Source organism: Mobula birostris, chromosome 13 (assembly GCF_030028105.1).
Source record: "Mobula birostris isolate sMobBir1 chromosome 13, sMobBir1.hap1, whole genome shotgun sequence".
In the NCBI taxonomy this organism is placed as follows: Eukaryota; Metazoa; Chordata; class Chondrichthyes; order Myliobatiformes; family Myliobatidae; genus Mobula; species Mobula birostris.
The window spans coordinates 103,141,882-103,270,614 of NC_092382.1; the positions used below are offsets into that span (position 1 = coordinate 103,141,882).

The window sequence follows — 128,733 nt, forward strand, 5'->3', positions numbered from 1 at the left end:
TGGGGTGACGGTGGGGCAGTGGGATTAATATGGGGACGGACTCAAGTCCCTGGGGTGACGGTGGGGCAGTGGGATTAATATGGGGACAGACTCAAGTCCCTGGGGTGACGGTGGGGCAGTGGGATTAATATGGGGACAGACTCAAGTCCCTGGGGTGACGGTGGGGCAGTGGGATTAATATGGGGACAGACTCAAGTCCCTGGGGTGACGGTGGGGCAGTGGGATTAATATGGGGACAGACTCAAGTCCCTGGGGTGACGGTGGGGCAGTGGGATTAATATGGGGACAGACTCAAGTCCCTGGGGTGACGGTGGGGCAGTGGGATTAATATGGGGACAGACTCAAGTCCCTGGGGTGACGGTGGGGCAGTGGGATTAATATGGGGACAGACTCAAGTCCCTGGGGTGACGGTGGGGCAGTGGGATTAATATGGGGACAGACTCAAGTCCCTGGGGTGACGGTGGGGCAGTGGGATTAATATGGGGACAGACTCAAGTCCCTGGGGTGACGGTGGGGCAGTGGGATTAATATGGGGACAGACTCAAGTCCCTGGGGTGACGGTGGGGCAGTGGGATTAATATGGGGACAGACTCAAGTCCCTGGGGTGACGGTGGGGCAGTGGGATTAATATGGGGACAGACTCAAGTCCCTGGGGTGACGGTGGGGCAGTGGGATTAATATGGGGACAGACTCAAGTCCCTGGGGTGACGGTGGGGCAGTGGGATTAATATGGGGACAGACTCAAGTCCCTGGGGTGACGGTGGGGCAGTGGGATTAATATGGGGACAGACTCAAGTCCCTGGGGTGACGGTGGGGCAGTGGGATTAATATGGGGACAGACTCAAGTCCCTGGGGTGACGGTGGGGCAGTGGGATTAATATGGGGACAGACTCAAGTCCCTGGGGTGACGGTGGGGCAGTGGGATTAATATGGGGACAGACTCAAGTCCCTGGGGTGACGGTGGGGCAGTGGGATTAATATGGGGACAGACTCAAGTCCCTGGGGTGACGGTGGGGCAGTGGGATTAATGTGGGGACAGACTCGTCCCTGGGGTGACGGTGGGACAGTGGGATTAATGTGGGGACAGACTCAAGTCCCTGGGGTGACGGTGGGACAGTGGGATTAATGTGGGGACAGACTCAAGTCCCTGGGGTGACGGTGGGACAGTGGGATTAATGTGGGGACAGACTCAAGTCCCTGGGGTGACGGTGGGACAGTGGGATTAATGTGGGGACAGACTCAAGTCCCTGGGGTGACGGTGGAACAGTGGGATTAATGTGGGGACAGACTCAAGTCCCTGGGGTGACGGTGGGACAGTGGGATTAATGTGGGGACAGACTCAAGTCCCTGGGGTGACGGTGGGACAGTGGGATTAATATGGGGACAGACTCAAGTCCCTGGGGTGACGGTGGGACAGTGGGATTAATATGGGGACAGACTCAAGTCCCTGGGGTGACGGTGGGACAGTGGGATTAATATGGGGACAGACTCAAGTCCCTGGGGTGACGGTGGGACAGTGGGATTAATATGGGGACAGACTCAAGTCCCTGGGGTGACGGTGGGGCAGTGGGATTAATATGGGGACAGACTCAAGTCCCTGGGGTGACGGTGGGACAGTGGGATTAATATGGGGACAGACTCAAGTCCCTGGGGTGACGGTGGGGCAGTGGGATTAATATGGGGACAGACTCAAGTCCCTGGGGTGACGGTGGGGCAGTGGGATTAATATGGGGACAGACTCAAGTCCCTGGGGTGACGGTGGGACAGTGGGATTAATATTGGACAGACTCAAGTCCCTGGGGTGACGGTGGGGCAGTGGGATTAATATGGGGACAGACTCAAGTCCCTGGGGTGACGGTGGGACAGTGGGATTAATGTGGGGACAGACTCAAGTCCCTGGGGTGACGGTGGGACAGTGGGATTAATGTGGGGACAGACTCAAGTCCCTGGGGTGACGGTGGGACAGTGGGATTAATGTGGGGACAGACTCAAGTCCCTGGGGTGACGGTGGGACAGTGGGATTAATGTGGGGACAGACTCAAGTCCCTGGGGTGACGGTGGGACAGTGGGATTAATGTGGGGACAGACTCAAGTCCCTGGGGTGACGGTGGGACAGTGGGATTAATATGGGGACAGACTCAAGTCCCTGGGGTGACGGTGGGGCAGTGGGATTAATATGGGGACAGACTCAAGTCCCTGGGGTGACGGTGGGGCAGTGGGATTAATATGGGGACAGACTCAAGTCCCTGGGGTGACGGTGGGACAGTGGGATTAATATGGGGACAGACTCAAGTCCCTGGGGTGACGGTGGGACAGTGGGATTAATATGGGGACAGACTCAAGTCCCTGGGGTGACGGTGGGACAGTGGGATTAATATGGGGACAGACTCAAGTCCCTGGGGTGACGGTGGGACAGTGGGATTAATATGGGGACAGACTCAAGTCCCTGGGGTGACGGTGGGGCAGTGGGATTAATATGGGGACAGACTCAAGTCCCTGGGGTGACGGTGTGGCAGTGGGATTAATATGGGGACAGACTCAAGTCCCTGGGGTGACGGTGGGGCAGTGGGATTAATATGGGGACAGACTCAAGTCCCTGGGGTGACGGTGGGGCAGTGGGATTAATATGGGGACAGACTCAAGTCCCTGGGGTGACGGTGGGGCAGTGGGATTAGTATGGGGACAGACTCAAGTCCCTGGGGTGACGGTGGGGCAGTGGGATTAATATGGGGACAGACTCAAGTCCCTGGGGTGACGGTGGGGCAGTGGGATTAATATGGGGACAGACTCAAGTCCCTGGGGTGACGGTGGGGCAGTGGGATTAATATGGGGACAGACTCAAGTCCCTGGGGTGACGGTGGGACAGTGGGATTAATATGGGGACAGACTCAAGTCCCTGGGGTGACGGTGGGACAGTGGGATTAATATGGGGACAGACTCAAGTCCCTGGGGTGACGGTGGGACAGTGGGATTAATATGGGGACAGACTCAAGTCCCTGGGGTGACGGTGGGACAGTGGGATTAATATGGGGACAGACTCAAGTCCCTGGGGTGACGGTGGGACAGTGGGATTAATATGGGGACAGACTCAAGTCCCTGGGGTGACGGTGGGACAGTGGGATTAATATGGGGACAGACTCAAGTCCCTGGGGTGACGGTGGGACAGTGGGATTAATATGGGGACAGACTCAAGTCCCTGGGGTGACGGTGGGACAATGGGATTAATATGGGGACAGACTCAAGTCCCTGGGGTGACGGTGGGACAGTGGGATTAATATGGGGACAGACTCAAGTCCCTGGGGTGACGGTGGGACAGTGGGATTAATATGGGGACAGACTCAAGTCCCTGGGGTGACGGTGGGACAGTGGGATTAATATGGGGACAGACTCAAGTCCCTGGGGTGACGGTGGGACAGTGGGATTAATATGGGGACAGACTCAAGTCCCTGGGGTGACGGTGGGACAGTGGGATTAATATGGGGACAGACTCAAGTCCCTGGGGTGACGGTGGGACAGTGGGATTAATATGGGGACAGACTCAAGTCCCTGGGGTGACGGTGGGACAGTGGGATTAATATGGGGACAGACTCAAGTCCCTGGGGTGACGGTGGGACAGTGGGATTAATATGGGGACAGACTCAAGTCCCTGGGGTGACGGTGGGACAGTGGGATTAATATGGGGACAGACTCAAGTCCCTGGGGTGACGGTGGGACAGTGGGATTAATATGGGGACAGACTCAAGTCCCTGGGGTGACGGTGGGACAGTGGGATTAATATGGGGACAGACTCAAGTCCCTGGGGTGACGGTGGGACAGTGGGATTAATATGGGGACAGACTCAAGTCCCTGGGGTGACGGTGGGACAGTGGGATTAATATGGGGACAGACTCAAGTCCCTGGGGTGACGGTGGGACAGTGGGATTAATATGGGGACAGACTCAAGTCCCTGGGGTGACGGTGGGACAGTGGGAACACTTTCTGGACTGGCACAGATTTAAGTACTCCGTCCTGAAATTGATTCCTCCTCTTTAACAGGAAAGTGGCCTCTAAGGCCGAGTACACGGTGACCTTTAGAAAGTACGAGTGCACGGAATGTAAATCCGGCAGGGCTAACCGCTGCAATAATTATCATCACCATTTCATCTGTGAGAAGCCAGCACCTTTGTGCCCGGATATTCCTGGAAAGTTCCAGGATCTCTGTCAAAAGCCGGCGCTGTCCACTTGGACAAAGTGACAGCCCCCTCTTTGTCCTTCCACTCACTCCCGCACTCGCACTCACCCGTCCCTCTTGCCGGGCGCCACCATCCTAATGCCCTCTCTCTTTCTCTCGCACTCTGATTTGCCATGTTACCCTTTCTTAGCCCCCGTCCCTCCAATCTCTCTCTCCGTCTTCGCTCCTCATTTCCTCCTTCCCTCACTCTCTCTCAAATCTTCCCCATCTCTCTCCCTAGTTTCTCTATTCCCTCTCTACCCCTCTCTCGCCCAACCCTCTCCACCTATCTTACCCATTTCACTCTCCTCCTCTTTCTTCATCTATTCTCCCCTCAATGCTTTGTTTTCTGGTTCTCCATACCGCAATTCTGTTGAAAAAGGCGCTGCTGTCTGTGCCCCTCGTGGTTCTACACACCTCTGTTCTGTCACCTCTACACTCCAAGGCATAAGATCCTGATTAACCCCCATTCCTGCTCATAACTTAGTACCTCTGTCCCGGTATTATCCTCGTAAATCTTCCTCTGCACTCTTCCCAGCTCAACGGCATCTTTCCTACAGCAGGGCGACCAAATCCGAACACCGTACTCCCAGTGCGGCCTCACCGACGTCTCGTACAACTGGGACGTGACCTCCGACTCCCGTACTCCGTGTCCTGACTGATGAAGGCCAGCGTGTCAAATATCCTCTCTATCCCTCTCGCATCTTTTCCAACAGAATCAGGAACTAATTAATTATCTGTGACTTATAAGCCCCGAGATTTGTTCTTTTGCCCCAAGAGTATTGCGCAAGGAAGTAAAATTAATGTAAATTATAAAAAAGCAATAAACACCGCAAAACAAATATGGAGGTGGTGTCGGACAACGGAAATGCGATGGTGCAGGAGAAAGAGGTGTTGCTGAATCGTTGGGGCTCCAGGCTCCCAATGGTAGTAATGAGCAGGGAGCTTGTCCCGGGTGGTGATGGATGTCGCCGCCTCGAGGCATTGCATCTTGAATAGGCCCTTGACGGTGGGGTTGGTGGTGCCCGTGATAAATCTAGAGCCCTCTGTACCCTCTGGCGACCCTGTGTGTTCTAAACTCCACCTCAGCTTCCAACGATCATCTGTGAACATTCGGTACTCTTCAATGAAAGGCAAATTCTTATCAAACACCTGACGTCGGAATCCCTTCTGTAACGAGAGGAGTATAGGAGGTGGTGAAGGAAAATACAGGGTTGGGTCTGGAATACATTCAGACACAAACTCGAAATAAACAAGACGACAGCAACGAAATCCAAAGATAAAATCACAAACAGTATTACTAGAAATAGATCTCTTACAGTTGAGCACCGAGTGCTCGGCACGAGTCCTCTGACGACACACATTGCATGCAGGAGTGTTACAGGCAATAATAGCCAGTCTGAGTCCAATAGGGAAAGGGACAGTGAACCACACTCCAGGGAATGGACGTGCCGAAATTTCGATGCCTGCCACTGTTCCGTCGAAACTATGGCAACTTCTTCGTGCTTGCATGAATGAGTTGGGCCCACTGTAGACCCTCTGAGTTGCTGACACCCAAAAACGTGAGCCCTGACAGGGCGAAACAAAATCTGATGTAGCAGTACTTCAGAGGAACAAAGGAAATTACAGAGGTACTGGAATGGCGTGCGTTTCTAGGGAAAATGAAGAAGGTGCAGGACACGTGTATTCCAAAAATGAAGAAATACTCAAACGGCAAAATAGTACAACGGCGGATGGCAAGGGAAGTGAAAGCCATTGTAAAAGCAAAAGAAACGGCATACAGCAAAACAAAAAAAAAAAGTGGGAAGACAGGGGATTAGGAAGTTTATAAAAACCTACAGATTGCAACTAAAAAAAATAGACGGGAAAAGATGAGATATGAAAGCAAGCTAGCAAACAATATCAAAGGGGGGAGTAAAAGTTTATTTTTCCAAGAATGTTCAAAATGGAAGGGAAATGAGAGTGGATAGAGGACCGCTAGAAAATGAGGTCAGGGGAATAATAACGGGGGACAAGGAGATGGCTGATGACTAAATGAGCATTTTACATCTGTCTTCACTGTGGAAGACTAGGGCATTATTCCTGATGTTGTAGTGTCTGAAGGAAGAGAACTCTGAACAGTACCTACCACAAGGGAGAAGATGCTCAAAACGCTCAGAGACCTAAGTCACCTGGACCTGAGGCAAGCCGGGGAGAAATTACCTGCAATAGAGGAGATGTGGACCGCGGAGACATTCAACTTTAGGGACTCCCCGACACCTGCATGTTGGAGAAGAGGAGATAGAAACATAGAAACATAGAAAATAGGTGCAGGAGTAGGCCATTCGGCCCTTCGAGCCTGCACCGCCATTTATTATGATCATAGCTGATCATCCAACTCAGAACACCGCCCCAGCCTTCCCTCCATACCGCCTGATCCCCGTAGCCACAAGGGCCATGTCTAACTCCCTCTTAAATATAGCCAATGAACTGGCCTCAACTGTTTCCTGTGGCAGAGAATTCCACAGATTCACCACCCTCTGCGTGAAGAAGTTTTTCCTAATCTCGTTCCTAAAAGGCTTCCCCTCTATCCTCAAGCTGTGACCCCTTGTTCTGGACTTCCCCAACATCGGGAACAATCTTCCTGCATCTAGCCTGTCCAATCCCTTTAGGATCTTATACGTTTCAATCAGAGCCCCCCTCAATCTTCTAAATTCCAACGAGTACAAGCCCAGTTCATCCAGTCTTTCTTCATATGAAAGTCCTGCCATCCCAGGAATCAATCTGGTGAACCTTCTCTGTACTCCCTCTATGGCAAGGATGTCTTTCCTCAGATTAGGGGACCAAAACTGCACACAATACTCCAGGTGTGGTCTCACCAAGGCCTTGTACAACTGCAGTAGTACCTCCCTGCTCCTGTACTCGAATCCTCTCGCTATAAATGGAGAAGATGTTGGATGTGGAAGATTATTTTACTGACGTGTCTGATGTGGGTTGTTCCAACAGCACTCGCCACACTGGTCCCACTCGAGTGGGAAAGTGTATAGTCATGCATTTTTGTGGAAGAAATAAACTGACAGTCGATTACTTAGATGGCGAGAGATTTCAAATTGCATAAATGCAAAGGGGCTTGGGAGTGTTTGTGCAAGATTAGCTTAAAAGTTAACCTCCAGGTTGAGTCGGTGGTGAAGAGGGCGAATGCAATGTTGGCATTCATTTCAAGACGTATAGAACATAAACATAAAGTTGTGGTGGTAGGGGATATTAATTTTCCGTATATTGATTGGGGCTCCCATACTGTTAGGGACCTAAATGGTTTAGAGTTTGTAAAATGTGTTCAGGAAAGTTTTCTAAACCAATATATAGAGGTACCAACCAAAATGGATGCAATATTGCATCTCCTGTTAGGAAACGAGGAAGGGCAAGTGACGGAAGTGTGTTTAGGGGAGCACTTTGGTTCCAGTGATCATAACACCGTTAGTTTCAACTTGATAATGGACAAGGATAGATCTGGTGCTAGTGTTGAGGCTCTGAACTGGAAGAAGTTCAAATTTGAAGATATGAGAAAGGATCTAAAAAGCATGGATTATGACAGGTTGTTCTCTGGCAAGGATGTGATCGGCAAGAGGGAAGCCTTCAAAGGAGAAATTTTGAGAGTGCAGAGCTTGTATGTTCCTGTCAGGATTAAAGGCAAAGTGAATAGGAATAAGGAACCTTGGTTCGCAAGGGATATAGTAACTCTCACAAAGAAGAAGAGAGAGTTGTATGACACGTATAGAAAGCATGGGAGTAAGTAAGGTGTTTGAGGAGTATAAACGTGCAAGGAAATACTTAAAAAAGGAACTCAGGAGGGCTAAAAGAAGACACACAAAGTGAAGGATAATCCAAAGAGCTTTTACAGGTATATTAAGAGTAAAGGGTTTGTAAGGGATAAAATTGGTCCTCTTGAAGATCAGAGTGGTCGGCTATGTGCGGAACCAAAAGAAATGGGGGAGACCTTAAAAGATGTTTTGCGTCTGTATTTACTAACAAAACTGGCATGAAGTCTATGGAATTAAGGGAAACAAGTAGTGAGATCATGGAAACTGTACAGATTGAAAAGGAGGAGGTGCTTGTTATCTTGAGGCAAATTAAAGTGGATAAATCCCCAGATCCTGACAGGGTATTCCCTCAGTTCTTGAAGGAGTCTAGTGTTGAAATTGCAGGGGCTCTGGCAGATATATTTAAAATGTCGGTGTCTACGGGTGAGCTGCCGGGGGATTTGAGAGTGGCTCATGTTGATCCGCTGTTTAAAAAAGGATCGAAAAGTAATCCGGGAAATTATAGGCTGGTAGGTTTGACGTCGGTAGTGGGTAACTTATTTTAGGGAGTACTGAGAGACAGGAATTACAAGCATTTGGATAGACAGGGACTTATTAGGGAGAGTCAACATGGCTTTGTGCGTGGTAGGTCATGTTTGACCAATCTATTGGAGTTTTCGAGGAGGTTACCAGGAAAGTGGATGAAGGGAAGGCAGTGGATGTTGTCTACATGGACTTCAGTAAGGCCTTTGACAAGGTCCCGCATGGGAGGTCAGTTAGGAAAATTCAGTCGCTTGGTATACCTGGAGAGGTGGTAAATTGGATTAGACATTGGCTCAATGGAAGAAGCCAAAGAGTGGTGGTAGAGAATTGCTTCTCCGAGTGGAAGCCTGTGACTAGTGGTGTGCCACAGGGATCAGTGCTGGGTCCATTGTTGTTTGTCATCTATATCAATGATCTGGATGATAATGTGGTAAATTGGAGCAGCAAGTTTGCTGATGATACAAAGATTGGAGGTGTAGTGGACAGTGAGGAAGGTTTTCAGAGCCTGCAGAGGGACTTGGACCAGCTGGAAAAATGGGCTGAAAAATGGCAGATGGAGTTTAATACAGACAAGTGTGAGGTATTGCACGTTGGATGGACAAACCAAGGTAGAGCATACAAGGTAAATGGTAGGGCACTGAGGAGTGCAGTGGAACAGAGGGATCTGGGAATACAGATACAAAATTCCCTAAAAATGGCGTCACAAGTAGATAGGGTCGTAAAGAGAACTTTTGGTACATTGGCCTTTATTAATCAAAGTATTGAGTATATGAGCTGGAATGTTATGATGAGGTTGTATAAAGCATTGGTGAGGCCGAATCTGGAGTATTGTGTTCAGTTTTGGTCACCAAATTACAGGAAGGATATAAATAAGGTTGAAAGAGTGCAGAGAAGGTTTACAAGGATGTTGCCGGGACTTGAGAAAGTTATTTACAGAGAAAGGTTGGATAGGGTGGGACTTTATTCCCTGGAGCGTAGAAGAATGAGGGGAGATTTGATAGAGGTATATAAAATTATGATGGGTATAGATAGAGTGAATTCAAGCAGGCTTTTTCCACTGAGGTAAGGGGAGAAAAAAACCAGAGGACATGGGTTAAGGGTGAGGGGGAGGGGAGTTTAAAGGGAACATTAGGGGGGGCTTCTTCACACAGAGAGTGGTGGGAGTGTGGAATTAGCTGCCAGACGAGGTGGTAAATGTGGGTTCTTCTTTTAACATTTAAGAATAAATTGGACTGATACATGGATGGGAGGTGTATGGAGGGATATGGTCCCTGTGCAGGTCAGTGGGACTAGGCAGAAAATGGTTCGGCACAGCCAAGAAGGGCCAAAAGGACTGTTTCTGTGCTGTAGTTTTTTATGGTTTCTATGGTTTCAGTTAATTTACTGTTTCCTTCTCCATAAATACACAGTTAGAGCAGTTGCAATGGCTTGCTGTAGAGTTGAATACAGGATGTGGGAAGACATGGAGACCTCCAGAGTCCCTGACAACTTCACCTGTAAGAAGGTCATCCAGCTGCTCCTTCTAACACTCTGCGTTACAGAGTTGGAACTGGAACTGGATGAACTCGGGATCACTCGGGAAGCTGAGAGGGTGGTAGGGAGGACACATAGAGAGGTATTTACACCCACAGTGTAGGATACGGGAAACTGGGTGACCGACAGGAAGGGGAAAGAGGTTAAACAGCTAGATCCAGTGCAGAGACCCCTTGTGGCCAACCCGCTCAATAACAGGTATACCGCTTTGGATACTTCTGGATGGGAAGAGAGAGGTGCAAATGACCAGGCAGAAGAAAGTCTCACCGGTCAAGTCTCTGGCACTGAGTGTGGTTCTGTGGGTCAGCAGGGAATAGGGCATGGGAAGGTGGAAGTGTGCCGAGTTGTTGCTATAGAGCTTTCGTTGTTAGAGGAAGAGAAAACCGGTTCAGTGGACGAGAATGTGATTCTTCGATGGTATGTGGTCGTTATCGGTACTAGTAATATCGGTAGGAAGTGGAAGTCAGTTCTGCATAGTTATGAATGTGCAGGTGTGGCCAGAAATTGAAAGAACATTCAGTTTAACACGTGGCTAAGAAGTTGGAGTCGAAACAAGTTCTTCAGATCCCTGGCTCGCTGGGCTCTCTTCCAAGGAAAGTGCGATCTCAAGAGATTTCATTATATTTCAGTTCAATTCAGTTAAAGCAATTCTCTCATACAAGAATACCCATTATGAAGCCAACCCGGAAAACACAATACCAACAGTCATACAAGGCACAAGGCACACATCACATGTATATGATAGAAAGATAGCAAACGCATGAGGCATACCTGCAAAGGACATTCACGAAAAATGTACACACACACACACACACACACACACTCACACACTCACACACACACACACACACACACACACACACACACTCACATACACACACACACACTAACACACACACACACACACACAGACACACAGACACACACACACACACACACTCACACACTCACACACACACACACACACACTCACATACACACACACACTAACACACACACACACTCACACAGACACACAGACACACAGACACACACACACTCACACTCACACACACACACTCACATACACACACACACTAACACACAGACACACACACTCACACACACACTCACACACTCACACACACACACACACACTCACACACACACACTCACACACACACTCACACACACACACACTCTCACACACACACACACACTCTCACACAGAAACACAGACACACACACACTCACACACACACACACACACTCACACAGACATCACACACACACACACACTCACACACACACACTCACACACACACAGACACACACACACTCACACACACACTCACACACACACACACTCACACACACTCACCCACTCACACACACACACACACACACACTCACACACACACACACACACACACAGACACACACACACTCACACACACACTCACACACACACACACTCACACACACTCACCCACTCACACACACACACACACACACACTCACACACACACACACACACACACAGACACACACACACACACTCACAGACACACACAGACACACACACACACACACACACTCACACACACACACACACACACACACACTCACAGACACACACAGACACACACAGACACAGTCACACACACACTCACACACACACTCACACACACACACACACTCTCACACACACACACACACTCTCACACAGAAACACAGACACACACACACTCACACACACACACACACTCACACAGACACACAGACATCACACACACACACACACACTCACACACACACACACACTCACACACACACAGACACACACACACTCACACACACACTCACACACACACACACTCACACACACTCACCCACTCACACACACACACACACACACACTCACACACACACACACACACACACAGACACACACACACACTCACAGACACACACAGACACACACACACACACACACACTCACACACACACACACTCACACACACACACACAGACACACACACTCACACACACACACACTCACACACACACACACACACACACTCACAGACACACACACTCACACACACACACACACACTCACACACACACACACACACTCACAGACACACACAGACACACACAGACACACTCACACACACACTCACACACACACTCACACACACACTCACACACTCACACACACTCACACACTCACACACACTCACACACACACACACACACACACAGAGGCGCGCGTGCGTGCACTTATATATAGTAACATAGAAACATAGACAATACAGGTCCTTCGCCCAACAAATTTGTGCCGAAGATGTCTCTACCTGAAAAATTACCAAGCTTCCCTACAGCCCTGTATTTTTCTAAGCACATACACCTATCCAAAAGTCTCTTACAAGGCCCTATCGTACCCGCCTCCATCACCGTTGCCGGCAGCTCATTCCATGCACTCACCACTCTCTTCTTAAAAAAACTTACCCCTGACATCTCCTCTGTACCTACTCCCCAGCACCTTAAACCTGTGACCGCTTTTGGCCACCAGTTCAGCCCTGGGAAAAAGCCTCTGACTATCCACACGTTCAATGCCTCTCCTCATCTTATACACCTCTATCAGGTCACCTCTCATCCTCCGTCGCTCCAAGGAGAAAAGACCGAGTTCACTCAAACTATTCTCATGAAGCATGCTCCCCAATCCAAGCAACATCCTTGTAAACCTCCTCTGCACCATTTCTATTGTTTCCACATCCTTCCTATAGTGAGGCGACCGGAACTGAGCACATTACTCCAAATGGGGTCTGACCAGTGTCCTATATAGCTGCAACATTACCTCTCGGCTCCTAAATTCAATTCCACGATTGATGAAGGCGAATACACTGTATGCCTTCTTTACCACAGAGTCAAACTGCGCAGCTTCTTTGGACGTTGTGGACTCGGACCCCAAGATCCTTCTGATCTTCCGTACTGCCAAGAGTCTTAGAATTAATACAATATTCTGCCATCATATTTGAACTACCAAAAAGAACCACTTCATACTTATCTAGGTTAAACTCCATCTGCCACTTCTCATCCCAGTTTTGCATCCTATCAATGTCCCACTGTAACCTCTGACAGCCCACCACACTATCCACAAGCTCTCCTACCTACTTCGGGCCCTGAGCCCTTTGAATCCCACCGTAATCTACAACAGAGCTTGACTTCTGCCGTGTGAACACTAGGGGGCAGCACAGACTACAGGCTGCGCCACTCCGCCCCCACGTCGTGCAGCTCCTTCATGTCCTCTGCCAGCGAGCAGCTCTCTCTGTTTACACCGGAGCTGGAGTGGAACTAATATCCCAGAGGGAAAGTTTGCTATTAGAAAGTGGGAGTGGCGGTGTTTAATCTGGAGCTTCAGGGGGATGAAAACCAAAATGCCTTAACAGACAGTAGAGTGGTTGTTGGGGTAGATATTGTCAAGACCTCAGACAAAGTCAGAAAGCAAAGGGTTGATCCTGCCGGGACTCATGTTCTGAGCTGAGTACATTTCAATGCAGGAAGTGTTGTACGAAAGGCAGATGAGCTCAGTGCAGGGGCCAACGACTGGAGGCATGATATTTTAGCCGTTAGTGAGAGTTAGTTTGAAGAAGGCCAGGTCCGTTTGCTCGATATTCCGGTTTGCCACTTTTTTTTTTCTGTCGTGCTAATGCGGAAACATTTTAGGGCGTGGGGCTGCTTTACAAGTCGTTGGAAATATGACGGGGGTGCTAAGTTCCGACAGACTGGAGAACTCGTCTAGGTGAGGCTTTAAAGGTGGAACTAAGGATTAAGAAATGTATGAACTCGTACATGGGGCTACATTATCCACCACCGAACATTCCCGGGGGGTCAGCGAAACAAATCTGTGCAGATATCGCAGACAGTTGCAATAAATATAAGGTCGTGACAGTGGGTGATTTTAAGTTTCTAGGTATTGACTGTGACTCTCAGACTGTGAAAGGCGTAGTGGGATAGTTTGTCAAATGTTTTCATGAAAGTTACCTTCATAATAGGTAGAAAGTCCCAACGAGAGAGTGCACTACTTGATCTCATCTGACCGAATAGGAGAAGGCAGGGGCAGAGATTGGTGTAGGGGACCGCTTTGCATCCAGTGATGGTAATACTATTAGATACGAGGTAATTAGGGAAATGGATAGGTCTGACCTCGGGTTCAGTTTCGTATTCAGGTTCACATCAAATCGAGACTCAGATAGACCAGATAGCGTGTATCTTTTACCCCCAGGGTGAAAACGTCAAACGCCGGAGGGCCCGGATTAAGGTGAGAGAGAGTAGGTTCAAAGGAGATGAGTTTGGCAAGTTTTTTTTTAACAGAGATGGCTTTGTGATTGGAACGTGTTACCAGCGCTGGTGTTGGAGGGAGATTCATAGAAGCGTTCAAGTGGATCTTTAACAAGCATGACTATGCAGAGAATGGAGAGAGATGGACATTGTGTCGGCAGAAGGAAACACAAACTTCGGCACAAACTTTGGGCCGAAGACTCTGTTCTGTTGTGTGATTTATGTTTTCTGCTCTGTACAAAGAGCAGAGTCTGATTTAAGCTCATCAGGTGGGAAGAGCAGGGAGTTGGGAAGAACAAGGATCTTGAGAATTTATCGCAAATAAAGGAAACGAGCAGTTTACAGACGGCATAGACAGTGAACAAGACACACAACGAACATCGTCTTCAAAGCGACACTGAAAGACCATAAGACGATAAGACCATAAGACAAAGGAGCAGAAGTCGACCAATCAGCCCATCGAGTCTGCTCCGCCATTTTATCATGAGCTGATCCATTCTTCCATTTAGTCCCACACCCCGCCTTCTCACCATAACCTTTGATGCCCTGGCTACTCAGATACCTATTATCTCTGCCTTAAATACACCCGATGACTTCGCCTCCTCTGCCGCCCGTGGCAACAAATTCCATAGATTCACCACCCTCTGGCTAAAACAAAATCACATCTCTGTTCTGAATCGGCGCCCTTCAATCCTTAAGTCATGCCCTCTCATCCTAGACTCCCCCATCATGGGAAACAACTTTGCCGCATCCACTCTGTCCATGCCTTTCAACATTCCAGATGTTTCTATGAGGTCTCCCCTCATTCTTTTAAACTCCAAGGAATACAGTCCACAAGCGGACAAACGTTCCTCATATGTTAAACTTCTCATTCCTGGAATCATTCCAGTGAATCTTCTCTGTACCCTCTCCAACGTCAGCACATCCTTTCTTAAATAAGGAGACCAAAACTGCCCACAGTGCTCCAAGTGAGGTCTCACCAGCGCCTTATAGAGCCTCAACATCACATCCCTGCTGCTATACTCTATTCCTCTAGAAATGAATGCCAACATTGCATTCGCCTTCTTCACCACCGACTCAACCTGGAGGTTCACCTTCAGAGTATCCTGCACGAGGACTCCCAAGTCCCATGGCATCTCACAAGTTTGAATTCTATCCACATTTAAATAATTGTCTGCCAGTTTATTTCTGCTATCAAAGTGCATAAACATACACTTTCTAACATTGTATTTCATTTGCCACTTCTTTGCCATTTCTTCCAATCTATCCAAGTTTCTCTGCAGACTTTCTGTTTCCTCAGCCCTACGGGCCCCTCCACCTACCTTTGTAGCATCAGCAAAGTTAGCCACAAAGCCATCTATTCCATAATCCAAATCATTGTTGTACAAAGTAAAGAGAAGCGGCCCCATCAGGGACCCCTGCGGAACACCTCTGGTAACTGACAGCCAGCCAGAATGGGATCCTTTTATTCGGACTCTCTGTTTCCTGCCAATCAGCCAACGCTCTATCCACGTATCTAACTTTCCCGTATTTCTATGGTCTCTTACCTTGTTTAGCAGCCTCATGTGCGGCAGCTCGTCAAAGACCTTCAGAAAATCCAAATATACAACATCCACTGCATTTCCTTTGTCTAGCCCACTTGTAATTTCCTCAAAAAATTGCAATAGGTTTGTCAGGCAGGATTTTCCTTTAAGGAAATCATGCTGAGTTTTTGCCTATCTTGTCATATGCCTCCAGGTATTCCTTAACCACATCCTTGACAATCGACTCCAACAACTTCCCAACCACCGATGTCAAGTTAACAGCTCTATAATTTCCCTTTTGCTTCCTTGCCCCCTTCTTAAATAGCGGAGTGACATTTGCAATCTTCCAGTCCTCCGGAACCATGCCAGAATCCATCGACTTTTGAAAGATCATCGATAATGCCACCGCAATCTCCACAGCTATTTCCTTCAGAACACGCGGGTGCATTCCATCTGGTCCGGGAGATTTATCTACCCTTACCGACTATTCAGCTTCCTGAGTACTTTCTCTGTCGTAATTATGACTGCGCACACTTCTCTTCCCTGACACCCTTGAGTGTCTGGTATACTGCTGATGTCTTCCTCAGTGAAGACATGCAAAATACTCGTTCAGTTCTTCCTCAACTATCTCCCTATCTCCCATTACAATTTCTCCAGCATCATTTTCCATTGGTCCTATGTCTCCTCTCACCGGTCTTTTACTCTTTATATACTTGAAAAAGCCTTTGGTATCCTCTTTGATGTTATTTGCTAGCTTCCTTTCATAGTTCACAACTTCTCTATTCACAACTTCTTAGTTTCCTTTTCTAAGGTTTTAAAAACTTCCCAATCCTCTGTCTTCCAACTAATTTTTGCTTCCTTGTATCCCCTCTCCTTTGCTTTAACTTTGGCTTTGACTTCTCTTGTCAGCCACGGTTGCATCCTTTTCCCATTCGAAAATTTCTTCTTTTTTTGGAATCTATCTGTCTTGCACCTTCCTCATTTGTCGCATAAACTCCAGCCACTGCAGCTCTGCCGTCCTTCCCGCTGGTGTCCCTTTCCAGTCATCTTGTGTCATTTCCTCTCTCATGCCACTGTAATTTCCTTTACTCCACTGAAATATCGACACATTGGACTTCAGCTTCTCTTTTTCAAATTTCACAGTGAACTCAATCATGTTATGATCACTGTCTCCTAAGGGTTCCTTCACCTCAATCTCTCTGCACAATACCCAATCCAGTACAGCCGATCCCCTAGTGGGCTCAACAACAAGCTGTTCTAAAAAGCCATCTCGCAGACATTCTACAAATTCTCTCTCTTGAAATCCAGTGCCGACCTAATTTTCCCAATCCACTCGCATGTTAAAATCCCCCACAATTACCATAACACTACCCTTCGGACAAGCCTTTTCTATTTCCTGTTGTAATTTGTTGCTCACATTACTGCAGCTGTTTGGAAGCCTGTATATAACTGCCATCAGGGTCCTCTTACCCCTGCGATTTCTCAGCTCAACCCATATGATTCTGATCTTATATCACCTCTTTCTAATGATTTAATATCATTTCTTACCAATAAAGCCACGCCTCCCCCTGTGTCTACCTTCCTATCCTTCCGGTACACCGTGTATCCTTGGACGTTCAGCTCCCAGAGACATGCATCCTTTAGCCACGTCTCAGTGATGGCCACAATATCATACCTGCCAATCTGTAGCGGCACGAGAAGATCATCCCCTTTATTCCTTATGCTGAGTGCATTTAAGTATAACACCTTATGCGCGATATTTGGTACCCTTTGCTTTGATTTCACAGCAACTTTATTGCACTGCAACTCATCCCAATGGCTACAAATTTGCCCCATCACCTGCCTGTCTTTCCTGACATCTTTACTGCTCACTATCTTAGATTTATTTCTGTGTCCCCTTCCTCTGCTCTATCATTCCGGTTCCCGTCCCCCTGCCAAATGAGTTTAAACCCTCCCTCACAGCTCTATTAAACCTTCCCGCCAGAATACTGGTCCCCTTCGGGTTCAGGTACAAACCGTCCTCTTTGAACAGGTCATACATCCCACAGTAGAGATCCCAATGATCCTAGAATCCGAAGCCATGTCCCCTGCACCACTCTCTCAGCCACGCATTCATCTGCCTGATTTTACTATTCTTGCCCTCGCTGGCACGTGGTACAGGTAGCAATCCCGAGTTTACTACCCTGGAGATCCTGCTTCTCAGCTTCCTTCCTAACTCCTGGAAATCTCTCTTCAGGACCTCTTCCCTTTTCCTATTTATGTCATTGGTATCAAGACAGCTGGCTGCTGGCCCTCTCCCTTCGGAATTTTCTGGAAACGATCATGACATCCCGTACCCTGGCACCTAGGAGGAAACACATAATTCCCCGGAGTGTGGTTAGCTGCCACCTTCCCTTTAAGAGTCAGACTGCCAATCATTGCCTGTCCACATTGCGTCATGGAATGCCTGTCCATGAAGGCCTCGTGCCGAGCACTCAGTGCTCAACCGTAGGAGACCCAGTTCGAGTACTACTGTTTGTGATTTTGTCTCTGGATTTCTTCACTGTCCTCTTGTTTATTTCGAGTCTGAGTCGGAGTGTATTCTGGACCTTACTCGGCAATTGCCTTCACTATCATCCATATCTCTCTCGTTACAAAGGGGCTTACAGAGTTAGGAGTGTGAGGAGATGTGGTCTCTCATTGAAGACTCGCATCTTTCTCGGGATGTACGGTGGGTGTCGATCATTCTGGCTTGTCGCATGGCCGCCTGGTGTGGAGGCTGCAACGCAGAGGGTCGCCACGGACCATAGAAGGTTCTAGACTCAGCCGGCACCATCACGGGCACAACCCTCCTGTCCATCGAGGACATGTTCAGGAGGAATGACTCGGGAAGACCGCATCCATCAGCGAGGGCCGTCTCCCGCTGGGAAATGCCCTGTGCTCATCGGTACCATCGGGGAAGGGTACAGGAGCCGGAAAACTCAACAATTTTACAAGCAGTTGCTTCCCCTCCGACATCAGATTGCGAACGCTCCCTGAACACACCAACACTCCCTCGGTATTCACCTTTTTGCAGTATTTATTAAATTCCCCAATTTACGTTAATTTTACATCTTTGCACCGTACTGAAGCCACGTTGCAGTTGTACAAAAGGTCGGTGAGGCCGCGCTGGGAGTTTGGTGTTCAGTTCTAGTCGCGCTGCTGTAGGAAAGATGCCACTGAGCTGGAAAGAGTGCAGAGGGAGATTTACGAGGATGTTGCCAAGACTCGAGGGTCTGAGTTAAGGAGAGAAGGCAAGAAGGATCGGACTTTGTTCCTTGGAGCGTAGGTATGAAGCCAGGAGAGGTACAGATAGGGTGAAGGTGCACAGTCTTTTTCCCCCGGGTTAGTGAACTGAGGGCCAGCGTGCACGGAATTGAGGCGAGAGTGGGTGGAGGGAACCGACAGAAGAGAGGGAGACAAGCCGAATGAGTTGGGGATAAGAGGGACAGAGAGAGAAGAGGGGTGGAAAGGGGGAATAATGTGGGGAGCGGAGCCCGGGGGGGACAAGAGTGGTCCAGATGGGGAGAGGGGGAGTAGTGTGGGGAGAATGGGGATGCGAGCAGAGGAGGAGATTGGGGTAGCTGTTAGGGCAGAGAGGGTGGGAGGGATGAAACGGATGGGGGAGTGAGAGTGGGGTAAATTGAATGGGGAGAAGTGGGATATAGTCATTTAGATTAAATCCGGCCCCACGGGTGTTGACAAAGACCTTGGATCACCTCAGGAATATCCGGGTATAAATATGCAGACTTCTCGCAGATGAATCCGTATTTACTTTCGCAATTGTAGCTCTTTGAATTCCGAATAACCACTTACTGCAGATGGGCGGTCTATAGAGCATCTTCCACAGAAGATTAGAGGCCACCATTCCTATCAAAGAGGGTCAGACATTTCAACAGAGACAAAACAGATCCAGCGACAACCGGAGACCAAACTAATCTCACTAATCTGCATTCTCTCCACAGCCCCTTGTCAGCTTCTAAACTAATCCCATGACACCACGCTCTCTCCACAGCCCCCCGGTTTTTGGCCGTACGAATCCCACTACAGCGCTCTCCCCTGCAATCCCAAGTCAGTTCACACACTGCACCACCCTCTCCCGAGAACCCTGCGTTAGTCAACAGAATAATTCCACTGACCTAATCTCCACACACCCCTGTGTCAGTCTCCAAATTTATCCCACTGACCCATTCTCTCCCCACAGATCTGTGTCAGTTTCCAAACTAATCCCACTGCCCGACTCCCTCCTCACGGCCCTGTGTCAGTCTCCAAACTTAACCCACTGACCACACTCTCCCCACGGCCTCGTGTCTGACTGAAAACTAATCGCACTGTCCGACTCTCTCCCCACACCCTCGTGTCACTCCCACACCACCGACCTGTAATAGTCCAATCCTCACCCGTCTCTGCATTTTCCAATCCAGAAAGTTCTGTATTTATAGACGACAGAGCTGGAAACAAAATCCTGTGAAATGAAATCCCTTCGATTAATGGTGCATGTTACTCCCTGGGAAAAGTTTCACAGCTGATGTAATCGTTTCTCTGCAGCAGCAGTGTGTTTGGGTTATGTCTGGAGATAACGGGGCCTTGTGAATGTGTGGCGTCCCATAATGGGAGGGGTGTTCTTTCTAGTGCGTCCGAGAGCGTGGGATTCGCGGGCTTTTGTTAGAGAAAAGATGCAAAGACAAGATGCCAGAACGGGGAACTCGTAGACTGCAGGTCTGAGCGGACTTGGAATGGGGTCGGAGTCAACGACGCCCCGGGGGAAATCGATAGAGAACGAACGGACGGAAAACAATGAACGACAAAGAGCAAATTAGACTTTTTCGTTAAAATGGGCCCTTTTTCTCTTTGTTTTCGATACTAACCATACAGTCAAGTTAAGAATAATAAAGCTCAGTCGTTTAATTGCATATGGTGCACTGTTTGTTCTTTCGTGGGATTAATTTATAACCGGGCAACACATCACGCAGCATGCACAAAAACGAGATTTCTCAGTTCGGCCAGGCCGGAGGCAGTGTTGCCCCCCCGACCCCCAGAAAAAAGTCGAACCTGAGAGTTACATTAATCCTCTCTCCATGCCTGACCACGGGGAGAAGTGAAGAGAAGCACAGAGATGGAATCACTCAGTGTCTGATCCCAGGGATGTGCAATGGGACTGTGTGGAGGGAGATTCACTCTGTGTCTGACCACGGGAGTGTGTGATGGGACGGTGTGGAGGGAGATTCACTCTGTGTCTGACCCCAGGGATGTGCAATGGGACGGTGTGGAGGGAGATTCACTCTGTGTCTGACACCGGGAGTGAGTGATGGGACGGCGCGGAGGGAGATTCACTCTGTGTCTGACCCCGGGAGTGTATGATGGGACGGTGTGGAGGGAGATTCACTCTGTGTCTGATCCCAGGGATGTGCAATGGGACGGTGTGGAGGGAGATTCACTCTGCGTCTGACCCCGGGAGTGTGCAATGTGCCGTTGTGGAGGGAGATTCACTCTGTGTCTGACCCCAGGGATGTGCAATGGGACGGTGTGGCGGGAGATTCACGCTGTGTCTCATCCCAGGGATGTGCAATGGGACGCTGTGGAGGGAGATTCACTCTGTGTCTGACCCCGGGAGTGTGCAGTGGGACGTTGTGGAGGGATATTCACTCTGTTTCTGAACCCGGGAGTGTGTGACCGGGACAGTGTGGAGGGAGATTCACTCTGTGTCTGACCCCGGGAGTGTGTGATGGGACGGTGTGGAGGGAGATTCACTCTGTGTCTGATCCCAGGGATGTGCAATGGGACGGTGTGGAGGGAGATTCACTCTGTGTCTGACCCCGGGAGTGTGCAATGGGACGCTGTGGAGGGAGATTCACTCTGTGTCTGACCCCGGCAGTGTGTGATGGGACGGTGTGGAGGGAGATTCACTCTGTGTCTGATCCCAGGGATGTGCAATGGGACGGTGTGGAGGGAGATTCACTCTGTGTCTGACCCCGGGAGTGTGTGATGGGACGGTGCGGAGGGAGATTCACTCTGTGTCTGACCCCGGGAGTGTGTGATGGGACGGTGTTCAGGGAGATTCACTCTGTGTGTCTGACCCCGGGAGTGTGTGATGCGACGGTGTGGAGGGAGATTCACTCTATGTCTGATCCCAGGGATGTGCAATGGGACGGTGTGGAGGGAGATTCGCTCTGTGTCTTACCCCGGGAGTGTGTGATGGGACGGTGTGGAGGGAGATTCACTCTGTGTCTGACCCCGGGAGTGTGCGATGGGACGGTGTGGAGGGAGATTCACTCTGTGTCTGATCCCAGGGATGTGCAATGGGACAGTGTGGAGGGAGATTCACTCTGTGTCTGATCCCAGGGATGTGCAATGGGACGGTGTGGAGGGAGATTCACTCTGTGTCTGACCCCGGGAGTGTGTGATGGGACGGTGTGGAGGGAGATTCACTCTGTGTCTGACCCGGGCAGTATGCGATGGGACGGTGGGGAGGGAGATTCACTCTGTGTCTGATCCCAGGGATGTGCAATGGGACGGTGTGGAGGGAGATTCACTCTGTGTCTGACCCCGGTTAGTGTGCAATGGGACGTTGTGGAGGGAGATTCACTCTGTGTCTGACCCCAGGGATGTGCAATGGGACGGTGTGGAGGGAGATTCACTCTGTGTCTGACCCCGGGAGTGTGCAATGGGACGTTCTGGAGGGAGATTCACTCTGTGTCTGACCCCGGGAGTGTGTGATGGGACGGTGTGGAGGGAGATTCACTCTGTGTCTGACCCCGGGAGTGTGTGATGGGACGGTGTGGAGGGAGCTTCAGTCTGTGTTTGACCCCGGGAGTGTGTGATGGGGCGGTGTTCAGGGAGATTCACTCTGTGTGTCTGACCTCGGGAGTGTGTGATGGGACGGTATGGAGCGAGCTTCACTCCGTGTATGACCCCAGGAGTGTGTGATGGGACGGTATGGAGGGAGCTTCACTCCGTGTATGACCCCGGGAGTGTGTGATGGGACGGTGTGGAGGGAGATTCACTCTGCGTCTGACCCCGGGAGTGTGTGATGGGACGGTGTGGAGGGAGCTTCACTCCGTGTCTGACCCCGGGAATGTGTTGTAGGACGGTGTGGAGGGAGATTCACTCTGTCAGACTCAAAAACCTCTGTGGTTGCACCGTGGAGAGCATTCTGACAGGCTGCATCACTGCCTGGTACGGAGGGGCTACCGCACAGGACCGGAAGAAGCTGCAGAGGGTTCCAAATCTATTCGGTTCCATCTTGAGTACTAGCCTACAAAGTACCCAGGACATCTTCAGGGAGCGGTGTCTCAGAAAGGCAGCGTCCGTTATTAAGGACTTCCAGCACCCAGGGCTTGTCCCTTTTCTCACTGTTATCATCAGGTAGGAGGTACAGAAGCCTGAAGGCACACACTCAGCGATTCAGGAACAGCTTCTTCCCCTCTGCTATCCGATTCCTGAAAGGACATTGAAGTGTTGGACACTACCTGACTTTTTTAAACAAATATACAGTATTTCTGTTTTACACTTTTAAAATGATCTATGCAATTGATTTGCTTGTTTATTTATTGTTCTCTCTCTCTCTCTCTCTCTCACTCTTTCTCTATCTATCCCTCTCTCTCTCTCTCTCTCTCTCACTCTTTCTCTATCTATCCCTCTCTCTCTCTCTCTCTCTCTCACTCTTTCTCTATCTATCCCTCTCTCTCTCTCTCTCTCTCTCTCTCTCTCTCACTCTTTCTCTATCTATCCCTCTGTCTCTCTCCCGGCTTGATTATGTATCGCATTGAACTGCTGTTGCTAAGTTAAAGCTGTCCCGTCACATGCCGGTGATAATAAACCCGATCCTGATTCTGGTTCTGGAGGGAGTTCCTCTCTGTGTCTGTCCCCGGGAGTGTGTGATGGGCGGTATGGAATGATTGAATCTATGTTAGACCCCGGGAGAGTGAGATTGTTGTTCATATCTAGTCTCACGGGGTGGCACTTACCATTTCCCTGTCTGAATTTATTTCGAGGAGCCTTGCATCAAATTTTGAACAATGTTCCAACGCTCCATCATAAGTATTCCACATAAGGGATCTGAAATAACACCGATCTTCATTGTCGATCCAGCCCTGAGGACACGATTTCTCTGTAAATCAGGAACAAAAAACACCGAATCTCCCTCCATACGTCCAACTGCACCGGTTGCGATCTGAAGAAAGTCAACGTCCCATCCCAGATTCAGACAGCAGGTGTCGCTGCTTTCCACACCGTCCCGTCACACACTCCCGGTGTCAGACACAGAGTGAATCTCCCTCCACACCGTCCCGTCACACACTCCCGGTGTCAGACACAGAGTGAATCTCCCTCCACACCGTCCCGTCACACACTCCCGGTGTCAGACACAGAGTGAATCTCCCTCCACACCGTCCCATCACACACTCCCGGGGTCAGACACAGAGTGAATATCCCTCCACACCGTCCCGTCACACACTCCCTGTGCCAGACACAAAGTGAATCTCCCTCCGCACCGTCCCATCACACACTCCCGGGATCAGACACAGAGTGAATCTCCCTCCACACCGTCCCATCACGCACTCCCGGGGTCAGACACAGAGTGAATCTCCCTCCACACCGTCCTTCACATACTCATGGGGTCAGACAGAAAGTCAATCTCCCTCCACACCGTCCCATCACACACTCCCGGGGTCGGACACAGAGTGAATCTCCCTCCACACCGTCCCATCACACACTCCCGGGGTCAGACACACAGAGTGAATTCCCTCCACACCGTCCCGTCACACACTCCCGGTGTCAGACACAGAGTGAATCTCCCTCCACACCGTCCCATCACGCACTACCGGGGTCAGACACAGAGTGAATCTCCCTCCACACCGTCCTTCACATACTCATGGGGTCAGACAGAAAGTCAATCTCCCTCCACACCGTCCCATCACACACTCCCGGGGTCGGACACAGAGTGAATCTCCCTCCACACCGTCCCATCACACACTCCCGGGGTCAGACACACAGAGTGAATTCCCTCCACACCGTCCCATCACACACTCCCGGGGTCAGACACAGAGTGAATCTCCCTCCACACAGTCCCATCACACTCTCCCGGGGCCAGGCACAGAGTGAAGCTCCCTCCACAACGTCCCATCACGCACTCCCGGGGTCAGACACTGAGTGAAGCTCCCTCCACACCGTCCCATCACACACTCCCGGGGTCAGACACACTGAGTGAATCTCCCTCCACACCGTCCCATCACACACTCCCGGGTTCAGACACAGAGTGAATCTCCCTCCAAACCGTCCCATCACACACTCCCGGGGTCAGACACTGAGTGAAACTGCCTCCACACCGTCCCTTCACGTACTCATGTGGTCAGACACAGAGTGAATCTCCCTCTACACCGTCCAATCACACACTCCCGGCGTCATACACAGAGTGAATCTCCCTCCACACGGTCCCATCACACACTCCCGGGTTGAGACAGGGAGTAAAACTCCCTCCACACCGCCCCATCACACACTCCCGGGGTCAGACACAGAGTGAATCTCCCTCCACTCCCTCCCATCACACACTCCCGGGGTCAGACACAGTGAATCTCCCTCCACACCGTCCCGTCACACACTCCCGGGGTCAGACACAGAGTGAATCTCACTGCACACCGTCCCATCACACACTCCCGGGGTCAGACACAGAGTGAAACTCCCTCCACTCCGTCCCATCACACACTCCCGGGGTCAGACACAGAGTGAATCTCACTCCGCACCGCCCCATCACACAGTGCCGGGGTGGGAAACAGAGTGAACCTCCCTCCAGCTTATCCCATCACACACTCCCGGTGTAAGGGACGGAGGGATGCTTTGCACCTCCTCCCTCCCCCTCTCTCACCCCCACCCCCACCCTCCTGTGATGAGGAGCAGGATTACGGGGGGATGTCGTCCCACCTGTTCTGCTGGTGAGGTACTGGCAAATCTGAACTTTGTTTTCGGAGATGGTTCTGTACTTCGTTTCGAGCTGATGGAATTGACGATGGAGATCGGTGTGTGTTTGATTCAGCTCTGAGAGATCGGAGTTGAGGACGGTAATGTTGTTTTCGAGATTGGAGAGGTTGTTGTTGAGGGCGGAAAGATTCTTCAGACTGTTTCTCTGGGAGAGATCCAGGCGAGAATTCTCAGATGTCCTGGATTTAAGGGTTGAGTTCAACTCACGGACTTGCTGTTGACATTGGTGCTGGGCCCTGTTCATCTCGTGATGTTGATCCCAAAGTCTCCGGTAGTTTCGGTCGGAGGTGATCAGAGACTGACGCGTCCGTGATACTGAGGGTGATAGCAAGGGGTGTGTCAGTAACACGGTGTGAGGAGTGTCGGTGTCACAGTGAGGGGTGTGTCGGTCACAGTGTATCAGTGTGACGGAGAGGGTTGTGTCGGTGTCACAGTGAGTGAAGTGTCAGTGTCACGGTAAACGGAGTGTCAGTGTTTCTGTGATGGGTGTGTAAGTGTCACGGTGAAGAGAGCGGCGGTGTCACTGTGAGGTGGAGTGTACATGACACAGTGAGGGGCGTGACGATGTCATAGTGTGGAGCCTGTCGGTGTCACGGTAAAGGGCGTGACTGTGCCCCTGTGAGGGGAGAGTCTGTCTTATGTGGGGTGTGTCGGTGTCACGGTGAGGTTATGCGCTGACATTTCATCCCACTCTGTTCGTTTACGGTCTGAGTGCACCCGGACCCCGTTCGACTCACCATGGATCGAGAGCCCGGCCACTGTCGCGGCGAGGATGGATGTAACGAGGCAGAGTAGGTAAATCTTACGGTACGGTCTATTTCCGATGTTCTCTTTCGGCTCCTGTTTATGCGGACCTGTGGAGAGACCATTCAGTGTGCGTGAATTCAGCCGAGACTCCCACTGGCACTCCCTTCCACCCACAAGACGCGCTCTCTCCTTCCACCACAATCAACTCCCCCTCTCTCAATCTCATCTACTTTCAGCCGTTGTCGCTGAGAGTCCAAATTCCTTCACTTGGCAGAGGCTGACAGGTGTCTGACGGATTTCAGAGATCAGTCAGATCTCCCCTGAGTCTCCTCCGCTCCAGAGGAAGCACCCGGGTGACCGACCTCTCGCTGTAACTCATGCCATGGAAACCAGGCAGCATTCTGTTAAACCCTTCGGGGGCTACCCAACACCTTGATATCCTTCCGAAGATGTGGTGACCAGAACAGTATACGGAACGCCTGATTCACACTGACTGGTGATTTTGTTCATAAAGTTGCAACATAAATCCTTGACATTTGTATTAAATGCCCCGACTAATAAAGAGAAGAATGCCTTAGGCCTTGTTGAAGGGCAGATCGTATCTAACAAGCCTGATAGAGTTCTTTGAGAAGGTGGCCGGTCATATAGATGAGGGTATCGATGTGGAGGTGATCTACATGGATTTTAGTGAGACATTTGACAAGGTTCCACACGGCAGGCTTATTGAAAAAGTCAGAAGGCATGGAATCTAGGGAGGTTTGGCCAGTTGGATTCAGAATTGGCTTGCCTACAGAAGGCAGAGGGTCGTAGTGGAGGGAGTACATTCGGATTGGAGGATTGTGACTCGTGGTGTCGCACAAGGATCTGTTCTGGGACCTCTACTTTTCGTGATTTTTATTAACGACCTAGATGTGGGTGTAGAAGGGTGGGCTGGCAAGTTTGCAGACGACACAAAGGTTGGTGGTGTTATGGATAGTGTAGAGGATTGTCGAAGATTGTAGAGGGACATTGATAGGATGCAGGAGTAGGCTGAGAAGTGGCAGATGGAGTTCAACCCGGAGAAGTGTGAGGTGGTACACTTTGGAAGGACAAACTCGAAGGCAGAGTACAAAGTAAATGGCAGGATACTTGGTAATGTGGAGGAGCAGAGGGATCAGGGGGTACATGTCCACAGATCCCTGAAAGTTGCCTCACAGGTGGATAGGGTAGTTAAGAAAGCTTATGGGGTGTTAGCTTTCATAAGTCGAGGGATAGAGTTTAAGAGGCGCGAGGTAATGTTGCAGCTCTGTAAAACTCTGGTTAGGCCACACTTGGAGAACTGTGCCCAGTTCTGGTTGCCTCACAATAGGAAGGATGTGGAAGCATTGGAAAAGGTACAGAGGAGATTTACCAGGATGCTACCTGGTTTAGAGAGTATGCATTATGATCAGAGATTAAGGGAGCTGGGGCTTTACTCTTTGGAGAGAAGGAGGATGAGAGAGGAGACATGATAGAGGTGTACAGGATAATAAGAGGAATAGATAGAGTGGATAGCCAGAGCCTCTTCCCCAGGGCACCACTGCTCAATACAAGAGGACGTGGCTTTAAGGTAAGGGGTGGGAAGTTCAAGGGGGATATTAGAGGAAGGATTTTTACTCAGAGAGTGGTTGGTGCGTGGAATGCACTGCCTGAGTCAGTGGTGGAGGCAGATGCACTAGTGAAATTTAAGACTCTACTGGACAAGGTATATGGAGGAATTTAAGGTGGAGGTTTATAAGGAAGACAGGGTTTAAGAGTCGGCAGAAAATTGTGGGCCGAAGGGCCTGTAGTGTGCTGTGTTCTATGTTCTATGTTCTATCACCATCTCGTCAAACTGTGCAGCCGCGATCAGGGAGCTATGAACATGAACCTCAAGTCCCGATGCCCATCTGGAGTAAGGCACAGCATTGTGGGCCAAAGGGTCTGTATTGTGCTGAGGTTTTAGCAAGGAAGAGTGAAGAGTTCCTGGAGAGTGAGTATAGAGAGCTTGGTAGGAAGTTGAAAAGCAGGACCTCAAGGGTGGTAATCTCAGGATTGCTACCTGTGCTAGGTGCCAGTGAGGGTAGGAATAGGATGCTCTGGAGGAGGAACAAGTGGCTGAGGAACTGGTGTAGGGGGCAGGGTTTCAGATTTCAGGATCATTGGGACCTCTTCCGGAGCAGGTGGGACCTGTAAAAGAGAGAAGGATTACACTTGATCTACAGGGGGACCAATATCCTTTCAGGGAGGTTTGTTAGTGCTATTGGGGAGGCTTTAAACTAGATTTGCAGGGGGATGGGAACCAAAGTGCCAGAGCTGACGGTGTGGCTGGGGTGAAAATAAATGATGTTAAAAGTTCAAGCAAATAGAAAAGGTGTGAGTGGAGGTAAAAATCTTCTGAGGTGTATATATTTCAATGCTATGAGTATTGCGGGGAAGGCGGATGAGTTGAGGGCGTGGATTGACACGTGGAATTATGACGTTGTAGCAATTAGTGAAACTTGGCTACAGGAGGCGCAGGACTGGCAGCTTAATATTCCAGGGTTCCGATGTTTTAGATGTGATCGAGGCAGAGGAATGAAAGGTGGGGGAGTAGCATTGCTTGCTAGGGAAAATATTACAGCAGTGCTCAGGCACGACAGATTAGAGGGCTTGTCTACTGAGTCCTTATGGGTGGAGCTGAGAAACAGGAAAGGTATGGCCACATTAGTGGGATTGTATTAGAGACCACCCAATAGTCAACGAGACTTGGAAGAGCAAATCTGCAGAGAGATAGCAGGCAACTGCCGGAAATATAAAGTTGTGGTGGTAGGGGATTTCAATTTTCCATATATTGATTGGGATACCCATACTGTTAGGGGTCTAGATGGTTTAGAGTTTGTAAAATGTGTTCAGGAAAGTTTTCTAAATCAATATATAGAGGGACCAACTAGAGGGGATGCAATATTGGATCTCCTGTTAGGAAACGAGTTAGGACAAGTGACGGAATTCTGTGTAGGGGAGCACTTTGGTTCCAGTGATCATTACACCATTAGTTTCAACTTGATCATGGACAAGGATAGATCTGGTCCTAGGGCTGAGGTTCTGAACTGGAAGAAGGCCAAATTTGAAGAAATGAGAAAGGATCTAAAAAGCGTGGATTGGGACAGGTTGTTCTCTGGCAAAGATGTGATCGGTAGGTGGGAAGCCTTCAAAGGAGAAATTTGGAGTGCAGAGCTTGTATGTTCCTGTCAGGATTAAAGGCAAAGTGAATAGGAATAAGGAACCTTGGTTCTCAAGGGATATTGCAACTCTGATAAAGAAGAAGAGGGAGTTGTATGACATGTATAGGAAACAGGGAGTAAAAAAGGTGCTTGAGGAGTATAAGATGTGCAAGAAAATACTTAAGAAAGAAATCAGGAGGGCTAAAAGAAGACATGAGGTTGCCTTGGCAGTCAAAGTGAAGGATAATCCAAAGAGCTTTTACAGGTATATTAAGAGCAAAAGGACTGTAAGGGATAAAATTGGTCCTCTTGAAGATCAGAGTGGTCGGCTGTGTGCGGAACCAAAGGAAATGGGGGAGATCTGAAATAGTTTTTTTTGCGTCAGTGTTTACTAAGGAAACTGTCATGAAGTCTATGGAATTAAATGAAACAAGTAGTGAGACCATGGAAACTGTACAGATTGAAAAGGAGGAGGTCCTTGCTGTCTTGAGGAATATTAAAGTGGATAAATCCCCGGTATCTGACAGGGAGTTCCCTCGGACCTTGAAGGAGACTAGTGTTGAAATTGCAGGGGCCCTGGCAGAAATATTTAAAATGTCGCTGTCTACAGTTGAGGTGCCGGAGGATTGGAGAGTGGCTCATGTTGTTCCACTGTTTAAAAAAGGATCGAAAAGTAATCCGGGAAATTATAGGTCAGTAAGTTTAACGTCGGTAGTAGGTAAGTTATTGGAGGGAGTACTAAGAGACAGAATCTACAAGCATTTGGATAGACAGTGACTTATTAGCGAGAGCCAACATGGCTTTGTGCGTGGTAGGTCATGTTTGACCAATCTATTGGAGTTTTTCGAAGAGGTTATCAGGAAAGTGGATGAAGGGAAGGCAGTGGATATTGTCTACATAGACTTCAGTAAGGCCTTTGACAAGGTCCCGCATGGGAGGTTAGTTAGGAAAATTCAGTCGCTATGTATACATGGAGAGGTGGTAAATTGGATTAGACATTGGCTCAATGGAAGAAGCCAAAGAGTAGTAGTAGAGAATTGCTTCTCAGAGTGGAGGCCTGTGACTAGTGGTGTGCCACAGGGATCAGTGCTGGGTCCATTGTTATTTGTCATCTATATCAATGATCTGGATGATAATGTGGTAAATTGGAGCAGCAAATTTGCTGATGATACAAAGATTGGAGGTGTAGCAGACAGTGAGGAAGGTTTTCAGAGCCTGCAGAGGGACTTGGACCAGCTGGAAAAATGGGCTGAAAAATGGCAGACGGAGTTTAATACAGACAAGTGTCAGTTATTGCACGTTGGAAGGACAGACCAAGGTAGAACATACAGGGTTAATGGTAAGGCACTGAGGAGTGCAGTAGAACAGAGGGATCTGGGAATACAGATACAAAATTCCCTAAAAGTGGCGTCACAGGTAGATAGGGTCGTAAAGAGAGCTTTTGTTACATTGGCCTTTATTAATCAAAGTATTGAGTATAAGAGCTGGAATGTTGTGATGAGGTTGTATAAGGCATTGGTGAGGCCGAATCTGGAGTATTGTGTTCAGTTTTGGTCACTAAATTACAGGAAGGATATAAATAAGGTTGAAAGAGTGCAGAGAAGGTTTACAAGGATGTTGCCGGGACTTGAGAAACTCAGTTACAGAGAAAGGTTGAATAGGTTAGGACATTATTCCCTGGCGCGTAGATGTGAGGGGAGATTTGATGGAGGTATGTAAAATTATGATGGGTATGGATAGAGTGAATGCAAGCAGGCTTTTTCCACTGAGGCAAGGGGAGAAAAAATACAGAGGACGTGGGTTAATGGTCAGGGGGAAAAGTTTAAAGGGAATATTAAGGGGGTTCTTTAACAGATTTGACATTGTGTCCCCTGCCCATCCCCAACATGAGTCATCTATTGTCGGCCCCCAACCAATACAGATTCCACTGCCTCTCATACCCCTCCTCACAGTCCACCACCCTGCTCTCATGATTATACCCCTTCCCACACGAAACCACCACGGTGGGCTTCACGGCTGAACAGTTGAGAAGACAGCTGAAATGTCTCAACCCAAGCAAGGCTGCAGGACCAGATGGTGTCAGTACCAGGGTGCTCAAAGCCTGTGCCCCTCAGCTATGTGGAGTACTTCGTCATGTATTCAACCTGAGCCTGAGGCTCCGGAGGGTTCCTGTACTGTGGAAGACATCCTGCCTCGTCCCTGTGCCGAAGACGCTGCGCCCCAGCGGCTTCAATGACTACAGACCGGTGGCATTGACCTCCCACATCATGAAGACCCTGGAGAGACTTGTTCTGGAGCTGCTCTGGCCTATGGTCAGGCCACACTTAGATCCCTCCAGTTCGCCTACCAGCCCCGACTAGGAGTTGAGGATGCCATCGTCTACCTGCTGAACCGTATCTACGCCCACCTGGACAAGCCAGCGAGCACTGTGAGGGTCATGTTTTTTGACTTCTCCAGTGCGTTCAACACCATCCACCCTGCTCTGCTGGGGGAGAAGCTGACAGCGATGCAGGTGGATGTTTCCCTGGTATCATGGATTCTTGATTACCTGACTGGCAGACCACAGTACGTGTGCTTGCAACACTGTGTGTCCGACAGAGTGATCAGCAGCACTGGGGCTCCGCAGGGGACTGTCTTGTCCCCCTTTCTCTTCACCATTTACACCTCGGACTTCAACTACTGCACAGAATTATGTCATCTTCAGAAGTTTTCTGATGACTCTGCCATAGTTGGATGCATCAGCAAGGGAGACGAGGCTGAGCACAGGGCTACAGTAGGAAACTTTGTCACATGGTGTGAGCAGAATTATCTGCAGCTTAATGTGAAAAAGACTAAGGAGCTGGTGGTGGAGCTGAGGAGGGCTAAGGTACCGGTGACCCCTGTTTCCATCCAGGGGGTCAGTGTGGACATGGTGGAGGAATACAAATACCTGGGGATACGAACTGACAATAAACTGGACTGGTCAAAGGACACTGAGGCTGTCTACAAGAAAGGTCAGAGCCGTCTCTATCTCCTGAGGAGACTGAGGTCCTTTAACATCTGCCGGACGATGCTGAGGATGTTCTACGAGTCTGTGGTGGCCAGTGCGGTCATGTTTGCTGTTGTGTGCTGGGGCAGCAGGCTGAGGGTAGCGGACACCAACAGAATCAACAAACTATTTCGTAAGGCCAGTGATGTTGTGGGGATGGAACTGGACTCTCTCACGGTGGTGTCTGAAAAGAGGATGCTGTCCAAGTTGCATGCCATCTTGGACAATGTCTCCCATCCACTACATAATATACTGGGTGGGCACAGGAGTACATTCAGCCAGAGACTCATTCCACCGAGATGCAGCACAGAGCGTCATAGGAAGTCATTCCTGCCTGTGGCCATCAAACTTTACAACTCCTCCCTTGGAGGGTCAGACACCCTGAGCCATTAGGCTGGTCCTAGACTTATTTCCTGGCATAATTTACATATTACTATTTAACTATTTATGGTTTCATTACTATTTATTATTTATGGTGCAACTGTAACGAAAATCAATTTCCCCCGGGATCAAGAGAGTATGACTATGACTATAACTATGACTATTTAAGAGCCGCGATGTAGTGTTACAGCTCTATAGGACCCTGGTCAGACCCCACTTGATACCCAATTCTGGTCGCCTCACTATAGGAAGGACGTAGAAACCACAGAAAGGGTGCAGCGGAACTTTACAAGGATGTTGCCTGGATTGGGGAGCATGACTTATCAGAATCAACTTTTTCTCCTTGGAGCGACGGAGGATGAGAGGTGACTTGACAGAGGTGTACAAGTTAATGAGAGGCAATGATCGTGTGGATAGTCAGAGGCTTTTCCCCAGGGCTGTAATGGCTAACACGAGAGGGCATAGATTTAAAGTGCTTGGAAGTAAGTACAGAGGAGATGTCGGGGTACATTTTTTACACAGAGAGTGGTGAGTGCGTGGTGCCGGCGGCGGTGGTGGAGGCGGAATCTATAGGGCCTTTTAAGAGACTCGTGGATGGCGACACGGAGCTTAGAAAAATAGTGGGCTATGGGTAAACCAGGTAGTTCTAAGGTAAGGACATGTTCGGCGCAGCTTTCTTGGCCGATGACCTGTATTATGATGTATGCCTTCTATGTTTCTATGTTTCTAACCCACCCATTTACAATTTCGTCCAGATCATTGATGCACATTACAGACAGGGATTTAATTGGGGAGCCGAGTAATAAACTTTTATTAACCAGATGGTGGTCAGTCTGTGGAAACGAGCTGACAGAGGAAACAGATGCATCAGAAACTTGGTCACGTGGGAGTATGACACGTGACCACTCCAAAATGACGTCATTTCTGCGAACTCTGACCTGTTTGTGCAGTGGTTGGCAACCCGCCCTGTCCCGAGGCAATGGGAGGATCCTCGTCCTCATCGATGCGGGGTTCCTCTTGCCGAAAGTTCAGCTCTGAGTAGGTGCAGTTCAGACCGTCTGGGAGAGAGAGTCGGACAGGCAGATGAGGGAGAGAGTGAGGGCGGTAGAGAATGGGGGCGGGTGTCGGAGGGAGAGAGAAGAGAGGGGGAGAAAAAAGAGGAAGAGGTGCCAGTGGGGGGAGAGAGGTGGTTAGGCAGGAAGAGAGAGATGGGAGACAGAGGAGAGACACAGGCAGGCAGAGGAGGAGAGCGATGGACGGTATGGGGGAGACAGCGATGGGGGCGATGGGCAGGAAGATGCGAGAGAAAGAATGGGGAGGGAGAACGTGGAGAGAAAGGCGGAGACAGAGGAGGAGAGAGGGGGTGCGAGTCGGGAACAGTGAGATGACAAAGAGAGGTGTGAGAGAGCGCGAAAGAAAGGGGGATTGAGAAGGGTGAGTGAGAGGGAGAGGAAAATGGGAGAGGGTTGAGGAAGAGATTTTGAGAGAGAGAGGAAAGAACGATGGGGGAGAGCGTCGGGGAAAGAAATGGAGGCTTGGATAGAGAGGAAGTGAAGGCGCAAGGGGAGATGACCGGCAAATTTAGGGACAGAGAGAGGTGGGAAGGCCAGGAGGGGTGGACGGGGGGAGAGAGTGAGCAGAGAGAGACGGGAAGATCGCGAGGGGGAGACCGAGAGTGCAAAAGACGGTGCCTTTGATAGAGGAGAGACGGGAGGGAGAGGGGGCAATGAGAGAGGGTGAAGAGAATGGGTCAGTGGGAGACAGCAGGTAAAACAGGGAGAGAGGAGGGGAGAAAGGGAAAGAGCGGGGGAGAGGAGAGGGTGGGAGGAGGTGAGGGAAGGGAGAGAAGGGGAAAGAGGGAAAAGAGAGTGGGTTAAGAAAAGGGAGAAAGTGGTTAAGGCTTTAGACCGCTCTCCCCCCTCACCGTCTCTCCCACTGTGTTCCTCCTCACATACACGGCGTGCACTCATCTCCACTTCCTCACCACCACCCCTCCGCCCCCCCACCTCCCGCCAAGAGAGCTTGCTCTTCATTGCCCCTTTCTCCACACGGCACATCCAATGCTATCTCTCCTCACCGACCCTCCCACAGCACTCTCGACTCAAACTAACCAATGGCGCTCCCTCAGTTCCGCCCCTCCTTCAAACATCCCCACCCCACCCCACCCCATCCTCTCTCCCACGCGTTCCCTCCGTCTGATGCTCAAACAGGGAATCATAAGGGTCAACTGTGCGTTTGCCCTGAGAACTCCCGACAGGATCGGACACATCAGCTGAACACGGTCAAACCAGCAAAGATGAAACTGACCTCCATCTGTCCGGATCCGAGGCGCTGAGAGGGCCTTGACATTCAGTTCCGCGTACGATACATCAGGTTCCGCTGGGGACGGAACAGAGAAAATCTGAAACATGCTGAGGCTCCCTCCACACCGTCCCATCACACACTGCCGGGGTCAGACACAGAGTGAATCTCCCTCCACACCGTCCCATCATACACTCGCGGGGTCAGACACAGAGTGAATCTCCCTCCACACTGTCCCATCACACACTCCCAGGGTCAGACACAGAGTGAATCTCCCTCCACACTGTCCCATCACACACTCCCGGGGTCAGACACAGAGTGAATCTCCCTCCACACTGTCGTCATCACACACTCCCGGGGTCGGACAGTAGATGTCGCTGTTTCCACACCGTCCCATCACACCCTCCCGGGGTCAGACACACAGAGTGAATCTCCCTCCACACCGTCCCATCACACCCTCCCGGGGTCAGACACAGAGTGAATCACCTTCCACACCGTCCCATCACACACTCCCGGGGTCAGACACAGAGTGAATCACCTTCCACACCGTCCCATCACACACTCCCGGGGTCAGACACAGAGTGAATCTCGCTCCGCACCGTCCCATCACACACTCCCGTGGTCAGACACAGTGAAACTCCCTCCACACCGTCCCATCACACCACTCCCGTGCTCAGACACAGACAAGCTCCCTCCGCACCGTCCCATCACACAGTCACAGGGTCAGACGCAGAGTGAATCTCCCTCCACACCGTCCCATCACACACTCCCGGGGTCAGACATAGAGTGAAACTCGCTCCCTCTGTCCTATGCCGTACTCCCATGGTCAGACACAGAGCGAAGCTCCCTCCCTCCGTCTCTCTGCCCCCCTCACCTGGGGAAAGAGACCGTGCGTCCGTCTTTGTGAACTTCACATTCATGTAAGTCTCGCTGCCGTCCATCTTGTCGAGGGTTCTCTGCGTCTCTGAGCTCAGAAAGGGGAAGCAACCGTTGAGAGAGGAAGCCCGTGTTGAGAAGCGTGTGCGACCGAACAGCAACAAAAAACAGATGAGCAGCTGATAGAGAGAGGAACCGAGAACAGGCGGAGGAAGTGCGGGGAGGAGAGAGGGTGAGGGCTTTGGAGAATGTGTTTAGAGCGGCGGGGAGGAGTAGTGAGAGCAGGGAGAAAGAGGGGGAAGGGAGAGAGAGAGAGGGGAAGATTGGTGTTTAGCGGAGAGAGTGAAGCGGGTGACAGGGAGTGTTGGGAGAGAGCGAACTGTGAGCGATAGAGACGGTGAAAGGAGGGAGGGAGAAATAGAGAGGGGGAGATTCGGAGAGAGATTGGGAGGGAGAAGGAAAAAAGGGAGAGCGAACGGGGTGAAGAGAGGGAGACATGAATGAGAGGGAGCGGAGAGGAGGATAGGGAGGAGAGAGCGATATACAAAGGAAAGGAGTGCAGGAAGAGGAGAGATGAAGGATAAGGAATGTTAACTATGGAGGGAGAGAGGAATCGGAGGGGCAGAGAGTGGAAAGGAAAGGAAGGAGGGAAAGAGAGGAAGTGGGCGAGAGATGGCAAGGAGGGAATGTCGGATGGATTTGTGTCACTCGTACCGAGTTTTTCTTGTCCGGGAGATTTGCACCCCGTGGTTGGTTCCTGATTTACGTGTTGGACGCTCCCACAGCTCCTTACCATCGCCGGGGCTTCAGACGCACTGTCTGGGAGAAACCACGGCCCCGGGACAAAGCCCCAGCATCCACCGAGGGAAATGAGCCCCCTCCCTCGGAGTGAGGTGAACAGCTCCCCTCGAAACCCGTTCCTCGACTTCCTCGTTCAGTGGGCGCTCTCTCTCTTTCCTTCCTTATTCCGTGGCATGCTCTCTCTCTCTCTCTCTCTCTCTCTCTCTCTCACACACACACACACACACTTTCTCTCTCAGCTCTTCCTCTCTCTCCATCTCCCCATGTCTCTCTCCCACCGTCCTCCCTTCCGCTCCGCCTCATCCCGTCTCTCCCTTCCCTCCACTCCATTTGCTCCCACCTCCCCCATTACCTGACCCTACTCTCCCACCCACCTGCCCCGCACCGATTCCCCTCTCTAACACCCCACTCCCATCCCACCCGTCGCAGTGACCCAGAGATATCCGGGCCCGCCCACCTATTCCACCCCGACCAGGAAGCTCCCCGCTTTTTCGGTCCCGTCCCTTCCGCCTTTCCGGCGATGGGGGGGCGGGGAGAGATTAGACACCATTTGGCCCGGGACAGCCCGCCATCTCTCCACTGCTCCCTCTTGTCTCCAAATCTGCCAATAACCGCCATCCCCGCCTCCTCAGTCGTGTCTTCTCTCCACCCCCAACCCAAACCCTCCACACCAGCGGAACACACGCTCCCGGGGTCAGACACAGAGTGAATCTCCCTCCACACGGTCCCATCAGATACTCCAGGGGTCAGACACAGAGTGAATCTCCCTCCACACCGTCCCATCACACACTCCTGGTGTCAGACGCAGAGTGAATCTCCCTCCACACTGTCCCATCACACAGTCCCGGGGTCAGACACAGAGTCAATCTCCCTCCATACCGTCGTATCACACACTGCCGGGGTCAGACACAGAGTGAAGCTCCCTCCAAGCTGTCCCATCACAAACTCCCGTGGTCACACACAGAGTGAATTTCCCTCCACACCGTCCCATCACTCACTCCGCGGTCGGACACAGAGTGAATCTCCCTGTCCACTGTCCCATCACACACTCCCGGGGTCAGACATAGAGTGAGTCTCCCTCCACACCGTCCCATCACACACTACCGGGGTCAGACACAGAGTGAATCTCCCTCCACACCGTCCCATCAGACACTCCGGGGTCAGACACAGAGTGAATCTCCCTCCATACCGTCCCATCACACACTCCCGGGGTCAGACACAGAGTGAATCTCCTCCACACCGTCCCATCACACACTCCGGGGGTCAGACACAAAGTGAATCTCCCTCCACACCGTCCCATCACACACTCCGGGATTCAGACACATAGTGAATCTCCCTCCACACCGTCCCATCACACACTCCCGGGAGTTAGACACAGAGTGAAGCTGCTCCACACGTCCCATCACACACTCCCGAGGTCAGACACAGAGTGAAGTCCCTCCACACGTCCCGTTGTTTCATAGTTCTTTGTCAATGAAAAGTATTATTTTCTCGGGGTGTAGGGTCATAGTTTTAAGGTGCTTGGAAGATGGTACAAGGGGTCTATCGGAGGTATGTTTTTCACATAGAGTGTGGTGGGTTGCCACAGAGCGAGAATACACTTCCATCGATGGTTGGCGATGCGGAATCAATGGGGTCTTTTAAGACACTCTTAGATGGGAACTTTTTTCTATGGTTTTGTTAATGGACTTGACCCCGACTCCTACTTTCCACACAGCATCTGTACCACAAAATCATTGACAAGCAATGTGATAAGTTGCAGTCCCAATACTGACTCCGTGACGAACACCACTAGTCACTGGCAGTCAACTAGAGAACGCCCCTTACATTCCCATTGGCTGCCTCCTGCCTGCCAGTCATTCCTTTAGACATGCCGGTGTCATTCCTGTAACGCCATCGGGTTTTAGCTTGTTAAGCAGCCTCAGGCATGGCGCTTTATCAAATGCCTTCTGGATTGCCAGTCAATGATATCAGCTGCCTGTGCTTTGTCCAATCTGCTGGTTACTTCCTCAAATAACTCTAACAGATGTGTCAGGCAAGATTTCCCTTGACAGGAACCAAGCTGACTTATTCCGTCTGGGTAGCCTCCAACCTGATGGCATGAACATCGACTTCTCTAACTTCCGCTAAGGCCCCACCTCCCCCTCGTACCCCATCTGTTACTTATTTTTATACACACATTCTTTCTCTCACTTTCCTTTTTCTCCCTGTGTCCCTCTGAATATACCCCTTGCCCATCGTCTGGGTCCCCCCCTCCTTGTCTTTCTTCCCGGACCTCCTGTCCCATGATCCTCTCGTATCCCTTTTGCCAATCACCTGTCCAGCTCTTGGCTCCATCCCTCCTCCTCCTGTCTTCTCCTATCATTTTGGATCTCCCCCTCCCCCTCCAACTTTCAAATCCCTTACTCACTCTTCCTTCAGTTAGTCCTGACGGAGGGTCTCGGCCTGAAATGTCGACTGTACCTCTTCCTAGAGATGCTGCCTGGCCTGCTGCGTTCACCAGCAACTTTGATGTGTGTTGCTTGAATTTCCAGCATCTGCAGAATTCCTGCTGTTTGACTTTGACTTATTTTGTCATTAGTCACCAAGTGCCTGACAACCTCAAATTTATTAATGGACTCCAGCACTTCCCCAAACACTGACTTTAGGCTAACTGGCTAATAATTTCCTTTCTTTGGCCTTCCTCATTTCTTAAAGTGTGCAGTGAAAATTTGCAATCTTCCGGCCCTGCGGGACCATGCCAGAATCAGGTGATTTTTGAAAGATCATCACCAATGAATCCGTTATCTCTTCAGCAACCTCTCTCAGGACTCTGGGATGCAGTCCATCTGGCCCAGGTGACTTATCCACCTGAAGACCTTGGAGTTTGCCTGGCACTTTTTACTTTGTAGTCGCAGCGGCACTCACACCCGCTCCCTGAAACTCACGGGCCACTGACACACTGCTAGTGTCTTCCACAGTGAAGACTGATGGAAAGTACCCATTAAGTTCATCTGCCATTTCCTTGTCCCCCGTTACTACCTCACCACTCTCCAAGGCAGAGTACAAAGTAAATGGCAGGGTAGTGTGGAGGAGTAGAGGAATCTGGGGGTACATGTCCACAGATCCCTGAAAGTTGCCTCACAGGTGGATAGGGTCGTTAAGAAAGCTTATGGGGTGTTAGCTTTCATAAGTCGAGGGATAGAGTTTAAGAGTCGCGGTGTAATGATGCAGCTCTATAAAACTCTGGTTAGGCCACACTTGGAGTACTGTGTCCAGTTCTGGTCACCTCACTATAGGAAGGATGTGGAAGCATTGGAAAGGGTACAGAGGAGATTTACCAGGATGCTGCCTGGTTTAGAGAGTATGCATTATGATCAGAGATTAAGGGAGCTAGGGCTTTACTCTTTGGAGAGAAGGAGGATGAGAGGAGACATGATAGAGGTGTACAAGATAATAAGGGGAATAGATAGAGTGGCTAGCCAGCGCCTCTTCCCCAGGGCACCACTGCTCAATACAAGAGGACATGGCTTTAAGGTGAGGGGTGGGAAGTTCGAGGGGGATATTAGAGGAAGGTTTTCTACTCAGAGATTGGTTGGTGCGTGGAATGCACTGCTTGAGTCAGTGGTGGAGGCAGATACACTCGTGAAATTTAAGAGACTACTAGACAGGTATATGGAGGAATTTAAGGTGGGGGCTTATATGGGAGGCAGGGTTTGAGGGTCGGCACAACATAGTAAGTGAAGGGACTCTCTTCTGATTGGCTGCTGATGACTGCTGGTGTACCACAAGGTTCAGTGATGGGACCAATGCTTTTTACGTTGCAAGTCAATGAATTGGATGACAGGATTGACAGCTTTGTTGCAAAGTTTGCGGACAATACAAAGATAGGTGGAACACAGGTAGCGTTGAGGAAGCAGGGAGTCTGCAGAAGGGCTTCAGCTGATTGGGTGTCAGGGCAAAGAAGTGGCAAATGGAATACAGTGTCAGGAAGTGTATGGTCATACACCTTGGGGAATAAAAGTGTAGACTATTTTCAAAATGGAGAGAAACTTCAAAAATTTGAGGTGAAATGAGACTTGGGTTTCCTTGTGTAGGATTCCCTAAAGGTTAATTTGCAGGTTGAGTCAGTGATGAGGAAGGCAAATACAATGTCAGCATTCATTTCAAGAGGGCGCAGTGCTAAGATTTTACAAGGCACTAATGAAAACTTACTTGGAGTATTGTGAGCAGTTTTGGGCCCTTTATTTATATTTAAGAAAGGATGTGCTGACATTGGAAAGGGTTTAGAGGAGGTTCCCAAGATGTCAGGATGCTGGAGCAGGGATCCAGTCACAGACCCAGTACTGTGCACACGGTGATATTAATTGAGTAACAAATCCCAAGGTACAAACAAAGTCAGCATCAAAGTTCAGGCAGAGATCAAAACATCCAGAGAAATCCAAAAAATCAGAATCAGGCAGAGTTGATATTCAGACAGGTAGAGTATAGATATAAATGCTGGAAAGACTCGGAAAAATTCACTGGTACATTCTGGTGAAAACACAGGGCTGAAATACACTGAGCAATAAATAGAGAGGCAGATGATAGGTGGAGCACAATGAGACAGAAGTGGCAGCAAAACAGGTAATCATGAGAAATAGGTGAGAGGCAGGGTACTCAGTAATACAGGGACCGGAGTAGAGAAGGAGCGGGACAAGAGCACATGGAGCATGGAAACAAACGAGTACATGGCAATACAAAACCACAGACCCTCAAACCCTGTCTCCCATATAACCCCCCACCTTAAATTCCTCCTTATACCTGTCTTAAATTTCACTAGTGTATCTGCCTCCACCACTGACTCAGGCAGTGCATTCCACGCACCAACCACTCTCTAAGTAAAAAACCTTCCTCTAATATCCCCCTTGAACGCCCCACCCTTACCATAAATCGATGTCCCCCGAAGGAGTCGATCAGGATTTGAGACTTTTTTTTACCGTGCCCATGGTCTGTTCTTTATCAAATTGTGGTATTGTTTTGCACTGCTGTAACTATATGTTATAATGATGTGGTTCTGTCAGTGTTAGTCTTTGGTTTGTCCTGTTTTTGTGCGATATCACTCTGGAGGAACATTGTATCTTTTCTTAATGCATGCATGCATTTCTAAGTGACAATCAACGAGGGCTGAGTGTCCTCATAATCTAATCTAATCTAATCTAATCTACATTCCCTTTTCAGCTCCCTTTGCAGTCTCAACCCCAAATCTTGGCTACAATTTGGAAGCCTGTATGTGATTCCCATCATGTTTCTTTTAAACCCTTGCAGTTTCTTAACTCCATCCGCAGAGGTTCAACGTTCTCTGACCCTATGTCACCCTTTTCTCAAAATGATTCTGGGACGATTCCGGAAGACGGGAAAATTGCAAATGTCACCCTACTCTGCAAGAAGGGGGAGTAAGGCAGAAGAAAGGAAATGATAGGCCAGTTGGCCTGGACTCAGTGGTTGGGAAGATGTTGGCATCAATTGTTATCGGTGAGGTTTCGGGTGACTTTGAGGCGCATAATAGCATGACAGTAGTCAGCGTGGTTCCTCATAGGAAAATCTTGCCTGACAAATCTGTTGGAGTTATTTGAGGAGATAATGTCATATTTTGATGTGTCCTACCAAAGTGTGAGGTGCTACATTTTGGTAGGATTAATCAAAACAGGACACACATGGTAAATGATAGGGCATTGAGGAATGCAGTAGAACAGAGGGATCTAGGAATAATGATGCATAGTTCCCTGAAGGTGGAATCTCATGTGGATAGGGCGGTGAAGAAAGCTTTTGGTTTGCTGGCCTTTATTAATCAGAGCATTGAGTATAGGAGCTGGGATGTAATGTTGAAATTGTACAAGGCATTGGTAAGGCCAAATTTGGAGTATTGTGTATAGTTCTGGTCACCGAATTATAGAAAAGATGTCAACAAAATTGAGAGAGTACAGAGGAGGTTTACTAAAATGTTGCCTGGGTTTCATCTCCTAAGTTATAGGGAAAGGTTGAACAAGTTAGGTTTATTCTTTGGAGCGTAGAAAGTTGAAGGGGGGACTTGATAGAGGTATTTAAAATTATAAGGGGATAGAGAGAGTTGACGTGGATAGGTCTTTTACACTGAGAGTGAGGGAGATTCAAACAAGAGGACATGAGTTGAGAGTTAAGGGGCAAAAATTTAGGGGTAACACGAGGGGGGACTTCAGCGTCTGACGCCGGGAGTGTGTCACCTCCACCCCACTCCCTCCCCCTCTCTCCCTCCACTCTCTACCCCTCCTCCTTCCCCAATCCCCCTCTCTGCCTCTCTTCCCCTTCCTCTCCCCCTCCCTCTCCTCTTTCCCATCTCCTCTCTCTCTCTCTCTCTCTCTGTCTGTCCCCCTCTCCCTGCCTCTCGTCCACTTTCTTGCCTCTCACTCCCTCTCTAATCCCTCTCTCCAGCGCCTCTCACCCCCTATGGGCGTGAATCTACCGATCCCTCTGTTCCCCCTCACTGCCAAGAACCCTGCCCTTAACCCTGAACTCTGCCCTCAAGTTCGACCTCCCAAGGTGAAACCCCCTCACCCTTTACTTGAACGCCATCTGCCTCTTCCCTGCCCAGCTCTGTAACCCGTCAATGTCCCAGGACAACCCAACATACTTTGCCCAACACCAGCAGTTTTTGATGTCATCTGCAAACTCACTACCCGACCTTTCCAGTCTTCTTACAGGTCAATTAAATAAAAAGGTGGGGGAGGGCGGCAATGTGGCGTCGTGGTTAGCATGACGCTTTACAGTTCTGGTGACCCGGGTTCAATTCCGGCCACTGCCGGTAAGGAGGTCTCCCCGCGACCGCGTGGGTTTCCTCCGGCTGACCCGGTTCCCTCCCACATTCCAAAGACGTGCCCGGTGGTCAGTTAGTAGGTCATTGTAAACCGTCCCGCGATCAGACCAGGGTTGATTTGGGGAACTTCAGATAGATTCTTACAAATCGGCGTTGAGTTCAGGGAAGGACGCAAAGGGGCGGAAGGCGCTGGCGTGGAGGGTCATGAACGACATGAAGGAAATCTGGAAGCCGAACCTGCCCAGAGTGCTTAAAAAGAGGACCTTCATAGCAGTCATGGAGTCCGTTCTCACGTACGGATGCGAGACGTGGACACCTCACCAAGACGATGCGTAAGTCTCTAGATGGTTCCTATATACGAACGCTCCGGATGGCTCTTAACGTGAGTTGGCAACAGTACATGACGAACATCGAGCTCTATGACAGCCTACCGATGCTCTCCACTAAAATCCAGTCGAGAAAACTGCAACTAGCGGGGCCCTGTCTAAGCCACCCCGAGCTACCTGCCAGCCTAGTCATTATATGGGATCCCAAGCATGGAGGAAGAACGCTGGGCGCCCTCCCAAGACTATGGTCAACACGCTCCGAGAAGACAGCGGCGCAGCTAATGTAGATGAACTGAACATGCCGATGAGGGTTCGGGCCGAGACCTTTCGTCAGGACTAACGGAAGGAAGAGCTAGTAAGAGATTTGAAAGTGGGAGGGGGAGGGGGAGATCCAAAATGATAGGAGAAGACAGGAGGGGCAGAAAGCAGGATCTCCCAGTGGCCATCCATTTTAATTCCACGTCCCATTCCCATTATGACATGTCTATCTACGGCCTCCTCTACTGTAAAGATGAAGCCACACTCAGGTTGGAGGAACAACACCTTACATTCCGTCTGGGTAGCCTCCAACCTGATGGCATGAACATCGACTTCTCAAACTTCCACTAATGCCCCATCTCCCCCTCGTACCCCATCCGTTATTTATTTATATACACACATTCTTTCTCTCTTTCTCCTTTTTCTCCCTCTGTCCCTCTGACTGTATCCCTTGCCCATCCTCTGGGATTTTTCCCCCACTCCCCCTTTTCCTTCTCCCCTGGGCCTCCAGTCCCATGATCCTCTCATATCCCCTTTGCCAATCACCTGTCCAGCCCTTGGCTCCATCCCTCCCCCTCCTGTCTTCTCCTATCATTTTGGATCTCCCCCTCCCCCTCCCACTTTCAAATCTCTTACTAGGTCTTCCTTCAGTTAGTCCTGACGAAGGGTCTCGGCCCGAAACGTCAACTGTACCTCTTCCTAGAGATGCTGCCTGGCCTGCTGCGTTCACCAGCAACTTTGATGTGTGCTGCTTGAATATCCAGCAGAATTCCTCGTGTTTGCACTGATGAGGGAGAGGGAGAAGTGGAGAGCCCGTCATCCCGCCCGACGCCGGCCCTCTAGGCCTGAGTCGACGTCGTAGTAGTGGTGTTGAGGGTAATCGAAGCGATGATACTGATTCGGATCTGATGGTCAGGGGGGCACGGGTTGAGAAAGTTAGAGCTTAATCCGGATAAACACAATTCACACAGCGAAACCACGGCCGTGCTTTCGCAGTGAACGGCCCTGAGGTCGGAGGGACTCAGGGGAACAGGTACATGGTTCCCTGAAATGGCGGCGAAGAGCGCCCTTGGCAGGCTGGCGGTCGTCGGTCAGAGCACCGAGTACGGGATATCGGGAAATCACCTCGCAGTCGTGGGGGGAGGGCCGCACTACGTTCGTCTCTGGTCTCCCCCTTCTCTTCTCGGACCCCTGTCTCGCAGGCTGATGTCAGGACATGTCTCAGGGGCGTCGGATCCCGGTGGTGTGCCTGGCAGGGGGCTGAAACGCCGAGCCGCAGTCTGGGGGGTGGGGGGGGGGGCACATCGTCAATCTCTCTCACTGCCACAGTCAGAGGTTCGCGTCCGCTTGGAGAGGGCGTCGGTCCGGAGCGGATCAGAGCGGGCGGCCTCGGCGCCTCCCGTCCGCTAGCGCTCGCAGCTACAGCGATGAGGTGCGTCGAGGGGTTGGTCACGGCCGGAATCAACCCGTGCCTCAGACAGGAGCCGGACGCGCTGCGGTCTCTCTGTGCGCACGGTCGGTCTCCAGCGGGTGCGATTTTACTTGCTCCCCCACTGGGCCTTGGACCAGCTGGGTCAACAGCAGTACCTACGTCAGGCTGCGGGTGACCGGCTCGGAGCTCGGCGCCCTTTCATGCACTCAGTTCTGGCCCACAGGCGCCAAACCCTGGGCCTATGTACCTCCCTGCGCAGTTGGACCCATCACCTCCTCGCCGGGAGACCGCAATCCGAAACAGCATCTCTCCCTCGACGGCAGTCAACACTGGCGCGCCTGAAGGATGTCTGCTTAGCCGGCTGCCCTGCTCTCTCTATCTCTCCCCCTACACTCATGCCTGTGTGGCTGAGACGCCGCCTGTCAGTTCACCGCCTACGCGGCTGACGTCGGCAGAGCGTCAGACGGCGACGGGGAGATGCACGCGAGCGAGACAGATCTCCCAAGTTGGCCAGATTCTCTCTTTCGGGCGCCCTAATAGTTTCCCCTGCTTGTGTCGGTGGTGCCGACGTGCGTCTCATCGAAACCTTTCGTATGTTGAAAGGCCTGGACAGAGTGGATGTGGAAAGGATATTTCCCAAGGTGGGGGAGTCTAGGACATGATGGCACAGCCTCGGGATAGAGGGCGCCCTTTGAAAACACGGAGGCGGAGAAATTTCTTCAGGCAGGGGGTCGGGAATTAGTGGAATTCGTCGCCACACGTAGCTCGGCGTATTTTAGACAGAGATCGACAGATTCTTGATTGGACACGGCATCGGGGGGTTACGGGGAGAAGGAGGAGGGGAAAAAAAGGATCAGCAATGATTGAATGGCGGAGCAGACTCGATGGGCCGAGACGGCCTAATTCTGCTCCTGTGTCCTAGGTCTTTATGGTCTTACCATTCCAGCACCGGTGAGGTCGTTCCCCTGCTCCACCCAACAAGATCCAAAGGGGTATTCTGGTTATTGGTGTTGGCGCGTGGCCAAGTGGTTAAGGCGTCGGTCTAGTGATCTGAAGGTCGCCGGGCCGAGGCGGCGTGTTGTGTCCTTGAGCGAGGCACTTAACCACACACACACGCACTGCTCTGTGACGACACCGTATGGGTCCTAGTGCCCTTCCCTTGGACAACATCGGTGGCGTGAGAGAGGGGAGACTTGCAGCAATGGGCAACTGCTGGTCCTTCATACAACGTTGCCCAGGCCCTGCGTCCTGGAAACCTTCCAAGGCACAAATCCATGGTCTCATGAGACTAATGGATAATTAATAATAATAATAATAATAATAATAATAATAATATTCTCCTTTCTGAGCGGAAAGCCTGCAGGTGTATTCTCCACTGGCTGTGTATTGCCTTTTCCGCTCCTGACAGTCGGCCAGACGCCTGCCTCAACTCAGGGGGTGACTACCTCCCTGGATTGAGGAGCGTGCCTTATGAGAATAGGTTGAGTGAACTCGAGCTTTTCTCCTCGGAGCGACGGAGGATGAGAGGTGACCTGACAGGGGTGTATAAGATGATGGGGGTCGTGTGGCTAGTCAGAGGCTTATTCCCGGGGCTGTGATGAGCGGGCACAGTTTTAAGGTAACACACATCAAAGTTGCTGGTGGACGCAGCAGGCCGGGCAGCATCTCTAGGAAGAGGTACGGTCGACGTTTCGGGCCGAGACCCTTCGTCAGGACTGACGGAAGGAAGAGCTAGTAAGAGATTGAAAGTGGGAGGGGGAGGAGCAGATCCGAAATGATAGAAGACAAGAGGGGAAGAGATGGAGCCAAGAGCTGGACAGGTGATTGGCAAAGGGAATATGAGAGGCTCATGGGACAGGAAGCCCTGGGAGAAGCAAAAGGGGGGAGGGTGAAAACCCAGAAGATGGGCAAGGGGTATAGTCAGAGGGATACAGGGAGAAAAAGGAGAGAGAGAGAAAGAATGTGTGTATATAAATAAATAACGGATGGAGTACGGGGCGAGGTGGGGCATTAGCGGAAGTTAGAGAAGTCAATGCTCATACCATCAGGTTGGAGGTGCTTCGAAGTTGGTACAGAGGAGATGCCAGGGGTAATTTTTTCACGCGGAGAGTGGTGAGAGCGTGGAATGGGCTGCCGGGGGCCGTGGTGGAGGAGGGTACGATAGGGTCTTTTAAGAGACTCCTGGGTAGGTACATAGAGCTCAGAAAAATCGAGGGCTATGGGTAACCCTAGGTAATTTCGAAGGTAAATACATGTCGACACAGGCCTGTATTGTGTCGTAGGTTTTCTTTGTTTCTATCCCATCTATCACCTACTCGCGTTTTTTTTCCCCGGAATATCGGGTATACGTTCGTAAATGCGCTTTCAACTTTAAACTTGAAATTGCTTCGCCCCCCTGTAAAGGGATCTAGAATGCCTCCCATACAGATTGTGTCAGCGAGTGGCTAAACTGCACGCGGTAATTTGCAAAGGTCTCGGCCGCGTACAGTTCATATCGGGTTCAGACTTTCGCGCCGGAGTGTATTTGCCAGCGCGGAGCGGAGAGAGTAGCTTTGTCGATCTGGCGGGAGCAAATGACGCTGGAAACGGCGAGGGTGGAGCGCCGCGGGTGGGGCGTGAGACGAGGGGGCGGGGGACGGACACAGCCAGCCCTGAGACACCAGGGCAAGGTCATTTGATCCCGAGCAATTGGTTTATTGATCACGACTGAATCGCGGCCCGTGCATCGGTTCTTCGGCCCACTCGTCCAGTTCTGCCCCTTGCCGCCACGGGGCACAGGCAGCAATCCGGAGATTGCCACACGGAGCAAAAGAGGGGTGGGGAGGGGAGGCGGGAGATTGGATTCGGTCATCAGGACGATCAGTCCTCGTTTATTGTCATTTAGAAACGCATGCGTTAAAAAAAAATGATACAATGTTCCTCCAGAAAGAGGGGAGAGGGGAGATAAAGAGGGGGAGAAGGGGAGCAGCAGAAGGGAGAGAGGGAGATAGAGGAGAGGAGAGAGCGGGGAAAGAGGGAGGGGAGGGAGTAGGAGAGACGAGGAGAGGGGGAAGAGAGGGGCAGAGAGAGAGGGAGTGGAGGGAGAGGGTGAGGGAGTAGAGGGAGAGGGGTGGAGAGGGGGGAGGATAGAGGGAAGGAGAGAGTAAGTGAGAGAGGAGGTAGGGGTGGAAAGAGGGGAAAGAAAGGGGTGAGGCAGGGAGGGGTGGGAGACGTTGGAGAGGGAGAGAGGCAAGAGGAAGGGTGGAGAGGCGGGGAGAGGGGATGAGGAGGGTAGAGGGGGAAGAGGGAGGAGAATGAGAGAGAGGAGAGAGAGAAGGGACAGAGTGGGAAAGAGAGAGTGGCAGAGACAGGGAGAGAGAGAGGGAGGGGTGGAGAGGGGAAGATAGAGGGAAGAGGAGAGTAAATGAGGGAGGGGGTAGAGGTGGAGGGGAGAAAGAAAGGCGTGAGGCAAGGAGGAGTGGGAGACTTTGGAAAGACGGTCAAGAGAGGGAGTGAGAGGGAGACAGAGGGGAGAGAGGCAGGGAGAGGGTATGAGAGAGAGAGGAGATGGGGAGAGGGGAGAGGGAGGGGGAGAGGAGGTGGAGAGGTAGGGGCAAGAGAGGCGGAGAGGGAGGAGGGGAGAGAGAGAGAGGGGAGGGGGAGAGAGGTGGAGAGGGAAAGACCGGGAGAGGGAGGGGAAAAGGGAGAGTGTGGGGGAGGGACGGGGAAGGGGGAAAGAGAGGAGAGATGGGGTGAGAGGGGAGCAGAATCTAATTCGGGCCTGACGAATTTTGACAGAGTCCCCAGGTCTCACTTGGAATCGCAGGCTTCTTGCAGATGAAATAATTCTCCCCAAAGCAACCCGCAGGAGCAGGGTCGGATGCACAACTCTCGTAGACTGGTTCGAGCGTTTTGTGCAGCAAATTGCATTCTGCTGTCCCACTGTAAAATGGAACAGGAAAGGTAACAGGGGTTGCATTTGCCCGCAGTCAATCACTAATAGGCGAGATTCACGTTCGAGGCTGTCAACAGTCCTAATCCGGGTACCCCATTTTCTCCTCACCGCCCCACGCCAGTTCCCTTCAGCCCTGCATCAGTCCCCACCCGATCCCACACACCCCCTCTCTCCCCCACAGCCACGTCTCGTCTCCAGACTCATCCCACTGCCCCGCTTTCAACCCACCGAGCCGCTTCTCTGTCCCAAGAATAATCCCACTGTCCCAAGCCCGCTGTCAGTCCCCAAACTGATCCCACTGCCCCACCCGCTCACCAGAGCCCCGTGTCTGTTCCCAAACTAATCCCACCGCCCGCAAGCTCGCTACAGCTCCGTGTCGGGCACCACACTAAGCGCACTGGCCCGTTCTTCCTCCGGAGCGTAGTGTCAGTCGCCAAACTAGTCCCACTCTCCACCTTCCATCCTGTATTAGCCATAAGACTAATACCACTGCCCTACTATCTCCCCGCAGCCCCATGTCAGTTCCCAAATGAATCGCACTGCCACACGCCCTCACCACAGCACCCTGTAGGTCTTCAAACTAAACACACTGCCACGCTCTCGCCACAGCCACCAGTCATTCCAAACCTCACCTGTCGAGGCATTTTCCAATCCAGTAATGGCTGCTTCCATTTACAGTGTTGAAAACAAATTTCTGTTAAATAAAATTTCTTTCGTAAGTTCTCTGCATGGAACATTGCTTTTGGCTCCTGGAGTGTACAATGCGTTGGAGCAGAGGGAACTTCACACTCTTTCTGACCCCGGGGAGAGTGTGATGGGACGCTGTGGAGGGTGCTTCATTCGGTGTCTGACCCTGGGAGTGTGTGATGGGACGGTGTGCAGGGAGACTCCCTCTGTGTCTGACCCCGGGAGTGTGTCATGGAACAGTGTGGAGGGAGATTCACTCTGTGTCTGACCAAGGGAGTGTGTGATGGGACGGTGCAGGGGGAGCTTCGCCCGGTATCTAACCCTGGGAGTGTGTGATAGGAAAGTGTGTGGGGAGATAGCTTGACGCCCGTAAGTGTGTTAAGGGACGGTGTGGAGGAAGATTCACTCTGTGTCTGGCCCTGGGAGTGTGTGATGGGACGGTGTGGAGGGAGATTCACTCTGTGTCTGACCCCGGGAGTGTGTGATGGGACGGTGTGGAGGGAGCTTCACTCTGTATCTGACCCTGGGAGTGTGTGATGGGACGGTGTGGAGGGAGAGTCACTCTGTATCTGACCCTAGGAGTGTGTAAATGTACGGCGTGGAGGGAGCTTTGCTCACTGTCTGACTACGGGAGTGTGTGATGGGACGGAGTGGAGGGATTCTCACCTTGTGCCTGATCCCGGAAGAGTATCGCTGGATGGTGTGGAGGGAGATTCACCCTGTGACTGACCCCGGGAGTGTGTGATGGGACGGGGTGGAGGGAGATTCACTCTGTGTCTGACCCCGGGAGTGTGTGTTGGGACGGTGTGGAGGGATTCTCACCATGCGTCTGATCCCGGAAGAGTATCACTGGATGGTGTGGAGGGAGATTCACTCTGCGTGTGACCCAGGGAGAGTACGATGGGACGGTGTGGAGGGAGATTCACTCTTTGTCTCACCTCCGGAGTGTGTGATGGGACGGTGTGGAGGGAGATTCACTCTGTGCCTGACAATGGCAGTGTGTGATGGGATGGTGTTGAGGGAGATTCACTCTGTGTCTGACCCCGGGAGTGTGTGATGGGACGGTGTGGAGGGTGTGATGGGACGGTGTGGAGGGTGTGATGGGACGGTGTGGAGGGACTTCCACTCTGTGTCCGACCCGAGGAGTGTGTGATGGGACGGTGTGGAGGGAGATTCACTCTGTGCCTGATCCTGTGAATGTGTGATGGGATAGTGTGGAGGGAGATTCACTCTGTGTCTGACCCCGGGAGTGTGTGATGGGACGGTGTGGAGGGAGATTCACTCTGTGTCTGATCCGGGATTGTGTGATGGGACGGTATGGAGGGAGATTCACTCTGTGTCTGACCCCGGGAGTGTGTGATGGGTCGGTGTGGAGGGAGATTCACTCTGTGTCTGACCCCGGGAGTGTGTGATGGGACGGTGCGGAGGGAGATTCACCTGTTCATCCATTGAGCTAATTTCCAGCAGCGTTGAACCATTGTTTGAACATTCTTGCTTCGCCTCAGCGTGAGATTTTGCCACCGTTGATATGAAATAAAAAGCGCCTCTCCTGTTGACCCAACCCTGGCAACACGTCTCTTCTGCAAATGGGGAACAGAGAACAGTGAGTGACGATATTGAGTTTTGCTGACCGAGAACCTCTGAACCCACAGGGAGACTTCTTGTCGTTTCTGACATAAATAGTCATGAGTACACTCACTGAAGGGAGACTACCCTGCAACCATCCATTCTTTGCAGATTCGCTCACTGTCGATAACTCGCCTCAAGACTCACTCCCAATGTTCAGCAACAGTTATTACCCCTCAACCATCAGGAAGGAGGTACAGGAGCCTCAGGACCCACACCACCAGGTTCAGAGACAGTTATCACCCCTCAACCATCAGGAAGGAGGTACAGGAGCCTCAGGACCCACACCACCAGGTTCAGAGACAGTTATCACCCCTCAACCATCAGGAAGGAGGTACAGGAGCCTCAGGACCCACACCACCAGGTTCAGAGACAGTTATCACCCCTCAACCATCAGGAAGGAGGTACAGGAGCCTCAGGACCCACACCACCAGGTTCAGAGACAGTTATCACCCCTCAACCATCAGGAAGGAGGTACAGGAGCCTCAGGACCCACACCACCAGGTTCAGGAACAGCTATTATCCCTCAACCATCAGGAAACATAGAAAATAGGTGCAGGAGTAGGCCATTCGGCCCTTCGAGCCCAATGTTCAGCAACAGTTATTACCCCTCAACCATCAGGAAGGAGGTACAGGAGCCTCAGGACCCACACCACCAGGTACAGGAACAGTTATTACCCCCTCAACCGTCAGGAAGGTGGTACAGGAGCCTCAGGACCCACACCACCGGGTTCAGGGACAGTTATCACCCCTCAACCATCAGGAAGGAGGTACAGGAGCCTCAGGACCCACACCACCAGGTTCAGGGACAGTTATCACCCCTCAACCATCAGGAAGGAGGTACAGGAGCCTCAGCACCCACACCACCAGGTTCAGGGACAGTTATCACCCCTCAACCGACAGGAAGGAGGTACAGGAGCCTCAGCACCCACACCACCAGTTTCAAGGATAGTTGTTACCCCTCAGCCATCAGGAAGGAGGTACAGGAGCCTCAGGACCCACACCACCAGGTACAGGAACAGTTATTACCCCCTCAACCGTCAGGAAGGTGGTACAGGAGCCTCAGGACCCACACCACCGGGTTCAGGGACAGTTATCACCCCTCAACCATCAGGAAGGAGGTACAGGAGCCTCAGGACCCACACCACCAGGTTCAGGGACAGTTATCACCCCTCAACCATCAGGAAGGAGGTACAGGAGCCTCAGCACCCACACCACCAGGTTCAGGGACAGTTATCACCCCTCAACCGACAGGAAGGAGGTACAGGAGCCTCAGGACTCTCACCACCAGTTTCAAGGATAGTTGTTACCCCTCAGCCATCAGGAAGGAGGTACAGGAGCCTGAGGACTCGCACCAGCAGGTTCAGGAACAGTTATTACCCCTCAACCATCAGGAAGGACGTACAGGAGCCTCAGGACCCACGCCACCAGGTTCAGGAACAGTTATTATCCCCTCAACCATCAGGAAGGAGGTACAGGAGCCTCAGGAATCACACCACCAGGTTTAGGGATCGTTGTTACCCCTCAGCCATCAGGAAGGAGGTACAGGAGCCTGAGGACTCGCACCAGCGGGTTCAGGAACAGTTATTACCCCTCAACCATCAGGAAGAAGGTACAGGAGCCTCAGGACCCACACCACCAGGTTCAGGAACAGTTATTACCCCTCAACCATCAGGAAGAAGGTACAGGAGCCTCAGGCCTCGCACCACGTGGTTCGGAAAGAGTTACTACCCCTCAACAAGGCCTTACTGAGACCACAACAGGAGTATTGTGTGCAGTTTTCGTCCCCTAATCTGAGGAAAGACATTCTTGCCATAGAGGGAGTACAAATAAGGTTCACCAAATTGATTCCTGGGATGGCAGGACTTTCATATGATGGAAGACTGGATCGACTAGGCTTATACTCTCTGGAATTTAGAAGATTGAGGGGGGGTCTTATTGAAACGTATAAAATCCTAAAGGGATTGGACAGGCGAGATGCAGGAAGATTGTTCCCGATGTTGGGGAAGTCCAGAACGAAGGGTCACAGTTTGAGGATAAAGGGGAAGCCTTTCAGGACAGAATTGAGGAAAAACTTCTTCACAGAGAGTGGTGAATCTGTAAAATTCTCTACCACAGGAAATACTTGAGGCCAGTTCATTGGCTATATTTAAGAGGGAGTTAGATATGGCCCTTGTGGCTAAAAGGATCGGGTGTACGGAGAGAAGGCAGGTACAGGGTTGTCAGTTGGATGATCAGCCTTGATCATACTGAATGGCGGTGCAGGCTCGAAGGGCCGAATGGCCTACTCCTGCACCTATTTTCTATTTTTCTATGTTTCAACCATCAGGAAGGAGCTACAGGAGCCTCAGGACTCACCACCAGGTTCAGGGACAGTTATCACCCCTCAACTATCAGGAAGGAGGTACAGGAGCCTCAGGACCCACACGACCAGGTTCAGGAGCAGTTATCACCCCTCAACCGTCAGGAAGGAGGTACAGGAGCCTCAGGACTCACACGACCAGGTTCAGGAACAGTTATCACCCCTCAACCATCAGGCTTTTGAACCAGAGGGGTAAATTCACTCTGCTTCATTTACCCCAGCACTGAACTGTTCCCACAACCTATGGACTCACTTTGGAAGGACAAACTCCAAGGCAGAGTACAAAGTAAATGGCAGGATACTTGGTAGTGTGGAGGAGCAGAGGGATCTGGGGGTACATGTCCACAGATCCCTGAAAGTTGCCTCACAGGTGGATAGAGTAGTTAAGAAAGCTTATGGGGTGTTAGCTTTCATAAGTCAAGGGATAGAGTTTAAGAGTCGCGAGGTAATGATGCAGCTCTATAAAACTCTGGTTAGGCCACACTTGGAGTACTGTGTCCAGTTCTGGTCGCCTCACTATAGGAAGGATGTGGAAGCATTGGAAAGGGTACAGAGGAGATTTACCAGGATGCTGCCTGGTTTAGAGAGTATGCATTATGATCAGAGATTAAGGGAACTAGGGCTTTACTCTTTGGAGAGTAGGAGGATGAGAGGAGACATGATAGAGGCGTATAAGATATTAAGAGGAAAAGATAGAGTGGACAGCCAGCGTTTCTTCCCCAGGGCACCACTGCTCAGTACAAGAGAACTTGGCTTTAAGGTAAGGGGGATATTAGAGGAAGGTTTTTGACTCAGAGAGTGGTTGGTGCGTGGAATGCACTGCCTGAGTCAGTGGTGGAGGCAGATACACTAGTGACGTTTAAGAGACTACTAGACAGGTACATGGAGGAATTTAAGGTGGGGGTTATATGGGAGGTGGGGTTTAAGGGTCGGCACAACATTCTGGGCCGAAGGGTCTGTACAGTGCTGTACTATTTTATGTTCTATGTTCTATGTTCATCTCACGTTCTCGATATTTATTGCTTATTTGTTTATTTATTTGCCCTCTGCTTTCTGGTTGAACGCCTTATTTTTCATTGAACCAGTTGTAGTTACTGATCTATAGACTTGCTGAGAATGCCCGCAAGAAAATGGATCTCAGGGTTGTATTCACTCCCTGTACTTTAGTTTTGAACTTTGAACTTCACTCTTCATAAGACTATAAGATATAGCAACAGAAGGAGGCCATTCGGCCCGTCGAGCCTGCTCCACCATTCAATCGCTGGCTGGTCCAATTCGTCCAGTCATTCCCCACTCCCAAGCCTCCTCCCCATACCCTCTCATTCCCTGGCTAATCAAGAACCGGTTTATTCACCAAGACCGAGTTGAGCTGCTGGTGCCTATGATTCGAGTGGCGGGTCCCGGCAGCAGATACTCCCGGCTCATGAAATAGCTTAAACACGGTTCATTTATTTTGAGTGATAATCCTTTAAATGGACACAACCTCCGTAAACCGCATTTACATCTCACCGAGAACATCTATATTCAACACTTCCAAATTAGGAAACATGCAGAAATTTCAGACAGAGTAATGGATTCTAGGACACACCGTGTTTCTACCATTATTCTTGCTGTTCCTCGAACCATTCCTCGTAAGTCGACACAGCTGTCTACTTTCATACTCTTTCTCTACCACTTGGGTGACTTCACATTTCTATGAAATTTCCTCAGATACCTTTTTCACATAAATTGTCTCACTGCTTTTCAGACACACGTACACAAGCGACCCACCATTAACGCTGACAAGTTAACTTCCTGGAGTACATAAAACTCCCAACATTAATTGATCAATTATTTAATATGTTCGGTGTTTGTATGCGTCTGGTCTGCAACTTAGTTTTGAAACAAATGTCAAATTTCACAGTGCGAAGTAGGATTTATTACCAGAGTACTGATATGTCACGACATACAACATGGAGATTTTTTTGTCGGGGGCATGCAAGACAAATTTTAAAAGCCCAATGACTTATACAGCAACTCTTCAGCAGCAGAAAGTCAGGTGACGTGAGCTGTATCTTAACTTGAACCTGATTCCGTTTTAAGAACTGAAGACCGGCTCCCGTTTACGACCAACAGCTGAACAAATGTAGTTGGAAATTTAATCCGAATAGTTTAAAGATTTATAGATGGCAGCTACAGAGTTTAGGGAGACGATCTTGGAAAATTACACGAGGCAAACAGGCCCGGGAAGCGGTAACCCAGACACAGAGTGAAGCTCCCTCCGCACCGTCCCATCATACACTCCCGAGGTCAGACACAGAGTGAAACTCCCTCCACACCGTCCCTTCGCACGCTTCCGGGGTCAGACACAGAGTGAAACTCCCTCTACACCGTCCCATCACACACTCCCGAGGTCAGACACAGAGTGAAACTCCCTCCACACCGTCCCTTCGCACGCTTCCGGGGTCAGACACAGAGTGAAGCTCCCTCCGCACCGTCCCATCACACGCTCCCGGGGTCAGACACAGAGTGAAGCTCCCTCCACACCGTCCTTCGCACGGTTCCGGGGTCAGACACAGAGTGAATCTCCCTCCACACCGTCCCATGGCACACTCAAGAGGTCAGATATAGAGTGAAGCTCCCTCCACACCGTCCCATCACACAGTCCTGGGGTCAGACACAGAGTGAAGCTCCCTCCACACTGTACCATCACACACTTCCGGGGTCAGACACAGAGTGAAACTCCCTCCACACCGTCCCGTCACACACTCCCGAGGTCAGACACAGAGTGAAATTCGCTCCACACCGTCCCTTCGCACGCTTCCGGGGTCAGACATAGAGTGAAGCTCCCTCCGCACCGTCCCATCACACACTCCCGAGGTCAGACACAGAGTGAAACTCCCTCCACACCGTCCCTTCGCACGCTTCTGGGGTCAGACACAGAGTGAAGCTCCCTCCGCACCGTCCCATCACACACTCCCGGGGTCAGACACAGAGTGAAGCTCCCTCCATACCGTTCCATCACACACTCCCGCGGTCAGACACAGAGTGAATCTCCCTCCACACCGTCCCATCACACAGTCCTGGGGTCAGACACACAGAGTGAATCTCCCTCCACACCGTCCCATCACACACTCCCGGGGTCAGACACAGAGTGAAGCTCCCTCCACACCGTCCCATCACACGCTCCCGGGGTCAGACACAGAGTGAATCTCCCTCCACACCATCCCATGGCACACTCAAGAGGTCAGATATAGAGTGAAGCTCCCTCCACACCGTCCCATCACACAGTCCTGGGGTCAGACACAGAGTGAAGCTCCCTCCACACTGTACCATCACACATTTCCGGGGTCAGACACAGAATGAAACTCCCTCCACACCGTCCCTTCGCACGCTTCCGGGGTCAGACACAGAGTGAAACTCCCTCCACACCGTCCCTTCGCACGCTTCCGGGGTCAGACACAGAGTGAAGCTCCCTCCGCACTGTCCCATCACACAGTCCTGGGGTCAGACACAGAGTGAAGCTCCCTCCACACTGTTCCATCACACGCTCCTGGGGTCAGACACAGAGTGACTCTCCCTCCACACCGTCCCATGGCACACACAAGAGGTCAGATATAGAGTGAAGCTCCCTCCACACCGTCCCATCACACAGTCCTGGGGTCAGACACAGAGTGAAGTTCCCTCCACACTGTACCATCACACATTTCCGGGGTCAGACACAGAGTGAAACTCCCTCCACACCGTCCCTTCGCACGCTTCCGGGGTCAGACACAGAGTGAAGCTCCCTCCGCACTGTCCCATCACACAGTCCTGGGGTCAGACACAGAGTGAAGCTCCCTCCACACCGTTCCATCACACGCTCCTGGGGTCAGACACAGAGTGAAGCTCCCTCCACACCGGTCCTTCGCACGGTTCCGGGGTCAGACACAGAGTGATTATCCCTCCACACCGTCCCATCACACACTCCCGATGTCAAGCTCAGAGTGACGCTTTCTCTCTCTATACCGCCCCGTCATGAGGAGCGGGTTAAAGAGGGGGATGATGCCTCACCTCTGCTGCTGGTCAACAATTCACAGATTCGAACCTTGGTTTCGTTGACAGTTTTGAACTTCGTTTGCATCACGTTGAACTGCTGTAGGAGATCTTCGTTCCTTCGTTTAAGAACGGACAGTTGAGAGTTGAGCGCAGAAAGATTCTTGCGACTCAGCTGGATATAGTCGGATGTCCCAGATTCAAATGTCGAGTTCAACTCGTGGACCTGTTGACGATATTGGCGCTGGGTCTTGTTCACCTCCTGACATTGATCCCAAAGTCTCCAGTAGTTTCGTTCACAGATGATCAGAGACTGAGGAGTCTGAAACACTGAGAGTTACAATGAGGGAGTGTGTCAGTGACACGGTGTTGTGGGAGTGGGGGTGAGGTTGGTGTGCGTTTCACGTCGCGGGGCATCTTGGTGTCGCGTTGAGGGTTGCGTCGGAGTCGCGTGGAGGGGCGCGTCGGCGTTACCGCGGGGTTTTTTTTTTGCGCCAAACTCCACCCCGCTCTGTTGGTTTCCGGTCTGACTCCGTCCGGACCCCGTTCAACTCACCATAGACCGAGAGCCCGACGACTGTCGCAATGAGGGCGAGTGTAACCAGGCCGAGCAGCCAGATCGTCCAGCTCGATCCACTTCCGACCTTCTCTTTCGGTTCCTGCGTCTGCGGTTCTGTGGAGAGCCCGTTCAGCGTGCGTGTGCGTGTGTGTGTGAATTCAGCCGTGTCCCCACCCCCCGGGACTCCCTTCCACCCACCATCCGCGCTCGCTCCTTTCCGCCACGATCTCCCCCCACCCCCACCCCTCCCGTCTCCCAGCCACGTCCCCACTTCTCGCCCTCAGCGCTGAGAGTCCAGGTGGCGAGAGCGGGGGTCGGCGCCCCGCTGGCTGGAGAGGGTTCGTCGAGTCGGCGACCCATGAACGCAGTGACGAGGACGTCAGGCCGCCCGGTCTGCGGCACATGCGCGTTGGCCGTCCGGATTCGGAGCTGGCCCCGCCCACAGAGGACAGGGGGCGGTGGGTGATGGGAATGTTCTGACTGGGGGGGCGGGGGTTCGGGGTCTGTGATGATTGGCGTTCCATCGTGGTCCGGACTGGGACCGCCGGTGTCTGTGACGTGTATAGGTGATAATGTAGAGGGCGGGTTCGGAGGACTGGTCAGTCCGCATCTGGAGGACTGAATTCGGTTCCGGTCGCCCCGTTACTCTGGGGAGGGAAGGGGGAGGGAAGGGGGAGGGCAGACCCGACGGAGGTTTATAAGAGTCGGCAGCCGGGATGGTATTTGGAAAGCGTCGAAGTGGCTGATACCAGCGGGCATGTGTTGAAAGGTGAGACGGGGTAAGGACGCAGGGCATGTGCAAGGTGAAGTGAGTGGGGAGTTCGTGGCATGCGCTGCCGGGGGGCGGTGGCGGCGGCAGAGACGATAGAGGCGTTAAAGAGATGTGCGTTGCACTTTGGAAGGACAAACCAAAGTAGAACATCCAAGGAAAATGGTAGGGAACTGAGGAGTGCAGTACAACAGAGGGATCTGGGAATACAGAATCAAAATTCCCTAAAAATGGCGTCACAGGTAGATAGGGTCGTAAAGAGAGCTTTTGGTACATTGGCATTTATTAATCAAAGTATTGAGTATAAGAGCTGGAATGTTATGATGAGGTTGTATAAGGCATTGGTGAGGCCGAATCTGGAGTATTGGGTTCAGTTTTGGTCACTAAATTACAGGAAGGATATAAATAAGGTTGAAAGAGTGCAGAGAAGGTTTACAAGGATGTTGCCGGGACTTGAGAAACTCAGTTACAGAGAAAGGTTGAATAGGTTAGGACTTTATTCCCTGGAGCGTAGAAGAATGAGGGGAGATCTCATAGAGGTATATAAAATTATGATGGGTATAGATAGAGTGAATGCAAGCAGGCTTTTTCCACTGAGGCTAAGGGAGAAAAAACAAAACAGAGGACATGGGTTAAGGGTGAGGGGGGGAGTTTAAAGGGAATATTGGGGGGGGGGGGCTTCTTCACACAGAGAGTGGTGGGAGTATGGAATGAGCTGCCAGACGACGTGGTAAATGCGGGTTGCTTTTTAACATTTAAGAATAAATTGGAAAGATACATGGATGGGAGGTGCATGGAGGCATATGGTCCGGGTGCAAGTCAGTGGGACTAGGCAGAAAAATGGTTCGGCACAGCCAAGAAGGGCCAAAAGGCCTGTTTCTGTGCTGCAATGTTCTCTGGTTCTGTGGGAGTGCAGGGAATGGAGGTGGATGGGCAGTGTGCGTGCAAGCAAAGGGCTTGATAGTATCATGAGTGGGGAGCTCAAAGCAGATTTTTTTTAAATAAATTACAAGAAGATCAGAGAGACTGGACACTCTGGTGAAAGTGGAGTTACAGAGACCCCGGGGAGTGTTGTAGAACAGAGTGACCCAGGGGTACAGGGACACGGTTCCTTGAAAGTGGAGTCACGGGTAGACAGGGACCCTGGGGAGTGTTGTAGAACGGAGAGACCCAGGGGTACAGGGACACGGTTCCCTGAAAGTAGAGTAACAGGTAGACAAGGACCCTGGGGAGTGTTGTAGAACAGAGTGACCCAGGGATACAGGGAGACGGTTCCCTGGAAGTGGAGTCACGGGTAGGCGATTACCACGGGGGGTGTTGTAGATCATAGGGACCCAGGGGTACGGGTACACGGTTCCCTGAAAGTGGAGTCACAGGTAGACAAGGACCCTGGGGAGTGTTGTAAAACAGAAGGACCCAGGGGTACAGGGAGACGGTTCCCTGAAAGTGGAGTCACGGGTCGACAGGGACCCTGGGGAGTGTTGTAGAACGGAGAGACCCAGGGGTACAGGGATAGGGTTCCCTGAAAGTAGAGTAACAGGTAGACAGGGACCCTGGGGAGTGTTGTAGAACAGAGTGACCCAGGGGTACCGGGACACGGTTCCCTGAAAGTGGAGTCACAGTTAAACAGGGACCCTGGGGAGTGTTGTAGAACAGAGGGACCCAGGGATACAGGGAGACGGTTCCCTGGAAGTGGAGTCACGGGTAGACGATTACCACGGGGGGTGTTGTAGATCATAGGGACCCAGGGGGACAGGGACACGGTTCCCTGAAAGTGGAGTTACAGGTAGACGGGACGGTGAAAAAGACGTTTGGCACGCTGGCCGTCATCAGTCAGGACACTGAGTACGGGAGTCGGGAGGTCACGACCCAGTTGTACGCGACGTCGGTGAGGCCGGGCTGGGAGCACGGCGCTCGGTTTCGGTCGCCTCGCTGTAGGGAAAGATGCCGCTGAGCTGGAGAGAGTGCGGAGGGAGATTTGCCAGGATGTCGCCGGGACCCCGAGGGACTGAGTTTTGGAGACCGGTCGGGCAGGTGATGCACGGTACCGTGGGACACAGATTAAGTAAATGCGCCCAGATCCCTCCCCCCTCACCCAACCACCCCCTCCCCCCCAGGGCTGGGGAAGCAAGATGGGACAGGTTTGCGTTGAAAAGGCAAAGAGATTTAATAGATCCCCCAGAGGCAGCCCTTTCGTCCAGAGGGTGATCCGGGGATGAAGCGAACTGCCTGGGGAAGGGTACAGCCGGGGACGCGAACACACTTGGGGAGGTGACGCGTCCACCCTTCCCCAGTGACGTTGCGACGGTGAACTCTGACCTGTCGGGCAAGGGGCTGGCCGGTCCCCGCCTCCCGAGGAAGTGGGGGAACTCTCGGCCACGGAGGGGTCCGGATTCCTGAATTTCAGCTCCGAGTAGGTAGTTGCCAGGTTGCCTGGTAAAGGTAGATGGGAGGGGAAAGGAGAGGGGCGTGAGTTGGGGAGAGAGGGGGGGAGAGAGAGGGGCGAGAGCGGGACAGAGGAGGTGAGAGAGAGGGCGGAGTGGGAGGGGAGGGTGGGAAAAGCGAGAAGCGGGAGGGACGGGGAGAGGGGCGAAGGGGAGGCAGGTTGAAGGGAGAAGGTGGGAGAGAGCGCGGGGAGAGGGGAGAGGGAGGGGAGGAGGGAGAGGCCGGGGAAGGGAAGATGGAGAAGGGGAGTTGGCGGGCAGTGGAGGAGAGGAGTGAGAGGGAGGGAGAGACGAGGGGGAAAGGTGGGAGGGGGGGGCGAGAAGCAAGAGGAGGGAGGGGAGAGAGAGAGAGGAGAGGGTGAGGAGAGAGAAGGGGAGGTATATGGGCGAGACGGAGGGGGAGGAAGAGGGCAGACATGGAGGGTGAGAGAGATTGCGGGAAGAAAGGGAGTTTGAGAGGAGAGGAGAGAGATCGGGGGAGGGAGAGAATTCATCATATTGAACACTGAGGATCACAGAACACATGATATAAAATAGCATTGTACAGGCCATTCGGCCCACAATGTTGTGCCGACTCTTAAACCTACTCTAATACCAATCTAAGACTTCCTCCTACATAACCATGTTTGTATCGCCCAGGGGTCTCTGAAGTGTCCCTGATGTATCCGCCACCCCTGACAGCGCGTTCCACACACCCGCCCCTCTCTGTGTTAAACAAAAAACACGTCTGACATCCCCCCTATGCTTTCCTCCAATCACCGATAAATTGCGTCCCCTGCTATTAGCCATTTCCACCCTCCCTCGGGGAAAAGTCTCTGGCCGTCCACTCGATCTACTCCTCTACTCATTTTCTACGCCTCTATCGCGTCAACCCTCAGCCTCCTTCACCCCAAAGAGAAAAGCCCGAGGACGCTCAGCCGCTCCTCATTAAACATGCCCTCTAATGCAGGCAACATCATGGTCAATCTCCTCTGCACCCTCTCTCACTCAGACAGCACCCTGGTGAATCTCCTCTGCACCCTCTCTAACCCAGGCAACATCCTGGTGAATCTCCTCTGCACCCTCTCTAATTCACGCAGCATCCAGGTAAATCTACTCTGCACCCTCTCTCATCCAGACAGCGTCCTGATCAATCTCCTCTGCACCCTCTCTCATCCAGACAGCGGCCTGATCAATCTCCTCTGCACCCTCTCTAATCCAGGCAGCATCCTGGTGAATCTCCTCTGCACCCTCTTTAATCCAGGCAGCATCCTGGTGAATCTCCTCTCCACCCTCTCTAAACCAGGCAGCATCCTGATGAATCTACTCTGCACCCTCTCTAATCCAGGCAGCATCTTGGTGAATCTCATCTGCACCCTCTCTAATCCAGGCAGCATCCTGGTGAATCTCCTCTGCACCCTCTCTAATCCAGGCAGCATCCTGGTGAATCTCCTCTGCACCCTCTCTAATCCAGGCAGCATCCTGGTGAATCTCCTCTCCACCCTCTCCAAACCAGGCAGCATCCTGATGAATCTACTCTGCACCCTCTCTAATCCAGGCAGCATCTTGGTGAATCTCATCTGCACCCTCTCTAATCCGGGCAACATTCTGGTAAAGCTCCTCTGCATCCTCTCTTATCCGGACAGCATCCTGATCAATCCCCTCTGCACTCTCTCTAACTCAGACAGCATCCTGGTGAATCTCCTCTGCACCCTCTCGAAACCAGTCAGCCTCTAGTTGAATCTCCTCAGCACCCGATCTAATGCAGGCAGCATCCTGGTGAATCTCCTCGTAACCCTCTCTAATCCAGGCAGCGTCCCGGTGAATCTCCTCTGCACCCTCTCTAATCTTGGCAGAATCCTGGGGAATCTCCTCTGCACCCTCTCTCATCCAGACAGCATCCTGGTGAATCTCCTCTGCACCCTCTCTAATCCAGGCAGCATCCCGGTGAATCTCCGCTGCACCTTCCCTAATCCAGGCTGCATCCTGGTCAATCTCCTCTGCACCCTCTCTAATCCAGTCAGCATCCTGATCAATCTCCTCTGCGCCCTCTCTAATCCAGTCAGCATCCTGATCAATCTCCTCTGCGCCCTCTCTAATCCAGGAAGCTTCCTGGTGAATCTCCTCTACACCCTCTCTAATCTTGGCAGAATCCTGGTGAATCTCCTCTGCACTCTCTCTCATCCAGTCAGCATCCTGATCAATCTCCTCTGCACCCTCTCTAATCCAGGCAGCATCCTGGTGAATCTCCTCTGCACCGTCCCTAAAGCTCCTAATTCCCTCCTATAATGAGGCGGCCAGAACTGAACACAATACCCCAAGTGTGGGTCTGACCAGGGTTTTTTATTGATCTCCGATATTACCTCGCGGCTCTCCAACCAATGAAGTTCAACACACCGTCTGCTGTCTTAACCACCCTGTCAACTTGCTCGGTGGCACTGAGGGATCTGGGGACGTGGACCCCGAGATCTCTCTGTTCCTCCTCAATGCCCTTAACCCTGAACTCTGCCTCAAATCCGACCATCCCAAAGTAGTTTGGAGAGGGAGGGAAGGAGGGAGGGAACGTCGACTCACACCATGAGAGGCCTGCGTCGGGCATTTTCATGCCTTACAAGGCGCATACTGGAAGTCCGTGTGGGGCGCCACTCCTCGCACAGACACGAGACCAATGAGTGCTTAAGTGACACAAACACGCAGCCACAGCTGAGGCTCGGACTAGCGACCTTCAGATCACTAGACGAACGCCTTAACCACTTGGACACGTGCCCAACACGAAGTGGTTTACGTCACACGAATCCGGTCTGAACTCCATCCGCCGCATATCAGCCCATCCCGGCATCAAGCTGCAGCCGACGGCAACCTCTCCACTATCCTCGACACCAGGCCCGGCTCTGCGCCACTTTCAGGGATCTGGAGACGCGGGGACCCCGAGATCCCTGTCGTCCTCCACGCTGCCAGGAGTCCCGTCGAGCCTCCCGAACTTCATCACGTCGCACTCTTGCGATTGAAGTTGACTTTAAGGCTGGCACGGCTCAAATTGTACACAGTACCGCCTCGTCGCGTTCCCCACCGCGGCCATCACAGGTACCGGTCTCCCTGCAGACAGACAGCGCACCCGCCCCTTCCCAACAAGCCTTCACCTCACAGACCGAAATTCAGAGCTCCTTCCCCACCATTCCTGTTACACCACACCATCACGCCCTCAGCAGACTGCCTCTCCCACTGCGTCCGCTCCTCACAGCCGTTCCCTCAGCGCGCCCTGCTAACACAGTGTTCCCTCCTCACCCCCTCCCACAGTGTTCCCTCATGGCCCCTCACACAGTGTTTCCTTATCACACCCCTCCCACACCGTTCCCACCTCCTCCCTCCCACACGGCTGCCTCCTTACCCCCTCCCACAGTGTTCCCTCATGGCCCCTCACACAGCGTTTCCTTATCAAACCACTGCCACACCGTTCCCACCTCCTCCCTCCCACACGGCTGCCTCCTCACCCCCTCCCACAGTGTTCCTTCCTCACCCCCTCCTACAACGTTCCCTCCTCACCCCCTCCCACAGCATTCCCTCCTCACCCCCTCCCACACCGTTCCCTCCTCACCCCCGCCCTCACCGTTCCCTCCTCACCCCCTCCCACAGTCTTCCTTCATGGCCCCTCACACAGCGTTTCCTTATCACACCCCTCCCACACCATTCCCACCTCCTCCCTCCCACACGGCTGCCTCCTCACCCCCTCCCACAGTGTTCCTTCCTCACCCCCTCCTACAGCGTTCCCTCCTCACCCTCTCCCGCAGCATTCCCTCCTCACCCCCTCCCACAGCATTCCCTCCTCACCCCCTCCCACACTGTTCCCTCCTCACCCCCTCCCACAGCGTTCCCTCCTCACCCCCTCCAACAGCATTCCCTCCTCACCCTCTCCCGCAGCATTCCCTCCTCACGCCCTCCCACCGTATTCCCTCCTCACCCTCTCCCGCAGCATTCCCTCCTCACCCCCTCCCACAGCATTCCCTCCTCACCCCCTCCCACACCGTTCCCTCCTCACCCCCCCCACACCGTTCCCTCCTCACCCCCTCCCACAGCGTTCCCTCCTCACCACCTCCCACACCGTTCCCTCCTCACCCCCTCCCACAGCATTCCCTCCTCAACCCCTCCCACAGCATTCCCTCCTCACCCCCTCCCACAGCGTTCCCCCCTCACCCTCTCCCACACCGTTCCCTCCTCACCCCCTCCCACAGCGTTCCCTCCTCACACCCTCCCACAGCGTTCCCTCCTCACCCCCTCCCACAGTGTTCCCTCCTCACACCCTCCCACAGTGCTCCCTCCACCCACTCCCGCAGCGTTCCCTCCTCACCCCCTCCCACAGTGTTCCCTCATGGCGCCTCACACAGCGTTTCCTTATCACACCCCTCCCACATCGTTCCCTCCTCACTCCCTCCCACAGAGTTCCCTCCTCACACCCTCTCACAGAGTTCCCTCCTCACCCCCTCCCACACCGTTCCCTCCTCACCCCCTCCCACAGCGTTCCCTCCTCACACCCTCCCACAGTTCCCTCATCAACCCCTCCCACACTGTTCCCTCCTCAACCACTCCCACAGAGTTCCCTCCTCATCCCCTCCCACACCGTTCCATCCTCACCCTCACCCAGTCCGTTCCTTCCTCACTCCCTCCCACACCATTCCCTCCTCACCCCCTCCCACACCGTTCCCTCCTCACCGCACCCACAGCGTGCCTCCTTGCACCCACCCACACTGTTCCCTCCTCACCCCCTCCCACAGCGTTCCCTCCTCACCCCCTCCCACAGCGTTCCCTCCTCACCCCCTCCCACACCGTTCCCTCCTCATCCCCTCACACACCGTTCCCTCCTCACCCCCTCCCACAGCGTTCCTTCCTCACCTTCTCCCACAGTGTTCCCTCCTCAACCACTCCCACTGCATTCCCTCCTCACCCCCTCCCACAGTCTTCCCACCTCACCCCCTCCCACAGCATTCCCTCCTCACTCCCTCCCACAGCGCTCTCACATCGCTCCCTCCCAAAACGTTCCCTCCTCATCCCCTCCCACACCATTCCCATCTCACCCCCTCCCACAGTGTTCCTTCCTCACCCCCTCCCACAGTGTTCCTTCCTCACCCCCTCCCACAGTGTTCCCTCATCACCCCCTCCCACAGTCTTCCCACCTCACCCCCTCCCACAGCATTCCCTCCTCACTCCCTCCCACAGCGCTCTCACATCGCTCCCTCCCAAAACGTTCCCTCCTCATCCCCTCCAACACCATTCGCTCTTCCCCCCTCCCACAACGTTGCCTCCTCACACCGCCCCACAGTGTTCCCTCTTCACCCTCCCACAGTGTTCCCTCCTCACCGTCCTCTCCCACAGTGTTCCCTCCTCACATCCTCCCACAGCGTTCCCACCTCACACCCTCCCACAGTGTTCCGTCATCACCCCCTCCCACAGCCTTCCCTCCTCACTCCCTCCCACACCGTTCCCACCTCACCCCCTCCCACAGCGTTCCTTCCTCACCCCCTCCCACAGTGTTCCTTCCTCACCCCCTCCCACAGTGTTCCCTCATCACCCCCTCCCACAGTCTTCCCACCTCACCCCCTCCCACAGCATTCCCTCCTCACTCCCTCCCACAGCGCTCTCACATCGCTCCCTCCCAAAACGTTCCCTCCTCATCCCCTCCAACACCATTCGCTCTTCCCCCCTCCCACAACGTTGCCTCCTCACACCGCCCCACAGTGTTCCCTCTTCACCCTCCCACAGTGTTCCCTCCTCACCGTCCTCTCCCACAGTGTTCCCTCCTCACATCCTCCCACAGCGTTCCCTCCTCACACCCTCCCTTAGCGTTCCCTCATCACCCCCTCCCACAGCATTCCCTCCTCACACCTTCCCACAGCGTTCCCTCCTCACCCCCCCACACCGTTCCCACCTCATCCCCTCCCAGTGTTCCTTCCTCACTCCCTCCTACAGTGTTCCCTCATCACCCCCTCCCACAGCCTTCCCTCCTCACTCCCTCCCACAGCGTTCCCACATCACTCCTTCCCAAAACGTTCCCTCCTCATCCCCTCCCACAGCGTTCCCTCCTCACCCCCCCAAACCGTTCGCTACTCCCCCTCTCACAACGTTGCCTCCTCACACCGCCCCACAGTGTTCCCTCCTCACTCCCTCAGACAGTGTTCCCTCCTCACCGTCCCCTCCCACAGTGTTCCCTTCTCACCCCCTCCCACAGTGTTCCCTCCTCATCCCCCTCCCACAGCATTCCCTCCTCACCCCCTCCCACAGTGTTCCCTCCTCAACCCCTCCCGCACCGTTCCCTCCTCGCCTCCTCCCACAGCGATCCCTCCTCACTCCCTCCCACGGCGTTCCCTCCTTACCCCCTCCCACAGTGTTCCCTCCTCATCCCCCTCCCACAGTTTTCCCTCCTCACCCCCTCCCACAGTGTTCCCTCCTCACCCCCTCCGACAGCGTTCCCTCCTCAACCCCTCCCACAGCGATCCCCCCTCACCTTCTCCCACAGCGATCCCTCCTCACCCCCTCCCACAGTGTTCCCTCCTCACCCCTCCCGCACCGTTCCCTCCTCACCCCTCCCACAGCGTTCCCTCCTCACCCCCTCCAACAGCATTCCCTCTTCACCCCCTCCCTCACCGTTCCCACCTCACTCCCTCCCGCAGCATTCCCCCCTCACTATCCACACCGTTCACTACTCACCCACTCCAACAGCGTTCCCTCCTCACCCCCTCCCACAGCGATCCCTCCTCACCCCCTCCGACAGCGTTCCCTCCTCAACCCCTCCCACACCGTTCCCTCCTCACCCCCTCCAACACCGTTTCCTCCTCACCCCCTCCCACAGTTTTCCCTCCTCACCCCCTCCCACAGTGTTCCCTCCTCACACCCTCCCACACCGTTCCCACCTCACCCCCTCCCACAGTGTTCCTCCCTCACCCCCTCCCACACCGTTCCCACCTCACACCCTCCTACAGTGTTCCGTCATCACCCCCTCCCACAGTCTTCCCTCCTCACTCCCTCCCACACCGTTCCCACCTCACCCCCTCCCACAGCGTTCCCTCCTCACCCCCTCCCACAGTGTTCCTTCCTCACCCCCTCCCACACCGTTCCCTTCTCACCCCTTCCCACAGTGTTCCCTCCTCAACCCCTCCCACATTCTTCCCTCCTCACTCGCTCCCAAAGCATTCCCTCTTCACCCCCTCCCACAGTGTTCCCTCCTCACCCCGTCCCACACCATTCCCTCCTCAATCCCTCCCACAGTGTTCCCTCCTCAGCCCTTCCCACAGTGTTCCCTCCTCACCCCCCCCCACAGTGTTCCCTCCTCACCCCGTCCCACACCATTCCCTCCTCAATCCCTCCCACAGCATTCCCTCATCACCCCCTCCCACAGCGTTTCCACTTCAACCCCTCCCACCACGTTCCCACCTCAACCCCTCCCAAAGCGTTCCCGCCTCATCCTCTCCCACACCGTTCCCTCCTCACCCCCTCCCACAGTGTTACTTCCTCACTCCCTCCCAGAGTGTTCCCTCATGACCCCTTCCACCACGTTCCCACTTCACTCCCTCCCACACTGTTCCCTCCTCTTCCTCTCCCACACCGTTCTCCCCCCGACAATGTTCCCTCCTCTACGTCTCCTACACCGTTCCCTCCACACCCCGTCCCACACTGTTCCCTCCTCACCCCCTCCCAGAGCGTTCCCTCATCAACCCCCCCACACCATTCCCTCGTCACCCCCTCCCACAGCCTTCCCTCCTCACTCTCTCCCACACCGTTCCCACCTCACACCCTCCCACAGTGTTCCCTCTTCACACCCTCCCACAGTCTTCCCTCCTCACCCCCTCTCACACCGTTCCCTCCTCACCCCCTCCCACACCGTTCCCTCCTCACCCCCCCCCACACCGTTCCCTCCTCACCCCCCACACCGTTCCCCCCTCACCCCCCACACAGTTTTCCCTCCTCACCCCCTCCCACAGCATTCCCTCCTCACCCCATCCCACAGCGTTCCCTCCTCACTCCCTCCCACAGCATTCCCTCCTCACCCCCTCCCACAGCATTCCCTCCTCACTCCCTCCCACAGGGTTCCCTCCTCACCCCCTCCCACAGCATTCCCTCCTCACCCCCTCCCACAGCGTTCCCTCCTCACCCCCTCCCACAGCATTCTCTCCTCATAACCGCACATAGGACGCAGTCTCGTCACCGCCCCTCCCTTCGGGTCTCCCTGACGCATTCTGAAAGAGGGAATCGGTCGGGTAACGAGCGCCCCTTGCCCTGAGACTCTCTCGGCAGGACCGGACACGTCACCTGAAACACCGTCAAAGCAAAAGAAACAAGACTCAAACTCCACCTGTCAGGATGCGAGGCTCAGGAACCGGCTTGAATTTCAGTTCCAGGTACGTCACGTTCGGTTCAGCTGCGGACAGAACAGTGCGGGTCAGTCAGAGAGTGAATCTCCCTCCACACCGTCCCATCACACACTCCCGGGGTGAGCCAGAGAGTGATTCTCCCTCCACACTGTCCCATCACACACTCCCGGGGTCAGACACAGAGTGAATCTCCCTCCACACCGTCCCAACACACACTCCCGGGGTCGACACAGAGTGAATCTCCCTTCACACCGTCCCATCACACACTCCCGGGGTCAGACACAGAGTGAATATCCCTCCACACCGTCCCATCACACACTCCCGGGGTCAGACACAGAGTGAATCTCCTTCCAAACTGCACCATCACACACTCCCGCGGTCAGACACAGAGTGAATCTCCCTCGGCACAGTCCCATCACACACTCCCAGGGTCAGACACAGAGTGAATCTCCTTCCAAACCGCCCCATCACACACTCCCAGGGTCAGACACAGAGTGAATCTCCCTCCACACTGTCCCATCACACACTCCCGGGGTCAGACACAGAGTGAATCTCCCTCCACACCATCCCATCACACACTCCCGGGGTCAGACACAGAGTGAATCTCCCTCCACACCGTCCCATCACACACTCCCGGGGTCAGACACAGAGTGAATCTCCCTCCACACCATCCCATCACACACTACTGGGATCAGACACAGAGTGAATCTCCCTCTCGACCGTCCCATCACACACTCCCGGGGTCAGACACAGAGTGAATCTCCCTCCACACAGTCCCATCACACACTCCCGGGGTCAAACACAGAGTGAAGCTCCCTCCACACCGTCCCATCACACACCCCCGGGGTCAGACACAGAGTGAATCTCCCTCCACAACGTCCCATCACACACTCCCGGGGTCAGACACACAGAGTGAATCTCCATCCACACCGTCCCATCACACACTCCCGGGGTCAGACACAGAGTGAATCTCCCTCCACACCGCCCCATCATACACTCCCGGGGTCGGACACAGACTGAATCTCCCTCCACACCGTCCCATCACACACTCCCGGAGTCAGACACAGAGAGAATCTCCCTCCACACCGTCCCATCACACACTTCCGGGGTCAGACAAGCTCCCTCCACACCGCCCCATCACACACTCCCGGGGTCAAACACAGAGTGAAGCTCCCTCCACACCGTCCCATCACACACCCCCGGGGTCAGACACAGAGTGAATCTCCCTCCACAACGTCCCATCACACACTCCCGGGGTCAGACACACAGAGTGAATCTCCATCCACACCGTCCCATCACACACTCCGGGGGTCAGACACAGAGTGAAGCTCCCTCCACACCGTCCCATCACACACTCCTGGGGTCAGTCAGAGACAGAAGCTCCCTCCACACCGTCCCATCACACACACCCGGGGTCAGACACAGAGTGAATCTCCCTTCGCACCGAACCATTACACACTCTTGGGGTCAGACACAGAGTGAATCTCCCTCCGCACCGTCCCATCACACACTCCCGGAGTCAGACTCAGAGTGAATCTCCCTCCACGCCGTCCCATCACACATTACCGGGGTGAGACACAGAGTGACTCTCCCTCCCCACCGTCCCATCACACACTCCCAGGGTCAGACACAGAGTGAATCTCCCTCCACACTGTCCCATCACACACTCCCGGGGTCAGACACAGAGTGAAGCTCCCTCCACAACGTCCCATCACACACTCTCGGGGTCAGTCACAGAGTGAATCTCCCTCCACACCGTCTCATCACACGCTCCTGGGATCAGGCACAGATAGAAGCTCTCTCTACACCATCCCATCACACACTCCCGGCGTCAGACACACAGAGTTAAGCTCCTTCCAGACAGTCCCGTCACACACTCCTTGGGTCAGACACACAGAGTGAATCTCCCTCCACACCATCTCATCACATATTCCCGGTGTCAGACACACAGTGAATCTCCCTCCACACCGTCCCATCACATACTCCCGGGGTCAGCCACAGAGTGAATCTCCCTCCACACCGTCCCATCACACACTCCCGGGGTCGGCCACAGAGTGAATCTCCCTCCACACCGTCCCATCACACACTCCCGGGGTCAGTCAGAGACAGAAGCTCCCTCCACACCGTCCCATCACACACTCCCGCGGTCAGACACAGAGTGAATCTTCCTCCACACCGTCCCTTCACACACTCCCCGGGATCAGACACAGAGTGAATCTCCCTCCGCACCGTACCATTACACACTCCCGGGGTCAGACACAGAGTGAATCTCTGTCTGCACCGTCCCATCACACACTCCCGGGTTCAGACACAGAGTGAATCTCCCTCCACACCGTCCCATCACACACTTCCAGGGTCAGACACAGAGTGATTCCCCCTCCGAACCATCCCATCACAGACTCCCGGGGTCAGACACAGAGTGATTCTCCCTCCGCACCATCCCATCACACACTCCAGGGGTCATGCACAGAGTGAATCTTGCTGCACACTGTCCCATCACACACTCCTGGGGACAGACACAGAGTGAATCTCCCTCCACACCGTCCCATCACACACTCCCGGGGTCAGACACAGAGTGAATCTCCCTCCGCACCGTCCCATCACACACTCCCGGGGTCAGACAAGCTCCCTCCATCCTGTCCCATCACACACTCCCGGGGTCAGACACAGAGTGAATCTCCATCCACACCGTCCCATCACACACTCCGGGGGTCAGACACAGAGTGAATCTCCCTCCACACCATCCCTCAGACACCTTCCCCTTGAACTTCCCACCCCTTACCTTAAAGCCATGTCCCCTTGTACTGAGCAGTGGTGCCCTGGGGAAGAGGCGCTGGCTATCCACTCTATCTATTCCTCTCATTACCTTGTACACCTCTATCATGTCTCCTCTCATCCTCCTTCTCTCCAAAGAGTAAAGCCCTAGCTCCCTTAATCTCTGATCAGAATGCATACTCTCTAAACTAGGCAGCATCCTAGTAAATCTCCTTTGTACCCTTTCCAATGCTTCCACATCCTTCCTATAGTGAGGCGACCAGAACTGGACACAGTACTCCAAGTGTGGCCTAACCAGAGTTTTATAGAGCTGCATCATTACCTTGCGACTCTTAAACTCTATGCCTTGACTTATGAAAGCTAACACCCCATAAGCTTTCTTAACTACCCTATCCACCTGTGAGGCAACTTTCAGGGATCTGTGGACGTGTAGCCCGAGATCCCTCTGCTCCTCCACACTACCAAGTATCCTGCCATTTACTTTGTACTCTGCCTTGGAGTTTGTCCTTCCAAAGTGTCCCACCTCACACTTCTCCGGGTTGAACTCCATCTGCCACTTCTCAGCCCACTTCTGCATCCTATCAATGTCTCTCTGCAATCTTTGACAATCCTCTACACTATCTACAACACCACCAACCTTTGTGTCGTCTGCAAACTTGCCAACCCACCCTTCCTGGAATGTTGCGGCCTGGAATCACTCTGGAAAAGTGCGCGGAGGCCATGGAGGAGCTGGTTGGTTGGGGGGGCGGGGGTAGGATGGTATTTTGGCCACGGGAAACAGTTCGGGGAGGCAGAGTTTTATCTGGGGAATGATGGGTTGGTGCATCGTGCTGTCAGTAGGTGGATTCACCGTGGGGAACATCTTTTCACAGATGGGGCTGGTGGCACCTCCCACGCAACGCACAGTCCTCGGTCACGTCAGTCCTTTCGTCCCCAGCGAGGTTCTGCTTCCCCATTTCGCCTCTTGGGACAACATGTAAGGTCGGAGATAACTGCCATCAGACACAGATTTAAGAGGCGCGCCTCCCGTACCGTAATCTCTTTCCGGCGCCAGGTGTTCGTGCAGCTGGCCCGGAGGACGAGGCTGAGGGCCGGTTTACTGTCTGGCACAAGGGGGTAGATCGTAGGCTGCGCTCAGAGCTCCGAGCGCCCACGCTGCCATGCGTGCGGGGAGGTGGGGTGGGGGCACTTTCGGAGGGACCGTCCCAACACGCGGAACCCCAGGGAGTCCGCTTCTGGCACCAAGTGCCCCGGCTGCGGCCTACCCCTGTCGATCTTCACGCGCCTCTATCGGCCCCTGCGGTTCCGGTTGGGAGACCTTGAGGCTACGTGCAGGGGTGGTCCGGCAGGGGACGGTGGGGGGGGGCGCGGGGAAGAGCCTCCGCGAGGCAAGAAAGCGAAGAGGAAACGTAAGACAAAATGAAACCCATAGTATAATACAGGCCACTGGGCCCGCAGAGAAATCCAGACACGCCGAGAAGTCGCCCCCGCCCCCGAGAACGCAGAGTTCGCGCCCGCTCCTGCGTTCTGCGCCCAGTCACCCAGCTGCCCCCCGGAGAGAAAGCGGCGAGAGTCCCGCCGCGCCGGTGACTCCGGCCTGAAAGGGGAGACCTTCCGCCGAGAGGGCAGGGAATGTAGACGCGGGGAGAGTCCCCGGAAGGGGTGGGAACCCGTGGTGGGAAGGGGGGGTCGGTCCTATACCTGAACCCTCAGATGTGGCCTCCACCTAGCCCAGTCCTGTGTTGGGTGGACTGTTTGTGCGGGAAGGTTAGCGGAACTGAGACCGCCCTGAAGCCCTCCGCCCAGGGATTAGTGCCTCCCGGGAAGCAGGCTCCTCAAACAATGCCAGCGGAGCGGAGGCCAGCCTCTCCCACTCCCAGGATCGAGCTCCGGGTGGACGCCTAGGACCGGAGTTGGCCTGGCGCCCGGGGCCGTCTGGGAGGTCCGGCGGCAGCGACGACGACGTGAAGTGACGCGTCTGGTGAGACCGAAGCCGGAAGCGGGGTAGCGCAGATCGGGCACGTTGCGGCCACGGGAGGGTCGGGGTCGTGGTGCAGGAGTAGGCCGTTCGGCCCTTCGAGCCGGCACCGCCATTCACCGTGATCGTGGCTGATCATCCACAAACAGTACTCCGTTCCTGCCCTCTCCCCATATCCTTTGACTCCGCTATCTTTAAAAGCTCTATCTGACTCTTCCTTGAAAGCATCTAGAGAATTGACCTCCTCTGCTTTCAGAGGCAGAGCATTCCACAGATCCACAACTCTCCGGGTGAAAAAGTTTTTCCTCAACTCCGTTCTAAATGGCCTATCCCTTATTCTTAAACTGTGGCCTCTGGTTCTGGACTCACCCATCAGCGGGAACGTGCTTCCTGCCTCCAGCGTGTTCAATCCCTTAATAATCTTATATGTTTCAATAAGATCCCCTCTCAGTCTTCTGAATTCCAGTGTATAGAAGCCCAGTCGCTCCAATCTTTCAACATATGACAGTCCCGCCATGCTGGGAATTAACCCAGTGAACCTACGCTGCACTCCCTCAATAGCAAGAATGTCCTTCCTCAAATTTGGTGACCAAAACTACACACAATGCTCCAGGCGTGGTCTCGCCAGGACCCTGTACAACTGCAGAAGGACCTCTTTGCTCTTCGACTCAATTCCCCTTGTTATGAAGGCCAGCATGCCATTAGCTTTCTTCACTGCCCGCTACAGCAGGCGGTCTCTCCTTGTGCTCCTGGAAATCCTTCCCGCCGCTGCCCTACCAGAGTGCCTTTGTCGACTCCCGGGCGCCAGGTGTGGCGGTCTTTGGCCAACGGCCTCCCGACGAGTCACTGGGATATTGCATATGCCTTCAGGGCCACCTCCACGTAGTCTTTGTCTGGGGCCTCCTTGCTATCCGGCGCCGCGGGACAGCTCGGAAAAACAGCGCCGTTCTTTGGAAGGCGGCAGGCACGCGTCCCGCCCATCACAAGCCGAGATCCTTCGTAATCTCCGTGCCGGAGCTCTCGGCCCCTTCGTGGCACTTCTGTGGTTTTGCCACGCGGTGCCCGTGATCTCGCGAAGGCACGGCAGCAGAGACTGCTCTGTACGACTGCCATCTTAGTTCTTTCCGCACGCGTGCCCATCGCCTGCCAAAGGATGCACCCCAGCTTTCGCAGGTCTGTCTGAGACCCCTCGATCTGGACTGCGGGCGGAAGGGGAGGCAGCCTCCCAGGTCGGTGAAGGCGTCAGCGTGGTTGAGCTGTGCGCCTTCGCTCTCGGTTCCTGGTTCCGCAGGGCCGGTATGCGGTGCGGGCTGAGGCGGCACTTCCGGCTCCTGCAGGCCGCACGGTCCGGCCGAACTCCCGTGCGACCGCCGCGGGCTCCCGCGGGTCCCTTTCGCGGTACGCAGTCCTCCGCAAAGCGGAATTCCCCTGCTACGGCTCCCAGCACTTTGGTCTTGGACTTGAGGCGCCGCATGTCGAAGATGTGTTCTGTCGTGAATTGTTATCCCCGCCATCAGTCTGTGAGAGAGCAGAGAACAGCGGGCTGAACAGAGCAGGCGGGAGGACACAGCCCTGCTGGACACCATTAGTTACTAAGAAGGGGTCAGAGATATAACCATATAACAATTACAGCATGGAAACAGGCCATCTCGGCCCTTCTAGTCCATGCCGAACTCTTACTCTCACCTAGTCCCAGCGACCTGAACTCAGCCCATAACCCTCCATTCCTTTCCTGTCCATATAGCTGTCCAATTTAACTTTAAATGACAACATCGAACCTGCCTCAGCCACTTCTGCTGGAAGCTCGTTCCACACAGCTACCACTCTCTGAGTAAAGAAATTCCCTCTCATGTTACCCCTAAACTTTTGCCCCCTAACTCTCAACTCATGTCCTTTTGTTTGAATCTCCCCCACTCTCAATGGAAAAAGTCTATCCACGTCAACTCTATCAATCCCCCTCATAATTTTAAACACCTCTATCAAGTCCCCCCTCAACCTTCTACGCTCCAAAGAATAAAGACCCAACTTGTTCAACCTTTCTCTGTAACTTCGGAGATGAAACCCAGGTAACATTCTAGTAAACCTCCTCTGTACTCTCTCAATTTTATTGACATCTTTCCCATAATTCGGTGACCAGAACTGTACACAATACTCCAAATTTGGCCTCACCAATGCCTTGTACAATTTCAACACTACATCCCAGCTCCTATACTGAATGCTCTGATTTATAAAGGCCAGCAAACCAAAAGCTTCCTTCACCACCCTATCCACATGAGATTCCACCTTCAGGGAACTATGCATCATTATTCCTAGATCCCTCTGTTCTACTGAATTCTTCAATACCCTACCATTTACCATGTATGTCCTATTTTGATTCGTCCTACCAAAATGCAGCATTGTGGTAAATTGGATCAGCAAATTTTCTGATGATACAAAGACTGGAGGTGTAGTAGACAGTGAGGAAGGTTTTCAGAGCCTGCAGAGGGACTTGGACCAGCTGGAAAAATGGGCTGAAAAATGGCAGATGGAGTTTGATACTGACAATTGTGGGGTATTGCATGTTGGAAGGACAAACCAAGGTAGAACATACAGGGTTAATGGTAAGGCACTGAGGAGTGCAGTAGAACAGAGGGATCTGGAAATACACATACAAAATTCCCCAAAAGTGGCGTCACAGGTAGATAGGGTCGTAAAGAGAGCTTTTGGTACATTGGCCTTTATTAATGAAAGTGTTGAGTATAAGAGCTGGAATGTTATGATGAGGTTGTATAAGGCATTGGTGAGGCCGAATCTGGAGTATTGTGTTCAGTTTTGGTCACCAAATTACAGGAAGGATATAAATAAGGTTGAAAGAGTGCAGAGAAGGTTTACAAGGATGTTGCCAGGACTTGAGAAAATCAGTTACAGAGAAAGGTTGAATAGGTTAGGACTTTATTCCCTGGAGCGTAGAAGAATGAGGGGAGATTTGATAGAGGTATATAAAATTATGAGGGGTATAGATAGAGTGAATGCAAGCAGGATTTTTCCACTAAGGCAAGGGGAGAAAAAAAAACAGAGGACATGGGTTAAGGGTGAGGGGGGAAAAGTTTAAAGGGAACATTAGGGGGGGGCTTCTTCACACAGAGAGTGGTGGGAGTATGGAATGAGCTGCCAGACGAGGTGGTAAATGCGGGTTCCTTTTTAACATTTAAGAATAAATTGGACAGATACATGGATGGGAGGTTTATGGAGGGATATGGTCCGTGTGCATGTCAGTGGGTCTAGGCAGAAAATGGTTCAGCACAGCCAAGAAGGGCCAAAAGGCCTGTTTCTGTGCTGTAGTTTCTATGGTTTCTATGGTTTCTCACTTTTGTCAGCATTAAACTCCATCTGCCATCTTTCAGCCCACTCTTCTAACTGGCCTCAATCTCTCTGCAAGCTTTGGAAAGTCGTTTTCGATGACCCATCATTCCACCGTGAAATGACCTGACGATGCTGACCAACCCGGGGGCAGCCAAAGTTGGCAGGAATCGGCTGGCAGAGGGGAAGAAGCTGTTCCTGAACCGCTGAGTGTGTGTGCCTTCAGGCTTCTGTACCTCCTACCCGATGGTGACAGTGAGAAAAGGGTGCTGGGGGTTCCTTAATAATGGACACTGCCTTTCCGAGACGCCGCTCCCTGAAGATGACCCGGGTACTTTGCAGGCTAGTGCCCAAGATGGAGCTGACTAGATTTACAACCTACTGCTCCTACTTTGATGCAATGTCTTAGTTTGGAGAAAATCAGAAGTCGAACTTCTGATCCTCGATTTGATTTTGAGAAAAGCTGGGGTTCATTTGCCCGCTGCTATCATCTGATTTGAGTTAATTAATATGGTTTCCTCCCGATATTTTTCTTCAAATGGATTTGAGTTGGCGGATTTGATGTTTTTCTTGTATGACATATAGCTCCGGGATTGTGTTCCCAGTTGGGGTTTTTTTTCGGGTTTTTTTTAGTTAGTTGTGTTTTTTCCCCTCTTAGTTAGTAGGGATTCTTTTTTTTTTCTTTTAAAAAAAAATTCTGAACTCTTCATTTTTTTCTTATGATTATTGCTTGGCTCTGTTGGCGTGTGGCCAAGTGGTTAAGGCGTCGGTCTAGTGATCTGAAGATCGCCAGTCCCAGCCTTGGCTGAGGCAGCGTGTTTGTGTCCTTGAGCGAGGCACCTAACCACACATTGCTCTGCGACGACACTGTATGGGTCCTAGTGCCCTTCTCTTGGACAACATCGGTGACGTGGAGAGGGGACAGAGTGCTGGTCTTCCATACAACCTTGCCCAGGCCTGCGCCCTTCAAACCCCCAATGTTCCCTTTAAACTTTCCCCCCTCACCCTTAACCCATGTCCTCTGGTTTTTTTCTCTCCTTGCCTCAGTGGAAAAAGCCTGCTTGCATTCACTCTATCTATACCCATCATAATTTTATATACCTCTATCAAATCTCCCCTCATTCTTCTACACTCCAGGGAATAAAGTCCTAACCTATTCAACCTTTCTCTGTAACTGATTTTCTCAAGTCCTGGCAACATCCTTGTAAACCTTCTCTGCACTCTTTCAACCTTATTAATATCCTTCCTGTAATTTGGTGACCAAAACTGAACACAATACTCCAGATTCGGCCTCACCAATGCCTTATACAACCTCATCATAACATTCCAGCTCTTATACTCAATACTTTCATTAATAAAGGCCAATGTACCAAAAGCTCTCTTTACGACCCTATCTACCTGTGACGCCACTTTTAGGGAATTTTGTATCTGTATTCCCAGATCCCTCTGTTCCACTGCACTCCTCAGTGGCTGACCATTAACCCTGTATGTTCTACCTTGGTTTGTCCTTCCAACGTGCAATACCTCACACTTGTCTGCATTAAGCTCCATCTGCCATTTTTCAGCCCATTTTTCCAGCTGGTCCAAGTCCCTCTGCAGGCTCTGAAAACCTTCCTCACTGTCTACTACACCTCCAATCTTTGATATAATACTCTATGTTAATATAATACTCTATATTAAAAAAAAAGTGAGGTAGTGTCCAAAGATTCGGTATCCATTCAGAAATCGGATGGCAGAGGGGAAAGAAGCTGTTCCTGAATCGCTGAGTGTGTGCCTTCAGGTTTCTGTACCTCCTACCTGGTGTAAACAGTGAGAAAAGGCCATGCCCTGGTTGCTGGAGGGTCCTTAATAATGGACGCAGCCTTTCTGAGACACCGCTCCCTGAAGATGTCCTGGGTACTTTGCAGGCTAGTACCCAAGATGGAGCTGACCAGATTTACAACCTTCTGCAGCTTCTTTCGGTCCTGTGCAGTAGCCCCTCCATACCAGGCAGTGATGCAGCCGGTCAGAATGCCCTCCACGGTACATCTATAGAGGTTTGTGAGTGTATTTGTGGACGTTGCAAATCTCTTTCAAACTCCTAATAAAAGTACAGCCGCTGTCTTGCCTTCTTTATGACTACAGCGATATGTTGGGGCCCGGTTAGATCCTCAGAGAGCTTGACGCCCGGGGACTTGAAGCTGGTCAGTCTCTCCGATTCTGATCCCCCTGTGAGGATTGGTATGTGTTCCTTCGTCTTGCCCTTCCTGAAGTCAGCAACCAGCTCTTTGGTCTGACTGGCGTTGAGCGCCAGGCTGTCGCTGCGGCACCGCTCCACTGGGTGGCACCCCTGGCCCACGTGCGCCCTCGCCGTCACCGCTTCCGTCGTCGGGTCCCCACCAGGAGATTCCCGGTTTTGTTCCGGGCGCTTCTCCCAGACCCTGCCGGAGGGTTCTCGGCCCGAAGCGTCGGCTGTACTCTTCTCCGGCGCTGCTGCCTGGCCCGCTGAGTTCCTTCGGCATTTTTCTGTGCGCGCGTGTGTGTGTATGCGGCTCGGATTTCCAGCGCCTGCAGATCTTCCCTGGATCCGTGTGACCAAAAGAAGAAGAAGAAGAAGATCCGGTCCACTGTCCTCCTGTTGGATCTGAACCCCCGTTGGCCCTCTTTCTCCCTCTGTCAGGTCAGGTCGAGGAGGTCAGAGGTCGCCCTGTCCGGTGTGGTGCGGGCCCGCGGTCTCCCCCGGCGATGCTCGGGAGAGAGATGCCTCCGTGGTTGTCACAGGATGTCCCGTCCCGTCCGGGCGGGTGATGTTTGCACCCCTGGAGGCCTCCGGCGCGCAGGCTTTCTCCCAGAACTCCCGCGTGATCTCTGTCGGCCTCTGCCTCCCTCCCTGGAGGCTGCCCATTCCGGGCCGGGGGCCTTGCCGGGCTGCAAAGGGTCGGCCGCCTTCCTAGCTTCTACCACCGTGGTGAGGGAGGCGGGGAGGGGGGCGGATGTGGTGGATCATCAAGGAGCCTGCAAGTCCAGGCGCTCGGACACGCCTTCGATGGGCCGGTCGCCGATCTGGGATGGCCCGGGTGAAAGCGTGGGGCGCGGCCGCCTTTGTCGGTGTGAGGAGAGCTCCGTCCAGGCAGCGGGCCGGTGCCTTCAGACCATCAAGGTACAAAAGAAAAACTCCTTCGCCCTGTGCTGGTCTTCACTCTGTCCTTGGCCTTCCGCCTTCGGCAGCTCAGCCTGGGCCAGACTGCCGCGGGGAGCTTCGGGCGATCACGTCCGGAGGGTGACGGCTGGTCGCTTGGAGGAGGCTCCCTGCTCCCGCCGGGGAAGAGTGACGTTGCCGCAGTTGCGCTCGGCCAGCCAGATCTGATGCGTCCCCTTTTGGGGCGGGGGGGTGCCCGAGAACGGCTCCTGGCGGCGCCTCCGAGGACAGCCCGGCCCGCTGCTTCCCCGGGCAGTTCCTCCGCTCGTTACCCCCGTCCCAGCTTTGCCGATCGGTTCTTCCGCCTCATGCGGTTGTCAGGGAGCTGTCGAATAAGTTCGGCTTCTGCTGGGGGTCGGCCCCCTGGACGTGATCGGTTCCCGGGGGTGTCGTGGTCACGTGATAGGTCCCCGGGAGGCCCAGCGGCCGCGTGATCGGTCCCGGGAGACACAGCGGTCACGTGATCGTCCCCCCTCCCGGGAGCCCAGCGGTCACATGATCGGCCCCCCCCCCACGGGCGCCGGCGCTCGGGGGCGCGGCCGCAACCGGATCGCCTTGTGCGAGATGCCCCGGAGCGGGGAAAAGGCTCCGGGTGAGGGTCGGCCCGATTCTCTGCGCAGAGGGCGAGCGGGAGCTGCCCGTTTTGAATTCCTGCTCTCCTGTGGACTCCGGCCGGCGCTGCCGATCACTGGCTCCCCACGGCGGGAGAGTCGCCGAGCAGAGGGCTCTCGCCGTCCGTGCGGAGACAGCGTGGCAGCTGGCCGAGTCGATGGTCGGCCGCAACCGGCTGCGCCCCACCACCGTCAGGAACTTCGAGGCCCGCCACAGAGCCGTCAACAACCACCTGGGGGTTATGAGGCTGCCTCGGAAAGCCAAGACTCACATCCTTCTAAACAGATCCTCCGCACGCACCGTGATCCGAGGTCAGTCACAGACCAAACATCGCGCTACAAACATCGCACGCTCCCGGGATCAGACACAGAGTGAAAGTCCCCCCATACCGTCCCATCACACACTCCCGGATCAGACACAGAGTGAATCTCCCTCCATACCGTCCCATCACACCCTCCCAGGGTTAGACACAGAGTGAATGTCCTTCCACACCGTCCCATCACACCCTCCCAGCGTAAGACACAGAGTGAATCTCCCTCCACATCGTCCCATCACAGACTCCCGGGGTCAGACACAGAGTGAATCTCCCTCCACACCGTCCCATCACACACTCCTGGGGTCAGACAGAGAGTGAATCCCTCCACACGGTCCCATCACACACTCCCGGGGTCAGACACACAGAGTCAATCTCCCTCCACACCATCCCATCACACATTCCCGGGGTCAGACACAGAGTGAATCTCCCTCCGCACCGTCCCATCACACACTCCTGGGGTCAGACACAGAGTGAAGCTCCCTCCGCACCGTCCCATCACACACTCCCGGGGTCAGACACAGAGTTAATCTGTCTCCATTTCGTCCCATCACACACTCCCAGGGATAAACAGAAAGTGAAGCTCCCTCCACACCGTCCCATCACACTCTCCCGGGGTCAGACACAGAGTGAATCTCTCTCCACACCGTCCCATCACACACTCCCGGGGTCAGACACACAGAGTGAATCTCCCTCAATACCGTCCCATCACACACTCCCAGGGTCAGACACAGAGTGAATCTCCCTCCACACCGTCCCATCACACACTCCCGGGATTGGACACAGAGTGAAGCTCCCTCTATAGCGTCCCATCACACAACCCCGGGGTCAGACACAGAGTAAAGCTCCCTCCGCACGATCTCATCACACACTCCCAGGGTCAGACAGAGAGTAAATCCCCCTCCACCCTGTCCCATCACACACTCCTGGGGTCAGACGCAGAGTGAATCTCCCTCCACAACATCACATCAAACATTCCTGTTCTCAGACACCGAGTGAATCTCCCTCCACACCATCATATCACACACTCACATGGTCAGGCACAGAGTTAATCTGTCTCCACTTCGTCCCATCACACACTCCCAGGGACAAACAGAAAGTGAGGTTCCCTCCACACTGTCCCATTGAACACTCATGTGGTCAAACACAGAGTGAATCTCCCTCCGCACCGTCACATCACACACGCCCAGGGTCAGACACAGAGTGAATCCCCCTCCACCCCGTCCCATCACACACTCCCGGGGTCAGACACAGAGTGAATCTCCCTCCACTCTGTCCCATCACACACTCCCGGGGTCAGAAACAGAGTGAATCTGCCTGCACGCCGTCACATCACACACTCACGTGGTCAGACCCAGAGTGAAGCTCCCATCCACACCGTCACACTACGCACTCCCGGGGCCAGACACGGACTGAATCTCCCTCCACGCCGTCCCATCACACACTCCCGGGTTTCAGACACAGAGTGAATCTCCCTCCACACCGCCCCATCACACACTCCCGGGGTCAGACACCGAGTGAATCTCCCTCCGCACCATCATATCACACTCATGTGGTCAGACACAGAGTTAATCTGTCTCAACTTCGTCCCATTACACACTCCCAGGGACAAACAGAAAGTGAAGCTCCCTCCACACTGGCCCATCACACACTCCTGGGATTAGATACAGAGTAAAGCTCCCTCCGCACCGTCCCATCACTCACGCCCGGGGTCAGACACAGAGTGAATCTCCCTCCACCCTGTCCCATCACACACTCCTGGGGACAGACACACAGTGAATCTCCTTCCACGCCGTCCCATCACACACTCCCAGGCTTAGACATAGAGCGAATCTGCCTCCACACCATCTCCTCACACACTCCTGGGGTCAGACACAGAGTGAATCTCCCTCCGCACCATCAGATCACACACTCACGTGGTCAGACACAGAGTTAATCTGTCTCCACATCGTCCTATCACACACTCCCAAGGACAGACAGAAAGTGAAGCTCCCTCCACACTGTCCCATCACACACTCATTTGGTCAGAGACAGAGTAAATCTCCTTCCACACCGTCCCATCACACACTCCCGGGATTGGACACAGAGTGAACCTCCCTCTACACCGTCTCATCACACACTCCCGGGGTCAGACACAGAATAAAGCTCCCTCCGCACCGTCGCATCACACACGCCCGGGGTCAGACACAGAGTGGATCCCCCTCCACCCTGTCCCATCACACACTCCTGGAGTCAGACGCAGAGTGAATCTCCTTCCACACAGTCCCATCACACAATCCCAGGCTTAGACATAGAGTGAATCTCCCTCCACACCATCTCCTCACACACTCCTGGGGTCAGACACAGAGTGAATCTCCCTCCGCACCATCAGATCACACACTCACGTGGTCAGACACAGAGTTAATCTGTCTCCACATCGTCCCATCACACACTCCCTAGGACAGACAGAAAGTGAAGCTCCCTCCACACTGTCCCATCACACACTCATTTGGTCAGACACAGAGTGAATCTCCTTCCACACCGTCCCATCACACACTCCCGGGGTCAGACACAGAATGAATCTCCCTCCCCACCGTCCCAACACACACTCCCGGGGTCAGACACAGAGTGAATCTCCCTCCACACCGTCCCATCACACAATCCCAGGCTTAGACATAGAGTGAATCTCCCTCCACACCATCTCCTCACACACTCCTGGGGTCAGACACAGAGTGAATCTCCCTCCGCACCATCAGATCACACACTCACGTGGTCAGACACAGAGTTAATCTGTCTCCACATCGTCCCATCACACACTCCCTAGGACAGACAGAAAGTGAAGCTCCCTCCACACTGTCCCATCACACACTCATTTGGTCAGACACAGAGTGAATCTCCTTCCACACCGTCCCATCACACACTCCCGGGATTGGACACAGAGTGAAGCTCCCTCTACACCATCTTATCACACACTCCCGGGGTCAGACACAGAGAGAAGCTCCCTCCGCACCGTCCCATCACACACTCCCGGGGTCAGACACATAGTGAATCTCCCTCTACACCATCTTATCACACACTCCTGGGGTCAGACACAGAGTGAATCTCCTTCCACATCGTCCCATCACACCCTCCCAGGGTCAGACACACAGAGTGAGTCTCCCTCCAAACCATCCCATCACACACTCCTGGGGTCAGACACAGAGTGAAACTACCTCCACACCGTCACAGTACACACTCCGAGGGTCAAACACAGAGTGAATCTCCTTCCGCACCATCCCATCACACACTCACAGGGTCAAACACAAAGTGAATCTCCCACCACACAGTCCCATCACAGACTCCCTGGGTCAGACACAGAGTGAATCTCCCTCCACACCGTCCCATCACACACTCCCGGGGTCAGACACACAGAGTGAGTCTCCCTCCAAACCATCCCATCACACACTCCTGGGGTCAGACACAGAGTGAAACTACCTCCACACCGTCACAGTACACACTCCGAGGGTCAAACACAGAGTGAATCTCCTTCCGCACCATCCCATCACACACTCACAGGGTCAAACACAAAGTGAATCTCCCTCCACACAGTCCCATCACAGACTCCCTGGGTCAGACACAGAGTGAATCTCCCTCCACACCTTCCCATCACACACTCCCGGGGTCAGACACAGAGTGAATCTCCTTCCGCACCATCCCATCACACACTCACAGGGTCAAACACAAAGTGAATCTCCCTCCACACAGTCCCATCACAGACTCCCTGGGTCAGACACAGAGTGAATTTCCCTCCACACTGTCCCATCACACACTCCCAGGGTCAGACACAGAGTGAATCTCCCTCCACACTGTCACATTACACACTCACATGGTCAGACACAGAGTGAATCTCCCTCCACACCGTCACAGTACACACTCCGAGGGTCAAACACAGAGTGAAGCTCCCTCCACACCGTCCCATCACACACGCCCGTGGTCAAACACAGAATAAATCTCCCTCCACACTGTCCCATCACACACTCACGTGGTCAGACACAGAGTGAAGCTCCCTCCACACCGTCCCATCACAGAGTCTCGGGGTCAGACACAGAGTGAATCTCCCTCCACACCGTCCCATCACACACTCCCGGGGTCAGGCACAGAGAGAATCTCCCTCCACACTGTCCCATCACACACTCCCAGGGTCAGACACAGAGTGAATCTCCCTCCACACCGTCCCATCAAAAACTCCCGTGGTCAGAAGCCGAGTGAAGCTCCTTCCAAACCATCCCATCACACAAACCCGGGGTCAGACACACAGACTGAATCTCCCTCCACACCATCCCATCACACACTCCCGGGGTCAGGCACAGAGTGAAACTACCTCCACGCCGTCCCATCACACACTCCCGGGGTCAGACACCGAGTGAAGCTCCCTCCAACCATCCCTTCACATGACCCCAGGGTCAGACACAGAGTGAATCTCCCTCCAACTGTCCCATCACACTCTCCCGGGGTTCAGACACAGAGCGAAGCTCCCTCCACACCACCCCATCACACACTCACGTGGTCAGACATAGAGTGAATCTCCCTCGACACCGTCCAATCAGATACGCCCGTGGTCAAATACAGAGTAAATCTCCCTCCACACTGTCCCATCACACACGCCCGTGGTCAAACACAGAGTAAATCTCCCTCCACAGTGTCCCATCACACACTCACTTGGTCAGACACAGAGTGAAGCTCCCTTCAAACCGTCCCATCACACACACCCAGGTTCAGATAAAGAGTAGATCTCCCCCCACACTGTCCCATCACACACTCACGTGGTCAGACACAGAGTGAAGCTCCCTCCACACCGTCCCATCATAGAGTCCCGGGGTCAGACACAAAGTGAATCTCCCTCCACACCGTCGCATCACACACTCCCGGGATCAGACACACAGAGTAAATCTCCCTCCACACCGTCCCACCATGCACTGCCGGGGTCAGACACAGAGTGAAGCTCCCTCCACACTGTCCCATCACACACTCCCAGGGTCAGACACAGAGTGAACCTCCCTCCACAGCGTCCCATCACACATTTCCGGGGTCTGACACAGAGTGAATCTCCCTCCACACCGTTCCACTACGCACACCCGGGGCCAGACACAGACTGAATCTCCCTCCACACCGTCCCATCACACACTCCTGGGGTTCAGACACAGAGTGAATCTCCCTCCACACCATCCCAACACACACTCACATGGTCAGACACAGAGTGAATCTCCCTCCACACCGTCCCATCACACAGTCCCGGGGTCAGACACAGAATGAATCTCCCTCCACACCGTCCCATCACACACTCCCGGGGTCAGACACCGAGTGAAGCTCCCTCCAACCGTCCCTTCACACACTCCCGGGGTCAGACACAGAGTGAATCTCCCTCCGCACCGTCCCATCACACACTCCCAGGGTCAGACACAGAGTGCAACTACCTCCACACCGTCCCAGTACACACTCCGGGAGTCAGACACAGAGTGAAGCTCCCTCCACACCGTCCCATCACACACTCCCGGGGTCAGACACAGAGTGAATCTCCTTCCGCACCGTCCCATCACACACTCACAGGGTCAAACACAAAGTGAAGCTCCCTCCACACAGTCCCATCACACACTCCCGGGGTCAGACACAGAGTGAATCTCCTTCCGCACCGTCCCATCACACACTCACAGGGTCAAACACAGAGTGAATCTCCCTCCGCACCGGCCCATCACACACTTCCTTTGACAGACAACAAGTGAATCTCCCTCCGCACTATCACATTACACACTCACGTGGTCAGACGCAGAGTGAATCTCCCTCCACACTGTCCCATCACACACTCCCGGGGTCAGACACAGATTGAATCTGCCTGCACGCCGTCCCATCACACACTCCCGGAGTTTAGACACAGAGTGAAGCTCCCATCCACACCGTCCCATCACACACTCCCGGGGTCAGCGACAGAGTGAATCTCCCTCTACACCGTCCCATCACACACTCCCGGGGTCACACACAGAGTGAAGCTCCCTCCACACCGTCCCAACACACACTCACGTGGTCAGACACAGAGTGCATCTCCCTCCACACCGTCCCATCACACAGTCCCAGGGTCAGACACAGAATGAATCTCCCTCCACACCGTCCCATCAAAAACTCCCGTGGTCAGAAGCCGAGTGAAGCTCCTTCCAAACCGTCCCATCACACAAACCCGGGGTCAGACACACAGACTGAATCTCCCTCCACACCATCCCATCACACACTCCCGGGGTCAGGCACAGAGTGAAACTACCTCCACGCCGTCCCATCACACACTCCCGGGGTCAGACACCGAGTGAAGCTCCCTCCAACCATCCCTTCACATGACCCCAGGGTCAGACACAGAGTGAATCTCCCTCCAACTGTCCCATCACACTCTCCCGGGGTTCAGACACAGAGCGAAGCTCCCTCCACACCACCCCATCACACACTCACGTGGTCAGACATAGAGTGAATCTCCCTCGACACCGTCCAATCAGACACGCCCGTGGTCAAATACAGAGTAAATCTCCCTCCACACTGTCCCATCACACACGCCCGTGGTCAAACACAGAGTAAATCTCCCTCCACAGTGTCCCATCACACACTCACTTGGTCAGACACAGAGTGAAGCTCCCTTCAAACCGTCCCATCACACACACCCAGGTTCAGATAAAGAGTAGATCTCCCCCCACACTGTCCCATCACACACTCACGTGGTCAGACACAGAGTGAAGCTCCCTCCACACCGTCCCATCATAGAGTCCCAGGGGCAGACACAAAGTGAATCTCCCTCCACACCGTCGCATCACACACTCCCGGGATCAGACACACAGAGTAAATCTCCCTCCACACCGTCCCACCACGCACTGCCGGGGTCAGACACAGAGTGAAGCTCCCTCCACACTGTCCCATCACACACTCCCAGGGTCAGACACAGAGTGAACCTCCCTCCACAGCGTCCCATCACACATTCCCGGGGTCTGACACAGAGTGAATCTCCCTCCACACCGTTCCACTACGCACACCCGGGGCCAGACACAGACTGAATCTCCCTCCACACCGTCCCATCACACACTCCTGGGGTTCAGACACAGAGTGAATCTCCCTCCACACCGTCCCAACACACACTCACGTGGTCAGACACAGAGTGAATCTCCCTCCACACCGTCCCATCACACAGTCCCGGGGTCAGACACAGAATGAATCTCCCTCTCGACCGTCCCATCACACACTCCCGGGGTCAGACACCGAGTGAAGCTCCCTCCAACCGTCCCTTCACACACTCCCGGGGTCAGACACAGAGTGAATCTCCCTCCGCACCGTCCCATCACACACTCCCAGGGTCAGACACAGAGTGCAACTACCTCCACACCGTCCCAGTACACACTCCGGGAGTCAGACACAGAGTGAAGCTCCCTCCACACCGTCCCATCACACACTCCCGGGGTCAGACACAGAGTGAATCTCCTTCCGCACCGTCCCATCACACACTCACAGGGTCAAACACAAAGTGAAGCTCCCTCCACACAGTCCCATCACACACTCCCGGGGTCAGACACAGAGTGAATCTCCTTCCGCACCGTCCCATCACACACTCACAGGGTCAAACACAGAGTGAATCTCCCTCCGCACCGGCCCATCACACACTTCCTTTGACAGACAACAAGTGAATCTCCCTCCGCACTATCACATTACACACTCACGTGGTCAGACGCAGAGTGAATCTCCCTCCACACTGTCCCATCACACACTCCCGGGGTCAGACACAGATTGAATCTGCCTGCACGCCGTCCCATCACACACTCCCGGAGTTTAGACACAGAGTGAAGCTCCCATCCACACCGTCCCATCACACACTCCCGGGGTCAGCGACAGAGTGAATCTCCCTCTACACCGTCCCATCACACACTCCCGGGGTCACACACAGAGTGAAGCTCCCTCCACACCGTCCCAACACACACTCACGTGGTCAGACACAGAGTGAATCTCCCTCCACACCGTCCCATCACACAGTCCCAGGGTCAGACACAGAATGAATCTCCCTCCACACCGTCCCATCACACACTCCCGGGGTCAGACACCGAGTGAAGCTCCCTCCAACCATCCCTTCACACACTCCTAGGGTCAGACACAGAGTGAAACTACCTCCACACCGTCCCAGTACACACTCCCAGAGTCAGACACAGAGTGAATCTCCTTCCGCACCGTCCCATCACACACACACAGGGTCAAACACAGAGTGAATCTCCCTCCGCACCGGCCCATCACACACTTCCTTTGACAGACAACAAGTGAACCTCCCTCCGCACTATCACATTACACACTCACGTGGTCAGACACAAAGTGAATCTCCCTCCACATTGTCCCATCACACACTCCCGGGGTCAGACACAGAGTGAATCTGCCTGCACGCCGTCCCATCACACACTCCCGGAGTTTAGACACAGAGTGAAGCTCCCATCCACACCGTCCCACCACGCACTCCCGGGGTCAGACACAGAGTGAATCTCCCTCCACACCGTCCCATCACACACTCCCGGGGTCACACACAGAGTGAAGCTCCCTCCACACTGTCCCATCACACACTCCCAGGGTCACACACAGAGTGAAGCTCCCTCCACACCGTCCCAACACACACTCACGTGGTCAGACACAGAGTGAATCTCCCTCCACACTGTCCCATCACACAGTCCCAGGGTCAGACACAAAATGAATCTCCCTCCACACCGTCCCATCACACACTCCCGGGGTCAGACACCGAGTGAAGCTCCCTCCAACCGTCCCTTCACACACTCCCGGGGTCAGACACAGAGTGAATCTCCCTCCTCACCGTCCCATCACACACTCCCAGGGTCAGACACAGAGTGAAACTACCTCCACACCGTCCCATCACACACTCCCGGGGTCAGACACAGAGTGAATCTGCCTGCACGCCGTCCCATCACACACTCCCGGAGTTTAGACACAGAGTGAAGCTCCCATCCACACCGTCCCACCACGCACTCCCGGGGTCAGACACAGAGTGAATCTCCCTCCACACCATCCCATCACACACTCCCGGGGTCACACACAGAGTGAAGCTCCCTCCACACTGTCCCATCACACACTCCCAGGGTCACACACAGAGTGAAGCTCCCTCCACACCGTCCCAACACACACTCACGTGGTCAGACACAGAGTGAATCTCCCTCCACACTGTCCCATCACACAGTCCCAGGGTCAGACACAAAATGAATCTCCCTCCACACCGTCCCATCACACACTCCCGGGGTCAGACACCGAGTGAAGCTCCCTCCAACCGTCCCTTCACACACTCCCGGGGTCAGACACAGAGTGAATCTCCCTCCTCACCGTCCCATCACACACTCCCAGGGTCAGACACAGAGTGAAACTACCTCCACACCGTCCCATCACACACTCCCAGGGTCAGACACAGAGTGAAACTACCTCCACACCGTCCCATCACACACTCACAGGGTCAAACACAGAGTGAATCTCCCTCCGCACCGGCCCATCACACACTTCCTTTGACAGACAACAAGTGAATCTCCCTCCGCACTATCACATTACACACTCACGTGGTCAGACACAGAGTGAATCTCCCTCCACATTGTCCCATCACACACTCCCGGGGTCAGACACAGAGTGAATCTGCCTGCACGCCGTCCCATCACACACTCCCGGAGTTTAGACACAGAGTGAAGCTCCCATCCACACCGTCCCACCACGCACTCCTGAGGTCAGACACAGAGTGAATCTCCCTCCACACTGTCCCATCACACACTCCCAGGGTCAGACACAGAGTGAATCTCCCTCCACACCGACCCATGACACACTCCCGGGGTCAGACACAGAGTGAATCTCCCTCCACACCGTCCCATCACACGCTCCCGGGGTCAGACACAGAGTGAATCTCCCTCCACACTGTCCCATCACACACTCACGTGGTCAGACACAGAATGAAGCTCCCTGCACACCATCCCACCACGCACTCCCAGGGTCAGACACAGAGAGAATCTCCCTCCACACCGTCACATCACACACTCCTGGGGTCAGACACAGAGTGAATCTGCCTCCGCACCGTCCCATCACACACTCCCGGGGTCAGACACAGAGTGATGCTCCCATCCACACCATCCCACTACGCACTCCCGGGGCCAGACACAGACTGAATCTCCCTCCACGCCGTCCCATCACACACTCCCAGGGTTCAGACACAGTGTGAATCTCTCTCCGCACCGTCCCATCACACACTCCCGGGGTCAGACACAGAGTGAAGCTCCCTCCACACCACCCCATCACACACTCCCGGGGTCAGACACAGAGTGAATCTCCCTCCACACTGTCCCATCACACACTCACGTGGTCAGACACAGAGTGAAGCTCCCATCCACACCGTCCCACTACGCACTCCCGGGGCCAGACACAGACTGAATCTCCCTCCACGCCGTCCCATCACACACTCCCAGGGTTCAGACACAGTGTGAATCTCTCTCCGCACCGTCCCATCACACACTCCCGGGGTCAGACACAGAGTGAAGCTCCCTCCACACCACCCCATCACACACTCCCGGGGTCAGACACAGAGTGAATCTCCCTCCACACTGTCCCATCACACACTCACGTGGTCAGACACAGAGTGAAGCTCCCATCCACACCGTCCCACTACGCACTCCCGGGGCCAGACACAGACTGAATCTCCCTCCACGCCGTCCCATCACACACTCCCGGGGTTCAGACACAGTGTGAATCTCTCTCCGCACCGTCCCATCACACACTCCCGGGGTCAGACACAGAGTGAAGCTCCCTCCACACCACCCCATCACACACTCCCGGGGTCAGACATAGAGTGAATCTCCCTCCACACAGTCCCATCACACACTCCCGGGGTCAGACACAGAGTGAATCTCCCTCCACACTCTCCCATCACACACTCACGTGGTCAGACACAGAGTGAAGCTCCCATCCACACCGTCCCACTACGCACTCCCGGGGCCAGACACAGACTGAATCTCCCTCCACGCCGTCCCATCACACACTCCCGGGGTCAGACACAGAGTGAAGCTCCCTCCACACCACCCCATCACACACTCCCGGGGTCAGACACAGAGTGAATCTCCCTCCACACAGTCCCATCACACACTCCCGGGGTTCAGACACAGAATGAATCTCCCTCCACACCGCCCCATCACACACTCCCAGGGTCGGGCACAGAGTGAAGCTCCCTCCCGCCCACCCTGTCTCTGACCCACTCACTCACCCCTGGACGGCATCTGGGTGCCCCTCGCTGCAAATTTCAGGTTGGCGTAGGTCTTTTTGTCTGCCATGGTGCCTGCAAGTCGCAGGGGCCTCTGATCTCAGTCTGCGGCAGCCCAGGCAGAGGAAACCACTGCCAGTTAGGGAGGCTGATTGACACCAACAAACACCAGGTGTCTAACTGACTGAGAGGGGAACCGAGACCAGGGGCAGGAAGTGCGGAGGGAGGGGCAGGAAGGGTGACGGTGGGGGCTGGGACGTGAGGGGGAGGAAGGGTAGGGAGGGGCGGAGGGAGGCTGAACAGCAATGTTGTAGAGTGTGAGAGAGGGGGGAGGGAAAGGTGGGAGAGAGAGGGGCTGTGTGGTCGGGGAGAGAGGTGGTGCAGGCGGGCAGAGAGCTGCAGAGAGAGGGGGGAAAGAGGGTTGTGTCTGAGGGGGAGACAGAGAGAGGAGCGAGCGAGGGCGGGGGAGAGGGGGGAGAGGGGTGACAGGGAGTGGGTAACGACGGGACAGGGAGAGAGACGGGCAGAGGACGGGGGAGGGAGTGGGGAGAGATAGGGGAGTGAGCAGGTGAGACAGAGAGGTAGAGTGGTGGGGGAGAGAGGGATGACAGTGAGAGGGCGGGCTGGGGGAACGAGGGTGTTGAGAGAATGTGCCTGACCCCGGGACTGTGTGATGGGACGGTGTGGAGGGAGATTCACTCTGTGTCTGACGCCGGAGGGTGTGATGGGACGGTGTGGAGGGAGATTCACTCTGTGTCTGACCCCGGGAGTATGTGATGGGATGGTGTGGAGGGAGATTCACTCTGTGTCTGACCCTGGGAGTGTGTGATGGGATGGTGTGGAGGGAGATTCACTCTGTATCTGACCCCGGGAGTATGTGATGGGACGGTGTGGAGGGAGATTCACTCTGTGTCTGACCCTGGGAGTGTGTGATGGGATGGTGTGGAGGGAGATTCACTCTGTATCTGACCCCGGGAGTGTGTGGTGGGACATTGTGGAGGGAGATTCACACTGTGTCTGACCCCGGGAGTGTGTAATGGGACGGTGTGGAGGGAGATTCACTCTGTGTCTGACCCCGTGAGTGTGTGATGGGACGGTGTGGAGGGAGCTTCACTCTGTGTCTGACCCCGGGAGTGTGTGATGGGACGTTGTGGAGGGAGATTCACTCTGTGTCTGACCCTGGGCGTGTATGATGGGACAGTGTGGAGTGAGATTCACTCTGTGTCTGACCCCGGGAGTGTGTGATGGGATGGTGTGGAGGGAGCTTCACTCTGTGCCTGACCCCGAGAGTGTGTGATGGGACATTGTGGAGGGAGATTCACTCTGTGTGTTTGACCTCGGGAGTGTGTGTTGAGACGGTGTGGAGGGAGCTTGACTCTGTGTCTGACCCCGGGAGTGTGTGATGGGACATTATGGAGGGAGATTCACTCTCTGTCTGACCCTGGGAGTGTATGATGGGATGGTGTGCAGTGAGATTCACTCTGTGTCTGACCCCTGGGAGTGTGTGATGGGACGGAGGGAGATTCACTCTGTGTCTGACCCCAGGAGTGTATGATGGGATGGTGTGGAGTGAGATTCACTCTGTGTCTGACCCTGGGAGTGTGTGATTGGACGGTGTGGAGGGAGATTCACTCTGTGTCTGATCTCGAGAGTGTGTGATGGGACGTTGAGGAGGGAGATTCCCTCTGAGTGTGACCCCTGGAGTGTGTGATGGGACGTTGTGGAGAGTGCTTCACTCTGTGTGTCTGACCCCGGGAGTGTGTGATGGGACGTTGAGGAGGGAGCTTCACTCTGTGTCTGACCCCGGGAGTGTGTGATGGGACGGTGTGGAGGGAGATTCACTCTGTGTTTGATCCCAGAACTGCTCATTCGCATCCCCCTCTGGGGATTGTACTCCGGAACGCTGTAACCTGTAATTGCGGCGCGCTGTCACTCCGCTCCCGCGGCGCCCGAGAGTTTTAATTTCAATTTTAGAGCAGCTTAATTTTTATTTTGATATGTTTTATCTATTTTTTGATATTTATTGCGCTTGGTTTATCACAATGACATTTGTAACTTTTTCAAATTCTCTAGTTTCCATTGTATTTAATTGACAGTTACCACCGGTGTCTGTACAAGGCTTTGGACGTCCCGCTGGAATGCTGGGATATTCCTCCTCCATAACTGCACTGAATTTAGGGTGCTTTTACGGAATGGGCAGATTATGTCCGCACTTGCGCTGCGGCCCCCACCCCTGCAACCCTCCCCCAGGTTCATTCCTCCCCGTCTCCTTAACCCCCGCCCTCTCCTACACCCCCCCCAGTCTCCGTCATACCCTCCCTCCCCATCTCCCTCATCCCCTCCCTCTCCTAAACCCCTCCCCGTCTCCCTCACCCCCTCCCTCTCCTACATCCCTCCCCGTCTCTGTCATACTCTCCCTCCCCTACACCCTTCCCTGTCTCCGTCACTCCCTCCGTTCCCTACACCCCTCCCCGTCTCCGTCACCCCTTCCCTCCCCTACACCCCTCCCCGTCTCCGTCACCCCCTCCCTCCCCTACACCCCTCCCCGTCTCCGTCACCACCTCCCTCCCCTACAATCCTCCCCGTCTCCCTCACTACCTCCCTCCCCTACACCCCTCCCCGTCTCCGTCACCGCCTCCATTCCCTACACCCCTCCCCGTCTCCGTCACCCCCTCCGTTCCCTACACCCCTCCCCGTCTCCGTCACACCCTCCCTCCCCTACACCGCTCCCCGTCTCCGTCACCCTCTCCCTCCCCTACACCCCTCCCCTTCTCTGTTGTCCCCCTCCGTTCCCTACACCCCTCCCCGTCTCCGTCACCCACTCCCTCCTCTACACCTTTCCCCGTCTCCGTCACCCCCTCCCTCCCCTACACCCCTCACCGTCTCCACCACGCCCTCCCTCCCCTACACCCCTCCCCGTCTCCGTCACCCCCTCCCTCCCCTACACCCCTCCCCGTCTCCGTCACCCCCTCCATTCCCTACACCCCTCCCCGTCTCCGTCACCCCCTCCGTTCCCTACACCCCTCCCCGTCTCCGTCACACCCTCCCTCCCCTACACCGCTCCCCGTCTCCGTCACCCTCTCCCTCCCCTACACCCCTCCCCTTCTCTGTTGTCCCCCTCCGTTCCCTACACCCCTCCCCGTCTCCGTCACCCACTCCCTCTTCTACACCTTTCCCCGTCTCCATCACCCCCTCCCTCCCCTACACCCCTCCGCATCTCCGTCACCCCTTCCCTCCCATACACCCCTCCGCGTCTCCGTCACCCCGTCCCTCCCCTACGCCCTTCCCCGTCTCCGTCACCCCCTCCCTCCCCTACACCCCTCCCCGTCTCCGTTACACCCTCCCTCCCCTACACCCCTCACCGTCTCCACCACGCCCTCCCTCCCTTACACCCCTCCCCGTCTCCGTCACCCCCTCCCTCCCCTACACTCCTCCCCGTCTCCGTCACCCCCTCCGTTCCCTACACCCCTCACCGTCTCTTTCACCCCCTCCGTTCCCTATGCCCCTCACTGTCTCTGTCACCCCCTCCCTCCCCGTCTCTGTCACCCCCTCCCTCCCCTACACCCCTCCCCGTCTCCGTCACACCCTCCCTTCTTTACAACCCTCCCCGTCTCCCTCACCCCTCCCTCCCCTACGCCCCTCACCGCCTCCGTCACCCCCTCCCTCCCCTACACCGTTTCCATCACCACCTCCCTCCCCTACGCCCCTCACCGTCTCCGTCACACCCTCCCTCCACGTCTCCCTCACCTCCTCCCTCCCCTACATCCTTCTCGTCTTCATGATCCCCTCCCTCCGCTGTACCCATTCCCATCCGCAACCCCTTTCCCTCCCCGTCCCCCTCCCCTACCCATCGCCATCTCCATCACCATCCTTTCCTCCTCCCCTCCCCCGCACTCATCTCCTCCTTCCTCGTCTCCTTCTCCCCTCCCCTTCCCCGCAAACCCTTTCCCTCCCATCCCCTCCCCAACTCTCCTCCATATCCCCTCCACCTCCCTCTCCCCCTCCCTACCCATCACTATCCTTTCCTCCAACCATCCCCCGCGCCCCAGCCCGCCCCCCTCCTCCCGCCAATCCTTCCTCCACCCCGGCTTTCCCCAGCGCCGTAATTCCCCACCACTCCCAACCCTCCCGTCGGCCAGCGTGACTCCGTGTCCACACTACGTTAAATATTTGTTTGATATTTATTGAGCTTTACATTATTCCGGTAGAAATGTGAAACATTCATTGCGTCTAAACATTTGCACAGTTAATTGTTGAGATGGTCCGCTGGTGTAGGTAGAGGGCTTTCTGCCTTGCCTCTGGAATGCTGGGATATCCGTCCTCCATCATTCTTGCAGGTTAAGCCTCTCTCACCATCTCTGACCTCCTTCCTGTCCTGCGTCTCTCCACGTCTCCGTCGCCTCCTTCCTCCCCCACATGCCTCCCCGTCTCCGTCACCCACTCACTCCCCAACACCACTCCTGGCTCCGTCAACCCACTCCCTCCCCTACACCCCTCCCCGTCTCCGTCACCCCCTCCCTCCCCTACACCCCTCCCCGTGTCCGTCACCCCTCCCTCCCCTACACACCTCCCCATCCCCGTCACCCACTCCCTTCCCAACACCCCTCCCGTCTCCGTCAACCCGCTCCCCTACACCCCTCCTCGCTTTCGTCACCCCCTCCCTCCCCCACACTCCTCCTGCGCCACGCCCCTCCCCGTTCCTGTAACACCACCTCCCCCTGCGCCAGTTCTTCCGCCCGCTCTATTTTTAGCAGGCAAATTTCCGTTTTAAGTGTCTGGTCGATGCTGGTGGAGCTTTTGGGTTGCTCCAGTAAGTTGTAAGAACATTCATAACGTTTAAATATTTGCATAGTTTATAGTTGAGATATCTGTACTGGGGTATATATTGATATATGGGAGGTGGGGCGGGGGGGCTTTCTGTCCCCAATGGAATGATGGGATATCCGGCTGCCATCATCCCTCTTCTGCCCACATGTTTTGTGGTCCGGGGAGTACTATACCTCACAGATACAGGCCTTTCGGCCATCGTAGTCCCCGCGGGACCAGTTTTCTGCCTATTTACGTCCACCTGTGCCGGGCTCGAACCATCCCATCCAAAACTTCCCTTCAGTGTTGAAATCGGACGGGTGTCCGCCACACCCGCTGGGGCGGAGGAGCTCCCCGGAAGTATTGACCCCCAAACCCACGCTGTTGAGGTCGAATCTCACACACCCCCTCAGTGGGGAAACAACGTTTATTATTCATCCTTTCTGTGCTCCTCGCCGTTTTTTTTTTCTAATACAGATCTCCCCTCATTGTCTTGCGCTGCAGTCAATAAGGGTCCTGCCCTGTAACTCAGACTGTCGGAGCCCGGCAGCTTCCGTGCGAATCCGCCCCCACACACACACACACACACCACCCCGCATCGCGGTTAGCGCTCAAGCAGCGGGAAGGGCCGAGCGGCCTCAAGTTCCCGGGCGTCGGCGTCTCCGGGGATCCAGCTCCGGGCCCAAACACGCTGACGCCGAGGAGCGGGTCACCCCAGACGCCACAGCAAGTCTCTGCCAACGTATTGTGATCGCGTCCTGACTGGTTGGATCGCCGCCCGGCACGGGGCCCCCACTGTTGTACAGGGCCGCAAGGGACTTGCCGCCTCGAAGGGGCCTCATCGTCCAGAGTCGGGGCCTCAAGAAAGCGGCCTCCGTCATTGAGGACCCTCGTTGAGGACCGCCGGGGAGCCTAAGGACCGGCTCTACCCCCACAGAACAACGCAATTAACCGCCTAAGCCGCCGGAACCCCAACTCTCCGTGATTTTTATAAATGATCTGAATGAGGAAGTGGAGGGATGGGTTAGTAAGTTTGCTGATGACAGAAAGGTTTGGGGGTGCTGTGGATAGTCTGGAGGGCTGTCAGAGGTTACAGCGGGACATTGATAGGATGCAAAACGGGGCTGAGAAGTGGCAGATGGAGTTCAACCCAGAGAAGTGTGAGGTGGTTCACTTTTGGTAGGTCAAATATGATGGCAGAATATAGCATTAATGGTAAGACACTTGGCAGTCTGGAGGATCAGAGGGATCTTGGGGTCCATGCCCATAGGACACTCAAAGCTGCTGTGCAGGTTGACTATGTGGTTAAGAAGGCATACAGTGCATTGGCCTTCATCAACCGTGGGATTGAGTTTAGGAGCCGAGAGGTAATACTGCAGCTATATAGGACCCTGGTCAGACCCCACTTGGAGTACTGTGCTCAGTTCTGGTCACCTCACTGCAGGAAGGATTTAGAAACCATAGAAAGGGCGCAGAGGAGATTTACAAGGATGTTGCCTGGATTGGGGAGCATGCCTTATGAGAACAGGTTGAGTGAACTTGGCCTTTTCTCCCTGGAGAGACGGAGGACGAGAGGTGACCTGATAGAGGTGTATAAGATGATGAGAGGCATTGATCGTGTAGATAGTCAGAGGCTTTTTTTCCCCAGGGCTGAAATGGCTGCCGCAACAGGACACAGTTTTAAGGTGCTTGGAAGTAGGTACAGAGGAGATGTCAGGGGTAAGTTTTTTTTTTCACAGAGAGTGGTGAGTGCGTGGAATCGGCTGAGGGCAACGGTGGTGGAGGCGGATACGATAGGGTCTTTTAAGAGACTTTTCGGTACGTGAAGCGTAGAAAATAGAGGGCTATGCGCTCGGGGAAATATAGTCAGTCTCTAGATTGGGTTGCATGGTCAGCACAACATTGTGAGCCGAAGGGCCTGTACAGTGCGGTGGATTTCTATGTTCTAACCCACAAACACTAACGTTATGTTACACTCTTTTAACATTATTTTTATGTATGATATATATATATATGCTATTTCTCCCTGTAACTTATAGTATCCTTATGTATTGCACTCTATCGAAAAACAATAAACATTCTGTTTCCCACTCCACCCCCCGTAGTTTTTTTCCGAGCCCACCACCTCCCCCCAACCCCAGCCACCGCTCCCCTCCCGCCGGCTCCCGTGACGCGCCAACCGCACTCTGTGCGCGTCGTTACAAGCGGGGTGGGGGGTCGGGGCAGTGAATCGCACCCCGCACCCCGTCCCTGCACCCCACCCCACCCTTTCCCGAGGCAGCTATATGGGGTAGTCAGCAGTCACTGCCCCTTTCCCACAGTTACCCCGGATACGATAAAGCACCTACACCACCCCACCCCCCCCCCCCCCCGCTTCAGCACTCTCGCCCTCTCCCGTCCCGAGCGGCGCCAGGAGGTGCACCCTCCTACCGTTCCACCCTCCCCTCCCGTCCCACGTCACCCCGTCGCCCTCACCCCTCTCTATCCCAACCTTTCTCCCCCTACTCTATCCCCAATCTCTCTTCCCCTGCCCGTTCTCTCTCCCTTCCACCCCTCTCTCGCCGCCACCTCCCTCTCATCTCCCAGCCCCCTCTCGCTCACCCCTCTCTCAACCTCCTCACCTCTCCCCCTCGCCCTCAACCCCCCCCCCTCCATTCCCACTCTCTCCCCCCCACTCTCCATCTCCCTCCCCTGTTGCGCACTCTCTCAACCCCCTTTCCCTTCCCCCCTCCCTCTCCCCTCCCACTCTTTCTCCCCACCTTTCCCCCCTCTCTCTCCCCCTTCTTTCTCCGTCTCCCTCCTCCCCTTTCTTGTGCCCCTCTCCCTTCCCCTTTTCTGAACCCCCCTCTCCTCCCACTCCTTCCCATTCTCACTCCTCCCTCCTCTCTTTTCGTCTCCTTAACCTCCCCCTCCTCTTCCCCCCCACCCCGCTTCCCACTCCCACCTCGCCTCACTGCCCCCAAGCCCTTCCCCCTCCCCCACGTCCGTTCCCCGTTCCCAGTCTTCCCCCTTCCCACTCCGCCGCTCTCCCCCGGCCCCGCTCCCTCAGCCTCCCAATCATCGGAACAACTCCTCCGTCCTCCGTTCCCCCTCGCAGTGCGCCCCGTCCTCGCCTTTCGCCCCCACCCCCCGTCTCCCGCAGGACCCGTGCAGAAAGAGCGAGTGAGGCACAGAGGGGCGGTGGGGAGGGAGGGGGTGGAGACAGAGGGAGAGGGACGGGGTAAGGGGGGGAGGAGCGGAGAAGGAAAGGATTTGGGAGGGAAGGACGCGGGGGAAGGGGGCGAGTGGGGGTAAGGAGAGGGGGTGCGGGAGGGGGAGAGGGGAGACGGGGATCGGGTGGAAGAGAAGGGAGAAAAGAGGCGGGTGGGAGGAGAGAAGGACGGGGCAGGGGGAAGAGAGGGAGGGGCCGGGAGAAGAGTGGGACTAGGGAAAGTCGGGACAGAATTCACAGAACACATTCTACTCCTCCCGTCCCCCTTTTTCCAACCCCGACTTCATCCGTCCCGTCTGCCCCTCCCTGAACCCCGAGATACCCACTTTCATTCCCCACCATCTCACTCTCCCGCCCCCCAACACACACACACAGCCCACCTCACCATCTCACCGACCCCACCTCCCTCCCCACGAACCCCGCAACAGAGCGGCTGGTGTGGTGGGGGGGAGGGAGGGGGTGGTATCTCCAAGGGGCAGATGTCTCCCCTCCGCTCCGATCTCCGACGCCCCTCCGCAGCTGAACCGTGGCCTCCAGGACCTCCGCCGCTACCCCTCCCCTCTCCTCAGTGCTTGCGGAGGGGGTGAGATTCCGCTGTTGGCGGGGCACGGTGACCCCCCACCCCACCCCCTCCCCGTCGCTGCCCCCATCCCGAGCTCAGAGCCGGAAGAAGCGGGAGCAGGCGTTCCAGATTAGGGGCTTTCCTGTGGAGTAGAAACAGAGATTCAGTCCGCCAACCCTAATCCTAACCCCGCCGTGCCCTCCGGAATTAACCCATCTCCCTCACTCTCCCTGATAGACTAGTTCCCCCAACCGCAAAGATGTGGGGGTTAACCCCGTCTTTTATCCCCTCTCTCCCTATGGAATTAACCCCTTCCTCACCTGGTAATAACCCCTTCCCCAATTCCTCTGACAGATCCTTACCCGGCCTGGGAAGGGTGGCGGGCGGCGGCTGGGGTGGGGGGTTATTATTTCTCCGTCACCCGAGATTAACCCCTTCGGACCACCTCCGAAGGTGAGGTGACCACCCCTCCGCCCCCCCGCACCCACCCACCCTCGGCCGGGAAGACGGTATTTACCTTCTCTCCCCTCGGGGAATTAACCCCTTCCGACAGACATTTCCAGCGGTCGGCAGCGGTGGTGGAGAAGGGGGAGGTGAGGGAGGGGATTAACTTCCTCTCCCTCGTATTAACCCCCTCTCCATCTCGCATTAACCCCTCCCTCACCCGAGATTAACCCAATCCCAGCACCCCCTGACCCGGCTCTAAGGGGTATTAACCCCCTGTCTGCCCGCGGACAAAAAAAACGCTCCCGTAATTAACAGCACCCCCCCCAATTAACCCCACCACCACCACCACCTAGCAATTAACCCCTTCTCTCCCATCATTAACTCTCTCTCTCCTGTAAGTAAACCATTCCCGTCCATCAGTAACCCATTGTCTCCCGTACTGAAGTGGGCCTCTTCCTTAATAAACCCTCTCTCTTGCAATTAATCCGTCCCGGGGATTAACTCTGTAGTTGCCGCGACTACTTATTAAATTTCCACAGCTGAACCCCCTCTCCCATAATTAATTCTCTCTCTCTCTCTCTCTCTCTCTCTCCTCGTTTAAATAAATTCGCTCTATAGTTAACCCTCTCCCCACCGCCCCCACCCAAAAAGCCGGTGGCAGGATTAACCCCTTCCCCGCCCGGACGCCCGATTCACCCAGCAACACCGGCAGTGTCTCTCACCTGACGGTAACCGTGCCCTGGTGCAGACGGACTGGCTGACCCCGCGGGCGTAGCGGGTCCTGAGGCAGACATGCTGCCGGCTGCCCCTCTTCAGGTGTCGGAAGGTGACGCGGTGAATGCGGGGCGGCAGCCACACCTCCGTCCACTGGCCCGAGCCCTGCAGGGACTGCCTCAGCAGGTAGCCCTCGACCCGGCCGTGGCCTCGCGACGGGTTCCACGACGCCACCATGGAGGTGGGCGCCAGCTGGGTCAACCGCAGCCCAGAGGGGCGGGGCGGCGCCGTGCGCAGGGAGGCCGTGCCGGTCGGAGGGGAGGGAGCGAGGGAAGGCGAGGGTGGAAGGGCGGTAGCGCGTTTTGCCTGCCACCCGAGAGGCCCTCTGGTCGGAGTGACCGTCCCGGTGCGCCCGACGTCTGGATCGCTCCCCGGCTGGGTCCCGGCGGCTCCCAGACCTGGATCGTCCGGTGGCGGGGCGAGTGGGTCTTTCGTTGTTTGGACAGGGGCGGGCCCGGGCTCACTCCGCGTATGGGTGGCCCCAGCGTCTGGATAGATCTCAGTCCCCCCGGCTGCCCGCTGCTCCGCCGATCGAGTCTCGGCATCCGGCTGCCCCGGCAGTGGGGCTTCGCTGGGCCGAGTATATGGATTGCCCGCAGGTTGACTGGAGCTGGCCACCGGATCAGTGGGCCTGACTTCTGGATCTTTCGATGGCTGGGAGACTCCCACATCTGGATCTTCGGCCGGCCGGGATACAACACCCGGAGACCCCCTGCGCTGGGTGGGCCCTCCGTCCGAGCCTTGCCTTCTCCGGATGGACCTAGCATCCGGGCTCTCCGTTGGCTCCATCCCCGCGCGCCGGACCTCCGCGCTGGGGAGTTCCGTGGACCGTCGGTCTGCGGGCTCCGGTGTCCCGGCTCCGAGTTGCACGTCGCAGGGGAAGCCGGTCGGGGTCGGCCCTCCCGCATCCGCAGAGGCCACTGTTTGGGTCTCCCGGGACCGGGCTCCTGGACGCACTTCCGTGGAGCCGAGACATGGAGTGGTGGCTTGTCCGGGCCCATCTCTTGGCAACGGCTGGGCCTCTGCGGGCCCGGAGGTTTGGGCTGCCCCCGACCCATGATCTGGCTTCGTCACTGACTGGCCCGGCGTTGACGCGTCTTTGGGCAGTGGTGGACTTTCGGTAGGTTTGAGACTGGGGGGCGCTCTAGGCCCGTCACCTTGACTATTCGCCCTTGGCGTTGCTGTGGGACCAACTCCTGTGGACCCATTATGTAGTTGGTCAGCTTCCGTAGACCGAATATCTGGACGTTCTCCTGGCTGGGTATAAACATCTGGATGTTCTACTGGTTGAGTTTCAGTTGATCCAACATATGGGCGTTCTACACCTTGGCTATCTGTAGGCCCGGGTGGTGGGGTTTTTGTAGACCCGAAATTCGGACGTCCCACCGGTCGCGTAGGGTCGACGTGCGACGCCGTCGCCGGCTGGGTCTCCGCAGCCGCAACATCTGGATGTTCTACCCGTCGCACAGGATCGACGTCTGCGTGCGTCGCTGGTCGGACTACTACCGGCGCCGCGACGGTCACTCGCAGTTTCCGGGCCTCTCCAGTCCCAGCCTCTGCCAGCGCCGCCTCGGTCGGCCCAGCGGCTGGCTGGGGCTCCGGAGTGGCCACGGCGGGGCGGCCAGCCGGTTGGGTCGGACCAACAGTTGGAGACGTCACCAGGAAGGTTACCGCAGACCCGAAACCTTGGACTTCTATAGACGCGCCTGTTGGGACGGGTCGGCCTTCCCCAGTTGGCTGGCTCGCCGTGGACCTCACATTTGGATTTTCTGAATCTTGTGCCTCCGTGGGACGGATATCCGCATGTCCCGAACTTTGGGCTTCGGTGGACTTCCCATCCGAACTTCCCGATCCGTAGATTCCGGTAGACGGAGCACCTCTGGGCCCAGCTTGGGTTATTCCAACATCGGGGTGCCCGGTCGGTTGGACAGGAACATCTGGGCGGGTTTCTGTAGAGCCGGCACCAGAGTGAGTTGCCGCAGGGTGAACATCTGGACGTCCGGACGGCTGGGTGGGAACATCTGGACGCAGCGCGGGCTGGGTTGCTGAGGGTGCAACATCTGGCCGGGTGCCTGTTGAGCCGACGCCTGGACGTTCAATGGGCCGGGTAGGAAGCACGTCTGGATCTCCCGCTGGTCGGCTAGCTCCGGCCCCTGGCGGCCCCGCCAGCTGGGATTCTGTGGATCCGACAGCCGGGCTCCCCAATCCGTGGTGATCCGTCGGACCCGCGTCTGTTGGCCCGGCTGGCTGAGTCGGTGAATCATCCGAACGGTCCTCTGGAGAGACGGCACCTGGTTGCCCGGCTGGTTGGGTGGCCGCCTCTGGAAGTTCTGCTGGTTGGCCTTCTGTACGTCCGGCATCTGACCGACTCTCTGTAGACCCGGCCTCTGCAATTCCCAATGTTTTGGTTTCTTGTGTCGCCCCAACATCTGGATGGCTTCCCGTGGACCCGACATCTGCAATTCCCAATGTTTTGGTTTCCTGGGTCGCACCAACATCTGGCTGGGTTCCCGTGAACATGACATCTGGAATTCCCAACGTTTTGGTTTCTGGGGTCGCCACAACATCTGTTTGTGTTCCCGTGGACCCGACATCTGGAATTCCCAATGTTTTGGCTTCTTGCGTCGCCCCAGCATCTACTCGTGTTCCTGTGGACCCGACATCTGGAATTCCCAATGTTCTGGTTTCCTGGGTCGCGCCAACATCTGAATGGATTCCTGTGGACCCGACATCTGGAATTCCCAATGTTTCGGTTTCTGGGGTCGCTCCAACATCTGCTTGTGTTCCCATGGACCCGACATCTGGAATTCCCAACGTTTTCGATTCAGGGGTAGCTCCAACATCTGCTTGTGTTCCCGTGGACCCAACATCTGGAATTCCCAACGTTTTCGATTCAGGGGTAGCTCCAACATCTGCTTGATATCTCGTGGAACCGACATCTGGAATTCCCGATGTTTTGGTTTCCTGGGTCGTCCTAACATCTGGTTGGGTTCCCGTGGACCCGATATCTGGAATTCCCAACGTTTTGGTTTCTGGGGTCGCCACAACATCTGTTTGTGTTCCCGTGGACCCGACATCTGGAATTCCCAATGTTTTGGCTTCTTGCGTCGCCCCAGCATCTACTTGTGTTCCTGTGGACCCGACATCTGGAATTCCCAATGTTTTGGTTTCTGGGGTTGCCACAACATCTGCTTGTGCTCCCGTGGACCCGACATCTGGAATTCCCAACGTTTTCGATTCAGGGGTAGCTCCAACATCTGCTTGTGTTCCCGTGGACCCGACATCTGGAATTCCCAATGTTTCGTTTTCTGGGGTCGCCCCAACATCTGCTTGTGTTCCCGTGGACCCAACATCTGGAATTCCCGATGTTTTGGTTTCCTGGGTCGTCCTAACATCTGGTTGGGTTCCCGTGGACCCGACATCTAGAATTCCCAATGTTCTGGTTTCCTGGGTCGCGCCAACATCTGGATGGATTCCCGTGGACCCGACATCTGGAATTCCCAACGTTTTGGTTTCTGGGGTCGCCACAACATCTGTTTGTGTTCCCGTGGACCCGACATCTGGAATTCCCAATGTTTTGGTTTCTGGGGTTACCCTGACATCTAGTTGGGTTACCGTGGACATGACATCTGGAATTCCAAACGTTTTGGTTTCTGGGGTCGCCACAACATCTGTTTGTGTTCCCGTGGACCCGACATCTGGAATTCCCAATGTTTTGGCTCCTTGCGTCGCCCCAGCATCTACTTGTGTTCCTGGGGACCAGACATCTGGAATTCCCAATGTTCTGGTTTCCTGGGTCGCACCAACATCTGGATGGATTCCCGTGGACCCGACATCTGGAATTCCCAATGTTTTGGTTTCTGGGGTAGCCCCAACATCTGTTTGTGTTGCCGTGGACCCGACATCTGGAAATCCCAATGTTTTGGTTTCCTGGGTCGCACCAACATCTGGATGGATTCCCGTGGATCCGACATCTGGAATTCCCGATGTTTTGGTTTCCTGGGTCGCCCTAACATCTGGATGGATTCCCGTGGACCCAATATCTGGAATTCCCAATGTTTTTGTTTCCTGGGTCGCCCCAACATCTGAGTGGATTCCCGTGGACGCGACATCTGGCATTCCCAATGTTTTGGTGTCTGGGGTTGCTCTGACATCTAGTTGGGTTCCCGTGGACACGACACCTGGAATTCCCGATGTTTTGGTTTCTGGGATTGCCCTAACATCTGGATGGATTCCCGTGGACCCAACATCTGGCACTCCCAATGTTTTGGTTTCTGGGGTTCCCCCAAAATCTGGATGGATTCCCGTGGACACGACATCTGGAATTCCCGATGTTTTGGTTTCTGGGTTTGCCCTAACATCTGGTTTGGTTCCCGTGGACACGACATCTGGAATTCCCGATGTTTTGGTTTCTGGGGTCGCACCAACATCTGGATGGGTTCCCGTGGACCCGACATCTGGAATTGCCAACGTTTTGGTTTCTGGAGTCGCCCCAACATCTGGGTGCGCAACCAGCCGGGTTGGAACATCTGTCTGCGCCCCTGGATGATCGACGGGGCGGGTAGGTCCAGCAATCCCCGGTAGCTGGGTGGCCGGGCGTCCAGCCTGGCGGGCGTCTTCAGAAGCAACGCCTGCGGGCTCCGGCCGGGGCGCCGCGCTCCCCGCGTCTGGCGGCCCTCCCGTCCTGGCCGCGGGCCCCACGGCAGCGGGTGTCAGGCCGGCAGGGGCCGGCGGGGACGAGGATGGAGTGACGGCACGGGGCTCGGAACCCCCCGTGCCGGGCCGAGGCGGGGTCCGGGAGAGGTCAGCGGTCCACCCGGGGGTGGTGGCATAGAAAGATCCCGCATCCCAAGGCAGCTGGAATCCGGTGGTATTCGGTCCATCTGCAGGGGGTCGTGAAGAGGGAAGATTAGTTGGCCTCTGTGGCTACCTCCATCCCTACTCGTCCCTCCCATCTCCGTCAGACCCTCCCTCCAGCCCCGTCCTCCCCGTCTCCCCCCCACCGCCCCGCACAAGTGCCCGTCTCCATCACGCCCTCCCTCCCATCTCCGTAATCCGCTCACTCCATCCCCGTCATCCACCCTCCTCACTCCACTACCCGACGTCCCTCGTTACCTGGGAGGGTTTGCCCCCGCAAGGCGAAGGTCCGCTTCTGCCCCGAGGCGTACGAGGCGGAGAGGGTGACGAGGTACTCGGTCTGCGGTCTCAGCCCCTCGAGCAGCACCCCCTTCTGGGTCCGGTCGAGCCGGAGAGTGTGCACCTCGCCCCGCCCCTCCAGCGGCCCGTAGATGACCCCGTAGCCGGTGACGCCGTCCGGGTTGGAGGTCCAGTCGAGTCCCAGGCTGTGGGGGGAGAGGGGGAAAAGAGAGAGCTCGATAGGGCCGTTCTCCTCTGGGGCGGGTAAGTAGGGGGGGGAGGAGAGAGAGAGGGGGGCGGGGGAAGAGGCGGTAGATGTTAGGAAGCCATTGTTGTTCCTCTCTCCCACTCCACCACCTCCTCTCCCTCTGTCCCCTCTCTCCAACAATTTCTCTGGCCTTATCTCACTCTCTCTTCTCCCTCGCTGTCTCCCCCACCTCCCTCTCTCTCCTAAGTGAGGTGGTACACTTTGGAAGAACAAACTCCAAGGCAGAGTACAAAGTAAATGGCAGGATACTTGGTAGTGTGGAGGAGCAGAGGGATCTGGGGGTACATGTCCACAGATCCCTGAAAGCTGCCTCACAGGTGGATAGGGTATTTAAGAAAGCTTATGGGGTGTTAGCTTTCATAAGTCGAGGGATAGAGTTTAAGAGTTGCGATGTAATGATGCAGCTCTACAAAACTCTGGTTAAGCCACACTTGGAGCACTGTGTCCAGTTCTGGTCGCCTCACTATAGGAAGGATGTGGAAGCTTTGGAAAGGGTACAGAGGAGATTTACCAGGATGCTGCCTGGTTTAGAGAGTATGCATTATGATCAGAGATTAAGGGAGCTAGGGCTTTACTCTTTGGAGAGAAGGAGGATGAGAGGAGACATGATAGAGGTGTACAAGATATTAAATAGTCATAGTCATACTTTATTGATCCCGGGGGAAATTGGTTTTCGTTACAGTTGCACCATAAATAATAAATAGTAATAGATCCATAAATAGTTAAAAAGTAACATGTAAATTATGCCAGTAAATTATGAAATAAGTCCAGGACCAGCCTATTGGCTCAGGTTGTCTGACCCTCCAAGGGAGGAGTTGTAAAGTTGATGGCCACAGGCAGGAATGACTTCCTATGACGCTCTGTGTTGCATCTCGGTGCAATGTGTCTCTGGCTGAATTGATAGAGGAATAGATAGAGTGGATAGCCAGCGCCTCTTCCCCAGGGCACCACTGCTCAATACGAGAGGACATGGCTTTAAGGTAAGGGGTGGGAAGTTCAAGGGGAAGTTTTTTTACTCAGAGAGTGGTTGGTGCGTGGAATGCACTGCCTGAGTCAGTGGTGGAGGCAGATACACTAGTGAAGTTTAAGAGACTACTAGACAGGTATATGGAGGAATTTAAGGTGGGGATTTATATGGGAGGCAGGGCTTGAGGGTCGGCACAACATTGTGGGCCGAAGGGCCTGTACTGTTTTATGTTCTATGTCCCCATCCCCCGTTGCTACCTCTTTCTCTCCACCGCTCCACCCACCCCCCCCCAGTTTATCCGCACCACCCTACCCCCATCCTCACCGCAGCTTCCCCAGTACCTTTGGGGGTTCTCCCCTCGGCTTCCAGCTGCCCCCAGCCCCGTCCACGGACACTGAGCCGGAACCGGTAGAGGGTGTCGGGCTGCAGTCCCCTGACGGTGACGGAGCGGGCATCCCAGGAAAGAACGCGGATCTGCCGGGGGTAGCTCTCTCCCGGCGACCCCCCCTCGGGGGCGAACTCCAGCAGGTAGGCGTCCTCCTGCGAGACGGCGAGCTTCGGCCAGGTCAGCGCCGCGGCACGGGGGCCGACCGGGACGAACTCCAGCCGGCCCGGGCCCAGTAACCCTGCGGGGCGGGGTGGGGGGGGCGGGGAGGGAAGGGATTGAGAGGAAGAGGGCGATGAGCGGGGAAAAGGTGAGGGAGGAGAAAGGGGGACGGGTGGACAGTGGGGAGGGAAAGGGGGAGGGGGCTTGAGGGTGGCGATGGGTGAGGAGGAGGGGCGGGGAGGTGGATGGGCTGAGAGGCGGGGGAAGGGGATCGGCGGGGAGCATCTGGAGGTGGGCCGACGGGGAGGGAGGAGGTGAAGGAAGACAGGGGCGGGGAAGCACCTGTAGGGCAGCGAGGGGAGCGGAAGGACGTGGAGGGTGTGTAGGGGAGGGGAGAGATGTGGAGGGAGTGAAGGGGAGGGATGTGGAGGGAGTGTAGGGGAGGGAAGGGATGTGGAGGGTGTGTAAGGGAGGAGAGGGACGTGGAGGGAGTGTAGGGGAGAGGAGGGACGTGGAGGGTGTGAAGGGGAGGGGAGGGATGTGGAGAGTGTGAAGAGGAGGGACGTGGAGGGAGTGTAGCGGGCGGGTGTGGTTGCGTAGCGCGGGGGAAGTGGAGGGAAGGGGCGTGAATGGAGTGTTGGAGAGGGACAAGGAGGGTGTGTAGTGGAGAGATGTGGAGGGTATATAGGGGAGGGGATACGGAGGGATGGGGAGGGTGTGCAGGGGAGGGGATGGATGGGGAGGGTGTGCAGGGGAGGGGATGGATGTGGAGTCGTGTGATTATGTAATGGAGGAGAACTAGAAGGGAGGGACTTGAAGTGTGTGTAGGGGAGGGGAAGGACGTGGAGGGTGTCTAGGGGAGGGGAGAGATGTGGAGGGTGTTTGGGGAGGGGAGAGGAGGGACGTGAAGTGTGTGTAGGGGAGGAGGGGGATGTGGAGTGTGTGAGGGGTGGGACGTGGAGCGTGTGAGGGGAGGGGAGGGACGTGGAGGGTGTGTAGGGGAGGAACGAGGAGGGTATGTAGTGGAGAGATGTGGAGGGTATATAGGGGAGGGGATATGGAGGGTGTGTGGGGGAGAGGATGGATGTGGAGGCGTGTGATTATGTAGCGGGGGGAAACTAGAGGCGAGAGACGTGGAGGAAGTGTAGGGGAGGCGAGGGGCGTGGAGGGGTGTTATGTAGTGGAGGGGAACTAGAGAGGAGGGACGTGGAGGGTGTGTAGGTGAGGGGACTGACGTGGAGGGTGTGAGGGGAGGGACGTGGAGGGTGTGTAGGGGAAGGGAATGACGTGGAGGGTGTGAGGGGAGGAACGTGGAGGGTGTGTAGGGGAGTGGAGGGACGTGGAGGGTGTGTAGGGGAGGGGAATGACGTGGAGGATGTGAGGGGAGGAACGTGGAGGGTGTCTTGGGGAGGGAAGAGATGTGAAGGGTGTGTAGGGGAGGGGAGGGATGTGAAGGGTGTGTAAGGACGGGGAGGGTGTGTAGGGGAGGGGAACGCGAGGGGTGTGGTTAACTCTAAGTGTGCAGCGTCGAAAGCAAGGGGAGGTGTCAGAGAGAGGTTGGAGTGAATCGGCGCGGAGAGGTCCGGGGGCGGTGCGTGCGAGGTGGAGGGAAGGAGGGAGGGGATGTGTAGACCGAGGGGGATGTTCTTGTTCGGCACATCCATGGTCCTCACGCCCCGGGGCCGGGGGGGGGGGAGGGAGGGGAGGCTATGTACGGTGGACCAGAGGGAGAGGGGAGCGCCCCGGGTGGCGGACGGACTAGATTAGAGGCGGGGAGGTGGGCAACACGGGTCGGTGTCGTGGCGTGGTGTAACAGGGCGGAGGGAAATCCCGAGGTGGGGGGAAGATGCGAGACGCTGAGGGGACTGAGGCGGTGTGGGGGCTGCGGAAGGGCTTTTTTTTAAATATATAGGCATCCGTTAGTCTCATGAGATTTGCGCCTTGGAAGGTTTCCAGGGCGCAGGCCTGGGCAAGGTTCTATGGAAGACTAGCAGTTGCCCATGCTGCAAGTCTCCCCTCTCCACGGGAGTCAAAGGGAAGGGCACTAGGACCTATCCGGTGTCGTCGCAGAGCAATGTGTGGTTAAGTGCCTTGCTCAAGGTCCCAGTACGCCGCCTCGGCCAAGGCTCGAAGTAGCGACCTTCAGCTCACCAGACGAACGCCTTAACCACTTGGCCAGGCGGAAGGGTACGGCGGAGGGGAAGTCCCGGGGCGGTGGCATGTACCGGGACGGCTGTCGGGGGAGGAGGAAGAATGATGGGGAGGATCGGAGGGAGGTGACGGATCCCGGACAGGAGCGGACCGTGTGTGGGGCGCCGCGGTCGCCACCTCCGCTTGGTCGCCACTCACCGGCCAGTGTGCGGCAGATGCGCCCAGCCACCGCCGGCAGCTCGTCGGCCTCGGCCAGGATGAGGAAGTGCCCGGCGGGCGGGCTGGCCACCGCCCGGAGGTCGCCGGCCCGGCGCCGGCCTGTGCTCACCACGAAGACCAGCACCCCGTCCCGCCGCAGCCGTCCGCCGGCCACCGCCATTGGCTCTGAGGACAGGCCGTCCGTCACCCAGACCAGCACCCGGGCGCGGGGCAGCCTCAGCCCATCTCCGGTGGCCCCTGCCTCCGAGAACTCCTTCGCGGCGAGATTTAGCGCCTGGGCGGCGTTGGTGTCGCCCAGCGACTGCCGCAGGTCCCGGAGTGCGTCGAGCGCCTTCCCGGGCGGGGTACCAGCCGCCAGCGGCAGCTCCAACAGCGGCCGCTCGCCCACCTGGAGGAGGCCCACCCTCAGTCCTCCGGACACCCCGTCGGTCAGCCGCCGTGCCAGTTCCGAGAGCAGCTCCGTCGCCCGGCGGAACTCGTGAGGGCCCACGCTGCCCGAGCCGTCGATAGCCAGCATCACATCGACCGGCAGGCCCGGAGGAGGGGAGCAGGTGTGCGGGGAGGCCGGCGACCCAGCTGGGAGGGGTGGCGGAGAGTTCCGGGTTAGATTGCAAGGGAGTTCGAGGTAGGGATCAGAAATTGGAGGGAGGATTGGAGTTGAGGTGAGATTTGGAGGTCGGAAGGGTTTTGAGGGATTGCAGGACGAGGGAGGGAGGGTTCCGAGGTAGTTCGAGGGAGTTGGAGGGCGGGAAATTGAGAGGCCGATTGGACGTGAGGTTGGGGAGGGAGTTTGAATTTGGGGAAGGAGAGAGGGGGGTTTCGAGGAAAATTGGGAGGGCGGAGGCGATGGGGTTTGAGCAGGGAATTGGAGGTTGGGGAGGGTTGAGGGGAGGAGGGAGGGACGCTTTCGGGGTGATTGGAAGGGGACATTGAGGAAGGAATTGGAGGTTGCGGGGGGAGAGTTGGTTGGGAGAGGGGAGAAGAGGGTTGGTGATGGTAAGAGGGTTTGGCAGAGGGAGGAGGGGTCGCGCAGGGAGGTAGGGGGAGAGGGTGGGATTTGGGGAGGGCGTGGGAGGAGTAAAGAGAGAGAGAGAAAGAAATGAGAATCAGAATCCCGACGGTGCCCAACCGAACCGCTCCCACGACACTGAGTGGGAGAGCAGAGCCCCTTACGTGGACTCACGCCGGACCCCGGACCCCCGACTCCTCCCCTCACCCCTCAACGGACCGGTAGAGAGACCCAGACCGCACTCCCGTCCTCCCCCCCCCCCCAACTCCGCCGATCGCCCTCCCCTTCCCGCCCCGCCCTCAACCTCTCCACCCCCAACCACGGGCCGTCGGACACCGAGGACACCGACACTACCTCCATAGTCCCCGAATTCCCATCTCTCCCCCTCCCCCACCACCCATCCGCCGGCCGGCGGGACAGAACCGTATGACCCGACTCCCAGAGTGCAGGGCTGGGTGTGTAGATGGGGCGGGGGTGGGGGCGGAAAAGGAGTTAGAGGAGATCGGGAGAGTGGGCGGCTGGGGGGAGGCAGACGGAGATGAGAGCAGGGGTAGAGAGCGGGGAGGTAGGCGGAGGAGGAGGAGGAAGAGGGAGTCGTGGGTGGTGGGGGAAGATCGTTAGAGAAAGAGAGAGCGGCGGGGGAGGGGTTTCGGTCGCTGGAGACCGAGAGGGGTTTCCGAAGGCGGAGAGAGAGAGGGGGAGGGGATTGAGGGTGGAAGTAGAGTAGGGAGGTGGGGGGAGGTAGATTGAGAAGGAAGATAGAGATGATTTCGAGGCAAGCTGGGGAGGTGGGGGTTAGTTGGAGGGAGGTGATAGGAAGGGAGAGGGCGGGAGTGGTGAGCCGTCGAAGTGAGTGCGTGAGAGGGAGAGGGGACTACTAAGGTCCTTGGGCCCACGATGGTGTGCCGACCTTTTAAACCAGCCCTAAGACCGACCTAATCCTTCGCGCCCCCACCCCCGTAGGTCTTTCTGGGGGGTCCTTCAAATGTCGTGACTGCGCCGCCCCCTACCACACCACCGCCGGCCAGGCGTTTCCCGCAATCAACCAAAAAAGACATACACCAACTACCTCTGATATTTTCCTCCAATCGCCTTAAAATTATGCACCTCGCCCCCTCACCCATTTCTGCCCCGGGGAAAGGTCTCTGACTGCCCCCCGCTAGCACGCTGTCGTCCTTCTTCCGCTCCAGAGGGACAGGCCTGAAACTTTCCTCATGAGAAACTTGAGACCACCGGGGGCCATTGTGCCTTGAACTTCGGCCCGACGAGCATTCGCCATTGCCCATCCAAGAACGAGCACCGAGCACAGAACAACGGGCACGGCTCCCGTCCTTGGGCAAGGATTGTACGGAAGACCGGCAGTTGCCCATGTCGCAAGTCTCCCCTCTCCACGCCACCGATGTTGTCAAGGGAAGGGCACTAGGACCTATACAGTGTCGTCGCAGAGCAATGTGTGGTTAAGTGCCTCGCTCAAGGACACAACACGCTGTCCCAGCCAAGGCTCGAACTGGCGACCTTCAGATCACTAGACGAACGCCTTAACCACTTGGCCACGAGCCAACACTAAAAGAATTAAATTAGTTGGAAACAACCAGGAAAATGCGTACCGTAGCTCGGGTGGTCGGGGTCGAGTTGCCGGCCGGCTTTTTCGCAATTTGGTTGCAAACGTCCCGTCACCCTACGAGCAGGCGCCGTCTGCTCCCCTCGTGGCGTGACCGCCGGCTGCTTGACGCCTGTCAGTCAGCTGACGGGCGGCCATTATTGGTCTTCAGGGGAGGCAACTGGTCGCTGACTGGCTGTGCGCCGCCCTCCGGGACTTTGCCCGCCCCCCTGGCCCGCGAATCGGACCGAGAGGTCTGCCCGCGTGTTTGTCCGCGGAAAGCCTGTGCCGCGTGTTCTCTTCCGCGCTGCGTGTCCGCTTGGACGCCCGATTAGGTCGATTTTGGGCCCCTCCCGGATCGTTCGTGGGTAGAGACGAGGGAGATTTGGTCGCGGCGCTTTCGACAGCAGATGGCTGGTGGGGTACCGCAAGGCTCAGTGCTGGGGCCCCAGTTGTTTACAATATATATTAATGACTTGGATGAGGGAATTAAATGCAGCATCTCCAAGTTTGCGGATGACACGAAGCTGGGCGGCAGTGTTAGCTGTGAGGAGGATGCTAAGAGGATGCAGGGTGACTTGGATAGGTTAGGTGAGTGGGCAAATTCATGGCAGATGCAATTTAATGTGGATAAATGTGAGGTTATCCACTTTGGTGGCAAAAATAGGAAAACAGATTATTATCTGAATGGTGGCCGATTAGGAAAAGAGGAGGTGCAACGAGACCTGGGTGTCATTATACACCAGTCATTGAAAGTGGGCATGCAGGTACAGCAGGCGGTGAAAAAGGCGAATGGTATGCTGGCATTTATAGCGAGAGGATTCGAGTACAGGAGCAGGGAGGTACTACTGCAGTTGTACAAGGCCTTGGTGAGACCACACCTGGAGTATTGTGTGCAGATTTGGTCCCCTAATTTGAGGAAAGACATTCTTGCCATAGAGGGAGTACAAAGAAGGTTCACCAGATTGATTCCTGGGATGGCAGGACTTTCATATGATGAAAGACTGGATCGACTAGGCTTATACTCGCTGGAATTTAGAAGATTGAGGGGGGGATCTTATTGAAAGGTATAAAATTCTAAAGGGATTGGACAGGCTAGATGCAGGAAGATTGTTCCCGATGTTGCGGAAGTCCAGAACGAGGGGTCACAGTTTGAGGATAAAGGGGAAACTTTTTAGGACCGAGATTAGGAAAATCTTCTTCACAGAGAGAGTGGTGAATCTGTGGAATTCTCTGCTGCAGGAAACAGTTGAAGCCAGTTCATTGGCTCTATTTAAGAGGGAGTTAGATATGGCCCTTGTGGCTAAAGGGATCAGGAGGTATGGAGAGAAGGCAGGTACAGGGTTCTGAGTTGGATGATCAGTCATGATCGTACTGAATGGCGGTGCAGGCTCGAAGGGCCGAATGGCCTACTCCTGCACCTACTTTTTATGTTTCTATGACCACGAAGCCCTTTCGACTGTCGTAAAAAAAACCCATCTGGGGTTCAGTCACGCCTACTGGACTGGCCTGTATGTGTCTCCAGGCCCACAGCAAAGCGTGACTGACTCGTGAGTGGCCCCAGCGAAGCCGTGCGGGTGGGTCCAACCGCGAGAAGAAAACCAAGAGGTGACCCCAACCGGGTGGGTCCGTCCATAAAAAATCTCGCGCTGAAAGCTCCGGGAGAGGCCGCCGCCGAGGAGGGAGCGTAATACCGAGCCAGGACCAATGTGGTCTGCCGGATCCAGTGCGGGCGGGAGCGAACCGGGAGAAACCCTCCGCAAAGGATCCCCGGGCATCAGATGGCTGTGAAGCGACACGTCCCGCCCCCGCAACCCCGTCTCTACCCATGAAGATGGGAGAGGGGCACGAATTCGCCTGCGTGGGGGAAGGTGGGGTCAAAGAGGACTTGACTTGAACCCCCCGCGGGAAATTCCGCAAAAGAGACGCGCGGACCCCGAGCCTATTCACGGGGTCCGGGCGAAGCGACAGGCCACCCTCCGCGCCACGCACAGCCAATCAGCGACGGGGCCTCTTCCCCCCCTCCCACCCATCGCGTCACAGCGGACCGACCAATCAGCTGGTCGAAAGGCCAAGCCATTCGGACCACGCACTTCGTGAAGACTTCTGTGTTGCGGGGCGAGGGGGAAGAAAGTGCCTGCTTTGCGCTGGTCCCATCTCACGTCACACGCGTGGTCCTCTGCGGCTGGGCATTTCCTCGCCGCGGGAGAAAGGCCATACAGACCCCCGTGATGATCAGGTCTCCACGGACCCCTGGGAGCTGATACCTGGTACCCCAGATGGCTGCGCCGTCACTCTCGCACCCTACTCCCCCTGCGTGGCCAGAAGTCGGCGCCCGTCGTGGAGGACCACACCAGCCCCCGCTCCCCCATTCCATCACCTAGATCCTGGCCTCTTCCCGTTGTGACCGACCGTCAAGGAGTGGGTACGGGATGGGTGGTCCTGGAGACACCGTTACGTGCAAGAGCTCGGCCCGTTGCCCTCGCTGACCCCCGACAGTGCGCCCTTCTGGACCGAGATCTCAGGATGTTGCGCCCGGGGCCTGTTGGGGCGAATCCCCCTACTCCGGGTGTCACGGCCCCAGATCACAACCGGGGATTTCTCCGGCTGCAACCTTCCACGCGGTTTCTCCCTGCTCCTTCGAGCCCTTGATGTTTCTCCAACAAGAATTTTCTCTTTTCTCTTCCCGATAGAAACATATAGAAAACCTACAGCACAAAGTTGTGCCGAACATGTCCCTACCTTAGAAATTACTAGGCTTACCCGTAGCCCTCTATTTTTCTAAGCTCCGTGTACCTATACAAAAGTCTCTTAAAAAGACCCTATCCGCCCCCACCACCGTCGCCGGCAGCCCATTCCACACACTCACCACTCTCTGAGTAAAAAACTTACCCCTGACATCTCCTCTGTACCTGCTCCCCAGCACCTTAAACTGGTGTCCTGTTGCGGCAGCCATTTCAGCCCTGGGGGAAAAGCCTCTGACTGACCACACGATCAATGCCTCTCATCATCTTATACACCTCTATCAGGTCACCTCTCATCCTCCGTCGCTCCAAGGAGAAAAAGCCGAGTTCGCTCAAACTATTCTCAGAAGGCATGCTCCCCAATCCAGGCAACATCCTCGTAAATCTCCTCTGCACCCTTTCTATGGTTTCTAAATCCTTCCTGTAGTGAGGCGAACAGAACTGAGCACAGTGCTCCAAATGGGGTCTGACCAGGGTCCGATATAGCTGCAACATTACCTCTCGGCTCCTAAATTCAATTCCACGATTGTTGAAGTCCAATGCACCGTACGCCTTCTCAACCACAGAGTCAACCTGCGCTGCTGCTTTGAGCGTCCTATGGACTCGAACCCCAAGATCCCTTTGATCCTCCACACTGCCAAGCGTCTTACCATTAATGCTATATTCTGATGTTACTGTGTGTTCGAGATTGCTTGCTTCTGTTCCTTGTCCAGTCTGGCTACGTCCGGTTGGTTGGCCACTACCCGCCTACCAGTCCGTACTTGGACGTCCCGCGGGATCGTAAACTCTGTCCTTCTCCACCACCGACTCGCGAGTGTCCACGCCGCGCCGTGTTGTGCCGCGTTCCGCGAGTGCTGCCCCCTGCCGGCGCCTCGCACCCTGCGACTGCGCGCCGGGTGTCCTTCAGCGGGTTTCCGTGCGCAGCCTGCGTCTCGGGTCTTGTCCGGCGCCGTGGAGAGACACCCCCATCCCCCGCTTCAACCGCTCCGGTGCTCAGCGCCCGGTCCTGTGCAGCCGCAGTCGACTTCCCTCAGCCAAAGGTAGGGCTTTCTTATGTCAGCCTCCTCTCCCCCACCCCTCTCTCTCTCTTTCTTTCTCTCTCTCACTCTCTCTCTCTCTTCTCTCTCTCCTCTATCTCTCTCTCTACCCCCTCTCTTCCTTTTTCAATCTGTTTATTGTTATAATTAGCATAAGGGATGATAAGGCCAGGTAACACTCAAATGATAAACTCCCAATCATATCGGATTCAAATGAACACTATAAAACAAAGAAAAATATCTAAAAAAGAATCATGAAAAAGGGGAAAAAAAACAAAAAAAAACTAATCTAAACAGAATTAATCAACTAAACTAAAAAAAAAGGCATGGGCTGTTTTGCAACATCGTAAAAAAAAAAGAAAATCTTAGAGTCGACGGTTCCGTTCCTGTCAACCAATATTACAAAGAAGTAAAATAGGTTTGGAAAAGGTCAAATTACATCATATGAAAATGTTGAATAAATGGCCTCCACGTCTTTTCGAATTTAACAGAGGGGTCATAAACGACACTTCTAATTTTTTTTTTCCAAATTTAAACACAGCATAGTTTGAGAGAACCAATGAAATGTGGTGAGAGGATTGATTTCTTTCCAGTTCAGCAAAATGGATCTTCTAGCCATGAGTGTAAGAAATGCAATCACCCGACGAGCTGAAGAGGTTAAATGATTTGATTCCTCCCTCCTCTCTCTCTCTCCCTCCTTCTGCATGCCGCTACCTCTATAACTCTTTCTCTCTCTTACACACACTCTCTCTGTCTCGTTGTCTCTCCTCCCTCTCTCTCTCTCACATTCTATCTCTCTCTCACGCACGCACTCTCTCTTTCTCGCTGTCTCTCCTCCCTCTCTGTCTCTCACACACACACTTTCTCTCTCTCATTCTCTCTCTCTTACACACACTCTCTCTTTCTCTCGTCTCCACTCTCTCTTACACACACTCTCTCTTTCTCTCGTCTCCACTCTCCCTCCTACACTCTCCCTGTCTCCCCTCCCCTTCTCTCTCTCTCACACACACACTCTTTCTCTCTCTGTGCCTCTACCTCTCTCTCACTCACTCACTCTCATTCTCTCTCACTCTCTCAATCTCTCTCTCTCACTCTCTCTCCCCTCTCTGTCTCTCAATCTCTCTTTCTCTTTCTCTCTCACTCACTCTCTCTCACTCTCTTCTCTTTCTCTCTGTCTCTCTCTACTAACACATGCACTCTCTCTCTTTCTCTCTCGCTCTCTTCTCTTTCTCTCTCTCTCTCTCAAGATGCAATACGGAGCTGCGCTGGCCAATACACAAAAGATTCCCTCAGATAATGTAAAGTCGAAAAGGGAGGCGAGAGGGGATATCGGTCCGCGGGGAAAAGATGCTGGAGAGATAGTAATGTTGGGGGGGGGGGGGGAGACAAGGAAATGGCGGATGAATTGAATAGGTATAACCCGTCAGCCTTCACTGTTGGAAGACGCTTCCACTACACCGGAATTTCGGGAGTGTCGGGGGGGGGGGCAGACGCGTGTGAAGTTGCCACGACTGGGGAGAAGGTGCTTGGGGAACCGAAAGGCCTGAAGCTGGACTAGCCCCCTGGATAACGCGGTCGACACCCTCAGGTGCTGAAAGAAGCGGCGGAAGGGATTCCGGGGGGTGGGGGCGTGATCTTTCGACAATCAATGGCCCCGGGGGACGGGAAAATTGCAAATGTCACCCCGCTCTTCAAGAAGGGCGAGGAGACAGAAGAAAGGACATTGTAGGAAAATAGCGCGCTAAGGGTAACACTAAGTAATTTCTAAACTAAGAACATGCTTACAAGCAGAGCTCACTGCCAAGAAGGCCCACCAGCGCCTTTACTTCCTGAGAAAACTAAAGAAATTTGGCCTGTCCCCTAAAACCCTCACTAATTTTTATAGATAGAAAGCATTTTTCTAGGGTGCATTACAACCTGGTATGGAAGTTGTCCTGTCCAAGACCGGAAGAAGCTGCAGAAGATCGTGAACACTGCCCAGCACATCACACAAACCAATCTTCCGTCCTTGCACTCACTTTACACCGCACGCTGTCGGAGCAGTGCTGCCAGGATAATCAAGGACACGACCCACCCAGCCAACACACTTTTCATCCCTCTTCCCTCCGGGAGAAGGTTCAGGAGCTTGAAGACTCGTATGGTCAGATTTGGGAACAGCTTCTTTCCAACTGTGATAAGACTGCTGAACGGATCCTGACCCGGATCTGGGCCGTACCCTCCAAATATCCCGACCTGCCTCTCGGTTTTTCTGCACTACCTTACTTTACAATTTTCTATTTATGATTTATAATTTAAATTTGTAATATTTACTAATTTTTATTGTTTTTAATATTTAATATTTGTACTCCAGGGAGCGGGAAGCTCAGAATCATATATCGCTGTGATGATTGTACGTTCTAGTATCAATTGCTTGGCGACAATAAAGTATAAAGTATAAGTATGCTCCACTGAGGGCCGAAGGGCCTGTATTGCGCTGTCGGCTTTCTATATTTCTATCGCCTATCGCCTCCCCCTTCCCTTTCTTCTGTCGTCCTCCCGCCTCTCCGGCTGAATTCCTTCATCTCCCGCCCTTTACCTTTCCCCACACACCTGGCTTCACCTGTCACCTCTGGCTGTCGCCCGTCTTGTTTCCCTCACCTTCATTTATATACATGGTAGCTCACCCCGCCTCATCTTATCCCCCCCCCCCGCTTCCTTTCCAGTGCTGAAGATGGCTATCGGCCCGATACAGACGGCTGTTTGTTAATTTCCGTTGTTTTATTGTCCGTTGTGTGATTGTTTTCGACGTAAATGGTCCCTGTCTACATAGAACATAGAATAGTACAGCACAGTACAGGCCTTTCGGCCCTCAATGTTGTGCCGACCCTCAAACCCTGCCTCCCATATAAAACGCCCCCACCTTAAATTCCTCCATATACCTGTCTACTAGTCTCTTAAACTTCACTAGTGTATCTGCCTCCACCACTGACTCAGACAGTGCATTCCACGCACCAACCACTCTCTGAGTAAAAAACCTTCCTCTAATATCCCCCTTGAACTTCCCACCCCTTACCTGAAAGCCATGTCCTCTTGTATTGAGCAGTGGTGCCCTGGGGAAGAGGCGCTGGCTATCCACTCTATCTATTCCTCTTATTATCTTGTACACCTCTATCATGTCTCCTCTCGTCCTCCTTCTCTCCAAAGAGTAAACCCCTATCTCCCTTAATCTCTGATCATAATGCATACTCTCTAAACCAGGCAGCATCCTGGTAAATCTCCTCTGTACCCTTTCCAATGCTTCCACATCCTTCCTATATTGTGAGGTGACCAGAACTGGACACAGTACTCCAAGTGTGGCCTAACCAGAGTTTTATAGAGCTGCATCATTACATCGCGACTCTTAAACTCTATCCCTCGACTTATGAAAGCTAACACCCCATAAGCTTTCTTAACTACCCTATCCACCTGTGAGGCAACTTTCAGGGATCTGTGGACATGTACCCCGAGATCCCTCTGCTCCTCCACACTACCAAGTATCCTGCCGTTTACTTTGTACTCTGACTTGGAGTTTGTCCTTCCAAAGTGTACCACCTCACACTTCTCCGGGTTGAACTCCATCTGCCACTTCTCAGCCCACTTCTGCATCCTGTCAATGTGTCTCTGCAATCTTCGACAATCCTCTGTGGACGAGAAGAACCACGGGGCTTCTTACTCTAAAATAACTTGGACGAATGTACACCCGGTGGCGCGCCTCTACGGCCGCTCGCCAAGGCAACCCAGCGGCAGACACTACACGCGTGAAAGCGCATTGGCGGGAGAGCGGCATCGATCATCAGAGAACCTCTCCCCTCACCACAACCACCACCACCAGCCAGGTCACGCTGTCTTCTCGCTACAGGGGTCTCAGGACTCACGCCGCCAGGTTGAGGAATCGTTCTCAGCACTCAACCATCATGCTCTTAAAGAAATGACGGCAAAGTCCCTCTGTCCCTCGACACTCCCCACCGTTTACGCTGTGTGTCCCACCCTCGTACACCGAGGTCCCGCTGTCCCTCGACACTGCCCACGGACCGCTTCCCCCGGCAGCTCCTTCCACAGACGGACCACCATTGAGCAAAAAAGTTGCTCGATGGTGGAAAAATGGGGGAAAAAAGTTGCCCCTCGGGTTCCTATGAAATCTTTTCCCCCTCTCAGCTTAAACCCATTGCGCTCTGGTTCTCGATTCCCCGACCCTGGGGGGAAAGATCTGTGCACGTTCACCCTATCTGTGCCCCTCGTGGTTTTACACACCTCTGTAAGGTCATCCCTACGCTCCCAAGGAATAAAGTCCCGACCTGCCCCGACCTCTCCTCCGTCACTCAGTCCCTCGAGTCCCGGCGACATCCTCGTAAATCTCCCTCCGCACTCTTTCCAGCTCAGCGGCATCTTTCCTACAGCGGGGCGACCAAAACCGAGCACCGTACTCCCAGCGCGGCCTCACCGACATCTTCGTGTCGGGGAGACGAACCAAAGGACAGCGCGGAAACGGGCCATTCGGCCCGTCTAGTCCGTGCCGGACCGCTTAAACGGCCCAGTCCCGTCCACCTTCAGCGGGACCGCAGTCCGCCGTCTCCCTACCGTCCCCGTAGCCCTCCCAACGTCTCTCAAACGTGGAAAACGAGCTCGGATCCACCACCTGGGCCGACAGTTCGTTCCACACTCTCACCCAACGCCCCCCCCGCCGCACCCCGAATGAAGTGTGTCCTCACATGGTCCCCTTAATCTTCTCACCTTTCGCCCTTGACCCATGACCTCTAGTCGCAGTCCCGCCCAGCCTCAGAGGAAAGTAAAGCCTGCTAGTATTTGCCCGATCTGTGCCTCTCACAATTCTGCACGCCCCTGTCAAACCTCCACTCAAACACTTGCCCCCCCCCCCGCTTCACCGAAATGCTCGCACGACCAATAATCCTTCCAAGGACTCTTCGTCTCGTGATCTCGATGTTTATTGCGTATTTATGTCGGATTATTATTTCTTTCTTTTTCTATTTGCGGAGTTTTGTTGTCTTCTGCATCCTGGTTGACCGCCCGAGTTGGGCGGCCTTTCGTTGATTAGTCTTCTCTAGATTTTTTTTATAGGCATCCGTTAGTCTCGTGAGACCGTGGATTTGCGCCTTGGAAGGTCTCCAGGGCGCAGGCCTGGGCAAGGATTGTACGGAAGACCGGCAGTTGCCCATGCCGCAAGTCTCCCCTCTCCACGACACCGATGTTGTCCAAGGGAAGGGCACTAGGACCTATGCGGTGTCGTCGCAGAGCAATGAGTGGTCAAGTGCCTCGCTCAAGGACACAACACGTTGCCCCAGCCAAGGCTCGAACTGGCGGCCTTCAGATCACTAGACGAACGCCTTAACCACTTGGCCACTGTAGAGTATACACTACAGAGTATGCCCACAAGAAAATTAACCTCACGTGACATATATATGTATATACCCCGATCAGAACTTTTACTCGGGACTTTGTAAAGCAGGCGGGCATGGTCAAGAGGTTCAGACGTTGCCCAGACCAAACAAACACCAGAACGGGGCAGAAATGCTATCTTTTGATCGTGGATTCGCTGGCGCCAGACGGGGCGGTCTGAGTATCTCGGGGACCGGGATTCTCGCGCGCAGCCGTTCCTGGATTCGGCGGAGGGCCGCTCGGGTGAGCGTCAGTTCTGTGCGCGAAAGCGCCTCGCCAGGGAGGACGGCCGGACTGCTTTTTTCAGGCTGACAGGGGAGGCAAGGGTAAACCCGCGTGACATTGTGCGTTTGCCAACAGCGGCGGGCAGAAGAGCGTCTCCGAACGCGCGACGCGGCGGGCCGGGAGGTGGACGGACCACGGAGGCGGGAAGGACCCGGGCTGGGCACTGGGTTGGCCACGTTGTTGGGTCCAGGAGGTACCCGGTCAAATGGCCATAGAACCAGAGAACACTACAGCACAGAAAACAGGCCATTTGGCCCTTCTAGTCTGTGCTGAAACATTATTCTGCTAGCCCCATTGACCCGCATCCAGTCCATAACCCTGCAGACCTCTCCCGTTCATGTACTTATCCATTTTATTTTGAAAACTTAAGAGTGAGCCCGCATTTACCATGTCAAATGGCAGCTCGTTCCACACTCCCACAGTTCCCCCTAAACCTTTCCCCTTTCACCCTAAAGCCACGTCCTCTTGTATTTATCTCTCCTAATCCAAGAGCCTACTCGCATTTATTCTGTCCATACCCCTCGTAATTTTGTAAACCTCAATCAAATCCACCCCCCCCCCCCAATTCTTCTACACTCCAAGGAATAAAGTCCTAACCTGTTCAATCTTTCCTGTAAACTCAACTCCTGAAGACCCGGCAGCATCCTAGTAAATTTTCTCTTCACCCTTTCAATCTGACTGATATCCTTTCTATCGTTAGCTAACCAGAACTGCACACAATACTCCAAGTTCTGGCCTCACCAATGTCTATACAACCTCCCCATAACATCCCAACTCCTATACTCCATACTTTTGATTTATGAGTTTCAAGGTGCCAAAAGCCTCCTTCACAGCCCTGTCTATCTGTGACGCCACTTTCAGGGAATTATGTTGCAAACTGATCCCTCTAACATGAAGTCGAACAGGAGGGGGATCAACTGGCTGCAGCTGACATGACTTCACTGTGGAAGCAGTTTGATGAAGACGTCAACCCAAATTCTGGAGGCAACGGCGAAGGGAAGGAGGGGTCGATAGGAAGCTGCAGGCCGTGAACGGCAGCTGAAGTTCCCCAGCCATATCGCAGCCACCACCCTGCGACCAGACATTGTCCTTGTGTCTGAGTCTACTAAGCAAGTGGTGCTGCTGGAGCTGACAGTCCCATGGGAAGATAGCTTGGAAGAGGCCTTTGAAAGGAAGCTTTCCAAGTACGCAGGACTGGTCAGCAACTGTCAGCGGGCTGGATGGAGAGCGAGGTGTCTCCCAGTGGAGGTTGGATGTAGGAGATTTGTAGCCCATTCTTAAGTTAGAGCCTTCAGCATTTTGGGCATTGAGGGAGAGAGGAAGAGGAGAGCCATCCGCAGTACCACCGATGTGGCAGAGAGGGCCTCAAGATGGCTGAGGCTCAAAAGAGGGGAGCCATGGAGTCATAAGTAGCTAGCCATCTGGACACAAGCTGGGGTCTGATCAGCCCCGGCTGGGGTCACCTAGAGGAGGTTGTATGATGTTGAAAGACCCGAAACACCCGATGATTCCGGGAATATCACTGAAGATGTGTCCAGAGGCATCAATAGATGTATGCACACAGTTTATCTGAACCCCCAGATCCTTTTGTTCCTCCGCTCTCCTCAGATCAAAGGCCACCGGGCGCTCTTTCTCAGTAACTGCTACGCGTTAATCTGCACTCTGATATGGCATGGAACCGGCCCTTCGGCCCATAAGGCTCTGGATAGCCAAACGCAGGATGTGTATTGTATACATTTCCCTGGCGTTAAATGGACCTATTGAGTAACCAAACGGCCAGCTTAACTAATCCTTCCCCCTCCCCCCCCCCCACACACGCACACCCACCCACCTACGCAACGTCCACGTCCTTCCATTTGCCTCACATTCATGTCCCGGTCTGAGCGTCTCTGCCGTGCCCCTGACGGTTTTCGGTTAAACCGCCACTCCTGGCTGGGCCTTTCCAGCCACCCGCCACTTTCCGTGTGCGACCGGGTCCTAAATTACCCCTATGAACTGTGCTTTTGAAGAGAGAGAGAGAGAGACAGACGAAGACTAACTTTTGGACTGTCACTTTAAGGCGCGAGGAGGAACTGAGACTAACTTGTCTGCTGAGTTGGAGAGAGAGAGAGAGTACCGAGCAGCACGTAAGTCGCTATGGTGACAAAGGAAGGAGGAGTTATCTGAGAGATAGTTGGTACTCAGTACGGTGAGATAAATACGAGGTCAGATGATATAGACCTCAGGCACGTGTTTTGGACACTGAATGAGCTTTGTTCTGCCGCAGAAAAAGTGGGTTTTTGGAGGATCGATCAGTGGCTCTTGCAGTGTGAAAAGGGAGTGACCGGTGGGGAGTTGTCCGTGTGTCCAACTCTCGCCTGGGTTGATGATTCCACCACAGAAAAACGGTGCCCTTTGTTGTGGTCAGGGTCGGTGACTTTTATAGGATTTCGGAGGACAACGGGAAGATCGACAACATCAGCTCGTCTGAAGACTCAAATCTCTCCCTCGCTCCATCACTACTCAACTCAATACCACGAACTGAACTGAACTTTACTCATCATCGTAAGACTGTGTCCATTTACCCCTAGATTTGAAGAAGCTTGGTTGTTCACATATATTTCCACACTTAGTGATATACTTACTAGTATATATAATCATTGCTAACCTGTTTGATTTATCTACGTTTATATTACTGTATTGCGTAGTTACGAATAAATATTATTAGTTAATAGCAATACTGGACTCTAAAGTGTTTTCCATCTCTGCTGGTTCTTTAAACCGTCACGGGGTACGTGACATGCGTTTTAAAAATAAAATGCTTGCTCCTCGCCTCTTCTTTAAAACTACGCCCGCTCACCTGAAATGCACGCCCTCGGCTGACAGACGTCCCCTCCCCCAAACCCACCCCCCGGGGGAGAAAGCTCCCGGCTTTCGACACTATCTGGGCCTTTGATAAACTTCTGTCGGGTCTCCCCCCCGCCCAGCCTCCAAAGAAAACAACCCAAGTTTGCCCCCACCTCTCATGATGGCTCGTTCCCGAGAATCCCCGGTGAACCTCTCCTGCACACCCCCCCCCCCCACCGAAGCCTGGACACCCTCCCGATAGTGGGGCGACCAGAACAGAACGCAATGAGACACAGAAAACCTACAGCAAAATACAGACTCTTCGGCCCAGAACGCTGTGCCAAACATGTCCTTACCTGAGAAATTACCTAGGGTCACCCACAGCTGTACCTGTCCAGGAGTCTCTTAAAAGACCCTATCGTTTCCACCTCCACCACCGTCGCCGGCAGCCCATTCCACGCACTCACCACTCTCAGCGGGT

At 54.2% G+C, this 128,733-nt stretch overlaps 3 protein-coding genes across 11 annotated transcripts; all 3 read right to left on the reverse strand.

The window, feature by feature from the left end:
* Nucleotides 1–20,231: 20,231 nt before the first annotated feature.
* Nucleotides 20,232–37,416, reverse strand: LOC140207777 (uncharacterized). Of its 8 annotated transcripts, XR_011888656.1 has the most exons (9): nucleotides 37,155–37,415; nucleotides 36,439–36,528; nucleotides 35,571–35,642; nucleotides 34,202–34,321; nucleotides 26,645–26,761; nucleotides 25,851–26,222; nucleotides 23,900–24,042; nucleotides 23,199–23,371; nucleotides 20,364–20,397 (listed from the first exon to the last, which is right to left on the reverse strand). XR_011888656.1 is itself a non-coding variant. In XM_072276333.1 (8 exons), exons 1-8 carry the CDS (start codon nucleotides 37,234–37,236, stop codon nucleotides 20,329–20,331), a joined length of 1,065 nt encoding a protein of 354 aa, XP_072132434.1. In that variant the 5' UTR covers nucleotides 37,237–37,416; the 3' UTR covers nucleotides 20,232–20,328. The 8 variants fall into 8 exon arrangements, 7 of the variants coding, with proteins under 7 accessions (XP_072132434.1, XP_072132437.1, XP_072132436.1 ...); XM_072276333.1 differs by lacking the exon at nucleotides 23,199–23,371 and having other exon boundaries at nucleotides 20,232–20,397; nucleotides 37,155–37,416; XM_072276335.1 differs by lacking the exon at nucleotides 23,199–23,371 and having other exon boundaries at nucleotides 20,331–20,397; nucleotides 23,900–23,990; nucleotides 37,155–37,414.
* An 11,345-nt stretch (nucleotides 37,417–48,761) lies between these two features.
* LOC140207241 (uncharacterized) lies at nucleotides 48,762–94,436 on the reverse strand. Its single transcript, XM_072275675.1, has 8 exons — nucleotides 94,255–94,436; nucleotides 70,784–70,849; nucleotides 62,339–62,452; nucleotides 59,248–59,364; nucleotides 58,710–59,021; nucleotides 52,127–52,269; nucleotides 50,635–50,696; nucleotides 48,762–49,989 (listed from the first exon to the last, which is right to left on the reverse strand). The coding sequence occupies exons 1-8, from the start codon at nucleotides 94,319–94,321 to the stop codon at nucleotides 49,818–49,820; spliced, it is 1,053 nt and encodes a 350-aa protein (XP_072131776.1). The 5' UTR covers nucleotides 94,322–94,436; the 3' UTR covers nucleotides 48,762–49,817.
* Nucleotides 94,437–102,113: 7,677 nt separating this feature from the next.
* LOC140207242 (uncharacterized) lies at nucleotides 102,114–114,066 on the reverse strand. 2 transcript variants are annotated; one of them, XM_072275677.1, is made up of 5 exons: nucleotides 113,319–114,066; nucleotides 110,764–111,048; nucleotides 109,167–109,442; nucleotides 104,000–108,934; nucleotides 102,114–102,972 (listed from the first exon to the last, which is right to left on the reverse strand). In XM_072275677.1, the coding sequence occupies exons 1-5, from the start codon at nucleotides 113,854–113,856 to the stop codon at nucleotides 102,926–102,928; spliced, it is 6,081 nt and encodes a 2,026-aa protein (XP_072131778.1). In that variant the 5' UTR covers nucleotides 113,857–114,066; the 3' UTR covers nucleotides 102,114–102,925. The 2 variants fall into 2 exon arrangements, with proteins under 2 accessions (XP_072131778.1, XP_072131777.1); XM_072275676.1 differs by lacking the exon at nucleotides 102,114–102,972 and having other exon boundaries at nucleotides 102,979–108,934.
* Nucleotides 114,067–128,733: the final 14,667 nt, after the last annotated feature.

What these genes read in the sequence shown, in the direction of transcription:
- LOC140207777 (XM_072276339.1), bottom strand. Translation starts at nt 37,236, where the DNA reads ATGGTAAGGAGCTGTGGGAGCGTCCAACACGTAAATCAGGAACCAACC. An exon ending in GGCCGGGCTCTCGATCCATG is followed by an intron (nt 26,223 to 26,644) that starts GTGAGTCGAACG and finishes TATCACCCTCAG; the next exon opens with TATCACGGACGCGTCAGTCT. An exon ending in TAAATTCAGACAGGGAAATG is followed by an intron (nt 23,372 to 23,899) that starts GTAAGTGCCACC and finishes ATGTCCTTTCAG; the next exon opens with GAATCGGATAGCAGAGGGGA.
- LOC140207241 (XM_072275675.1), bottom strand. Translation starts at nt 94,321, where the DNA reads ATGGCAGACAAAAAGACCTACGCCAACCTGAAATTTGCAGCGAGGGGC. An exon ending in TGAGCCTCGCATCCTGACAG is followed by an intron (nt 62,453 to 70,783) that starts GTGGAGTTTGAG and finishes TACCTTTACCAG; the next exon opens with GCAACCTGGCAACTACCTAC. An exon ending in ATTGGAAAATGCCTCGACAG is followed by an intron (nt 49,990 to 50,634) that starts GTGAGGTTTGGA and finishes TCCATTTTACAG; the next exon opens with TGGGACAGCAGAATGCAATT.
- LOC140207242 (XM_072275676.1), bottom strand. Translation starts at nt 113,856, where the DNA reads ATGCTGGCTATCGACGGCTCGGGCAGCGTGGGCCCTCACGAGTTCCGC. An exon ending in CATCTGCCGCACACTGGCCG is followed by an intron (nt 111,049 to 113,318) that starts GTGAGTGGCGAC and finishes CCCGCCCCGCAG; the next exon opens with GGTTACTGGGCCCGGGCCGG. An exon ending in CGAGGGGAGAACCCCCAAAG is followed by an intron (nt 109,443 to 110,763) that starts GTACTGGGGAAG and finishes TACCCGCCCCAG; the next exon opens with AGGAGAACGGCCCTATCGAG.